Raw genomic sequence first — 102,510 nt, 5'->3', positions numbered from 1 at the left:
TAGATTTCAATTAAATTTACATTATGATCCTGCTGCTCTGTCGCTATTGTTATATGGTCAAATACTTGAGTATGAACATTTGTATATTTTTGGGGAATTTATGAAGAAGTCAGTATATCAAAAGACTTGAATAAAACAAGAAAGGAAAGTCTAAAGTCGGACGGGGCCGACTATATTATACCCTGCACCACTTTGTAGATCTAAATTTTCGATACCATATCACATCCGTCAAATGTGTTGGGGGCTATATATAAAGGTTTGTCCCAAATACATACATTTAAATATCACTCGATTTGGACAGAATTTGATAGACTTCTACAAAATCTATAGACTCAAAATTTAAGTGGGCTAATGCACTAGGGTGTAACACAATGTTAGTAAAAAAATATGGGAATCATTTAAATCTGAAGCAATTTTAAGGAAACTTCGCAAAAGTTTATTTATGATTTATCGCTCGATATATATATATGTATTAGAAGTTTAAGAAAACTAGAGTCATTTTTACAACTTTTCGACTAAGCAGTGGCGATTTTACAAGCAAAATGTTGGAATTTTGACCATATTTGTCGAAATCAGAAAAACATATAATCGGAGTAAAAAATTGGCCTCTGTGGTCATATGAGTGTAAATCGGGCGAAAGCTATATATGGGAGCTATATATAAATCTGAACCGATTTCAATCAAATTCTGCACACTTGACTATACTACTAATTGTACTCCTAGTGCAAAATTTCAACCAAATTCGGCCAAAAATCTGGCTTCTAGGACCATATTAGTCCATATGGGGTGAAAGATATATATGGGAGCTATATCTAAATCTGAATCGATTTCAACCAAATTTGACTCGCATAGCTACAATGCTAAATATAGTCCCTGTGCTAAATTTCTACCAAATTGGGCCAAAACTCTGGCTTTTAGGACCATATTAGTCCATATCGGGCGAAAGATATATATGGGAGCTATATCTAAATCTGAACCGATTTCAATCAAATTTTGCACACTTGACTATACGACCAAGTGTTATGTTTTTACAAAATGTCAAGCGAATCGGTATATAACTCTGGCTGCTGGGTCCATGTTAGTGCATATCGGGCGAAAGATATATATGGGAGCTATATCTAAATCTGAACCGATTTCTTTCAAAATCAATAGGGTTCTATTCTGACCCAAATTAGATGCATGTGCCAAATTTGAAGGCGATTGGACTTAAATTGCGACCTAGACTTTGATCACAAAAATGTTCACAGACAGACGGACGGACGGACGGACAGACGGACATGGTTATATCGACTCAGGGACCCACCCTGAGCATTATTGCCAAAGACATGTGTCTATCTCGTCTCCTTCTGGGTGTTACAAACATATGCACTAACTTATAATACCCTGTTCCATAGTGTGGCGCAGGGTATAAAAAGGAAATTGTCTAGGAAAGAATTCTGGTAGCTCACACTGATAATGGTAGAACAATAGCGGCCATAAAACCTGCACTGAAAAAATATTGTCGTGAGTACAAAGATTTATTGTCATTAAAATAAGAAGACGAGTTTTGCTTAAAATAAAATGAAGTGAAGCTGGATATGTATCCCAAAGTTTCTAAAATTGGAAAAATTGAATATTATTATTAACTTTCATATATATAGATTTTTCTCTAAAACCTTGTTTCAGATAACCTCTTCAGTTTCGTTATCAATTTGGCTTGTTTGAACATGTTAATATAATTTCATTCAATATCAAATGCAATTTACGAATGGATATGATGTTTAACACTTTTTAATTTCAATTAAAATGGCTTTTAAATTAAAAAGTGTTATATCTTATCTCTGGGTTGTGGATCACAGTGGAGCAATTATATGAAATTTTAACTGTACTGAAAAAAATATTGTCGTGAGGAGAAATGCTTAATGTCCGTTAAATACGAATGCGAATTATTTGTATAGAAGACGCATTTCTCTGATAAAAAAAAATGTTTTTCATTTTCCAAAAGTTGATAAACTTCTCAATGAAGCCATTTGGTCCCTACAGTTAAGTGCTTCGACTTAAAACTGAGTATCTTTACATGAGAGAAAATTTTGTTTGACTAAGGTCAACTTGACATTGATAATCCTGAAAAACTTAAATTAAAAGAAAACTAAATTTGGTATCTCGACTACAAAGGCAAACAGCGTTCAAAAATAAAAAAAAAAAAGTTTTTATATCCTAAACCACATAGGGGTCAGGGTATAATAACTTTGATCAGCCAAAAGCATGTGCCTACCAGAAATATTGATTTTAGACCCCATAAAATATATACCAATCAACTCAGAATCACCTCCTGAGTCGATCTAGCGCTTGGTGTCCGTCCGTCTCTCAATGAATTTGTTGGTCACAGGATTCCGGTCGCAATTATTAACCGATTTTGATGAAATTTGGTACAGGGAGTTTTTTGGGCACAAGGACGAACGCTATTTAATTTGGAAGAAATCTGATAAAATTTAGATATAGCTCCCATATATAATTATCGCCCAATTTCGACAAATTGGGTCACATTGCACTTTTTTAGAAACCGATCGTCGTCAAATTACCCTTCAAGTCTGCAAAATTTCATCGAAATCGGTTCAGATTTAGATATAGCTCCCATATATATGTATCGCCAGATGTTCATAAATTTGGACGTAAAACCCTTATTTATCAAAGTTAGCTAAATGTAATATTCTGTAGCACTAACTGTATGTACAAAATTTCATCGAAATCGGTTCAGATTTAGATATAGCACCCATATATATGTATCGCCCGATTTTGCCAAATTTGGCCGTAAGACCCTTAACAGGTTGGCTGATAAGTCCCCGGTCTAACAAAGAAAAACACATTTTTTTGTCAAAATTCATTTTTATTATTCAACATAGTTCCCTTCAAGAGCGATACAACGATTATAACGATCTTCCAATTTTTTGATACCATTTTGGTAGTACTCCTTCGGTTTTGCCTCAGTTTCGGCGATCACCTCTTCATTGCAGCCAAATTTTTTCCCTGCGAGCATCCTTTTGAGGTCTGAGAACAAGAAAAAGTCGCTGGGGGCCAGATCTGGAGAATACGGTGGGTGGGGAAGCAATTCGAAGCCCAATTCATGAATTTTTGCCATTGTTGTCAATGACGTATGGTACGGTGCGTTGTCTTGGTGGAACAACACTTTTTTCTTCTTCATATGGGGCCGTTTTGCCGCGATTTCGACCTTCAAACGCTCCAATAACGCTATATAATAGTCACTGTTGGTGGATTTTCCCTTCTCAAGATAATCGATAAAAATTATTCCATGCGCATCCCAAAAAACAGAGGCCATTACTTTGCCAGTGGACTTTTGTGTCTTTCCACGCTTCGGAAACGGTTCACCGGCCCTGTCCACTCAGCCGACTGTCGATTGGACTCAGGAGTATAGTGATGGAGCCATTTTTCATCCATTGTCACATATCGACGGAAAAACTCGGGAGTATTACGAGTTAACAGCTGCAAACACCGCTCAGAATCATCAACACGTTGTTGTTTTTGGTAAAATTTGAGCTCGCGCGGCACCCATTTTGCACACTTGCTTCCGCATATCCAAATGTTGAAGAATGATATGACCAACACGTTCCTTTGATATCTTTAAGACCTCTGCTATCTCGATCAACTTAATTTTACGGTCATTCAAAATCATTTTGTGGATTTTTTTGATGTTTTCGTCGGTAACCACCTCTTTCGGGCGTCCACTGCGTTCACCGTCCTCCGTGCTCATTTCACCACGCTTGAATTTCGCATAGCAATCAATTATTGTTGATTTCCCTGGGGCAGAGTCCGGAAACTCATTATCAAGCCAAGTTTTTGTTTTCACCGTATTTTTTCCCTTCAGAAAACAGTATTTTATCCAAACACGAAATTCCATTTTTCCATTTTTTTCACAATAACAAAAGTTGCTTCACAAAAGACGCTCTATCTCACAAACTGATTAACTTACAGACATCAAATTTTGACACGAATCATTTGAAGGCTGTTACTATATAAAAATAATATGCATTTAATACTTGCGACGCCATCTATGTGTCAGACCGGGGACTTATCAGCCAACCTGTTAATTCTTTTCATACATAAATATTATTTTTTAAATCTTTTTTTTTTTCGTTTTGATCAACCTAAGAAACCACTGTGCAAATACTGTTTCAATATCCAAGAGGTGTGAGTATAAATACAAGGTAATGCTAAGATTTGGCTTCAAAAATTTTCCGATTATGAAGACTCTGAATTTTGTTGTAATTTTGGTTTGTTTCAATAATTTTGTGGCAGCAATACCACAATGGCACCAGGCAAACGATGGCCGAAGTTATTTAATAGAAAGTGAGACAATGGTATTAAGTTGATAAAGTTCCATAGGAAATGAATATTTAAACATGTCTCTTCCAACTTAGTACGATGCCGAAGCGGCTGCAAGGGAGTGCACTCGACGTGGTCTACAATTGGTCGAAATTAAAAGTCAAGAGAAAAATGCCGCTTTTGATGCTTTACTAAGGAGTTTATTTAGTAATCTAGAATATTTATATATAAAAAATATATATACAATAAAATACTTTGTTTTTTTTCATTTTATAGAGAAATCACCAGATTTATGGATAGGTGGCAGAGATAATGGTTCTTCTGATAAACAACGTCCCTTTCATTGGATAATGAGTGAAAAGCCCTTTGCATTTACTAGCTGGGGACCTGGACAACCTGATAATTACCGTAATGTTGAACATTGTGTCCATATTTATAGTGCAACTGATTTCCTTTGGAATGATGCCAACTGTTCTTCCAAACTGGGCTATATATGTGAAGGAAGATTTTTCGATTGAATTTTTAAGTCATAAAAAAATCTACAAAAAGAGCAGATACTGTTATTAAATTTTTGAATAATAATCATAGTGAAAGCTATCAGAAACGGATAACCAAAGTGACCTTAATTTTGTTCTTTGACCTTTGCACTAAAACCAATATTGTCGTGAGTATAAAGATTGGCTAGCATTTCTCAGATGTAATATTTTTTTTACTTGACCAGAAGTCTATTACCTTATCATTGTCTTTGGAGTTTAGGGATCGAACTTTAAATTGATAATCTTCACATAAAATTAAATTGATAATCTTCACATAAAATTAGAATCAACTGAGGTCCAATTTACTTTAATAAATCGGATCTACTTCTTAAGTATTAGAGAAGTCGTGCTTAAATCCGGGACTCGAAAGCCACATTGGATCGATTCTTTGCAACCTGTTTATAAATGATTCTGGTAGAATCAATATTTCGGTGTAAAGTTTTAATGTACGCAGATGATATTAAAGTTTCCATTCTGTTAATGATCATACTGGTCAAATTATTTTACAAGAGGATCCAGACAGATTATTTCAGTGGTCTAAGGTGAATCTGATGGAGCTGAACATATCGCAATATAAACATATGTCACTTTTTAGAGTAAAACTTTTGCACTCATGCTATGTCTTGAACTATCGTGAACTTGAGTCTGTCAATTCTATACTAGACCTTGGAGTCACATTGGACCCACGATTGGATTTTCGATGACATATTTCATTAACTATTAACAAAGCATATGGAACTCTTGGTTTCATCAAAAGGTGGAGCAAGGAGTTCTCTGATCCATCTGTAACAATCCTGTTATATATTTCGTTTGTGCGCTGTATACTACAATATGCATCTGTAAGTTGGGATCCTGTTTATGTGATACACTCCAATTAAATAGAATCGGTTAAAAAAACAATTTCTTTTGTTCTGACTTCGTAGATATGGATGGAATTCTAGTAACCTTCCTAGTTATGACTACAGGCTGAATATAATCAAACTCCCAACGTTAAAAAGTTGCCGTACAATGCTAAATATTAGTTTCTTGTCTAGTGTTATTCACGGACGAATGGATTGCGTCTATATTTTGAATAGGATCCTTCTGAATGTTCCTCTGAGGCCGTCACGGAACTACCAGCTGCTGAAAATCCCTTTTACTCGGTCAAATTATGAGAATAATGACCCAATACATCGTCTGTTCTTTCAATTCAATAAGGACTTCTTCTTACTGGCCCTATCTGAAAATCATACTACACTTAAGCGTGCGCTGGTGCGTTGTCTTTATGAAATTTTTTTTTTGTGTTGTAAGCCAGGACGTTTTTCTCGAATTTGTACAATTAATTGATCCAAAAGGTTGCAATTGTACTCTGAATTTATTGTTTTACACTTTTGCAGATAGTCAATCAATAAAATATCTTTGAAGTCCCAAAGAAACCGTTGCCATAACCTTAACAGCCGATTGAATTGTTTTTGCCTTCTTTGGGGCATTTCCTTTGGATTGTTCTTTTGTCTCTGGAGTATAGTGGTGGATCCATGTCTCATCAACAGTTATGAAACGACGCTTAAAATCCACTAATCCATTAACATGTCTCGCCTGGACGGAGAATCGAACCGGGAACCATGCAATTTGTAAGCCAACACACTACCACTGGGCTACGTAGCTGTTATAGTCACCAATAGACAATTATCGTTATAAGTTACATTTATATAGCATAGTTTGCAGCGCCCACGAGCTCATGCAAACATAACATTATTTAACAGAAACATACATTTGTTGGCCACGTGGAGCAATGGTTAGCATACGTTCATATTTCTTTTAACGAACCAAGAAAAAATTGTGCCCATAATGCCAAAATGATAAACAAAACACATGTCCACACATACATAAAATGCTGCTCTCAAGGCGAAAACACATGCTGTTTTTTGTTTCAAATGTCTGTTCTCTTGGTTCCGAATGTCTATTCTCTTTACTCCGAATACTCATTTTAATATTCAAATTAAATAATATTTCGACTTAAGCATATCAAATGTTTGGTCTTATCATAAAACAGTTTTCCGAAACAACATACAAGCGGTTTCACAGAAATCTTTCGTAAACCCTCCCGGTTTCCATTTCTATTTCTTTCTCTATACACCCAGAGAAGGAATATGATCACCTCAAACATGTTTTAAGAGCAAAATGTTATTTTTGGGTGGTGACCATGTAACATGGTTTTCGCAACCATGTTATTTTCTCGGAAATCATGTATCTGATTTCGGCAAGCAGGTTATATTTGACGAGAATATAACATTTTAGTTGCAAACATGTTAAAAATAACATTTTGCTCTTGAAACATTTTTGAGGTGATCATATTCCTTCTCTGCGTGTACTCTCTCTCTCTCTCTCTCTCTGTCGCTCTCTGAATAAAATATCACAACATTTATATGTTTACTCGAAATTTGTAAATTTATATATGTTTACATTCACACACATTATTTTTATAAAACATTCATGCCCCAAACATAATATATTCTAACATATTAACATATGTGTCCCAAACATTTAGTGTTAGTTTAGGAACATTATATGTTTGCACTTAAATATATTGTGTTTAAAAATTGTGCCCGAAACACATTTTGTTCATATCGGAACATATGAAAAACATATTTTTTTAACAGCGCAGAATTACGGAAACTTGATATGAATTTTATCCTGATTGACCATTGCACCATTTTTTTTTATTTTCAATTTATGGTTTTTGTATATTTCAATTATAGTATTGATAGTTTGCAATCAGTATTTTTGGTAATATGGTATTGGTTTCTTCTAAATTGGCTGTTCCCTGTTTCTTGAAATATTTTCTTTTTTTCCTATACACACCGAATATATTAAAATTTTTGTAGAATGAAAAAATTTCCAAATTGATATTTAAAAAAAAAAAAAAAAACAATTAAGTAAAGTAGAAAGTCAGGCGGGGCCGACTATATCGTACCCTAAACCACCCCTACTGAAATAGAATAAGTATATACGGCCAGGCCGAATCTTATGTACCCTCCACCATGGATTGCGTAAAAACTTCTACGAAAGACTGTCATCCACAATCGAAATACTTGGGTTGTGGTATCTTAAAACTTCTTAACATCGTTTTCTAAATTGTGATATATATATTAGACAAAAAAGTAATGTATAGTTAAGTCTACAAATAATTACGAATCGAGATGGACTTTTGCACGGTACGTAGAGAGCCAGAATTGAAATATGGTGGTCGCTTATTTGAGGGCTATATACAATTATGAACTTGATATGGACCAATTTTTGTGTGATTGGAAAAGGATTTATCTGAGGGATATATATAACTATAGACCGATATGGACCTAGTTAGGCATGGTTGTTAACGACCATATACTAGCACAATGTACCAAATTTCAAGCAGATCGGATGAATGTTGCTTCTTCAAGAGGCACCGGAGACCAAATCTGGGGATCGGTTTATATGGGAGCTATATATAATTATGCGCTGATAGGAACCAATTCCTGCATGGTTGTTGGATACCATATACTAACACCACGTACCAAATTTCAACTGAATCAGATGAATTTTGGTCTTCCAAGAGGCTCCGGAGGTCAAATCTGGTGATCGGTTTATATGGGGGCTATACATAATTATGGACCGATGTGGACCAATTTTTGCATGGTTGTTAGAGACCATATACTTACACCATGTACCAAATTTCAGCCCGATCGGATGAAATTTGTTTCTCTTAGAGGCCTCGCAAGCCAAATCAGGGGAACGGTTTATATGGGGGCTATATATAATTATGGACCGATGTGGACCAATTTTTGCATGGTTGTTAGAGACCATATACTAACACCATGTACCTAATTTCAGCCCGATCGGATGAAATTTGCTTCTCTTAGAGGCCTCGCAAGCCAAATCGGGGGATCGGTTTATATGGGAGGCTATATATAATTAGGGACCGACGTGGACCAATTTTTGCATGGTCATTAAAGACCGTATACTAACACCATGTACCAAATTTCAACCGGATCGGGTGAAATTTGCTTCTCTTAGAGGCCTCGCAAGCCAAATCGGGGGATCGGTGTATATGGGGGCTATATATAATTATAGACCGATGTGGACCAATTTTTGCATCGTTGTTAGAGACCATATACTTACAACATGTACCAAACTTCAGCCTGATCGGATGAAATTTGCTTCTCTTAGAGGCCTCGCAAGCCAAATTTGGGGGTCCGTTTATATGGGGGCTATACGTAAAAGTGGACCGATATGGGCCATTTGCAATACCATCCGATCTACATCAATATTAACTACTTGTGCCAAGTTTCAAGTCGATAGCTTATTTCGTTCGGAAGTTAGCGTGATATCAACATACGCACGGACATGCACAGATCGACTCCGAATTTCACCATGACCCAGAATATATATACTTTATGGGGTTTTAGAGCAATATTTCGATGTGTTACAAACGGAATGACAAAGTTAATATACCCCCCATCCTATAGTGGAGGGTATAAAAAGATTAGTATTTGTGGGATAACTTTGGTATTGATTTGAGCGATAAAACGCATTTCCATATTTAAGAACATTAAGGGGTACATTTTTATGGGAGTTTTGGCACAATCTGAGCAGAAATGTCTATTATTATATATACTCGTAGTTGTACCTGTAGTTGATTTTGCACCTACGGAGGCAGTATGCTACTAATATTGAGTCCATTATTAAAAAAGAGGGAATCGCTAAATTAGTTGTGGGTAATAAATCCAAATTTGTAAAAATCGGGCAATATTATTTTGTAAGAGATACATGTAAGTCTAAATAACATACGATCGGCTAGTATATCAAAATTTGAAATTTGAGTAACATTGGTTAATAAATAAAAGTATTATGGCAAAATTTGGGAAAATGGAGTGATTCATATATATGGGAGCTATATCTAAATCTGAACCAATTTGTATAATATTTTGCAGGTATGATTGATACCACAGACTTTGTGCAAAATTTGAGTACGATCAGTTAATAAATGAGGCCTCTATGATCAAAAATAAAGTTATTAGGGCCAAATTGGGCAAAATCAGGATATAAATATAAATGGGAGCTATATCTAAATCTAAACCAATTTCGATGAAATTTTGCACATACAGTTAGCGCTATAGAAGATTCCATTTAGCCAAATTTGTGTACAATCGGTTGATAAATAAGGGTTTTACGGCCAAATATGGCAAAATCGGGCGATACATATATATATATGGGAGCTATAGCTAAATCTGAACCGATTTCGATGATTTTGGGCATATATTGTTAGAATTATAAAAATTAGAATAAGCCCAGTTTGAGTAAAATCGGTTGATAAATAAGGGTTTTATGATCTAATTTGGCACAATCGGGCGATACATATATATGAGAGCTATATCGAAATCTGAACCGATTTCGATAAAATTTTGCAGACTTAAAGGGTGATGCAAAAGATTACTTTGTGCCAATTTTCACGACGATCGGTTAGTAAAAAAGTGTAACTTGACCCTATTTGTCAAAATCGGGCCAAGTTACGAGCTATATCTAAATTTGATCCGATTTCTCCCAAATTCAAAAGCATTCGTCCTTGTGTCCAAAAAACACCCTGTACCAAATTTCATCCAAATCGGTTAATAATTGCGACCGGAATCCTGTGAATAACAAATACAGGGACAGACGGACGGACATCAGGCACTAGATCGACTCAGGAGGTGATTCTGAGTCGATCGGTATATATTTTATGGGGTCTAAAATCAATATTTCTGGTAGGCACATTTTTGGCAGATCAAACTTATTATACACTGATAGTGGTCAGGGTATAATGACATTTAGGGTATAATGACATTTCATAGTTTAGGGTATAATGACATTTCATAGTTTACTAAGTTTTTATTTTCTAAATGGAAATTGTTTTAAACAAAATTTCCAAGCCTACTATGTCTCTTTTGTCCCTAATTTTATTATTCGATACGACACAAACTGGACAAAATCCATTAAGAATTTTAAAAAAGCTTTTCATATGTTATAAAAAAGAAATTAATAAAATTGTCCCACTGTTGAAATGTTTTTAATAACCTGTAGGTGTGTGTATAAATACAAGACAATGTTAATACTTGCCTGCAAACATTCTTCAAACATGAAGACTTTCAATTGGATTTTCATTTTGATAGGAAGCATTTGTTTCGATAATTTTGTGGAATCGATACCACAATGGCATCAAGCCAATGATGGGCGAAGCTATTTAATAGAAAGTGATAATATGGTAAAATAGAAACAAAAATCTAATACGAAGTGTATAATATTAATCAATTTTATTTTGACTTTAGTATAATGCAGATGAGGCTAAAAAAGAATGCACTCGTCGTGGTCTACAATTGGTTGAAATTAAAAGTGCCGAGAAAAATGTTGCCTTTGATGCTTTACTTCGGAATTTATTTAGTAAGTAAAAGCCAACATAATCCTTAACCATTATGATAATCTGCTTTGAATTTGGCCTACAGCAAAATCACCTGATTTATGGCTTGGTGGCAGAGATAATGGTTCATCTAACAAAGATCGCCCTTTCCATTGGCTAATGAGTGAAAAGCCGTTTGCATTTACTAACTGGAGTGGTGGTCAACCAGATAATTCCGGTGGTGTTGAACATTGTGTCCACATATACAGTGCTACTAATTTCAAATGGAATGATATCAATTGTTCCGCGAAACTTGGCTATATATGTGAAACAAGATTTTTTTGATTGAAACCATATAATAGACTCAAAAATAAATTATCGATGGCATAAATTGCACATATGTATACCTATATAGTTTTATTACTAGCAGAAAAAATCGACTATATTATATTCTACCGATTTAGTGTTTCACCAAATTTGATTATTATTACAAGGACAAAGCCAGCAAATTGTTGTAAAGCAATTACTATTGATAGGAAATCTCGATTACTTTTTCCCATTCATCGTCAAAGGGTTAAGACTTGATACAACAGGTTGGCTGATAAGTCCCCGGTCTGACACATAGATGGCGTCGCTAGTATTAAATGCATATTATTTTTATATAGTACCAACCTTCAAATGATTCGTGTCAAAATTTGACGTCTGTAAGTCAGTTAGTTTGAGAGATAGAGCGTCTTTTGTGAAACAACTTTTGTTATTGTGAAAAAAAAATGGAAACAAGTATATACGGCCGTAAGTTCGGCCAGGCCGAAGCTTATGTACCCTCCATCATGGATTGCGTAGAAACTTCTTCTAAACACTGCCATCCACAATCGAATTACTTAAGTTGCAGTAACGCTTGCCGATGGCAAGGTATCTTAAAACCTCCTAACACCATCTTCTAAATTGTATGTAAGTCCATACGTGGTATATATTAAATCAAAAAAGATCGATCCAATACGTATATAATTCAGTTTGACAAAGTAGACATAACATTTTGACAAAATTTTCTACAGAAATAAAATGTTAACAAAATTTTCTAAAGAAATAAAATTTTGACAAAATTTTCTATAGAAAGAAAATTTTGAAAAAATTTCTACAGAAATAAAATTTTAACAAAATTTTCTATAGAAATAAACTTTTGACAAAATTTTCTATAGAAATAAAATTTTGGTAGATTATTTTTGGCTCGAGTGGCAACCATGATTATGAACCGAATAAAATTTGAACAAAATTTTCTGCAGAAATAAAATTTTGACAAAATTTTCTATAGAAATAAAATTTTGACAATGATGAAAATTTTATTATGAACCGAATAAAATTTTAACAAAAATTTCTCTAGAAATAAAATTCTGGTAGATTATTTTTGGCTCTAGTTGCAACCATGATTATGAACCGATGTGGACCAATTTTTTGTGATTGGACCAATTTTGGTATGGTTGTTAGCGACCATATACTAACACCACGTTCCTAATTTTGCTTCTCCAAGAGGCTCCGGAGGTCAAATCTGGAGAAGGTTTTTTATGGGGGCTATATATAATTATGGACCGATATGGACCAATTGTGACACGGTTGTTAAAGATCATATACTAACATCATGTTCCAAATTACAACCAGATTGGATGAAATTTGCTTCTCTTGGAGACTTCGCAAGCCAAATCTGGGGATCGGTTTATATAGGGGCTATATATAATTATGAACCGGTGTGGACAAATTTTTGCACGGTTATTAGAGACCATATACCAACATCATGTACCAAATTTCAGGCGGATCGGAGGAAATTTGTTTCTCTTTGAGGCTCCGCAACCCAAATCTGGGGATCGGTTTATGTGGGCGCTATATATAATTATGGACCGATGTGGACCAATTTTTGCACGGTTGTTAGAGACCATATACCAACATCATGTACCAAATTTCAGACGGATCGGATGAAATTAGCTCCTCTTTGAGGCTCCGCAATCCAAATCTGGGGATCGGTTTATATGGGGCTATATATAAGTATGGACCGATGTGGACCAATTTTTGCATGATTGTTAGAGACCATATACCAACACCATGTACCAAATTTCAGACGGATCGGATGAAATATGCTTCTCTTAGAGGCTCCACAAGCCAAATTTGGGGATCGGTTTTAATTAAGGACCGATATGGACCAATTTTTGTATGGTTGTTAGAGACCATATAAAAAGATCATGTACCAAATTTCAGCCGGATCGGATGAAATATGCTTCTCTTAGAGGCTCCACAACCCAAATCTGGGGATCGGTTTATATGGGCGCTATATATAATTATGGACCGATGTGGACCAATTTTTGCACGGTTGATAGAGACCATATGTCAATACCATGTACCAGATTTCAGCCGGATCGGATGCAATTTGCTTCTCTTTGAGGCTTCGCAAGCCAAATCTGGAGATCGGTTTATATGGGGTCTATATATAATTATGGACCGATGTGGACCAATTTTTGCATGGTTGTTAGAGACCATATGCAAACACCATATACCAAATTTCAGCCGGATCGGATGAAATATGCGTCTGTTAGAGCCTCCACAAGCCAAATCTGAGGGTCCCTTTATATGGGGGCTATACGTAAAAGTGGACCGATATGGCCCATTTTCAATACCATCCGACCTACATCGATAACAACTACTTGTGCCAAGTTTCAAGTCGATAGCTTGTTTCGTTCGGAAGTTAGCGTGATTTCAACAGACGGACGGACGGACATGCTTAGATCGACTCAGAATTTCACCACGACCCAGAATATATATACTTTATGGGGTCTTAGAGCAATATTTCGATGTGTTACAAACGGAATGACAAAGTTAATATACCCCCATCCTATGATGGAGGGTATAAAAAGGAATTTCGTGTTTTGATAAAATACTGTTTTCTGAAGGGGAAAAAATACGGTGGAAGCAAAAACGTGACTTGATAATAAGTTTCCGGACTCTGCCCCAGGGAAATCAACAATAATTGATTGGTATGCAAAATTCAAGCGTGGTGAAATGAGCACGGAGGACGAATGAGGTGGTTACCGACGAAAACATCAAAAAATCAACAAAATGATTTTGAATGACCGTAATATGAAGTTGATCGAGATAGCAGAAGCCTTAAAGATATCAAAGGAAAGTGTTGGTCATATCATTCATCAATATTTGGATATGTGGAAGCTCTGTGCAAAATGGGTGCCGCGCGAGCTCACATTTGACCAAAAACAACAACGTGTTGATGATTCTGAGCGGTGTTTGCAGCTGTTAACTCGTAATACACCCGAGTTTTTCCATCGATATGTGACAATGGATGAAACATGGCTCCATCACTACACTCCTGAGTCCAATCGACAGTCGGGTGAGTGGACAGCGGCCGGTGACCCGTCTCCGAAGCGTGGAAAGACTCAAAAGTCCGCTGGCAAAGTAATGGCCTCTGTTTTTTGGGATGCGCATGGACTAATTTTTATCGATTATCTTGAGAAGGAAAAAACCATCAATAGTTATATGGCGTTATTGGAGCGTTTGAAGGTCGAAATCGCGGCAAAAACGGTCCCATATGAAGAAGAAAAAAGTGTTGTTCCGCCAAGACAACGCACCCTCCACCATGAATTGCATACAAACTTGTAGACTGTCATCCACAATCGAATTACTTGAGTTGTGGTATCTTAAATCGTTTTCTAAATTGTGAGTTAGTCCATACGTGGTATATATTAGACAAAAAAGGTATGTTTAGTTAAGTCTACAAACAATTACGAATCGATATGGACTTTTGCACGGTACGTAGGGAGCAAGAATTGAAATATGGGGGTCGCTTATATGGGGGCTATATACAGTTATGAACTTGATATGGACCAATTTTTGTGTGATTTGGGATCGATTTATCTGAGGCCAACGGCCAAAAGGCACCGGAGGCCAAATCTGGGCATCGGTTTATATGGAGGCTATATATAATTATGGACTGATATGAACCAATCCTTGCATGGTTGTTGGATACCATATACTAACATCACGTACCAAATTTCAAGCAAATCGGATGAATTTTGCTCTTCCAAGGGGCTCCGGAGGTCAAATCTGGGGATCGGTTTATATGGGGCTATATATAATTATGAACCGATTTCGATCAATTTTTGCATGGGTGTTTGAGGCCATATATTAACACCACGTACCAAATATCAACTGAATCAGATGAAATTTGGTCTTCCAAGAGGCTCCGGAGGTCTGGTGATCGGTTTATATGGGGGCTAAATATAATTATGGACCGATGTGGACCAATTTTTGTATAGTTGTTAGAGACCATATGCTTACGCCATGTACCAAATTTCAGCCGGTTCGGAAGAAATTTGCTTCTCTTGGAGGCAAACTGAATCAGATGAAATTTGGTCTTCCAAGAGGCTCCGGAGGTCAAATTTGGTGATCGGTTTATATGGGGGCTAAATATAATTATGGACCGATGTGGACCAATTTTTGCATAGTTGTTAGAGACCATATGCTTACACCATGTACCAAATTTCAGCTGGATCGGAAGAAATTTGCTTCTCTTAGAGGCTCCGCAAGCCAAATCGGGGGATCGGTTTATATGGGGGCTATATATAATTATGGACCGATGTGGACAAATTTTTGCATGGTTGTTAGATACCATATACTAATACCATGTACTAAATTTCAGCCGGATCGGATGAAATTTGCTTCTCTTAGAGGGTCTGCAACCAAATTTTGGTGTCCGTTTATATGGGGGCTATACGTAAAAGTGGACCGATATGGCCCGTTTACAATGCCGTCCGACCTACTTCAATAACAACTATTTGTGCCAAGTTTCAAGTCGATAGCTTGTTTCGTTCGGAAGTTAGCGTGATTTCAACAGACGGACATGCTCAGATCGACTCAGAATTTCACCACGACCCAGAATATATATACTTTATGGGGTCTTAGAGCAATATTTCGATGTGTTACAAACGGAATGACAAAGTTAATATACCCCCATCCTATGGTGGAGGGTATAAAAAAAATTTGACAAAAAAATGTGTTTTTCTTTGTTAGACCGGGGACTTATCAGCCAACCTGTTAACAACCAATAATCGCTCTCCGCTTGTATTTATCGACAGTGGGATAAAAATAAATATGTAGCGCTTTACTTTCTTCCAGTACATATCAGCTAAAACGCCCAAAATTTGCAAAATCTCATCGGTTCTTTATTTGAAACGTTAGATTGGTCCATGACATTTACTTTTTGAAGATAATTTCATTTAAATGTTGACCGCGGCTGCGTCTTAGGTGGTCCATTCGGAAAGTCCAATTTTGGGCAACTTTTTCGAGCATTTCGGCCGGAATAGCCCGAATTTCTTCGGAAATGTTGTCTTCCAAAGCTGGAATAGTTGCTGGCTTATTTCTGTAGACTTTAGACTTGACGTAGCCCCACAAAAAATAGTCTAAAGGCGTCAAATCGCATGATCTTGGTGGCCAACTTACCGGTCCATTTCTTGAGATGAATTGTTCTCCGAAGTTTTCCCTCAAAATGGCCATAGAATCGCGAGCTGTGTGGCATGTAGCGCCATCTTGTTGAAACCACATGTCAACCAAGTTCAGTTCTTCCATTTTTGGCAACAAAAAGTTTGTTAGCATCGAACGATAGCGATCGCCATTCACCGTAACGTTGCGTCCAACAGCATCTTTGAAAAAATACGGTCCAATGATTCCACCAGCGTACAAACCACACCAAACAGTGCATTTTTCGGGATGCATGGGCAGTTCTTGAACGGCTTCTGGTTGCTCTTCACTCCAAATGCGGCAATTTTGCTTATTTACGTAGCCATTCAACCAGAAATGAGCCTCATCGCTGAACAAAATTTGTCGATAAACACATTTCGAACCGAACACTGATTTTGGTAATAAAATTCAATGATTTGCAAGCGTTGCTCGTTAGTAAGTCTATTCATGATGAAATGTCAAAGCATACTGAGCATCTTTCTCTTTGACACCATGTCTGAAATCCCACGTGATCTGTCAAATACTAATGCATGAAAATCCTAACCTCAAAAGAATCACCCTTTATATCTAAATCTTAGAGGGTTTGAATAAAATTTGGCATACATAGATAGAATGTCATTTCTATTCTTTCTACAAATTTTCACGTAAATCGGAGTAAAATATGAGAAGTATATCTAATCCTGAAGCTATTCCAACCAAATTTAACACATAAAGATCTATGACAATCGTACTCTCTAAACAATATTTGAAGCAAATTAAGATGGAACTCTGGCTTCAGGAGCCATATAAGCGCATACCGGGCAAAAGACCGATTTCTTTCAAAAGCAATAGTGATCGATTATGACCATAACCCCATTCTTGTGTCAAATTTGAAGTCGATTGCACTGAAACCTAGCGACCTAGACTTTGAAAAAAAAAATGTGTTCACAGACAGACGGACATCATTTAATCGACTTAGGCGGCACTCCTGAGCATTGTTGTCAAAGATACCATATGTCTGTCTCGCATATTTCAGGGTATTGCAAAGAGGTCCACTAACTTATAATAACCCAGCAAAAAAATTGGAAGTTCCTCTAAAGGCACAACTTTAAAAGCTCTTCCAAAACGTACTCCCAAAGAAGTTCTTTATTTTAGCTGCATTGAAAAATCTTTTGAGTACATTTTATTATAACTCGCCTTTTTCATATATGTAATGGAAATTTTTAAATTTTTTGTTTCAAATAGGTTAAAAATATATTAAGAATTAATAAAATGGTAAAAATGACGAAAAAAAAATATGTCAAATCCATTCTAGAAGAATTGCGAATTTTTTAAAATATTTGATGTCAAACGTTCCCGACAAGCGTAAGAATGCATTAAAACTCAAATAAATTTTAAAAATTATTTATTTGTCAAAATATCAAACAATTTCTTAACCCTTTCGACCCCGAATTTTTATAGGTATCGCTAAAATTTTTTTTACTTTTAATCATGTTGAAGTCATTTAAGAAGCGTCTAGCCAAAATTTCGGGTCGCCACGCCCATTCGTTTAGGCGGTAAAGAATGTTGCCTGTGGGCAACTTTGGGCAATTGTGACTACAAACTATTTTGTTTTGTAATGATAGACGTATTACGTTTTATAGGATTTTTGTTAAGTTTTTTGTTATTTTACAGTAAACATATACTTAGATGCGCGCGTGAGTGGAATTTCAATCACGCTCAAACACATCCACGAATAAATATTTGTACTCACGCATGCCATGTGGGTAGGAATTCACGGTCACGAAATGAAAAGTCATACTCGCACACGCTCACACATGAACAATGTTTCTGTCTCACGGTTTCGCACGATTCACGACAAATCTCGTAAGTCACGAATATTTTCGGAACACGACAATTTTCGTGGCTCAATAAAATTCTGGTAATTAACGAAATTTCTTGTGACTCACGCTATTGAAATCTTAAGCGTGATTAAATATGTAAAGGTGATTAAAATCGGTGAGCTTGAGTTTAATCGTGAACGTGAATTTGTTCGTGATTGTGACTTTTTGTGTCTGTTTCACCGTGAGTGCGAATTTTATCGTGAATATGAATTTTATTGTTAACGTGAATTTTATCTTGAGCGTGAGTTGGATCGTGAGCGTGGGTTGGATCGTGAAAGTAAATTTTTATCGGGAGCGTGATTTCGGAGAAAGTTTACTCACTCAAAATCACGAACACAATTTGATTTTTACTCACACTCACGCGCCACACATTTTTCTTTAATTCCATTCACGCACATTCACGAGGTTTCGTTTAAATTTCATTCACGAGATTTCGTTTAAATTTCATTCACGGCTTCGCGTGAATCACACGTGACTCACGAAAATGTTTTGTTTTTTTTTTTGTTTTTAACCCATGTCTATTTAACTGGCGGTGTAAAAAAACCAAAGTATTATAAAGCGTCAATATTCGTGCTAATCCACTAGTATGTTGCCAAGAAGTGGCTTCCTCCCTTTTTACGATTCCTTCCAAATTCCCCACTGCACTGCAGATATGTTTTCCACATCATCGCAGCATTTCTCGTCACTGGGACATCCCAATTGAAGTTCAAAATTTTTTCAAAATCATTGTTTTTCAAACCTTTTTTCTCCAGGTCTTATGTTCAAAAATGTGTTAAAAAAATGGTAGTAAACCACAATTGCCCAAAGTTGCCCACAGGCAACTTTTCAATTTTAAATATTTCCCATCTGTTGTTTTTTTGCAATTCTAAGATTTGACTTCCAGAAATATTTTATTTGACATGTACTACAATAGATTTAATAAAAACTTTCAACATTTTAGTTGTAATTTTTGAAAAAAGTCACATGTATAAAAACCTCTTTTTAAATTCGCAAATATTTTTTTTTTGAGGTACGTTCGTATTAATGAAAATTTTTTTGCTAAGTGACAACAAAATTAGCTGATTTTTCATTCAACTTGAAGAAAACACTTGTAGCTTTCGATACCGTTACAGTTTTATGAACAAAAACAAAAACAACGCTGACAGTGAGTCTCAAATCACAAAAAGTTGCCCACAGGCAACTTTAGGGTCGAAAGGGTTAATACACACCCAAAACACTGATTTCGTATCACACCTTAAAAAGTGATGCAAATTCAGTGCAACGGCTGTTAAAATGGTGGACATCCGTCCTATGACAAGCCCATGTTAAATTCAATTATGCACCACTTCCGGATCCAAAAATTAATTTTTCACCACTTTTTTGGCAATGCTTTTTTTGCTGGGAACCTGCTCCTCGGAGTGATGCCTGGTGAAAAAAATAGTCTGCATAATTTTTAAATACATTAAAAATTTGTCAACCCATTTAGGGCATAATAAAGTCAACACCGCCCGACTGTTGCTTTTTCTTAAGAACAACATATTAATATGTTCTCCAATATTGCTTTGTGTCAATAATACTTTTAGTTATCAGCAAATAAGAAATTAACACGATTTTTGGATACTCATATGTGTTAGAAATTTTATAAATATAAGTATGTTGATATAAATGCGTAGAAGTTAGTTAGATTTTGAAAATCTACTTACCAAAATGTTTATATCAAGAAATGTGTTTGGGCTGTGCATAGTTATTTCAGTGGGGATCATTTTTATTTTGTCAAAGCGGTTCCAGAATGGCGGGCCAGCGTCAAACACGGTGGATACCTCATAGAAAAGGATCAAAAGGTGATTTTGAACTTTGTTTATAAAGTAAAAATATAATTTTAATTTCGTTACATGTTACCGAGGGTGTAGTTTAATTGGTTTGAGGCTTCACATATATGTGCCAGTCGCAATATGCAATTGGTTGAAATTCTATCAAAAGAGAAAAATGATGATCTAATTCAAGTTTTAAAAGCATTTCTGGGTAAGTAGTGGATATGAAAGTAATTTAAAATACCCTTAATTATCACAGCTTGTTTCGGGATTCCAAATTTCAGAAGTATCAACTAACTTGTGGTTGGGTGCCATTGATCAGTTTAGCACCGCAAAAGATTTTAAACGCTCATTCTATTGGCAGTCGGGAAAATCTATGGTTTACCAGAATTGGTCAGTGGAGAATCCTAATAATGCGGCCAGTAATGAGCATTGTTCGCATATTTGGGCAACGAAAGCCAATTTTGAGTGGAATGATAATGTCTGCACAGCAAAGATGGGTTTTATTTGCGAAAGACAAACCTGTATGCCTCCAATTATAAACAATTAAATTTTATTTTAAATAAAAAAGATCTTAATAAATTCATAAATTTTCCATAAACTTAGTTTGTATTGACTACCACTTTGACTACCAAATTGCCCTATATTTTTATGTAACGCAATTTACATTGAAGGTTTATCTTTTTTAAATAAAGTAATTTTAATTAATAAAATAAGTAAATAAAACTCTGTTGAAAAAGTCGGAAAACCCCCAATGAAACGTCCAGGAAATGGTGCCCATAAATGACCAATTAAAAAGAATTAAAATCACAAAAATTTTACATGGTCATAAAGGAAAACTAAGGGCGTTTTCGATTCGCAAAAATATGTTGCATTGGGTTTACATTACTTTTTCCCTCATTGTATTTTCGCCCAAATGATAGTATCATTCCAATGTTATTGTTATTTCATAATATTGTGACAGTGTCCTTCGTATATAGCAATCACTTTGGAGAATGTTGCACCTTTTTTCCCAATCGAAATCACTACAAAATAAATAAATACGGCCGAAAGTACAGTCAGGCCGATTCTTAAGTAAAAACAAGTATATACGGCCGTAAGTTCGGCCAGGCCGAATCTTATGTACCCTCTACCATGGATTGCATAGAAACTTGTACTAAAGATTGTCATCCACAATCGAATTACTTGAGTTGGGGTAACACTTGCCGATGGCAAAGTATCTTAAAACTTCTTAACACCGTGTTCTCAAATGTATGTTAGTTCATAGGGGGAATATATTTAACAAAAACAGGCCGATTAAATACGTAAATAATTCAGTTTGACAAAATTTTCTATGGAAATAAAATGTTGACAAAACTTTTTATAGAAATAAAATTTTGAAAACATTTTCTATAGAAATAAAATTTTGAAAAAACTTTCTATAGAAATAAAATTTTGACAAAATTTTCTATAGAAAAAAAATCTTGACAAAATTTTCTATTTCTTATAGTAATAAAATTTTGACAAAATTTTCTTTAGTAATAAAATTTTGACAAAATTTTCAACAGTAATAAAATTTTGACAAAATTTTCTATAGAAATAAAATTTTGGTAGATTATTTTTGGGGATCGACTATATATAACTATAGACCGATATGGACCAATTTTGGCATGGTTGTTAGCGCAATGTACCAAATTTCACCACGTACCAAATTTCAACCGGGTCGGATGAATTTTGCTCCTCCAATAGCTCCGCAGGTTAAATCTGGGGATCGGTTTAAACGGGGGTTATATATAATTAAGACCGGTATGGGCCAATTTTTGCATGATTGTTAGAGACCATAAACTAACACCACGTACCAAATCTCAACCGGATCGGGTGAATTTTGTTCTTCCAAGGGGTACCGGAGGTCAAATCTGGGGATCGGTTTATATGGAGGCTATATATAATTATGGATCAATGTGAACCAATTTTTGCATGGTTTTTAGTGACCATATACTAACACCATGTACCAAATTTCAGCCAGATCGGATAAAATTTACTTCTCTTAGAGGCACCGCAAGCCAAATCGAGGGATCGGTTTATATGGGGACTATATATAATTATGGACCGATTTTTACATAGTTGTTAGAGACCATATACTTACACCATGTACCAAATTTCAGCCATATCGGATAAAATTTACTTCTCTTAGGGGCTCCGCAAGCTAAATCTGGGGATCGGCTATCGTCTGGGGATCGGTCTACATGGGGGCTATATATAATTATGGACCGATGTGAACCAATTTTTGCATGGTTTTTAGAGACCATATACTAACACCATGTACCAAATTTCAGCCAGATCGGATGAAATTTGCTTCTCTTAGAGGCACCGCAAGCCAAATCGGGGGATCGGTTTATATGGGGACTATATGTAATTATGGACCGATTTTTGCATAGTTGTTAGAAACCATATACTTACACCATGTACCAAATTTCAGCCATATCGGATGAAATTTGCTTCTCTTAGAGGCACCGCAAGCCAAATCCGGGGATCGGTTTATATGGGGACTATATATAATTATGGACCGATCTTTGCATAGTTGTTAGAGACCATATACTTATACCATGTACCAAATTTCAGCCGGATCGGATGAAATTTGCTTCTCTTAGATGCTCCGCAAGCCACATTTGGGGATCGGTTTATATGGGGGCTATATATAATTATGGACCACGCTGGACCAATTTTTGCATGTTTGTTAAAGACCATATACTAGCACGATGTTCTAAATTTCAGCCGGATCGAATAAAATTTGCTTCTCTTAGAGGCACCGCAAGCCAAATCTGGGGATCGGTTTATATGGGGGCTATATATAATTATGGACCGATTTGGACCAATTTGTGCATGGTTGTTACAGACCTTATACTTACGCCGTGTACCAAATTTCCTTTCTTAAAGGCTCCGTAAACCAAATCTGGGGATCGGTTTATATGGGGGCTCTATATAATTATGGACCGATGTGGACCAATTTTTGCATGGTTGTGGGAGACCATATACAAACACCAAATTTCAACATGATCGGATGAATTTGCTCCTCCAAGAGGCTCCGCAAGCCAAATCGGAGCGTCGGTTTATATGGGGGCTATACGTAAAAGTGGTCCGATATGGCCCATTTTCAGTACCGTCCGACCTAGGTTAGGTTAGGTGGCAGCCCGATGTATCAGGCTCACTTAGACTATTCAGTCCATTAGATACCACATTGGTGAACTTTTCTCTTATCACTGAGTGCTGCCCAATTCCATGTTAAGTTCAATGGCAAGGGACCTCCTTTTTATAGCCGAGTCCGAATGGCGTTCCACATTGCAGTGAAACCACTTAGAGAAGCTTTGAAACCCTCAGAAATGTCACCAGCATTACTGAGGTGGGATAATCCACCGCTGTAAAACTTTCGAAGCAGGAATCGAACCCACAACCTTGTGTATGCAAGGCGGGCATGCTCACCATTGCACCACGGTAGCTCCAGTCCGACCTACATCAATAACAACTACTTGTGCCAAGTTTCAAGTCGATAGCTTGTTTCGTTCGGAAGTTAGCGTGATTTCAACAGACGGACGGACGACGGACATGCTTAGATCGACTCAGAATTTCACCACGACCCAGAATATATACTTTATGGGGTCTTAGAGTAATATTTCGATGTATTACAAACGGAATGACAAAGTTAGTATACCCCGCATCCTACACGCTCACAAAAAATCGCTTCTGTAACATATACTCCCAAACATATTTTGCTTCAAGCATATACATTTTTGGGTATTGCCCAAACATTTATATGTTTGATCTCTTCCAATATATAATATGTTTGAAAGCATATTGGTCTAAACAATATATGTTTGGGTAGTCTAAGTTCCAAACACTTTGTATTTTTGCATCCAAATTCAATAATGTTGTCTTCCAATGTTATATAATGTTCATAAACTAGCATAACATGTTTGGGACATATATGTTAATATGTTAGAACATATTATGTTTGGGACATAAAATGTTTGTAAATATAATATGCTTGGATGCAAACCTATATTAATTTAGAAATAGCCTATAAACATATATGTGTTTAGTAGCTTGGAGCGCTATTTAACAGGGAGCGATATTGAATTAAGTTGGTGGTTGTTGCTTGTTATTACAAAATTAACATTTTATTTTTCCTTGGGCAATTGATCAGCTACTTTTTTGATCCTTACAAACTGTGTGGTCCGCTGTTCGAATCCCCGTCCGGCAAAAGGTAAAATTAAAATAAAAAAATTGAATAATTTCTTCTACAATGTTTGTATTACAGAAAAAGGTGCTAAGAACTAAAAAATGTCATGGAAGTGAGAAAGATGTGGGGGAATATACAATTAGGCAGAAACAAAATTTTGAGGATTCAGGTCGAAAACCTATGTTGTTAGCACCTATATTACCTGTTTATTTTCATAATTCATTATGATTGTAAATATATAAATAAATAAATAAAATTTTGAGCACAATATTGTTTGGGAGAATTTTTTAAGCATATAATATTTTTGGGTGCAAAATGCTTCCAAACATATTATATGTTCATAAAATAACATATTGTTTTTTGGAAGACAACATTATTGAATTTGGATGCAAAATGTTTGGAACTTAGACTACCCAAACATATATTGTTTAGACCAATATGCTTTCAAACATATTATATATTGGAAGAGATCAAACATATAAATGTTTGGGCAATACCCAAAAATGTATATGCTTGAAGCAAAATATTTTTGGGAGTATATGTTACAGAAGCGATTTTTTATGAGGGTGTATAAACTTTCATTATTTTAAAGAAATTTGTTCCATATATTGTGTAAATTGCGTGTCCTAAATTTAAGTTTGCATAATCTTTACCACGTAAATATGTTTTATGTGTATAGCAAATTTTAATTAATTGAAAGAAAAAAAATACACATAGAATGAGTGTCATATCATTTTAATTTTAGTCTTTTTACCAACTCCTTGACAAATACAAATGATCCATGAAATAATATCACTAAATCAATTTATTGTAAAATTAATTAAAATGCATTCTCGCATCGTGATTATGATTACCTGGCCAATAATATGCACAAATTGAATTTGACTTTCTATCCAAGTTTATCTTACAATGACCCACGTCAGAGAAAGATCTTAAAATATTTCGAAATTATTTAGATTATGTCAGGCAGATGTCCTTTTGCCACACAAAAATAAATACATTTGTGATAATGCCTGAACAAGCTTTTAATGGATTATTTATATTAAGTGAACATCATGGACAACATTAATAATCCGCATAGCAATTTCCTATGATGATGTTCTATCGAATATCCATCTTCATTTGTATTCACCATAACATTTTGGTGCCCAGGAATTTGGTCCTTGCCAATGCTGATAGGCTCTATTTAATTGAATTCAAGATTACCGTAAAATTATCATATAATCAGTTGTCAATATTATTTAACACACACACACACGCACACGTAGGGACTAATACTCATACATTGACTTACGATTTAGTATTAAACTCCATGCAACATAGTAAAATAGTCTTAGGCAAATCTCTAACCTTATGTTGTAAAATGACACAAATGCATCCTGCTGACATTTTGTCAGGCATGCCTGAAATACCAGATATTGCTTTTCACAAAATTTTTGAAACAGAAATTTACTTTCAATTAGAAAATGTTGTAAAAGTATCGAAGGAGTGTAAAGCCATCTCTCGATATATTCACGTAATCACATTCATTAATATCATTACCGTTGCTATTATTGTTAGTCTGCCACAAAATGTTGTTAAGAAGACTACGTGAGTATAGGTCGATAGGTGAGTCCCAGCATTATTAGGGTGTCCCGTAAATATTAAATACTTTAATATGGTAAAAATATATTTTAAGAAAGACATATCTTTATGATACGGAAATAAAAAAAAATGATCGTTCCCTTCAGGCGACATAGCCTAGTGTCAAAATTATACACAACAAAATCCGTAGTTAAAATTATGCTAAAAGTAACTTATATTTATTTCCAAAAAATTATTATATTTTGTTCTCTTACTTTTAATTTTTTTTAAAGAAATTTTCCATAGTCCAATGAAATTTTCTCAAAATGTGTATGTAATGAACGTGGGTAAAAGATTCAATACAAATTAGTTCAAAGCTAATATATAGTAAAAATTAAATAGTATAAAATCTTTGAGAGTAATTAAAACCGCATTTATGACAAACGGAGGAACGATTGGACATTTATCATTTACGATTTGACGATTAACTCTAAACTATTTTATTTGTTTTTAAAGAATATGTTTTAACGTCAAAAGAAATCTTCCATTTCTAAAATTTCGCTCCATGGAGAAGAAAACTCTTAAAATCCGCAGAAAAAAAATATTGGAAGTTATTCCACAAACATTTCTTCTTAAGGGCATCTCGGGTTTCTAATCGGAAAGAAAATGCAGTTTCTATTTAGACGCCCAAGAAGTAAAATCAGTAGATTGGTCTATATGGGGGCTATAGCAAAACATAGACCAGATTACTCCAATTCCGACACACCTATTTGTGGTCCTAAAATACATCTAAATTTCCAATTCCGAAAATGGTGCCCATCGGTCCAAGCTTTGGTATAGCCCTCATATAGACCGATCTCCCGATTTTACTTCTTGGGCTTCTAGAAACTGTGTTTACTATCCGATTTGCCTGAAATTGGAAATCTATAGGTATTTTGGCACCATAAAGAGGTGTGCCGAAATTGAGAAGTATCGGTCCATGTTTTGGTATAGACCCCATATAGACCGATCTCTCGATTTTGCTTCATGGGCTTCTATAAACTGTATTTATTTCCCGAATTGCCTGAAACTGGAAATCTAGAGGTATTTTGGGACCATAAAGAGGTGTGCCGAAATGGAGGTGTATCGGTCCATTAAAAGACAGTGGTCACTGACACCATGTACCTAATTTCAGCCGGATCGGATGAAATTTACTTCTCTTAGAGGTTCCGCAAGCCAAATCGGGGGATCGGTTTATATGGGGGCTATATATATTTATGGACCGATGTGGACCAATTTTTGCACGGTTGTTAGAGACCATATACCAACACCATGTACCAAATTTCAGCCGGATCGGATGAAATTTACTTCTCTTAGAGGTTCCGCAAGCCAAATCGGGGGATCGGTTTATATGGGGGCTATATATAATTATGGACCGATGTAGACCAATTTGTGCATGGTTGTCCATATACTAACACCATGTACAAAATTGCAGCCGGATCGGATGAAATTTGCTTCTCTTAGAGGATCGGCGAGCCAAATTTGGGTGTCCGTTTATATGGGGGCTATACGTAAAAGTGAACCGATATGGCCCATTTGCAATACCATCCAACCTACATCAATAACAACTACTTATGCCAAGTTGCAAGTCGATAGCTTGTTTCGTTCGGAAGTTAGCGTGATTTCCACAGACGGACGGACGGACGGACATACTCAGATCGACTCAGAATTTCACCACGACGCAGAATATATATACTTTATGGGGTCTTAGAGCAATATTTCGCTGTGTTACAAACGGAATGACAAAGTTGTTGTCATTGTATATACACATTACCGAATTTGATTAATGAGAAATAAAATGGCACAATTTTCAACCGATTTTTTTGAAAGTGTAGAGAATATCTTCAAATTTAGATTTGGTAATAGGTTAGTTTGCATTTTGGACATACCCCAGTGTATGTGAAATTATTTATGATTACTCCCAATTGTGAGTTGCCATGCAAACATATTCACTCTCATCTGCATATACTATATCCGTGTTTGTGAATGTACCAATTCATAACCCCAAATATGCGTTATTACTACGAAAAATTCAAATTTCCTATGCTACTGCATAAGAGTGGCATCAAAGTAAGAACGTATCAAGCAAATATCTACAAATGAATGTACACGAGGATAAAACTTTAATTTGAGCCAATGTACTGTGGAAATTTGCTGCAAGTATTATTTCGCATGGTAATTAGGGGTACAAATCTGAATTAATTCTCAAATTTTATGTCATTTCCGATTTTTTTTCTTTATTTTATTATTAAATAAAATTAAAAAAAATAAAAAATATAACCCTTTACCTTTAGCAGCTTACCTTTATATTTATACTTACCAGTTTTTTTCTTATTAAAAAAAGTGTCATATCCCCATTGGCGTAGCTAGAGTACTCAGAGAAAATTTAGCCGCCCGGTTTTGTTAGTGGAAATTTTTGAGTCCAAATGTGTCAATGCGGTGAGCGCCCCAGAGATATTTATTAGCTTCGTCAAGGCAGTGGAAACGTTTTATAAAATTAATTAATATCTCGCAACCGACTGAAAACAAAACTTTTATAAGAGTGGGAATGCAAAAGAAACTCAGTATATCTTAGAAATATCAATATAATAAGTAAAGTCGAAGGTTGGGCGGGATCAGTTGTACACTGAAAAAAATATTATCGTGAGGCCAAAGATTTCATGTCTTTAAAATATGAATATGTTTTTTGCTTTGCATAGACGCATTTCTCTGATATAAAGTATTTTTTCCTTGTCCCAAAGACGATAAACTTTTCTATAAGGTCGTTCTGTTCTTATAATTATGAATGAAAATTTTGTTTGACTAACGTCAACTTGTCTTTAATAATTCTAAAAAAATCTTAAAAAAGTTCATTACTTTTCTTTAAATTTGTTGCTTTTTGCGTATTGACAACAAAGCAAAAACTCGTTTAAAATAGAAGATGTTTTTCAACAATTTATTTTAAAGACAATTTTTACTTGAAACATAACATAATTTCTACTTGAAGTCGAGTCTGAATTTGAAAATTGAAGTTGTCGTTGACACGTTTTAAAAGTTCTATAATAGCACATGAAGAAAAAACCAATAAATTAAAATTTTTTATCTAGAATCAAGTACGCATAAAATTTAAAAGAGATTTCTGTCTTAAAAGCTTCCTTACTTCAATTCTCCGCTTCTTTGGCTCGAAATCAAGGCCAAAGTCATTAGTGTAGGGAAAAAAATTTTGAAACCGGGAATGCTCTTCTTTCAAATAACCTCAAAGAAAAAAGTCCAACGGTGTCAAATCACATGATCTTGGCGGCCAATTTACATCGCCATTACGTGAGATAACACGGCCATTGAATTTGTTGCGCAAAAGAGCCATTGTTTCGTTAGATGCGTGGCAAGTGGCACCGTCCTGCTGAAACCACATATCGTCCACATCCATATCTTCCAATTCGGGCCATAAAAAGTTCGTTATCATCTCACGATAGCGAACACCATTCACAGTAACTGCCTGACCGGCCTCATTTTGGAAAAAATACAGCCCGATGATGCCGCCAGCCCATAAACCGCACCAAACAGTCACTCTTTGTGGGTGCATTGGTTTTTCGACAATCACTCTTGGATTCTCATTCGCCCAAATGCGGCAATTCTGTTTATTGACGAATCCACTGAGGTGAAAATGTGCCTCATCAATGAAGATGATTTTCTTCGAAAATTTATCGTCTACTGTTGCCATTTCTTGGAACCATTTAACACGTTGTTGGATTGTGTATCTCTCCATGGTTCAAATTGAGTAAGTCTGAAATAGAGAAATGTCAAAAAAAATTCGGAAAAAACTTGGCGTTTAGGTGTGGTTCACATTCAACATCGGCCCTTACAATTTAACCACCCTTTATTATAGGGTATCTATATATAGACAGACTGACTTTGCAAAGTTTTGTTCCCGACCTGTCAATATCACTCTCGTTAAATCGTCTTACAAACGTTCTGTGTCACTAGAGAAACATGAATCAATCAAAGTTTATAAAATGCTATGCATTTCACACAGAACTAATGCATGTATGAATGTAGGTTAGGTTGTATGTATGAATGTACATATGCACAGAGCTTGCTTACATTTATACCTGAGGGTGTATAAGCTTTAATTAATTGTGGAGACTAAAAACACAAGGCATACATATATAGATATAACTAAATTGCATTTTAGCCTTATATGAAGCAGATGCCAATTCGAGATTCGAGAAAGATGCCAAACATGGAAATTTTATTTCTATAGAAAATTTTGTTAAAATTTTATTTCTTTAGAAAATTTTGTCAAAATTTTATTTCGTTCTGTTTTGTTATTGTTGGTTTTGTTCTTTTATCATTGTTGTTGTTTTTTGATTTTGAATAAAAGAAGAGGAAGCACGCTCAAAATAAACGCAGCCAACTGCACTCAAATCGATGATTTGACGGTGGCAAAGGAAAAGAGATATGTTTGTACGAATTTATTTCGGCATAAGCCGGCTATCATGTAAAACCTGTTTTCGGAAGGTTCAAGTGTGGTTCATTGTTGGGTTTAAATTTATTCTGATAATTGGTTGATAGTTTTGCTGCAAGTAGAGGATGCTTATGAGGAATGTGGTAATTCCGAAACGTGCGTCCATCCAACCATCTTGCAGTCTATAGGGCTTTGCGGAATTAAATTTGACAAACATTCTTCTCCTCTGTTGCCCAGCAAAAAAATTTGGAAGTTCTTCCAAAGGCACAACTTTAAAAGCACTTCCGTAAGATGCACTCCCAATGATGTTCTTTATTTTAAATATCTAGGAAGTTATTTTAATTCAATTTTTTATAACTTGGCGTTTTCATTTCTATAGAATTTTTTTTTAAAAATTTTATTTCTAAAGAAAATTTTGTCAAAATTTTATTTTTATAGAAAATTTTGTCAAAATTCTATTTCTTTAGAAAAATTTGTCAACATTTTATTTCTAAAGAAATTTTTTTAAAAATTTTATTTCTATAGAAAATTTTTTAAAAATTTTATTTCTATAGAAAATTTTTTCAAAATTTTATTTCTATAGAAAATTTTGTCAAAATTTTATTTCTATAGAAAATTTTGTCAAAATTGTATTTTTATGAAAAATTTTGTAAAAATTTAATTTCTATGGAAAATTTTGTCAAAATTTTATTTCTATAGAAAATTTTGTCAAAATATTATTTCTATAGAAAATTTTGTCACAATTTTATAGCAAATTTTGCCAAAATTTTATTAAAATTTTATTTTTATAGCAAATTTTGTCAAAATTTTACTTCTATTTATTTCTATATAAAATTTTATTTCTAAAGAAAATTTTGTCAAAATTTTATTACTATAGAACATTTTGTCAAAATTTTATTTGCATAGAAAATTTTGTGAAAATTTTATTTCTATAGAAAATTTTGTCAAAATTTTATTTCCATAGCAAATTTTGTCAAAATTTATTTCTATAGAAAATTTTGTAAAAATTTTATTTCTATAGAAAATGTTGTCAAAATTTTATTTCTATAGAAAATTTTGTCACAATTTTATTTCTATAGAAAATTTTGTCAAAATATTATTTCTATAGAAAATTTTGTCAAAATATTATTTCTATAGAAAATTTTGTCAAAATATTATTTCTATAGAAAATTTTGTCACAATTTTATAGCAAATTTTGCCAAAATTTTATTTCTATACAAAATTTTATTAAAATTTTATTTTTATAGCAAATTTTGTCAAAATTTTACTTCTATTTATTTCTATATAAAATTTTATTTCTAAAGAAAATTGTCAAAATTTTATTACTATAGAACATTTTGTCAAAATTTTATTTGCATAGAAAATTTTGTGAAAATTTTATTTCTATAGAAAATTTTGTCAAAATTTTATTTCCATAGCAAATTTTGTCAAAATTTATTTCTATAGAAAATTTTGTAAAAATTTTATTTCTATAGAAAATGTTGTCAAAATTTTATTTCTATAGAAAATTTTGTCACAATTTTATTTCTATAGAAAATTTTGTCAAAATATTATTTCTATAGAAAATTTTGTCAAAATATTATTTCTATAGAAAATTTTTGGTCGACCTTTTTGTTAGAATTATAAATTAATGGTTCTTCAAGCTCGAGGTCTTTTTAAAATATTTTATTTATTATTCCCAATATTTCGCGATTACGATATTGAATCGATTCCTCAGGGGTCTACAATAGATTTATAGAAATTACATTTCATAAATATCACAGTATTAAACATTTAATAATTTAAATAAGTGTAAATCGTAATTACTTTTAGTTAATAATCTCAAATGGTATTATAGGATAATATAATTATACAAAAATCGGACAGACATATCTTAATCTCGTTTTTCAAGTATCAGGCGAACAGAAAAATTAAAACAGCAACACACTGTTTACAGGCATTTGCTTCGGAAAAGGAAACAACAAATACATGGTAGTGATCATCGTGCAATAGTAAAAACAACTCTGTGCAATACAGACAGCTGACGAGGGTAGTGAATCTACAGTAGCTTTAAGTATTTTGTGTTGTGGATACTATACATGTAAGTCATTGGTTGTGTTGCTGTTTTAATTTTTCTGTTCGCCTGATACTTGAAAAATGAGATTAAGATATGTCTGTCCGATGTTTGTATAATTATTATAAAGGGTGATTCTTTTGAGGTTAGGATTTTCATGCATTAGTATTTGACAGATCACGTGGGATTTCAGACATGGTGTCAAAGAGAAAGATGCTCAGTATGCTTTGACATTTCATCATGAATAGACTTACTAACGAGCCACAACGTCGAATTTTCAGTGAATGGGCCCTAGAAAAGTTGGCAGAAAATCCGCTTTTTTATCGACAAATTTTGTTCAGCGATGAGGCTCATTTCTGGTTGAATGGCTACGTAAATAAGCAAAATTGCCGCATTTGGAGTGAAGAGCAACCAGAAGCCGTTCAAGAACTGCCCATGCATCCCGAAAAATGCACTGTTTGGTGTGGTTTGTACGCTGGTGGAATCATTGGACCGTATTTTTTCAAAGATGCTGTTGGACGCAACGTTACGGTGAATGGCGATCGCTATCATTCGATGCTAACAAACTTTTTGTTGCCAAAAATGGAAGAACTGAACTTGGTTGACATGTGGTTTCAACAAGATGGCGCTACATGCCACACAGCTCGCGATTCTATGGCCATTTTGAGGGAAAACTTCGGAGAACAATTCATCTCAAGAAATGGACCGGTAAGTTGGCCACCAAGATCATGCGATTTGACGCCTTTAGAATATTTTTTGTGGGGCTACGTCAAGTCTAAAGTCTACAGAAATAAGCCAGCAACTATTCCAGCTTTGGAAGACAACATTTCCGAAGAAATTCGGGCTATTCCGGCCGAAATGCTCGAAAAAGTTGCCCAAAATTGGACTTTCCGAATGGACCACCTAAGACGCAGCCGCGGTCAACATTTAAATGAAATTATCTTCAAAAAGTAAATGTCATGGACCAATCTAACGTTTCAAATAAAGAACCGATGAGATTTTGCAAATTTTATGCGTTTTTTTTTTTTTAAAAAGTTATCAAGCTCTTAACAAATCACCCTTTATTATCCTATAATACCATTTGAGATTATTAACTAAAAGTAATTAAGATTTACACTTATTTAAATTATTAAATGTTTAATACTGTGATATTTATGAAATGTAATTTCTATAAATCTATTGTAGACCCCTGAGGAAGCGATTCAATATCGTAATCGCGAAATATTGGGAATAATAAATAAAATATTTTAAAAAGACCTCGAGCTTGAAGAACCATTAATTTATAATTTTATTTCTATAGAAAATTTTGTCAAAATTGTGTTTCTTTAGATAATTTTGTCACAATTTTATTTCTATAGCAAGTTTTGTCAAAATTTTATTTCTATAGAAAATTTTTTTAAAATTTTAGTTCTTTAGAAAATTTTGTCAAAATTTTATTTCTTTAGAAAATTTTGTCAAAATTTTATTTCTTTAGCCAATTTTTTTTTCTATAGAAAATTTTGTCAAAATGTAATTTTTTAGAAATGTTATTTCTAGAAAATTTTGCGAAGTACCTCTTAGTTGGAGTGTAATATTTCGCAAAATGTACCAAAATATAAAAAAGCCTACCAATCTACCAAACAGTAAAAATCTACAATTTTTGGTACACGCACAGAAAAAACATGTTTGGACATGGTTGCCGCATCCATTTAATGCTTATCTAGAGCATATAAATGTCGCAAAAACCATGCATTTTGTCTTTGTTAAAAATTATTTTCGGGCAGAGAAAAAGTTATGCTGGCAATAAGCATTTAAATGGTTATCAAATGCCGCGAAAAGCGAAAAGAATTTTATAAAAATATTGAGTAGGTACACACGGTTTTCATTTTGCGCATCAGTCGCATGTTGATTGTTTCTTGGAATGGACGGAGAATACGGAATCACTGTGTTATGTGTTAATTTATTTATTCAGAAGTGGCACGTGGTTTTATGAGAACACAAAAAAGGAAAGTGAAATTGAAAAATGTACCTGTTTTTTGTTCTGCATTTTTTATGGTATATTTTATTTTTATTTCAAGGTACATGATGTCTGCGTTTGTACATTTGATGGGCTCGACGTAAATATGGAATGATTACTTATTGTCGAAATTGAACCAAAAGAGAGTGTGTAAAATTATGTGAAATTTGTTTGCACGACATTATAAACACTAATAAACAATAAATTAGTTTTTAAATTCAAGTGGTGTCCTTTTTTCGACGACGAAAAAAAAATTTTGCATAAAGATCAAAACATTTTAGTTCGTGATCATGTTCTTTTAAATGGAAAAAAAACATTTTTGATGAATACCATAACATTTTAGATCGTTGTCTTATGATTGACACAAAATTCTTTTTATGAATATAATAACATTTTAGATGAGGACAATTATATTTTTCTTAGAACCATGTTCACTGATCCAACATGGTTGCAGGTGAATATGTTACATGGTCGCCGCAAAAATAGTTCCTATCATATTATTTTGCTCTTCTAATATGATTGTGGCAATCATGTTTTCTGCGTGTAGAATTCCACCAATTGTGGCGGCCGTGACTCGGATCCCAAGATATGATGTGAGTGTTTACCCGTTAATGTGAAGTGTTGATAATGCTGACAGTAGGTTAGGTTAGGTTATGTGGCAGCCCGATGTATCAGGCTCACTTAGACTATTCAGTCCATTGTGATACCACAGTGGTGAACTTCTCTCTTATCACTGAGTGCTGCCCGATTCCATGTTAAGCTCAATGACAAGGAACCTCCTTTTTATAGCCGAGTCCGAACGGCGTTCCACATTCCAGTGAAACCACTTAGAGAAGCTTTGAAACCCTCAGAAATGTCACCAGTATTACTGAGGTGGGATAATCCACCGCTGAAAAACTTTTTGGTGTTCGGTCGTAGCAGGAATCGAACCCACGACCTTGTGTATGCAAGGCGGGCATGCTAACCATTGCACCACGGTGGCTCCCTATGCTGACAGTAGTACGATTTTGATTAGTGGTAATGCAATATTAAAGTCTGAATTCAAGAATCGTAGCATTTAAACTAATCTACGTGAAGGAGTATATTTCATCACATCCATATATACTCGTAAGTCACGCGCTACGACAATGGGTTTTGAAAGGAAACTATTAATTGCGGTGGGTATTTAAGATCCGTCTCGGCCGTAATTATGGCGTTATATACTTGCTATTCGTAGTTTAATTTGTGGAACGAAATTGATAATCTCTGCTCATAATTTCCCACCTTCCTTTTTTTGTGGTGGTTTTAGTGATAATATAATACTTAAATTCACATTGAATAAATGTGAAAGGTTAAAATTTGTTTTAGAACTTTCTCATTTTGGCAAATGAATAAACACAGAAAAAAATTACCGTAGTTAAAGTAACGCTAAATTTAACTTATTTTTATTGTAAAAAAAAATATTTGTTAGTAGTTCAATTTTATTACTTTTTGCGAAATTTTCCACAGCCCAATGAAATTTTCGTTTTTTTAAGTATGTCTCAAATATTTTATGAACTAAACGTGAGTATAAAGTTCGATGACCGTACACATAAGTTCAACATGAACTAAAGCAAATGAAAATTTTCGTACGATTCCCAAAAATAGCAAGGACGAACTACTGTATGATTAAAATTGTCATGATTTGGAGCCAATGATTTTGTTCTTAATTTTTAGTTAATATTTTCTTCTATTATAGGGTTTAATTTCGTGAACTGTAGTTAAAAAGAACAACAAGGCATTAAATTTTTTTGATTTTAACAACGCTTTGGGGAAATGTAAAAATGTGTAGCAAAATTTAGTTCAAATTTCGTACGTGTTAGTTCATTCTTCCTATAAAACAGTTTACTTTTTGTTTTCGGTGTACAAACAAAATTTTAGCTAATCAGAAACCTAAATCCTCATCATGTTATCGCTTGTTCGTTTTGGAGTGACATAATCAAACGGTGACAAGTGACAAACGCTGAACTTCCCTGCAAGTGACATGAAATCTGTGATAGTGAATTCGGCAAAATGTGTTGGTAATTGTGTTGAAATTAGCATAGGACATCAAAGGGGTGTGTCTCTCGAGATTAGCATTATGTAATAAGCTGAATAATTGCACGTACTATGAGCATAAATTACTAAAATATTTTATATATAGCGACTCTGCCATACTATCACAGGAAATTTTGAAACATATAAGAGAATGTATTGAATATGAAACCAATTTTAGGGCCTTTTGAATTTATGTTGACAATACTCGTAGCTTTTATTATTAAATTTAAATTAATTTCGACATTTCGTCCTTGTGTTTATTGGTAATCTTTGTTGGACCTTTGATACACAGCCAAAACTTTCATTCGATTTTCGGTATATTTTTCCATAAAGGGATATACTTATAACAAGTAAGGAAAGTCTAAAGTCGGGCGGGGCCGACTATATTATACCCTGCACCACTCTGTACACTGAAAAAAATATTGTCGTGAGGTCAAAGATTTCATGTCTTTAAAATACGAATACAAATTTTGCTTGGCATAGAAGACGCATTTTTCTAAAATAAAGTTATTTTCCTTGTCCAAAAGTCGATAAACTTTTCAATGAAGTCGTATTGTCCTTATAATTAAGTGATTTGACTTAAAAATGGGTATCTTAACATGAAAGAAAAAATTTATAGGCTAAGGTCAACTTGACTTTAATAATTCAGAAAAATTCTTTAAATTTAATGAAATTGTCTTTAAATTTGTTGTCTTTTTGCATCTTGACTACAAAGCAAAAAATCGTTCAAATATAGGACATGTTTTTCAAAACTTTATTTTAAAGAAGTTTTTTACTTCAAACATAGCATAATTTCTACTGGAAGTCGAGTCCTAATTTGGAAAATAAAGTTGCCGTTAACTCCTTTTTAAAGGACTTTGATAGCATATGAAGAAAAAAAGCTGAGAAAGCGAAAAATTAAAATTTGCTTCCTAGAAGCAAGTACACAAAACCTAAATTTAAAAGAGAATTGTGTCTTAAAAGTATCCTTAATTGTATTCTCCGCTTCTTTGGCTCGGAATCAATACCAAATTTTTTAAAGTAAAGACAAAATCTTTGAAACCGAGTATGCTTTTTTTTCAGTGTAGATCTAAATTTTTTTCGATACCATATCACATCCGTCAAATGTGTTGGGGGCTATATATAAAGGTTTGTCCAAAATACATACATTTAAATATCACTCGATTTGGACAGAATTTGATAGACTTTTACAAAATCTATAGACGCAAAATTTAAGTTGGCTAATGCACTAGGGTGGAACACAATTTTAGTAAAAAACAAGTAAGAAAGTCTAAAGTCGGGCGGGGCCGACTATATTATACCCTGCACCACTTTGTAAATCTAAATTTTCGATACCATATCACATCCGCCAAATGTGTTGGGGGCTATATATAAAGGTTTGTCCCAATTACATACATTTAAATATCACTCGATCTGAACAGACTTCTACTAAATCTATAGACTCAAAATTTAAGTCGGCTAATGCACTAGGGTGGAACACAATGTTAGTAAAAAAATATGGGCAACATTTAAATCTGAAGCAATTTAAAGGAAACTTCAAAAAATTTTATTTATGATTTATCGCTCGATATATATGTATTAGAAGTTTAGGAAAATTAGAGTCATTTTTACAACTTTTCGACTAAGCAGTGGCGATTTTACAAGGAAAATGTTGGTATTTTGACCATTTTTGTCGAAATCAGAAAAACATATATATGGGAGCTATATCTAAATCTGAACCGATTTCAACGAAATTTGGCACGCATAGCAACAATGCTACTTCTACTGCCTGTGTAAAATTTCAACTAAATCGGAGTTAAAAATTGGCCTCTGTGGTCATATGAGTGTAAATCGAGCGAAAGCTATATATGGGAGATATATCTAAATCTGAACCGATTTCAACCAAATTTGGCACGCATAGCTACAATGCTAATTCTACTCCCTGTGCAAAATTTCAACTAAATCGGAGCAAAAAATTGGCCTCTGTGGCCATATAAGTGTAAATCGGCCGAAAGCTATATATTGGAGCTATATCTAAATCTGAACCGATTTCAACCAAATTTGGCACACATAGCTACAATGCTAATTCTACTCCCTGTGCAAAATTTCAACTAAATCGTAGTTACAAATTGGCTTCTGTGGTCATATGAGTGTAAATCGGCCGAAAGATATATATGGGAGCTATGTCTAAATCTGAACCGATTTCAACCAAATTTGGCACGCATAGCTACAATGCTAATTCTACTCCCTGTGCAAAATTTCAACCAAATTGGGCTAAAACTATGGTTTCTGGGACCGTATTAGTCCATATCGGGCGAAAGATATATATGGGAGCTATATCTAAATCTGAACCGATTTTAATAAAATTTGGCACACTTAACTATAGTACTAATTGTTCTTCTTGTGCAAAATTTTAAGCAAATTAGGGTAAAACTCTGGCTTCTGGGGCCATATAAGTCCATATCGGGCGAAATATATATATGGGAGCTATATCTAAATCTGAACCGATTTCTTCCAAAATCAATAGGGATCTATTCTGAACCAAAACACATACTTGTGCCAAATTTGAAGTCGATTGGACTAAAACTGCGACCTAGACTTTGATTACAAAAATGTGTTCACGGACAGACGGACAGACGGACATGGCTATATCGACTCAGGAGCCCACCCTAAGCATTTTTGCCAAAGACACCATGTGTCTATCTCGTCTCCTTCTGGGTGTTGCAAACATATGCACTAACTTATAATACCCTGTTCCACAGTGTGGCGCAGGGTATAAAAATTGGCCTCTGTGGTCATATGAGTGTAAATCGAGCGAAAGCTATATATGGGAGATATATCTAAATCTGAACCGATTTCAACCAAATTTGGCACGCATAGCTACAATGCTAATTCTACTCCCTGTGCAAAATTTCAACTAAATCGGAGCAAAAAATTGGCCTCTGTGGCCATATAAGTGTAAATCGGCCGAAAGCTATATATTGGAGCTATATCTAAATCTGAACCGATTTCAACCAAATTTGGCACACATAGCTACAATGCTAATTCTACTCCCTGTGCAAAATTTCAACTAAATCGTAGTTACAAATTGGCTTCTGTGGTCATATGAGTGTAAATCGGCCGAAAGATATATATGGGAGCTATGTCTAAATCTGAACCGATTTCAACCAAATTTGGCACGCATAGCTACAATGCTAATTCTACTCCCTGTGCAAAATTTCAACCAAATTGGGCTAAAACTATGGTTTCTGGGACCGTATTAGTCCATATCGGGCGAAAGATATATATGGGAGCTATATCTAAATCTGAACCGATTTTAATAAAATTTGGCACACTTAACTATAGTACTAATTGTTCTTCTTGTGCAAAATTTTAAGCAAATTAGGGTAAAACTCTGGCTTCTGGGGCCATATAAGTCCATATCGGGCGAAATATATATATGGGAGCTATATCTAAATCTGAACCGATTTCTTCCAAAATCAATAGGGATCTATTCTGAACCAAAACACATACTTGTGCCAAATTTGAAGTCGATTGGACTAAAACTGCGACCTAGACTTTGATTACAAAAATGTGTTCACGGACAGACGGACAGACGGACAGACGGACATGGCTATATCGACTCAGGAGCCCACCCTAAGCATTTTTGCCAAAGACACCATGTGTCTATCTCGTCTCCTTCTGGGTGTTGCAAACATATGCACTAACTTATAATACCCTGTTCCACAATGTGGCGCAGGGTATAAATATGGGAAACATTTAATTCTGAAGCAATTTTAAGGAAACTTCGCAAAAGTTTATTTATGATTTATCGCTCGATATATAATTAGAAGTTTAGGAAAATTAGAGTCATTTTTACAACTTTTCGACTAAGCAGTGGCGATTTTACAAGGAAAATGTTGGTATTTTGACTATTTTTGTCGAAATCAGAAAAACATATATATTGGAGCTATATCTAAATCTGAACCGATTTCAACCAAATTTGGCACGCATAGCAACAATGCTAATTCTACTCTCTGTGCAAAATTTGAACTAAATCGGAGTTAAAAATTGGCCTCTGTGGACAAAGGAGTGTAAATCGGGCGAAAGCTATATATGGGAGCTATATCTAAATCTGAACCGATTTCAACCAAATTTGGCACACATAGCTGCAATGCTAATTCTACTCCCTGTGCAAAATTTCAACTAAATCGGAGCAAAAAATTGGCCTCTGTGGTAATTTGAGTGTAAATCGGGCGAAAGCTATATATGGGAGCTATATCTAAATCTGAACCAATTTCAACCAAATTTGACACGCATAGCTATAATGCTAATTCTACTCCCTGTGCAAAATTTCAACTAAATCGGAGCAAAAAATTGGCCTCTGTGGACAAAGGAGTGTAAATCGGGCGAAAGCTATATATGGGAACTATATCTAAATCTGAACCGATTTGGCTGATATTTTGCAAGTTTTTCGAGACTCGTAAAATATTCGGATGTACGGAATTTGAGGAAGATCGGTTGATATACACGCCAATTATGACCAGATCGGTGAAAAATATATATGGCAGCTATATCTAAATCTGAACCGATTTTTTCCAAAATCAATAGGGATCGTCTTTGAGCCGAAACAGGACCCTATACCAAATTTTAGGACAATCGGACTAAAACTGCGAGCTGTACTTTGCACACAAAAATACATCAACAGACAGATAGACAGACGGACGGACATCGCTAAATCGACTCAGAATTTAATTCTAAGACGATCGGTATACTAAAAGATGGGTCTCAGACTTTTCCTTCTTGGCGTTACATACAAATGCACAAACTTATTATACCCTGTACCACAGTAGTGGTGAAGGGTATAAATATATAAATATTATTAATAATGATATAAATATATAAATATTATTAATAATGTTGTTTATTTTAATTAATTTTAATATATACTACTAAAGACTAATATTCCATTTTTACTGCAAGTTCGCTTTCGGGTATAGATGTTTAAATTGCCAAATTCGTCTAAAACCAGAAGCAATATAGAGAATTTAGATCTCCATGAACCGAAACATTTGAGGCGAACTTCTTGAGGGAGCCTATTTTATCAAATTTTGCACAGAGAGTTGAATTAATATTCTGACTACGCATGCATAATTCAGATTCAAATATATCTCCCATATATATATCTTTCGTCCGATTTACACTTATATGACCACAGAGGCCACGGTTTTACTCCGAATTACGTGCAATTTTCCAGAGAGAATACAATTCAAATGAGTTATGAATTTGGGCAAAATCGATTCAGATTCAGATATAGCTCCCATAAATATCTTTCGCCCGATAAACACAGAGGTCAAAATTTTACTCCTACTAGTGAAACTTATGGCGTAATCCATGATGGAGGGTGAATAATGGTGATTTCTATTGGTAAAAAATATGTTGCATATTTTACACCTTACCCCGATAAATCGAACATTTGTGTTCGATTGGAAAATTCAGTGCAGCCTACCCAAAATGTGCACGTTCGATTGACGGGGTGTTACCCATCGCAAGAGCAAAAGTGTAACCCATATTACACCGTAGCTGGTCTACGGTGCAGATGGTTACACTTTCAATCAGATTTTGAAGACCTAAATAATAGCGTTGCAAATACAGAAGAAAGTGCGTGTCGCGTGTATTGTGGTTGCTTTTCAATTTCTTCAACACCAAGAAGAAGCATATCAATTGTTTAGTGCGGCGACAACAAAATTCGATATTAAATATTTTTAATATAATAGCAACATACAAAAAGCAAATGCGTTTTTTTTTTTGCCAACACCATTGTAGATGCACTATTGGAGAGTAGTTCTTCTGACGACGATGAAGAACTTCAGTGCTTGGACGAAATGACCAACGGCGAGTTAAAAACTTTGTTGAGGATTTAATTAATTTGTACTCTGAAGTAGAAGTAAGATCATTAAAAATATATAAAATCAAAAGTTTTAACAATTTCCCTTAGTTCAAGAAAAATTTGCGTGTTAGTCGAGATTCCAATAATAGTTGTTAATAATGATCGAAATATTTCCGCCAAATTTCTTTTGTTTTGATTTTATATCAGTATTGCACTTTTTTGTTCGTTTTCATACGCAAACGGTGTTGTCATTGCAAGGGGTTTCGGCGACACTGTGGTAGCACCATAAAATGTTTTACCATTTGTATGCAACACTTTTTTTCCCAAACGAAATCACCATAAGGTTTGTCCCTTTCAGCCGTATTGTTTTTATACCCACCACCATTGAATGGTGATAGGCGTATAATAAGTTTGTCATTCCGTTTGTAACACATCGAAATATCAATTTCCGACTACATAAAGTATATATATTCTTGATCAGGGAGAAGTTCTAAAACGATATAATCATGTCCGTCTGTCTGCCTGTCTTCAATAATGTAGCTATCGTGCTAAAATTTTGCACAAACTCATCTTTTGCTTGCAGGCAGGTGAAGTTCGAAGATGAGCTATATCGGTTCAGGTTTTGATATAGTTCCCATATTAACCGACCTCCCGATTTGGGGTCTTGGGCTTATAGAAACCTCAGTTTTTATCCAATTTGTCTGAAATTTGAAATCTAGAAGTATTTTGGTACCGATCTCCCGATTTTACTTCGTGGGCTTCTAGAAACCGTAGTTTTTACCGAATTTGCCTTAAATTGGAGATCTTGAGATATGTTAGGACCATAAAGAGATGTGCCGAAAATGGTGATTATCGGTCCATGTTTTGGTAAAGCCCCCATAAAGACCGATCTCCCGATGTTACTTCTTAAGCTTCTAGAATCTGTAGTTTTTATCCAATTCGCCTGAAATTGGAAATCTAGAGGTATTTTAGAACCATAAAGAGGTATGCCGAAAATGGTAATTATCGGACCATGTTTTGGTATAGACCCCATATAGATCGATCTTCCGATTTCATTTGTTGGGCTTCTATAAACCGTTGTTTTTACCCAATTTGCCTGAAATTAGAAATCTAGACGTATTTTAGGACCACAATAACATGTGCCGAAAATGGCGTGTATCGGTCCATATTTTCATATAGCCCCCATATAGACCGGTCTCCCGATTTTACTTCTTGGACAGTAAAGTATGTAGTTTTCCTCCAATTTGCCTGAAATTTCAAATCTGGAGGGTTTTTAGGACTGTAAATAGGTGTGCTGAATATATTGTGTATCGGTACAGGTTTTGATATAGGCTCCTTGTAAACCGGCCCTAATATTTGGGGGTCTAGATTCTAGAACCGCCATTTAGACCAATATAGAAGGCGCACTGATCATGAAAATTGCTTGAAACTGAATGTAAAATTTCCATATTTTACTTCTTGTAATCATAAAAATAAAGTTGGGGGGGAGGGGGGTAGTAATCTACAGATTTTAGATCAAGGCGTTATTTAATTATTTTCTTGCACACTTACAAGAGATGATTATGATTCCTATAAAACTCAAACAAAAATGGTTCTTATAAATCTACAATCTGATCTAGTCTTCATACGTAGAATCTTTAAATGTATCTCGGGGAAGCATACTGATCTGCTTGGGAGAATATTTACTATAAAACCCCTTGAAATTCTATAACAGGTTGGCTGATAAGTCCCCGGTCTAACAAAGAAAAACACATTTTTTTGTCAAACTTCGTTTTTATTATTCAACATAGTTCCCTTCAAGAGCGATACAACGATTATAACGATCTTCCAATTTTTTGATACCATTTTGGTAGTACTCCTTCGGTTTTGCCTCAAAATAGACCTCAGTTTCGGCGATCACCTCTTCATTGCAGCCAAATTTTTTTCCTGCGAGCATCCTTTTGAGGTCTGAGAACAAGAAAAAGTCGCTGGGGGCCAGATCTGGAGAATACGGCGGGTGGGGAAGCAATTCGAAGCCCAATTCATGAATTTTTGCCATCGTTCTCTATGACTTGTGGCACGGTGCGTTGTCTTGGTGGAACAACACTTTTTTCTTGTTTATATGGGGCCGTTTTGCCGCGATTTCGACCTTCAAACGCTCCAATAACGCCATATAAAGGGTGATTTGTTAAGAGCTTGATAACTTTTTTAAAAAAAAAACGCATAAAATTTGCAAAATCTCATCGGTTCTTTATTTGAAACGTTAGATTGGTCCATGACATTTACTTTTTGAAGATAATTTCATTTAAATGTTGACCGCGGCTGCGTCTTAGGTGGTCCATTCGGAAAGTCCAATTTTGGGCAACTTTTTCGAGCATTTCGGCCGGAATAGCCCGAATTTCTTCGGAAATGTTGTCTTCCAAAGCTGGAATAGTTGCTGGCTTATTTCTGTAGACTTTAGACTTGACGTAGCCCCACAAAAAATAGTCTAAAGGCGTCAAATCGCATGATCTTGGTGGCCAACTTACCGGTCCATTTCTTGAGATGAATTGTTCTCCGAAGTTTTCCCTCAAAATGGCCATAGAATCGCGAGCTGTGTGGCATGTAGCGCCATCTTGTTGAAACCACATGTCAACCAAGTTCAGTTCTTCCATTATTGGCAACAAAAAGTTTGTTAGCATCGAACGATAGCGATCGCCATTCACCGTAACGTTGCGTCCAACAGCATCTTTGAAAAAATACGGTCCAATGATTCCACCAGCGTACAAACCACACCAAACAGTGCATTTTTCGGGATGCATGGGCAGTTCTTGAACGGCTTCTGGTTGCTCTTCACTCCAAATGCGGCAATTTTGCTTATTTACGTAGCCATTCAACCAGAAATGAGCCTCATCGCTGAACAAAATTTGTCGATAAAAAAGCGGATTTTCTGCCAACTTTTCTAGGGCCCATTCACTGAAAATTCGACGTTGTGGCAGATCGTTCGGCTTCAGTTCTTGCACGAGCTGTATTTTATACGGTTTTACACCAAGATCTTTGCGTAAAATCTTCCATGCGGTCGAATAACACAAACCCAATTGCTGCGAACGGCGACGAATCGACATTTCACGGTCTTCAGCAACACTCTCAGAAACAGACGCAATATTCTCTTCTGTACGCACTGTACGCATTCGTGTGGTTGGTTTAATGTCCAATAAAGTAAACTGAGTGCGAAACTTGGTCACAATCGCATTAATTGTTTGCTCACTTGGTCGATTATGTAGACCATAAATCGGACGTAAAGCGCGAAACACATTTCGAACCGAACACTGATTTTTGTAATAAAATTCAATGATTTGCAAGCGTTGCTCGTTAGTAAGTCTATTCATGATGAAATGTCAAAGCATACTGAGCATCTTTCTCTTTGACACCATGTCTGAAATCCCACGTGATCTGTCAAATACTAATGCATGAAAATCCTAACCTCAAAAGAATCACCCTTTAATAGTCACTGTTGATGGTTTTTCCCTTCTCAAGATAATCTATGAAAATTATTCCATGCGCATCCCAAAAAACAGAGGCCATTACTTTGCCAGCGGACTTTTGAGTCTTTCCACGGTTCGGAGACGGTTCACAGGTCGCTGTCCACTCAGCCGACTGTCGATTGGACTCAGGAGTGTAGTGATGGAGCCGTGTTTCATCCATTGTCACATATCGATGGAAAACCTCGGTTGTATTTTTTGGTCAAATGTGAGCTCGCGCGGCATCCATTTTGCACAGAGCTTCCGCATATCCAAATATTGATGAATGATATGACCAACACGATCCTTTGATATTTTCAAGGCCTCTGCTATCTCGATCAACTTCATTTTACGGTCATCCAAAATCATTTTGTGGATTTTTTTTATGTTTTCGTCGGTAACCACCACTTTCGGGCGTCCACTGCGTTCACCGTCCTCCGTGCTCATTTCACCACGCTCTAATTTTGCATATTATTGTTGATTTCTTTGGGGCAGAGTCCGGAAACTCATTATCAAGCCAAGTTTTTGCTTCCACCGTATTTTTTTCCCTTCAGAAAACAATATTTTATCAAAACACGAAATTCCTTTTTTTTCATTTTTTTTCACGATAACAAAAGTTGCTTCACAAAAGACGCTCTATCTCACAAAATAATTGACTTACAGACGTCAAATTTTGACATGAACCATTTGAAGGTTGGTACTATATAAAAATAATATGCATTTAATACTAGCGACGCCATCTATGTGTCAGACGGGGACTTATCAGCTAACCAGTTATATTATCTAGTAACCCACTTCGACGACGAATTTTCAAAGGAATCTATTATATTTGATTCATGTTGGTTGGTATTTAAGATCCGGCCCGGCCGAACTTACTGTTGCATATACTGTTTTTATACCCTCCACCATAGGATGGGGGTATATTAACTTTGTCATTCCGTTTGTAACACATCGAAATATTGCTCTAAGACCCCATAAAGTATATATATTCTGGGTCGTGGTGAAATTCTGAGTCGATCTAAGCATGTCCGTCCGTCCGTCCGTCTGCCCGTCTGTCCGTCTGTCCGTCTGTCCGGCTGTCCGTCCGTCTGTGGAAATCACGCTAACTTCCGTACGAAACAAGCTATCGACTTGAAACTTGGCACAAGTAGTTGTTATTGATGTAGGTCGGATGGTATTGGAAATGGGCCATATCGGACCACGTTTACGTATAGCCCCCATATAAACCGATCCCCAGATTTGACCTCCGGAGCCTCTTGGAGGGGCAAAATTCATCCGATCCGATTGAAATTTGGTACCTGATGTAAGTATATGGTCTCTAACAACCATGCAAAAATTGGTCCATATCGGTCCATAATTATATATAGCCCCCATATAAACCGATCCCCAGATTTGACCTCCGGAGACTTTTGGAGGGGCAAAATTCATCCGATCCGGTTGAAATTTGGTACCTGATGTTAGTATACGGCCTCTAACAATCATGCAAAAATTGGTCCATATCGGTCCATAATTATATATAGCTCCCATATAAACCGATCCCCAGATTTGACCACCGGAGCTTTTTGGAGGAGCAAAATTCATCCGATCCGGTTGAAATTTAGTACGTGGTCTTAGTATACGGTTTTTAACAACCATGCAAAAATTGGTCCATATCGGTCCATAATTATATATAGCCCCCATATAAACCGATCCCCAGATTTGACCTCCGGAGCCTCTTGGAGGGGCAAAATTCATCCGATCCGGTTGAAATTTGGTACCTGATGTTAGTTTACGGCCTCTAATAACCATGCAAAAATTGGTCCATATCGGTCCATAATTATATATAGCCCCCATATAAACCGATCCCCAGATTTGACCTCCGGAGCCTCTTGGAAGAGCAAAATTCATCCGATCCAGTTGAAATTTGGTACATGGTGTTAGTATATGGTCTCTAACAACCATGCAAAAATTGGTCCATATCGGTCCATAATTATATATAGTTCCCATATAAACCGTCCCCAGATTTGACGTCCGGAACCTCTTGGAGGAGCAAAAGTCATCCAATGCGGTTGAAATTTGGTACATTTTGTCAATATATGGCCTCTAACAGCCATGTAAAAATTGGTCCATATCGGTCTTTAGTTATATATAGCCGATGACTTATTACACAAAAATTGGTCCATATCGCCAAAAATAATCTACCAAAACTTTATTTCCATAGAAAATTTTGTCAAATTTTATTACTATAGAAAGTTTTGTCAAAATTTCATTTCTATAGAAAGTTTTGTCAAAAGTTTATTTCTATACAAATGTTTGTCAAAATTTTATTTCCATAGAAAATTTTGTCAAAATTTTATTTCTATAGAAAATTTTGTCAAAATTTTATTTCTATAGAAAATTTTGTAATCTACCAAAACTTTATTTCCATAGAAAATTTTGTCAAATTTTATTACTATAGAAAGTTTTGTTAAAATTTCATTTCTATAGAAAGTTTTCTCAAAAGTTTATTTCTATAGAAATGTTTGTCAAAATTTTATTTCTATAGAAAATTTTGTAAAAAATTTGTTTCTGTAGAAAATTTTGTCAACATTTTATTTCTATACAAAATTTTGTCAAAATTTCATTTCTATACAAAATTTTGTCAACATTTTATTTCTATAGAAATTTTTGTCAAAATTGTATTGCTATAGAAAATTTTGTCAACATTTTACTTCCATAGAAAATTTTGTCAACATTTTATTTCTATAGAAAATTTTGTCAAGTTTTTATTTCTATAGAAAATTTTGTCAAATTTTTATTTCTATAGAAAATTTTGTCAAAATTTTATTTCTATAGAAAATTTAGTCAAGGTTTCATTTCTATAGAAAATTTTGTCAAAATTTTATTTCTATAGAAAATTTTGTCAAAATTTTATTTCTATAGAAAATTTTGTCAAACTAGATTATATACGTATTTAATCGGCCTTTTTTTGTTTAATATATACCCCGTATGGGCTAACGTACAATTTAGAAGACAGTGTTAAAAAGTTTTACGATACCTTGCCATCGGCAAGTGTTATCGCAACCCAAGTAATTCGATTGTGGATGACAGCCTTTAGTAGAAGTTCCTACGCAATCCATGGTGGAGGGTACATAAGATTCGGCCTGGCCGAACTTACGGCCGTATATACTTGTTTTTTTTTTAATGATGGCATATTTAAAATTAGAAACTATTCGGTATTTAGTACGATTTTTTTATATAACTTTCATTAAATAGAACAATATTAAATTAAAATAATTTCATTTCATTAAACCATAAATAAATTTAAATATTAATTAATTACACTAACCCTTGGTATCGGCATAGTTTAGTTGTTATTTCCACTATATAACAGTTTATTTTTACTCTGGATTATTTGTAAAATTCGTATTAAAAAACATATTTAATATTTAATCTAATTTATTATGGCATTTGTGTATTTTTGTGTACTCATAGTTTAATACATAATGACGAAATTGAAGCATTAAATCAATTGTATGTTATCCGAGAGATTAGTCCCATGAGAAAAAAAAACTAATTCATTTCAATAAAATCCTGCATACAAAAGAATATCTATGGTAGTAATAGCAAAAAGTGTTTACATTACATTCATAGAATTTAAATTCTTTCAGAAGTGTCGTAAAAATAATATTCCTGTCGGTTGGTTTTGAATTTGAATTAAGATCACGTTTTCAATTTGTATACAAGTTCCCTTTTTATAGTTGAATAAATGCTGCTATAAATGGCAGCAGAGTGCATCCCATTTACTATCATCTCTTGTTTGTTTTTATTTTCAATAACTGCAGCTAATTTTATGATGTGACGATGTGCATGGCGATTTTTAATAGTTCATTTCATAGAAACGTAAAAAACGTGAATTTTCATTTAATTTGAGGGTTGAGACCTTTTATATTGCTGTAAGTAAAATTATGCTCAAAGTGTTAATACATAGAGAAAAATAAATATTCTACATCACAAACATTGATTGTAGTTGAGGGGAATATTTAATTGTTGCAAGCATTTATAGCGTCATTCAATAATTGGGGTTGCTAAGTTGGCCCAGTCAAAATAGGGTTTACCATTTACACATGGTAAATTTCTTTTATGTATCTGGCCAGAAGAAGTGACACATGTTGGGTAAAGAATTTTAACGTTTCGTAGATACATCGAAGGTCTATATCTGTGATGTGTTTCTTTTTTGTATTTTAGAAAAAATCAGGATTCATTATGACAACAATAAAAATGATTATTTGTACAAATATTTCCACCTTAATGTACACTGAAAAAATATTTACGTAAAGATTAAATATTAGGATGCGCAATTTACAAAATCTTAAGACAAATTTCTTTAAATTAACGAAATTTTAATTTAAATAAAGTTTATAATTTTTGTTTTAAATATTTTTTCATTAAATTTAGGACACAAATTTTGGAAATTTGCGACCTTATTTTAATGTCGTAAGTCTTTGAACTAAGGAAAAATTTCCTTAAAATAAAGAAGCACATTTTTGATGTAAAGGAAAAGTCCTTAAATTAACTCCACACACCGAAAAAAATCACAAAAATTTTTCGAATTAAAGTCTTAATTGAGCTTTAAAAAATATTCAATTAAAAATTTAATAGATTCAACAAATTTTTAAATTGCAATAAAAATCAATCATAACAAGTATATACGACCGTAAGTTCGGCCAGGCCGAATCTTATGTACCCTCCACCATGGATTGCGTAGAAACTTCTACGAAAGACTGTCATCCACAATCGAATTAATTGGGTTGTGGTATCTTAAAACTTCTTAACATCGTTTTCTAAATTGTTAGTTAGCCCATACGTGGTATATATTAGACAAGAGAGGTATGTATAGGTAAGTCTACAAATAATTACGAATCGATATGGACTTTTGCACGGTACGTAGAGAGACATAATTGACATATGGGGGTCGCTTATATGAACTTGATATTGACCAATTTTTGTGTGATTGGGGATCGATTTATAATTATAGACCGATATGGACCTAGTTAGACATGGTTGTTAACGGCCATATACTAGCACAATGTACCAAATTTCAACTGACTCGGATGAAATTTTCTCCTCCAAGTGGTTCCAAAACCAAATCTCGGGATGATTATGGACTGATATGGACCACTTTTGGCATGGTTGTTAAATATCACATACTACCACCACGTACTAAATTTCAACCAGATCGGATGAATTTTGCTTCTTCAAAAGGCACCGGAGGTCAAATCTGGGGATCGGTTTATATGGGGGCTATATATAATTATGGACTGATATGAACCAATTCCTGCATGGTTATTGGATACCATATACTACTAACATCACGTACCAAATTTTAACCGAATCGAATGAATTTTGCTCTTCCAAGGGACTCCGGAGGTCAAATCTGGGGATCGGTTTATATGGGGGCTATATATAATTATGGGCCGATTTCGATTTTTGTATTGGTGTTTGAGGCCATATATTAACACCATGTACCAGTCAGATGAAATGTGCTTCTCTTAGAGGCTCCGCAAGCCAAATCGGGGTATCGGTATATAGTGGGGCTATATATAATTATGCACCGATGTGGACCAATTTTTGCATGGTTGTTAGAGACCACATACCAACACCATGTACCAAATTTCAGCCGGATCGGATGAAATTTACTTCTCTTAGAGGCTCCGCAAGCAAAATCGGGGGATCGGTTTATATGGGGGCTATATATAATTATGGACCGATGTGGACCAATTTTTGCATAGTTGTTAGAGACCATATACTAAAATCATGTACCAAATTTCAGCCGCATCGGATGAAATTTGCTTCTAGTAGAGGGTCTGCAAGCCAAATTTGGGGATCCTTTTATATGGGGGCTATACGTAAAAGTGGACCGATACGGCCCATTTGCAATAACATCCGACCTACATGAATAGCAACTACTTGTTCCAAGTTTCAAGTCGATAGCTTGTTTCGTTCGGAAGTTAGCGTGGTTTCAAAAGACGGACGGACGGACGGACGGACATGGTCAGATCGACTCAGAATTTCACCACGACCCAGAATATATAGACTTTATGGGATCTTAGAACAATACTTCGATGTGTTACAAACGGAATAACAAAGTTAATATACCCCCATCCTATGGTGGAGGGTATAAAAAAGCAATGAAAATTCGAGAAATAAGATCTGTATTCTTATTTTAATTTTATGGATCCTAGATTTAAAGCGAGATAGTTTGCTAAAAAATGTATTTATTTTAAAGAAGCCGCATCTTTGTCTCGAAATCAATACCACAATCCTTAAGGGAAGGTCAAAATCTTTGAATCTTTTTTTAAGAAAATACTTTTTGTGATAAACGTTTATATTTTACAGAATGTAAAAACAATTTCATAAAGACTAATTCAAAAATAAAAACCTTTTCAGACTAATTGCATTTTTCCCTCACATCTTTCCCACTACCACCAGGTTTTTTGGTTCTTAGCACCTTTTCCTGTAATACAAACAATGTAGAAGAAATTCTTAGATTTTATAATTTATTTTTTTGTTTTAATTTTACCTTTCACCTGGGAAGAAATCAAACCGCGGACCATACAATTTGTAAGCCAACACACTATCCATTAGGCTACGTAGCTGCTATTGTCATAAAAACAATTATTGCTATAGCCATCAACGAACAAGCATCGCAAACAGTCAAAGAGTTATATTTATATAGCAAAGATTTCAGCGCCCACGAGCTGATTAAAGAAACTTTATTTAACAGAAACATACCCATCGCCTTTCATTCCAAGGGTCGTGGGTTCAATCCCTGCTTCGGCCGAACGCCAATAAGTTTTTTTTTACATAAATGTTTACAAATATTTTCGGAAGAGTGCGACAAGATATTCGACATTCCATAGTACTATATTAAATTTTTATTATAATACTTTAAAATGTGTCTTATTTAAGGGTTAAAATCAGAAAACAACAGCAGTGCTGCCGCTAGTGAAAAATTGAGTGAAGTAGATTTTGGAAAAAAAGTGGAGTAGATTGAATAAAATTGAAGTAGTCCGTCTGTTGAAATCACGCTAACATCCGAACGAAAGAAGCTATCGACTTGAAACTTGGCACAAGTAGTTGTTATTGATGTAGGTCGGATGGTATTACAAATGGGCCATATCGGTCCACTTTTACGTATAGCCCCCATATAAACGGACCCACAAATTTGGCTTGCGGGGACTCTAAGAGAAGCAAAATCCGATCCAGCTGAAATTTGGTACATGGCTTCAGCATACGATCTCTAACAACCATGCAAAAATTGGTCCACATCGGTCCATAATTACATATAGCCCCAATATAAACTGATCCCCCGATTTGGCTTGCGGAGCCTCTAAGAGAACCAAATTTCATCCGATCCGGCTGAAATTTGGTACATGGTGTAAGTATATGGTCTCTAACAACTATGCAAAAATTGGTCCACATCGGTTAATAATTCAATGATTAAAACCGCTATGTCCATGTAATTAAAGGAATAGGAAAAACAATTAGGTAATATGGGGAAAAATTTAAAAATTTGGAGCAGAACAAAAAGTGAAGCAGATTTTTGGAAGAAGGAAAGAAAAACGTTTTCGGTACACGTTTTTCAACCGTTTTTTTTTCTTTGCGTGTATCGATTCATAATTGTATATAGCCCCGATATAAATCGACCCCCCAAGATTTTATTTCTAGGACCTAATGAAGGCACACATTTCATCTGATCCGTATGAAATTCGGCACGTGATGTCAGTAGGGCTGTTTTCTTTTTGCACTGGATGCAACATTTGTATGGGCTATCCAGAACATCGTTGCACTGGTGTTCTATCCAGAACATCTCATCAGTGCAAGTCGCGCCGATGTTGCCAGATTTTATTTGGATAAAGTGACGCTTCTTCGATTCACAATAGCAATTTATTGTGACTATTTTATCGAAAAACATAAAATTCAAAGTGATACAGTGTCATAAATAATCGCAGCAGTAAATATTTATTACTACACTGAAAAAAATATTGTCGTGAGGTCAAAGATTTCATGTCTTTAAAATACGAATACAAATTTTGCTTATCATAGAAGACGCATTTCTCTAAAATAAAGTTATTTTCCTTGTCCAAAAGTCGATAAACTTTTCAATGAAGTCGTATTGTCCTTATAATTAAGTGATTTGACTTAAAAATGGGTATCTTAAAATGAAAGAAAAAATGTATAGGCTACGGCAAGGCCGTATTCAGGGGGGGGATGAGGGGGATCAAACCCCCCCCCCCCCCCCCCCGAAATGAATGAATATTTTTATATAAATAAATATATATTTTTAGCTGCATAGAAAACTCTTATCGAAGATGTTGAAGGAAAGCTGAAGGTTTTTTTTTGAAAACGCTTACCTATAAAACTTGCACAAATCCTAGAATACTAGTTGAAAAGCCCGTCAAACGACGGTCGAAAAAAACAAATTGTTTTTGTTCTCGTACCACAAATTTCATTTTTGGAAAATGTTTTTCTGCTTTTTATGTGTGTTTGTTGTTCTTTTTGTGAACATGACTCGCTTTGTTTGGCCATAGCAACAACAACGAAACAGCCAAACACACATGTGTAAATAAAATGGCGCAAAACCTGCGAAAAGAACCTGCCTAATTCAGCGATGGAAGCACTTGGAGAGTGCAATAAAGAGATATTTCCAAACGTGCATATTCTTTTAAAAATTTTTGTCACTTTGCCAGTAACTCAGGGATGGAAAATACAATTTTTAAGAAAGTACAAAAAGGTATTTTTTGAGCCGAAAGGTACTTTTTACTAAATTTCAACAAAAATTTCACTGGAAGATTATTGTCAAGAGACTGAATTTTAAAGAAAATAAAATTTTGAAAAAAATTTTCTATATAAATAAAATTTTGCAAAAATGTTCTATAGCCGGCTATCATACAAAAACCTTTTTTTTGGAAGGTTCAAGTGTGGTTTATTGTTAGGTTTAATGAACTGCCTGAATTTATTCTAATAATTGGTTGATAGTTTTGCTGCAAGTAGGGGATGCTGATGAGGAATGTGGTAATTCCGAAACGTGCGTCCATCCAACCATCTTGCAGTCTATAGGGTTTTGCCCAAATAAATTTGACAAACATTCTTTTCCTCTGTTGGTTAAGCTACACTTGTAGTTTAGTCAATGTATGGTTTTAAGCTGCAATAAAAAAACAACAACAATGCTTAAAGAATAAAACCAACAATAACAAAACAAAATGAAGGGAAATAAAATTTTGCAAAAAAATTCTATAGAAAAAAAAATTTTGCAAAATTGTTTCTATAGAAATAAAGTTTTGCAAAAATTTCCTATAGAAATAACATTTTTACAAAATTTCCAATTGAAATAAAATTTTGACAAAATTATCTATAAAAATAAAATTTTGCAAAAATTCTATATAGAAATAAAATTTAGACAACATTTTCTACCGAAATAAAAAATTGATAATATAGAATCGCATTCTTTTTTCGACTAAAACAAGTTCAATAAAATCCTGTTTTTGACTATATCTTTTACAAAATCGAGATTTTCTTCCCACATGAACATGTCTGTTTTGCCATATTTGTAAAAGACTATTAGCAAATAAGGTTGATAAAGACTTTCTCAAAATATTAAAATATTTTGTCAAAGCTATTGTATGTTATGTGGCAGCCCGATGTATCAGGCTCACTTAGACTATTCAGTCTATTGTACCATAAATCTGATATCGACTCAAAAATTTCTACACAAAAGGTACTAAATCATTCGCGGGGGTACTACGGTACTGACCGGGGTGATAAAGTATTGAAAAAAAGTACTTTAGTACTGCATTTTCCATCCCGGCAGTTACTACGTGCTCATCCGAACGTTCATTCTCAAAAATGAAGACATTACAGACGTATCTTAGAAATTCGACTGGCGAGAGTAGACTCAATGGATTGGCATTAATGTCGGTTCATCGCCGAATAAATGTGCCGACTGAAGAAGTCATTGATTTATTTGCTGCCCAAAAAGCCCGTCGGCTCAATTTAATATTATAACAAGTAAGTAAAGTAGAAAGTCGGGCGGGGCCGACTATATGATACCCTAAACCACTCTTACTGAATTAGTAATCATAAGCATTTGTGGGGTAACATTGATATAGGTCTGGGAGATAAACCGCAGTTGCATATTTAAGAAAATTAAGGGGTACATGTTAGTGGGTGCTTTGTCTCAATCTGACTAAACGAGCTCACAGTCAGTGTTGCCAGGGAAAGTGTTCGGTTTGCCCTACAGGACAAAAAAATTCCCTACTTTCCCATACATTCCCAAACAATTTTCCTTACAATATTTTTCGTTAAATTTCAACAAATTTTACAAAACAAAAATGGTTCTAAGGACTTTATTATCTTAAAACGTGAAAATGCAACGTATATAACCTAGAAAATAAATTTGTATTACCACCACGATTGCCATAGTTGGTAGAATTCAACCAAAAAGTAGTAATTTTAATTGTTAAATCTCTATGGAAATAAAATTTTGGAAAAAGTTTCTATAAACAATTTTTTTGAGAAATTTTTCTATAAAAATAAAATTTTGGTAATAAATTCTACAGAAATAAAATCTTGAGAAAAAATTCCATAGAAATAAAATTTTGAGAAAAATTTTTAAAGAAATAATATTTTGAAAAAAAAAAAAATCTATAGAAATACAATTTTGACAAAATTTTCTATAGAAATAAAATGTTGACAAAATTTTCAACAGGAATAAAGTTTTGATAAAAAATTCTATACAAATATTTGTTTGGTAGATTTGTGGTAATCTTCAAATTTGGTTAGATTTTTTTGGCACGAGTGGTAACTGTTGTTACCACACATTATTAAAGATCAAGCCTTGCCGGCTTCTAATTTCCTCCTCTAGAGCCACCAAAATGTAAAAATTATTACAAAATATCCCTACATTGTGGCCCTACGTCCCTACCAGACGCTAAATATTAGACAAAACCCACATATAGGGAATTTCCCCTACTTCTAGCTACACTGGCTGTAGTTGATATTGCAACTACGGAGTTAGTATGCCACTAATATTGAACCCATTATTAAAAAAAGAGAAAATCGCTCAATTAGTGTGGGTAATAATTACAAATTTGTAAAAATCGAGCAATATTCTTATGTAAGAGCTACAAATACGTATAAATACGATCGGCTAGTACATCAAAATTTGAAATTTGGTTACTAAATAAGAGTATTATGGCCAAATTTGTGAAAATCGGGCGACACATATATATGAGAGCTATATCTAAATCTGAACCGATTTGGATGAAATTTTGCAGACTTGAAGGGCGATGGAAAAGATTATTTTTTGCCAAATTTGGTGACGATCCGTTAGAAAAACCGTGCAACGTGACCCCATTTGTCGAAATCGGGCGATACATATATATGGGAGCTATATCTAAATTTGATCCGATATCTTCCAAATTCAATAGCGTTCGTCCTTGTGCCCAAAAACCTCCCTGTACCAAATTTTATCAAAATCGGTTAATAATTGCGACCGGAATCCTGTGAACAACAAATACATGGACAGACGGACGGACGGACACCAAGCGCTAGATCGACTCAGGAGGTGATTCTGAGTCAATCGGTATATATTTTATGGGGTCTAAAGTCAATATTTCTGGTAGGCACATTTTTTGGCCGATCAAACTTATTATACCCTGACCACTATGTGGTTTAGGGTATAAAAATATTGTATACATACCTTTGCATAAATAAAATTTTCTACACATGAGATTATATGAATATTTTTTTTTTTTAAGTTGAACATACATTAAAAATGCAAGATTTCACTTCTTTTCTGTGATTGTTTTTAAACAGCTGATGACAGTTTTGCATATTTTTGGAGATGTCCTGGATAAACGAGTTCTCCGTTTTCTTTTAGTCCTCAACGGCTTAGCATATCCAGTGCTAAAAGAACAGCCCTAGTATAAGCTTTTTTAATAATCATGCAAACATCAGATCAATAACTAAAGTAATTTAATCTGCCATTTTTATACCCACCTCTATATTAAATTTTTGCTAATCAATTTTCTATATCCTATGATATTATGGAATATGAGAAATACCATTTAAGTATCGCAAACAAAAATTGTTTTAAATAAAATCCTTTCATTTCTAATTCTAAAATGCATTTGCATTTTGCAACGAATATAGATTTTTGAAATATTTTGAATTATTTTATTATATTGAGTTTTGATATATGGTTAACTTTAATTTATTGTTGGTCAGCACACTATGGCCAGTATTGAACTGAATGAAGCTGAAATGCATTGGCGTGAAAATTGAGGCTGATCCCAAAACAATTTATTTTATTTTATATTTATTTTTTTTTTCGTGTTAAAAATCAATCAAAAAGTAATTGCCGCCAGTGGTTGGTTATTGGGAAATGTGAGTTTTATACAATTCAGTATACTTATACAGGGATATGAATCATTTGCACTGGATGGAAACAAAAAGGCGTCAATAAAAAAGGGCCTCTTGCAAAAATATCAAATTCGATATAAACAATGAATATGTCATGAACTTCACATGCAAAGAATAAAACATACGTTTGGAGAACGCGTATCGAAAACGTTTTTCACTCTTAAAGTTTTTTGAATTACTTCGGAAATGTTAAACGTTTATCACCAAAAAATTTTTATTTCAAAAAAAATATATTTGATCCAAAAACACATTCCATTTTGTTTATATCAAGCATTGTTATTTTTTAACTTTAAGTCGTTAATAAGACACATTTTGTAGTTTCATAGAAAAATGTAATGTTGAACATATTTTCGGAATCTTCCGAACATATTTGGAATATATGTAAAAAAATGTTTGGTGATCGGTCGAAATAGGGATTTGCCTGAAATTGGAAATCTTGAGGTATTTTAGCACCACAAATGCGTGTGCCAAAAATGACGTGGTCCATGTTTTGGTATACCCCCATATAGACCGATCTCCCGATATTATTTGTTGAGCTTTAGGCTACGGTTTTTATGCAATTTGTACGAAATTTGAAATCTGGGGGTTTTGTAGGACTATAAGCAGGTGTGGAAGAAATGATTTTATTGTTTGGGATTCTAGAAACCGTAGTTTTTATCCAATTTGCCTGAAATTTTAAATATAGAAGTATATATACCATAAAGAGGTATACCAAAAACGGTGAGTATCGGTCCATGTTTTAGTATAGCCCCCATAAGACCGATCTCCCGATTTAACTCCTTGGGTTTCTAGCGTAGTTTTTATTCCATTAGATTTATTTTAAAGATTTAGTTTTTATCGCTCCATTTGGTAAGGCCTCTGTATAGACGATTTCATAGAAGGCACACTGATCATGAAAAGTGCTTGAAACTTATGTAAAATTTCCAGATTTTACTTCTCGTAATCATTTAAATTAAGGGGGTGAAAATCTACAGATTTTAGATTTAAAATCAAGGCGTTATTTCATCATTTTCTTGCACACTTACAAGAGATGTTAATGATTCCTCTAAAACCCAAATAAAAATGGTTCTTATAAATCCAGAATCTGATATAGTCTTCATAGGTAAAATCTTTAAATTTATATTCGGGAAGTATACTGGTCTAACTGCTCTGCTTGGGAGCATATCTGTGATCAAACTCCCTGAAATTTTCAAAGGAAACTATGATATTTAATTCATGGAGGTGGGTATTTAAGATTTGGCCCGGCCGAACTTACTGCTGTATATACTTGTTAAATTTGATTTTTAAGTTTTCAGTACCAAGCATATTTTTAGTTGGAAATTTTTAGATGATATTTTTTCCTATGTACAATATCCAACCAAGGCCCTGATGGCATCGATTTCTTTCATCATAAGCACTCCAACCCTGCATCCAATTTACCAATATGAATTCCATAGGTTAAATAACAACAATGACCAACATACATCAATGGCAAAGGAATCATGAAATACTATGTAATAACAAATCGAAATATAAATGAAATACACCAACCAGAAAAAAAAAATTATATTGAAAACAAAAAACCTCCCATATAGAAATAAATAAAATCGAAATTGAACCTTAGCCCAGAATACATTCACAAGCAACTAATGACACAATATTAAACCACAACCATTGTGGAAGGGCAACACAAAAATGAAATGTTTTATTTTTTATTTTTTAGCCAACATTTTCCTGAACTCATCATTTCAGAAGAAAAATTACAAAACAATGAGACCCTAAGGTAATATACCATTGCTCTAGAATATCGATATTGGTTCCATTAAAAAATGGTAAAGTTGCAGAATCTACGAGGAAATTAAATACAAATATGAAGTAACGAAAAGGATATGATTTTCGAATGATGGGTTCAGAGAGCAGCAAATACAAGAGGGTGAAATGCATAAGCGTAGGAAGGCCTCTGGGGAGGGGGCTTAGACCCCCCAGAAAAATTTTAGCCCCCCCCCCCAGAATTTGAAACTCTATTTATGATTTTCCATTTTTCAATAAATGTCAATAGTTTTTTTTAATTTTTGTAAAAATTAAACATATACAATCGCATAAAGTTCCGCTAAAGACTTTTATGAACAATCGAATTACTTGGGTTGTGGTAGCAGTTGCCGATGCCAATGTTTGAAGTCAGATATTTATGAACTAAAACTGTGGTTGAACTTATGATTGATTTAGTTTAGTCAATTTAATTAAAAAAATAGTAATTGATATTAAAACTATTCTTTCATAAATTAATATTTAATAATGCTGCGAAAACGCGTTGCCAAAAAGTAGTGAAAATGTTCTTTTGTTGTGCAAAATTGGCGGAGAAGCAATGAATGTAATATGAGCTTGTCATAGGACAAATGTCCACCGTTTCAACAGCCGTTGCAATGAATTTGCATCTATAATGGATTTAGCAGTTTTGTGTCAAAATGTGAATAATTTGTACCAATTTATTTATTCTTACTCTTTTTTTAAACTATTTGAAAAAAAGAAAACAAAAAATTACACATTAAAATATGAAAAAATGAAGTAAAACAACTTCCTGTGTAGTTAAAATAATTGAGGACATTTTTGGAAGTACTTTTAAAGTTGTGCCTCTAGAACAACTCACAATTTTTTTGCTGGGAAAAGTGTGGAACTACTTTTAGTTGCTTTATTATAAATTAATTGTCGAGTTATTTTGATGTCTAATTTTTTATTCAATTTTATGAAATAAAACATTAATTGAACCTATAAGTTCAGTCTATAAATTTTTAGCTAGGGGGGCTATAGCCCCCCCTAGGAAAATTGTCTAGCTACGCTAATGGTGAAATGGGCTCTTCTTCGAAGACAACAAATAACCGCAGAGTTTTCGTTATGATGGCATTGCGATCGAAGAGATGTTTTGATAAATTGGTTATTGGAATCGTCGGCAGTTAGAATTTCAAATGGAGTGTTGAATTTATTGCCATTTTTTACAACATTCAAGGATATCGGTCTTCCTAGCTTGAACAAACTTATTCACAGTTTATCTGCCAATTTTAATCACATTGCCGAGCTGAATTTATCAGATTAGGAATTAAAATTGCATAATTAATTTTGTTGGGATAGTTTTTACATAGTGTGCGGCGAAAAAGAATGACGGGGGTCATTTTTTATGGCAAACGATTTTAAGGTACACCATAATAATGTTTCAAGTGTCATTAAAAATTATTGAAAAGGCAAATGGAATTAAGCAACTCTTTCTAAAATGTCCCAAATATATCCAGCCGTAAAGCTGCCTAGTTATCTACAAGTTCTTACTTTTTCGTGATTCCATTTTTCTTAGGTGCTATTGATCTTTTAAAAATTTAAAACATAGAGACAGGATCAGGCGGGCCGAATATCGTGGCAAAGGTAAACCTAACCTGAAAAACCATCTTAAATAAATATATACGGCCGTAAGTTCGTAGAAACTTCTTCTAAAGACGGTCATCCACAATTGAATTACTTGGGTTGCGGCCGATGACAAGGCGTTTTAAAACTTCTTAACATCATCTTCTAAATTTTAAGTTAGTCCATGCGGGGTGTATATTGGACAAAAAAGGTCGATTAAATACGTACACGCAAAGAAAAAAAAACGTTTGGAAAACGTGTACCGAAAACGTTTTTCTTTTGTTAGAGTTTTTGGAATTGCTTCGAAAATTTTAAACTTTTATTACCAAAAAAACTCGTTTGTTACAAAATTTGTATTTTTTCAATAAAAAAAGTTATTTTTGAAACAACAACACAGTCCATTTCGTTTATATCAAACATTGTTCTTTTCTGACTTTAGGTCTTTAATAAGACACATTTTACAGTTCAAAATTTAATATACTACAATGTAATGTTGAACATTTTTTCGGAATCATCCGAACATATCTGGAATATATATATATAAAAAAAAAAACTTTGGTCGAAGCAGGGATCGAACCCACGACCCTTGGCATGCAAGTCGGACGTAGCAACCACTGCTCCACGGTGCCAAACTAAATGTTTGTTTCTGTTAAATAAACTTTGTTTATTCGGTTCGTGGGCGCCGCAAGCTATGCTATATAAATATAACTTATATGGACAATTATCTATTGATGACCATAACAGGTACATAGCTCAGTGGTTAGTGTGTTGGCTTACAAAGTGCATGGTCCGCGGTTCGATTCTCCGTCCAGGCGAAAGTAAAAAAAAATTTTAAAAATTTATAAAATTGTATAATTTCTTCTACATTGTTGGTATTACAGGAAAAGGTGTTAAGAACTAAGAAACCTCGTGGATATGAGAAAGATGTGGGGGAAAATGCAATTAGCAAGAACACAACGTTTTTTTTTGAGTTAGTCTTTATGAAATTGGTTTTACATCCTGGAAAAGAATAAACGTTTATCACAAAAAGTATATAGTTTTCTTCCAAATACACTTCCTTACAGCGAAAAGCAAATGAGAAACGAACTTTGTTTGTCTAAAATTTCGTTTGGGAGGAAAGAATTATTTTTTTGCGTGTATATATTCAGTTCTTGACCGGTTTATATAGGGAAGAAATAATTACGAACCGATATGAACTTTTGTGCTTTAATTTGAGAGCCAGAGTTGAAATATGAGGGTCGCTTTTTACGGGGACTACATATACAACTATGAATACGAATCTCCCAAAAATGGCAGATTTTTTACAGTTTGGTAAATTGGTAGAATTCTTGATGTTTTGGAAGATTTTGCAAAATATTCCTTTCCAACTAAGAGGTGTTTCATAAGTTTTCTATAGAAATAACATTTTGACAAGATTTTCTACAGAAATAAAATTCTGACAAAATTTTCTATAGAAATAAAATTTTGACAAAATTTTTTTATAGAAATTAATTTTTGACAAAATTGTCTATAGAAATTATATTTTGACAAAATTTTCTATAGAAATAAAATGTTGACAAAATTTTATATAGGAATAATTTTTTGGCAAAACTTTCTATAGAAATAAAATTTTGACAAAATTTTCTATAGAAATAAATTTTTGGCAAAACTTTCTATACAAATATAAAATTTTGTATGTCAATAAAATTTTTGTAGATTATTTTTGGCTCTATACGGACCAATTTTTACATGGTTGTTAGAGACCACATACGTACCTACACCATGTCGAAATTTCAACCGGATCGAATGAAATTTGCTTCTCTTAGAGGATCCGTAAGTCAAATCTGGGGATCGGTTTATATGGGGGCTATATATAATTATATGTTAGGCTGATATGGACCAATTTTTGCATATTTGTTAGAGATCATATAGTAACACCAGGTACCAAATTTCAGCCAGATCGGATGAAATATGCTCAACTTAGGGGCTCCGCAAACCTAATCTGGGGGTCCGTTTATATAGGGGCTATAAGTAAAAGTGAACCGATATGGCCCATTTGCAATACCATCCGATCTACACCAATAACAACTACTTGTGCCAAGTTTCAAGTCGATAGCTTGTTTCGTTCGGAAGTTAGCGTAGTTGCAACAGACGGACATGCTTAGATCGATTCATATATATATGTATATATTTTATGGGGTCTTAGAGTAATATTTCGATGTGTTACAAACGGAATGACAAAGTTAATCACGCTAACTTCCGAAGGAAACAAGCTTTCGACTTGAAACTTGGCAGAAGTAGTTGTTATTGATGTAGGTCGGATGGTATTGCAAATGGCCCATATCGGTTCACTTTTACGTACATCCCCCACATAAACGGAACCCCAGATTTGACTTGCGTACACTGAAAAACAGTGAATCCACCAAGAAGAAAAATTTCGGTTAATTTTAGAAAATTTTGAATATTTTTAAAAATTTTTTAACTAAACAGTATAACAAACGCTGGCATCACGCTGATGTCATAAAAATAAGTAAATATTTTTCGACAAATTCAACTAAATTTACTCGACATAATTAAGTTTTTTCACTTGTTAAAGAAAATTTTGTAGTTTGAAGGAAAAAATTGGAGTACAACATTGCAAGAATGTCTTTAGTGACATACGAAGTTCATGATGAATTCATTTGTAGTAAAATTTACAAATTTAAGGAAATATTGAACTATTTTCTGGAGGACACGAATTTAGTTAATCTTTATGCTTCATTTGAGTATATTTTTTTCCTCGATTTTAGTTAATTTAACTAACGTACACAAAAAACAAGTAAGTAAAGTCTAAAGTCGGGCGGGGCCGACTATATTATACCCTTCACCGCCATGTAGACCAACATTTGTGTTACAATCTCAACTACTTCAAATTTGCGGGGAGCTATATAAAGGTTTGCATTTCCAGATACAAATACTTATAATGGAGACAATTTTTTGTACTTCTTCTAACGCCCTGGAATGAAACACAATGTTAATAAAAAATATAGGAAATATGAAGCGAGAGAAATTTTGATGCAATTGTACAAAAGAGCATTTGCGATTTATCAGGCGATACTTATGTATTCGAGATATAGGCATAAGCGTAGGAAGGCCTCTGGGGAGGGGGCTTAGACCCCCAAGAAAAATTTTAGCCCCCCCAGAATTTGAAACTCTATTTATGATTTTCCATTTTTCAATAAATGTCAATAGTTTTTTTAATTTTTATAAAAATTAAACAAGTATATACAATCGCACAAAGTTCCGCTAAATACTTTCATGAACAATCGAATTACTTGGGTTGTGGTAGCAGTTGCCGATGGCAATGTTTGAAGTCAGATATTTATGAAATAAAGATGTGGTTGAACTTATGATTGATTTAGTTTAGTCAATTTAATTAAAAAAATAGTAATTGATATTAAAACTATTCTTTCATAAATTAATATCTTAATAATGCTGCGAAAAAGCGTTGCCAAAAAAGTAGTGAAAATGTTCTTTTTGGGTCTAGAAGTGGTGCAAAATTGGCGGAGAAGCATTGAATGTAATATGAGCTTGTCATAGGACAAATGTCCACCGTTTCAACAGCCGCTGCAATGAATTTGCATCACTTCTTAAGTTGTGATCCAAATTCAGTGTTTTGAATGTGAATTAAAAAATGTTGTTATATTTTCCCAAATAATTATTTTTTATATTGTTTTTATGATTTCTAATGCATTCTGACGCTTGTTTGAAAGGTTTTTCCTCGAATAATTTCCAAAATTATCGATTTTTCTATAATGGATTTAGCAGTTTTGTGACAAAATTTGAAAAATTTGTACCAATTTATCTATTCTTACTCTTTTTTTAAACTATTTGAAATAAAAAGAAAACAAAAAATTACACATTAAAATATGAAAAAAAATGAAGTAAAAAAACTTCCTGTGTAGTTAAAATAATTGAGGACATTTTTGGAAGTACTTTTAAAGTTGTGCCTTTAGAACAACTCACAATTTTTTTGCTGGGAAAAGTGTGGAACTACTTTTAGTTGCTTTATTATAAATTAATTGTCGAGTTATTTTGATGTCTAATTTTTTATTCAATTTTATGAAATTAAACATTAATTGAACCTATAAGTTTAGTCAATAAATTTTTAGCTAGGGGGGCTATAGCCCCCCCTAGGAAAATTGTCTAGCTACGCTAATGGATATAGGAAAATTTGAGTAACATTTACAATTTTTGCTACTCAGCAGTGACGATTTTACAAGGATATTGGTTAGATCTTGCCAAGATGTGTGGTCAAGTGTGGATTGTGATATATTATTTGGTCAAGTCGGGCGACTTGGAGCTTTATTTAAAACTCAACCGTTCTGTGGAAAGTCTGGCATTACAGTGTGTAGGATATGACTAAGATATGGGGAAATCATCACAGAATTTTGTGTAAAGTGTGGGAATTTGGCCATATTTGTATAAACCGGAATAATGAATATATGGAGGCTTTATCTAATTCTGAACCAAATTAGATCAAACACGACACACTTAAATATCTTATTAAATATATTCTCCGTGGAAACTATGCAATTAATTGGAGGAAAATGGGTCTAAAATATGAAATAGTCTACCATATTTTCCCAACTCTGGTGTACATATAATGGGTGCTATATATAATCTGAACCGATTTCGACTAAATTTGACATCCATAGTTAGAATAATAATTCTGTTATCTCTGCAAAGTTTCACTAAATGGGAGTTTAACTTTGGCCCCCGTGGTCATTTGGGTATAAGTCGGGCGAAAGATATATATAGGAGCTATATCTAAATCGGAACCGATTTCAACCAAATTTGGCACACTTACCGATACTATTAAACGTACTCCTTGTGCAAAATTTGAACCAAATCACTGCAAAACTCTGGCTTTTGAGGTCATATAAGTTCAAATCGGACGAAAGATATATATGGGAGCTATATCTAAAATTCAACCGATTTCAACCAAATTTGGTACACTTACCGACACTATTAAACGTACTCCTTGTGCAAAATTTGAACCAAATCACGGCAAAACTCTGGCTTATGAGGCCATATAAGTGCAAATCGGACGAAAGAAATATATGGGAGCTATATCTAAATCTGAACCGATTTCAATCAAATTTACCAAGCACTGGTAGAATATCAATTCTACTCTTTATGCAAAATTTCACGAAAATCGGTAGTAAACTTTGGCCTCTGTGGTCATATGCGTCTAAATGGGAGCTATATCTAAATCTTAACCGATTTAGGTGATATTTTACAAGTTTTTCGAGACTCATAAAATATTCGGATGTACTGAATTTGAAGAACATCGGTTGATAAACACGCCAATTATGACCAGATCGGGGATAAATATATATGGCAACTATATCTAAATCTGAACCGATTTTTTCCAAAATCAATAGGGATCGTCTTTGAGCCGAAGCAGGACACTATACCAAATTTTAGGGCAATCGGACTAAAACTGTGAGCTGTACTTTGCACACAAAAATACATCAACAGACAGACAGACAGACAGACGGACATCGCTAAATCGACTCAGAATTTAATTCTAAGACGATCGGTATACTAAACGATGGGTCTCAGATTTTTCCTTCTTGGCGTTACATACAAATGCACAAACTTATTATACCCTGTACCACAGTAGTGGTGAAGGGTATAATTATTAGAGTAAAGGGTGATACGGTCAAAATTTGGTCAATATAAACTTGACGTATTTCTTTCAATTTTGCATTTAAAAAACCTGAACACCCCTCATTTTGAAGGAGTGTGTGTGTAGAATGTTGCTCCTGTTTTGATTTTGGAATTCACTCTTCAGTTGTCAAAATGCCGTCCAAGCAAGAAGAGCAGCGTATCAAAGTTTTGCTCGCGCATCGCGAAAATCCGAGCTACTCGCACGCAAAGCTGGCAAAACCGCTAAAAGTTGCCAAATCAACCGTTACAAATGTAATTAAAGTGTTTGGGGAACGTTTGTCGACAGCCAGGAAGTCTGGATCGGGGGGAAATCGAAATCCGGAAGCCGCTGAGACGACAAAGAGAGTTGCCGGTAGTTTCAAGCGAAACCCTAACCTCTCTCTCCGAGATGCCGCAAATAAGGTGGGTGTATCGTCTACAACCGTGCATCGAGCCAAAAAACGAGCCGGACTATCGACTTACAAGAAGGTAGTGACTCCAAATCGCCATGATAAACAAAATACGACGGCCAAAGCGCGATCCTGGAGGCTGTACACGACGATGCTGACGAAGTTTGACTGCGTGGTAATGGACGAAGAAACCTACGTCAAGGCCGACTACAAGCAGCTTCCGGGACAGGAGTTTTATACGGCAAAAGGAAGGGGAAAGGTAGCAGATATTTTCAAGCACATAAAACTGTCAAAGTTCGCAAAGAAATATCTGGTGTGGCAAGCCATCTGTACCTGTGGCTTGAAAAGCAGCATTTTCATAGCTTCCGGGACTGTCAACCAAGAAATTTACGTGAAAGTGTGTTTGAATAAACGTCTGAAGGTGGACAAGGTGGCTGTACAAAATCTGATGGCAGGTGTCAAGCGTGAGGCCCGGCAATTCGGATTTGGAAAAGCGAAAGCCTAACTGAATATTTTTCCTGAATTTTATACTAATTGAACTTGAAAAAGAAATTTAATTTTATTTTTTAAATAATCGATTTCACCGATTTACACGCGTTTTCCCTTGACCAAATTTTGACCGTATCACCCTTTAGAGGAAACTTTCTCCAAACATAATAATTCCATGAACTAAACGAAAGTTAAATTGGCTTTAGTGAAATAGAGAGTTCACTTTTTTTTGAGTGTAGCCTATAAGAAAAGCATCTGGCTGAAATTAGGTACATGGTGTTAGTATATGGTCTCTAACAAACATGCAACGTTAGCCCATATCGGTCTATAGTTATATATAGCCGATCGCCAATTACACAAAAATTGGTCCATATCGCCAAAAATAATATAATTTTGTCAAAATTTTATTTCTATAGAAAATTTTGTCCAAATTTTTTGTCTATGGAAAATTTTGTCAAAATTTAATTTCTATAGAAAATTTTGTCAAAATTTTATTTCTATAGAAAATTTTATCAACATTTTATTTCTATAGAAAATTTTGTCAACATTTTATTTCTATAGAAAATTTTGTCAAAATTTTATTTCTATAGAAAATATTGTCAAAATTTTATTTCTATAGAAAATTTTGTAAAAATTTTATTTCTATAGAAACTTTAGTCAAAATTTTATTTCTATACAAAATATTGTCAAAATTTTATTTCTATAGAAAATTTTGTAAAAATTTTATTTCTATAGAAACTTTTGTCAACATTTTATTTCTATAGAAAATTTGTCAAACTGAATTATATACGAATGTTATTTAATCGGCCTTTTTTGTTTAATATATACCCAGTATGGACTAACTTACAATTTAGTAGACGGTGTTAAGAAGTTTTAAGATACCTTGACATCGGGAAGTGTTACCGCAACCCAAGTAATTCGATTGTGGGTGACAGTCTTTAGTAAAAGTTTCTACGAAATCCATGTAGGAGGGTACATAAGATTCGGCCTGACCGAACTTACGGCCGTATATACTTGTTTGTTTTTAGCTCTTTCCACCTTTTTCTCTAATACAAACAATGTACAAAAAATATTTGATTTAATATATTTTTATTAACTTTGTCATTCCATTAGTAACACATCGAAATATTGGTCTAAGACCCCAAGATAATATATATGTTCCGGGTCGAGGTGAAATTCTAAGTCGATCTAGGTATGTTTCGCTAACTTTCGAACGAGAGCTATCGACTTGAAACTTGGCACAACTAGTTATTATTGATGTAGGTCGGATGGCATTGCAAATGGGACATATCGGACCACGTTTACGTATAACCCCCATATAAACCCCAGATTTGGCTTGCGGGGCCTCTTAGAGAGATAAATTTCATCCGATACCGTCGAAATTTGGTACGTGATGTTAGTATATGGCCCCAATCCATGATGGATGGTACATAAGATTCGACCTGGCCAAACTTAAGGCCGCATATTCTTGTTTTACATTTGAAACTAAAATCAAATTTTAAATTGGAAATATTTTGGTGATATATTTTCTGGTGGCTAACTACTAACATAGTCAGTTCTTTTGGTACAGCCACACTCTATTCTTTGTAAAAACAATAAAATCTTGTCACACCAAAATTACGTGCTTTTTCTGTGGTATTGCTTACTTGATTGGCTACTAGACTCTAGTTACTACTCACTGAATGGATATTTTTTTCTAATATTTTGCAGAATAAAATGATAAAGAATTGCAGGAAATTCATTGATATAAATTAAAAACAATTTGTTTTTCGATATAACTTTTCAAAATCTCATGGGATGAGGGGTTTGATATCATATCCAAAATGAAAATTGCCACCATCAACTCCCTGAAATCATTAATATTTGAAATGTAGTGACATCACCGGAAGCCATTTATGTTGATAGGCCCATAAAAGCAGAAAATTTTAGGGGGATGGGGGTTCCATTCCATTGTGATAAAACGACCAAAATACTATCATCATTAGCACAGCATTCGTAGTGGTAGTTTTGTTTGAAACAATTCCATTGTCCTTACTTCTCTGGACCACAGGTGTGATGTTGACAGAGCGAATACCACACCAAATCATAATTCATGGTTTTTTAGTCATTTGTCTTTTTTTCATTTGTGGTTCTATTCTCCAAGTTTACTTTTCGGCTATTTGTTGTATTATTTACTTTAAGTATAGAATCGAGAATATCTAGTGACAGGAAGCCAGGAGGCATTCACTGGCAACTAATGGAAATTAAACATTGGGGAAATCAAGCAAATGATTTTGAAAATTGCACCAACGATTTTTGTGGCATAGTCAAAAGAGGGAGAAGGGGAGAGGGAAGCAAATAAACCAAACTGTTATAACGCTTATTACGGAGCATTAGTTTTCCCAGATAAGAATGAAAGGAAAGCACTGAAACCACCACCAAGAAAAATCGTTAAGCCTTGAAATATGAAAATCTTTATCATTAAAATCTACATTTATATTTATGGGCCAATTTAAAGTGGTATTGAGAAAAACAGTAAAATGGTTACGAAAATATGACCTCTGAGATTTATTCTATTGTGGTATGAAGCGCGGAAGGCCAACGAAACATTACACCACGAAATTGTTATGGGGGAGTAAATCGCAATATGTACTTTGAAGTTGAGAAAATTTGATTTTTAATTTCGAAGTTGCAAATTATCGATTTTTATCATATAAATAGAAAACAATTGTACAGGGTCTGAAGTTTTTCAGGACCAGTTCTCTACATAAATATATATCCCGCGAGAAATATTCCTACAAACAACAGAACATAAGGATCACTCTTAAAGAATTTTGTTACAGACAAAATTTTTGGATCAATTTTGGACATATTCTAAAATCTCACAAATTAATTTTACTTTTGCTTAAACTAAATATTTTTGGGAAGCTTTCGAAAATAAAAACCACTTGCATTTAAAGTACTCCTGAGGATCTTTCATTGGTACCAAATGTAGAGTAGGTTTGGTGTTGCACAGTGGACCAATGTGCACATTATTTTAAATTCTGTAAATGTAATTTTCTTTTTAAGAAAAATCCATATTTCTGTGATGCTTTCGAATATGGCAACCACTTGGGTTTTAAGTACTCTTTAAGGCGTTTCTTCTGATACCAAATATAGAGCAGGTATTGCACAGTGGGCTCATTTGAATTTAATTTCAAATTGTGGCGATTAAATTAAAAAAACAAGTATATACGGCCGTAAGTTCGGCCAGGCCGAATCTTAAATACCCATCACCATGAATCAAATATTAGGGTTTCTTTTGAAATTTCAGGGGGGTTTGAGGACAAATCAAGCAGAGCAGTTCAACCAATACACTTCCCGGAGATAAATTTAAAGATTTTACCTATGAAGACTATATAAGATTCTGTATTTGTAAGAACCATTTTTGTTTTAGAGGAATTATTAACATCTCTTGTAAGTGTGCAAGAAAATTATAAAATAACGTCTTGATTTGAAATCTTAAATCTGTAGATTTTCACCCGAGAAGTAAAATCCGGAAATTTTACATTAAGTTTCAAGTAATTTTCATGATCGGTGCGCCTTCTATACCATCAAGAAGTGAAATTTTAGGCAAATCGGATAAAAACTACGGTTTAATCGGGAGTTAAATCGGGAAATCGTTCTTATGGGGGCTATACTAAAACACTCACCATTTTCGGCGTATCTCTTTATGATCCAAAAATAATTCTAGATTTCGAATTTCATACAAATTGGATAAAAACTGCGGTTTTTATAATCCCAAGAAATAAAATCGGGAGATCGGTTTATATGGGGACCATACCAAAACATTGACCGATGCTCACCATTTTGGCACACCTCTTTATGGTTCTAAAATACCTCTAGATTTCCAATTTCTGGTAAATTGAATAAAAACTGCGGATTCTAGAAGTCCAAGAAGTAAAATCGGGAGATCGGTTTATATGGGGGCTATACCAAAACATGGACCGATACTCACCATTTTCGGCACACCACTTTATGGTCATAAAATACCTCCAGATTTCAAATTTCAAGCAAATTGGATAAAAACTACGATTTCTATAAGCACAAGACCCCAAATCGGGAGGTCGGTTTATATGGGAAATATATCAAAACCTGGACCGATATAGCCCATCTTCGAACTTGACCTGCCTGCAGACAAAAGACGAGCTTGTGCAAAATTTCAGCATGATTGCTTCATTATTGAAGACTGTAGCGTGATTACAACAGACAGACAGACATACAGCCAGACAGACAGACAGACGAACATGGTTATATCGTCTTAGAATTTCTCCCTGATCAAGAATATATATACTTTATATAGTCGGAAATCGAAATGACAAACTTATTATACCCCCGTCACCATTCTATGGTGGTGGGTATAATGACATTTCTGGAATGCTTTTGAAAATAAAAACTACTTGCATTTATAGTAGCTTTCATCTGATACCAAAAACTGCAGAGCAGGTATTGTACAGTGGGAACGGGTGCCCTATATTTGTAAATTCGCGCAAACTAATTTTATTTTTGATTAAAATCGATATTTCTGGGATGCTTTTTAAAATAAAAACCACTAGTACTCTTCAAGAGTTTTCATTTGATACCAAAAAATTTTACAGCATGTTTTGCACGGTGAGCGCAGTTTAACTTTATTTCATATTGGGCTAGCTAACTTTTAAAATATAGCAGCAAAACTAACATTTATGGGGTGCTTTGGAGATTGAAAGCTACTTTCGTTTGTAGTACTCTTCAATATCTTTCGTTTAATACCAAAATATATTGCGTAGGTATAATGAAAAGTGTTGATTTTTTTATTAAATATTTGATCTCCCCAAATTGTAATTAACCCATTAAGTGGGCAGGTAAAAACTATCTGTTTTGTGTCTCGGCTAGTTAAATTTACAATTTATCTGTACGCACATTAACAAACATACTTTACCTCTTTTGGTTAACCTTTGACGACAAATGGTACATATTTCTCCCATTTCGTTTTTCCGTTGTAAAATCACAGAACACATTTAGCTATGAAATTGTAAATTTGTGCATGGGAAAGTTATAAACTTGAAAAATCTGGAATTTTTTTCAACTAATTTTTTTTTTAAATTTCAAGTGTTGGTTGTCTGAGGTCTTGGTATGTGTTTGGTATAATGTGTATCAACTCATCCTCTATCGATAACGGTTTAAGTCCATTTCGGCTACATAGTTTTTCTAAAAAGGTACCGACACTAATGGGACATATGTGTCCCATTCATCGTCTACACCGAAAGAAAAAATACTTTCCTCCGGAACGAAATTTTAGACAAACGAAATTCACTTTTCGTATAAAGTATTTTCATTTAAATCAAATTAATCCGAATTTATGATAAGCGATTCAACGATTGTCTCTAAAATTTTTAATTTACATTTAAAGACAATTTTTTAGCGACAACAGAAAACTTTAATTGTCCAAAATTTCGTTCCTCAGAAAAGAAAACTCTTCTTTCAGTGTAGGTTATGAAAAATGATCAACCAACACAATATGGGGATTGTATGGAGACTCATTACTATTATTAATCCTAAAAACTTCTAAACTCTTCTTGGCTTATAGGAAAAATAACAACTTTTTTAAGAATAAATTTTGGATTGAGAGCAAGCTTACACAAAGTGGTCAAAACCATGCACGCATGGTCATGAATAATTGCTAAGTCACGTACTTTTTGTGTTGGTTGTAGAATATAAATTCGCAAGAAAAACTTATTTTTATCGAGCGGTTAATTCTTCGTCGTTAAAGGGCTAAGCCACTCTTGTAGTCTAGTCAACACATGGGTTTTAAGCTAAAAAAAACAATAACAAGTATATACGGCCGTAAGTTCGGCCAGGCCGAAGCTTATGTACCCTCCATCATGGATTGCGTAGAAACTTCTTCTAACCACTGCCGTCCACAATCGAATTACTTAAGTTGCGTTAACGCTTGCCGATGGCAAGGTATCTTAAAACCTCCTAACACCATCTTCTAAATTGTATGTAAGTCCATACGTGGTATATATTAAATCAAAAAAGATCGATCCAATACGTATATAATTCAGTTTGACAAAGTAGACATAAAATTTTGACAACATTTTCTACAGAAATAAAATTTTAACAAAATTTTCTATAGAAATAAAATTTTCACAAAATTTTCTATAGAAATAAAAATTTTGACAAAATTTTCTATAGAAAGAAAATTTTGACAAAAATTTCTACAGAAATAAAATTTTAACAAAATTTTCTATAGAAATAAACTTTTGACAAAATTTTCTATAGAAATAAATTTTGACAAAATTTAAATAATAATAAAAATCTTGGTAGATTATTTTTGGCTCGAGTGGCAACCATGATTATGAACCGAATAAAATTTGAACAAAATTTTCTATAGAAATAAAATTTTGACACAATTTTCTATAGAAATAAAATTTTGACACAATTTTCTATAGAAATAAAATTTTGAAAAAATTTTCTATAGAAATAAAATTTTGACAATGTTGAAAATTTTATTATGAACCGAATAAAATTTTAACAAAATTTTCTCTAGAAATAAAATTTTGACAAAATTTTCTCTAGAAATAAAATTTTGACAAAATTTTCTATAGAAATAAAATTTTGACAAAATTTTCTATAGAAATAAAATTTTGGTAGATTATTTTTGGCTCTAGTGGCAACCATGATTATGAACAGATATGGACCAATTTTTGAGTGATTGGACCAATTTTGGTATGGTTGTTAGCGACCATATACTAACACCACGTTCCTAATTTGAACCGGATCGGATGAATTTTGCTCCTCCAAGAGGCTCCGGAGGTCAAATCTGGAGAACGTTTTATATGGGGGCTATATATAATTATGGACCGATATGGACCAATTCTGGCACGGTTGTTAAAAATCATATACTAACACCATGTTCCAAATTACAACCGGATTGGATGAAATTTGCTTCTCTTGGAGACCGGAATTATGGACCGATATGGACCAATTCTGGCACGGTTGTTAAAAATCATATACTAACACCATGTTCCAAATTACAACCGGATTGGATGAAATTTGCTTCTCTTGGAGACTTCGCAAGCCAAATCTGGGGATCGGTTTATATGGGGGCTATATATAATTATGAACCGATGTGGACCAATTTTTGCATGGTTGTTAGAGACCATATACCAATACCATGTACCAAATTTCAGGCGGATCGAATGAAATTTGCTTCTCTTTGAGGCTCCGCAACCCAAATCTGGGGATCGATTTATATAGGCGCTATATATAATTATGGACCGATGTGGACCAATTTTTGCACGGTTGTTAGAGACCATATACCAATACCATGTACCAAATTTCAGCTGGATCGGATGCTGACTTCGCAAGCCAAATCTGGGGATCGGTTTATATGGGGGCTATATATAATTATGAACCGATGTGGACCAATTTTGCATGGTTGTTAGAGACCATATACCAATACCATGTACCAAATTTCAGCCGGATCGGATGCAATTTGCTTTTCTTTAAGGCTTCGCAAGCCAAATCTGGAGATCGGTTTATATGGGGTCTATATATAATTATGGACCGATGTGGACCAATTTTTGCATGGTTGTTAGAGACTATATACCAACATCATGTACCAAATTTCAGCCGGATCGGATGAAATTTGCTTCTCTTTGAGGCTCCGCAAGCCAAATCTGGGGATCGGCTTATATGGGGGCTATATATAATTATGGACCTATGTGAAACAATTTTTGCATGGTTGTTAGGGACCATATACCAACATCATGTACCAAATTTCAGCCGGATCGGAAGAAATTTGCTTCTCTTTGAGGCTCCGCAAGCCAAATCTGGGGACCGGTTTATATGGGGGCTATATATAATTATGGACCGATGTGGACCAATTTTTGCATGGTTATTAGAGACCATATACCAACACCATATACCAAATTTCAGCCGGATCGGATGAAATTTGCTTCTCTTTTAGGCTCCGCAAGCCAAATCTGGGGATCGGTTTATATGGGGGCTATATATAATTAAGGACTGATATGGACCAATTTTCGCATGGTTGTTAGAGACCATATACCAACACCATATACCAAATGTCAGCCGGATCGGATGAAATATGCTTCTGTTAGAGGTTCCACAAGCCAATTCTGAGGGTCCCTTTATATGGGGGCTATATGTAAAAGTGGACCGATATGGCCCATTTTCAATACCATCCGACCTACATCAATAACAACTACTTGTGCCAAGTTTCCAGTCGATAGCTTGTTTCGTTCGGAAGTTAGCGTGATTTCAACAGACGGACGGACATGCTTAGATCGACTCAGAATTTCACCACGACCCAGAATATATATACTTTATGGGGTCTTAGAGCAATATTTCGATGTGTTACAAACGGAATGACAAAGTTAATATACCCCCATCCTATGTTGGAGGGTATAAAAATTGTTTAAAGAAGTTTTGGACCTAATATGAATGATTATGCCACCAACATTTTGGGATACGAAATTTATACAATAAAAAAGAAAAAAATTCTTTCAAATATAGAAAATTGAGGCCAAAATATGAATCAATACAATAATCAAAATATTGATAAAAATTGAAGTTAAGGAAAAATTTGGGTTTTTAGTTTCTTTAAATTTTTTCATTCAAGTGAACTTTCAAGGATCACAGATTGGGGATCCACACTACTTTTTATACCCACCACCATAGAATGGTGACGGTGGTATATGTTTGGCGTTCCGTTTGTAACACTTTGAAATATCCATTTCCGACTATATAAAGTATATATTTTCTTGATCAGGAAGAAATTCTAAGACGTCTGTCCGTCTCTCTGTCTGTTGTAATCACGCAATCGTCTTTTGTCCGCACGCAGGTCAAATTCGAAGATGGGCTACATCGGTCCAGGTTTTGATATAGCTCCCATATAAACCGATCGCCCGATTTGTGGTCTTAGTCTTATAGAAACCGTAGTTTTTATCCAATTTGCCTGAAATTTGAAATCTAGAGGTATTCTAGGACTTTAAGAAGACGTGCCGAAAATGGCGATTATCGGGCCCTGTTTTGATATGGCCCCTATATAGACCGATCTCCCGATTTTATTTCTGGGCTTCTAGAATCCGTAGCTTTTATCTAATTTGACTGAAATTGGAAACCTAGAAGAATTGTAGGACCATATAGAGGTGTGCCGAAAATGGTGATTATCGGACCATGTTTTGATATGGCCCCCATATAGACTGACCTCCCGATTTTACTTCTTGGGCTTCTAGAATCCGTAGTTTTTATCCAAGTTGCATGAAACTGGAAATCTAGAGGTATTCTAGGGCCATAAAGAGGTGTGCCGAATATATTGTGTATCGGTACATTTTTTTATGTAGCCCACTTATAAGCCGGCCCTCCGATTTGGGGTCTAGTTTCTAGAACTACAATTAGAATTTCTGAATATTGTGTGTATCCCTCCATGTTTTTGACATAGCCCCCATTAGACCGATCCCCCGATTTAACTACTACGGTTTCTAGAAATTGTAGTTTTTATCCGATTTGCAAAAAATTGAAAATATACTGACATTTTAGACCAACAAAACAGTGTATATGATTTAGTTTTTATCGGTCCGGTATTTGGTAAGGGGTCCATATGGACCGATTTCAGATCTTGAGGGTACGGAAGGTGCACTGATCATGAAAATTACTTGAAACTGAATGTAAAATTTCCAGATGTTACTTCTCGTAATCATTTAAATAGTTGGGGTCAAAATCTACAGATTTAAGATTTGAAGGCCTTAATTCATCATTTTCTCGCACATTTACATGAGATGTTAATGATTCCTTTAAAACTCAAACAGAAAATGGTTCTTATAAATCCAGAATTTGATCTAGTCTTCATAAGTAAAATCTTTACATTTATCTTCGGGAAGCGTACTGGTTGAACTGATCTGCTTGGGAAAATATCTGTCATCAAACACCCCTGAAATTTTCAAAGGAAACTATTATATTTGATTCATGGTGGTGGGTATTTAAGATGCGGCCCGGCCGAACTTACTACTGTATATACTTGTTTGATGCTTTTTTTTTGCTGGGATATGACATAGCCCATCATGGATTTAAACGACTTCTAAATTTTAAATTTGATCCAAGTCTTTGTCCTGAAAAATTCAAATTAGTAATCGCAATATAAATTAGTAATCGGAATATGAACCGATACAAACTTCCGGATCCTGATTTGGATCATTTTCAATGAAGTTTACATGGGCTTGTCATAGGATGGAAGTACTGGCCCTAATCGTCGTGTTTAGCAACCGACCTTCTTCAAATTTTATACATCTGAATATCTTGTGAATTTCGTAAAGCTTGCAAATTATCGTTTGAGATATAGCTCCCATCTATATATATCGGCCAATTTAGACTGATATGTCCACAGAGACCATAGTTCTACTCCGAAATCAAATCTTGGGATTGGTTTATATGGGAGCTATGTAATATCCAACTTTTGAATGGATATTAGAGACCATACTCTAATACCAATTACAAAATTTCAAACTAAAAGGATGAAAGGCTCAAGAAATCGGTTTATATGGGGGCTACTCACAAAGGAAATTTCATTAAAATTGAGCCAACGAAAATTTTTCATTGATATAACGAAACCTTTTTATTAATACATGAACATATTCGTTAATAGTACGAATGTAACGTTGATTTATAGAAAATTCGTTATAATAACGAAAAATTTCGTTGTATTAAAGACTTTGTTTCATTGGCTCACTTTTAATGAAACATGTCGTTAATATAACGAAACTTTTTCTATTAGTGTATATAACCCTGCAAAAAAATTTGGAAGTTCTTCCAAAGGCACAACTTTAAAAGCACTTCCAGAAGATGAACTCCAAATGATGTTATTTATTTTGAACTACTAAAGAAGTTCTTTTAATTCGATTTTTTATAACTTGGGTTTTCCATACTTTTAATGGGTAATTTAAATTTTTTTTGTTTGTTTCAAATAGGTTAAGAATAGAGAAAGAATTCATAAATCGAAAAAAATGCTAAATCCAATCTGAAAAAAAATTGTGAATTTTTGAAAATATTTGAGGTCAAATGTTTCCGACAAGCGTTAGAATCCATTAAAAATTATAAAAAATTCTAAAAATTATTTATTTGACACAATATCACAGAATTTTTTAATTTACAGCCAAAACATTGAATTCGGATCACACCTAAAGAAGTGATCAAATTCAGTGTAACGGCTGTTGAAATGGAGGACTTCCGTCCTATGACAAGCCCATGTTAAATTCATCGCTTCTGCGTCAATTTTGCACCACTTCCGGATCCAAAAAGAACAATTTCATTACTTTTTGGCGACGCTTTTTTGGCCGGGCTTGTTTATTTTTTATAAAAATGGAAAATCGTAAATAGGTTTTCAAATTCTGGGGGGGGGGCTAAAATTTTTCTGGGGGGTCTAAGCCCCCTCCCCAGAGGCCTTCCTACGCTTTTGGTATTAGAAGTTTAGGAAAATTAGTGTCATTTTTACAACTTTTCGACTAAGCAGTGGTGATTTTGCAAGGAAAATGTTGGTATTGTGACCATTTTTGTCGAAATCAGAGCAACATATATATGGGAGCTATATCTAAATCTGAACCGATTTCAACGAAATTTGGCACGCACAGCAAAAATGCTAATTCTACTCCCTGTGCAAAAGTTCAACTAAATCGGAGTTAAAAATTGGCCTCTGTGGTCATATGAGTGTAAATCGGGCGAAAGCTATATATGGGAGCTATATCTAAAGCTGAACCGATTTCAACCACATTTGGCACGCATAGCAACAATGCTAATTCTACTCCCTGTGCAAAATTTCAACTAAATCGGAGTTAAAACTTGGTCTCTGTGGTCATATGAGTATAAATCGGGCGAAAGATATATATGGGAGATATATTTAAATCTGAACCGATTTCCACCAAATTTGGCACACATAGCTACAATGCTAATTCTACTCCCTGTGCTAAATTTCAACCAAATTGGGGTAAAACTCTGGCTCCTGGGACCGTATTAATCCATATCGGGCGAAAGCTATATATGGGAGCTATATCTAAATCTGAACCGATTTCAATAAAATTTGGCACACTTGACTATAGTATTAATTGTTCTTTTGCAAAATTTTAAGCAAATTAGGTTTAAGCTCTGGCTTCTGGGGCCATATAAGTCCATATCGGGCCAAATATATATATGGGAGCTATAACTAAATCTGAACCGATTTCTTCCAAAATCAATAGGGATCTATTCTGAGCCAAAACACATACCAAAATTTGAAGTTGATTGGAATAAAACTGCGACCTAGACTTTGATTACAAAAATGTGTTCACGGACAGACGGACATGGCTATATCGACTCAGGAGCCCACCCTGAGCATTTTTGCCAAAGACACCATGTGTCTATCTCGTCTCCTTCTGGGTGTTGCAAACATATGCACTAACTTATAATACCCTGTTCCACATTGTGGAGCAGGGTATAAATATGGATCAATTTCTGGATGGTCGTTAGATGCTATATATACATCACGTAGCAAATTTCAACCGTATCGGATGAAATTAGCACCCCCCAAAAGGCGCAGTTATTAACATCTGGGAATGGGTTTATATAGGCGATATATATAAAACTATGGACCGATATAGACCAATTTTTGTATGATTGTAAGGTCATACTCTAACACCTCGTACCAAATATCAACCGGATCGGATGACATTTGCTCCTCCAATAGGCTCTGCAATCCAAATCTGGGGATCGGTTTGTATGGTTATTAGAAACCATATACTAACACTTTCAACCGGTTCGAATGAAAATTTCTCCTCCTACATTTAATAAATAATTGACCTGATATTAAAGACTATGCCACCTAAATTTTAGGTCATGCAATTTACGTAATATTAAGGACAAATTTAATAAAGAGTTTATTATCTTTGATTTAGAAATTTCTTTCTTTAAGTTTAGGACACGAAATTGTATACATAGGACATATAAATTTCAAGTAACGCTCTTCTGTCAAAGTCTCATGTCTCTGAAATTAGGCAAATTTTCCTTAAATCAAAGTAACACATATTTGTTTTAAAATAGTTGCCTCTAAACTAACTGATATAATGAATCGTTGAATTAAAAATTTAAAAAAAACATCAAATATAGGCTAATACTTACGGATTATATTACGGATATTGCATTTTTGGTTTTTTGGTTTAAAGTTTAATTTTATGTAATATATGTTATAATTTTGATTATTAAATTGAAATTTATTTGTACATGAATAAAATGAAAATTCTATAGATCAGGAGAGCCTAGATTAAAAGACAACTAACAGCCTAAACATTGTCTTTATTTTAATGATGTCGTAGTTTTGGCTCAGAATCAATATCAAAACCATTAAGGGAAGGTAAAAATCTTTGATACAAGTATGTTTTTTTTTTAGTGTAGAGGATCCGCAAACTAGGTCTGGGAGTAGGTTTATATGAGGGTTTATACCTAACAGAGGCCCTATAAGTCCCATTTGCAATACCTTCTGACTTACATCAATAACTACTAGAGCCAAGTTTGAAGTCGATAGCTTCCCAGGAAAAAAAATTGGAAGTTGTTCCACAAACATTTCTTTTAAAGCCTATCCCAGAATCCCCCATCGAGTTTTTTCAACTTCCGATGCAGTCCTTTTGGACAAGTCCACAAACATTTATTCTAAAGCGCATCGTGGGATCCCCCAATAATTTTTTTCCACTTCCGATGCAGTCCTTTTGGACAAGTGCACAAACATTTCTTCTAAAGCGCATCTTTGGATCCCCCAATGATTTTTTTCTACTTCCGATGCAGTCCTTGTGGACAAGTATTAGAAAGAACACTATCAGGCTATTTTAAGTGCAAATTTTATATAATTAAATTTTACAAAAAAATAGAAAACTAATAAAAAACTAAAAAAAATAGAAATTAATAAAAAAAAGTAAAAAAAATAATAAAAAAAATCATCCCCGCTGGGATTTGAACCTGTGCCGTTTGACTTTTTCGCTTCCATGGAAGTTCTTTTGAGATGGTTTTGCAAATTACGAGAATTTTTAATTTTTTTTGTTGATTTTTAATGGAAAAAATATTTTTATATTAAAATATATGCCGAAAATAAAAAAATAAAAACGATGCATGACATAAAAAAATAATTTTTTAGAAAAATATTTGATAAAAAAATTGCCGCTGGTGAGATTTGAACCTGGGTTTCTTATTTTTTCGTTGATACTAATAAAGAACATCTCGAGAAGCAATTAGAATGTTATTCCTTGGTGTCGTATTACGATCATATCACAAATATTTGAATTGACCTTTCGACGCTTTATGTTCTATGGCGTTTATGGCTGAGTGTGCTAAGGCGTTCTGTTATGGTGCCAGCAAACCCAGGTTCAACCCCTGGTCGGAGCGAAAAAGTTTTTCAAATTGTAAAAATTAGATAATAGGAAAATAATTGTGTAATAAAACGTATTGATGAAAAAAAAAAGTGAAATTGGTTAAAAAAAAAATTTTCGCTTTTTAAATTTCTTCATTCAAATTAACTTCCAGGGCACAACTTCTAAAGCAATGCAAAGGATCCAAAAAGGGAGTACTTCCGTCCTATGACAAGCCCATGTAAAATTCATTGGAGATGATCCAAGTTTGCACTACTTCCGGATCACAGATTGGGGATCCAAACTATTTTTTTGGAAGCTCTTTTTTTGCTGGGTTGTTTCGTGTGGAAGTTAGCGTGATTTCAACAGATGGACGGACGGATATCCCTAGATCGAGTCAGAATTTTTTGAGTGTATGAATATAGTTACTTCATATGGTTGGGGAGACCAGCATTTCATTGAGATACAACTTTTTGTTTTGTACAATTTTTTATTGAACAGAAATACGGACGAACGGATATACTTACATCGAGTTTTATGCTGACTCGTTTAGCATACAACGCCACAACTCTAATTCTCTTCCTTCCATATATAGGCCTTAAATATTCATTTTCATATCGAATTAGAAATAAATACTCCAATGAATTCCCATCCAAAGCATTTTCCATATGTTTGACATTGATAATAACGACATGAGCCTTTCCTCGCCGTCTATAAATTTCTAAAGATACATATACGATAAAATCAAATGACTTCTATTTGAGTTTTAGTGAGATAAATCGCACTTCATGGTATACGGACGGCCACCTCCTCATCCTCATTACGCTCTTCGGCTCATTCCACCATTCAGAAAAGCACCGAAGAAAAACAGTAGCAAACATGAAAACAAGACAATCAGTGTAAATAATAAAGGTAACATTAGTGAAGTGAAAGAAAAATCACATCTGGGAACAACAACTGAATGGGAGACAATTATGGTGACATAAACGTACGACACATCGTACGTGTGCCTCTGAACTCCAAATGGTTATCGCTGGATTTAAACATGGTCGAGAGCATATGTGAGTGAAAACCGACATAGTTGAACGAAGGAGGCCAGGAGGCAACTCATGTTTTTGTTGGTGATAATAACAATGATGATAATGATTTTGTTTCTCTCATTTCATACCAATTCAAAAGATTAACGTTTATGGTTAAGCAATTTTGTTTAAATTTTAATTTAAGTTTCGTGCTGATCATTTCTCATGGGTGCGGCACAAAAACACCGATTAAGAGCTATGAACAATATTTTCCCCGTACACAGAAAAAAACCAGTAAGGAAAGTCTAAAGTCGGGCGGGGCCGACTATATTATACCCTGCACCACTTTGTAGATCTAAATTTTCGATACCATATCACATCCGTCTACAAAATCTATAGACTCAAAATTTAAGTTGGCTAATGCACTAGGGTGGAACACAATGTTAGTAAAAAAATATGGGAAACGTTTAAATCTGAAGCAATTTTAAGGAAACTTCGAAAAAGATTATTTATGATTTATCGCTCGATATACATGTATTAGAAGTTTAGGAAAATTAGAGTCATTTTTACAACTTTTCGACTAAGCAGTGGCGATTTTACAAGGAAAATGTTGGTATTTTGACCATTTTTGTCGAAATCAGAAAAACATATATATGGGAGCTATATCTAAATCTGAACCGATTTCAACCAAATTTGGCACGCATAGCTACAATGCTAATTCTACTCCCTGTGCAAAATTTCAACTAAATCGGAGTTAAAAATTGGCCTCTGTGGTCATATGTGTGTAAATCGGGCGAAAGCTTTATATGGGAGATATATCCAAATCTGAACCGATTTCAAGCAAATTTGGCGCGCATAGTTACAACGCTAATTCTACTCCCTATGCAAAATTTCAACTAAATCGGAGCAAAAAATTGGCCTCTGTGGGCAAATGAGTGTAAATCGGTCGAAAGCTATATATGGGAGCTATATCTAAATCTAAACCGATTTTGCTGATATTTTGCAAGTTTTTCGAAACTCATAAAATATTCGGATGTACGGAATTTGAGGAAGATCGGTTGATATACACGCCAATTATGACCAGATCGGTGAAAAATATATATGGCAGCTATATCTAAATCTGAACCGATTTTTTCCAAAATCAATAGGGATCGTCTTTGAGCCGAAACAGGACCTTATACCAAATTTTAGGACAATCGGACTAAAACTGCGAGCTGTACTTTGCACACAAAAATACTTCAATCAACAGACAGACACACTGTTAGAAAAATATGTTTTTAATATGTTCCGATATAAACAAAATGTGTTTCGGGCACAATTTTTAAACACAATATATTTAAGTGCAAACATGTAATGTTCCTAAACTAACACAAAATGTTTGGGACACATATGTTAATATGTTAGAATATATTATGTTTGGGGCATGAATGTTTCATAAAAATAATATGTGTGAATGTAAACATATATAAATTTACAAATTTCGAGTAAACATATATATGTTGTGATACTTTATTCAAAGAGCGCCAGAGAGAGAGAGAGAGTTAGTATAGAGAAATAAATAGAGATGGAAACCGGGATGGTTGAATAAAAAGATATCAACATAACACAGCGATAGAATGAAATGAGAGCAATTTCTGTGAAACCGCTTGTATGTTGGTTCGGAAAACTGTTTCATGATAAGGCCATAAATTTTATATGCTTAAGTCTAATTACTATTTAATTTGAATATTAGAATGAGTATTCAGAATAAAGAGAATATACATTCGGAACCAAGAGAATAGACATTTGAAAGAAAAAACAGCATATTTGTATTACAGAAAAAGATGCGAAGAACTCAAAAATTTCGTGGTAGTGAAAATTATGTGAGGGAATGAGCACAATCTTCTTTGGGGAATTCTTCCAAACATATACTATTTTTGGACTCAAAATGCTTCCAAACATATAATACGCTCAGATAAAACAAACATATTAATGTTTCTGCAGTATCCAATAATATATGTGTTTCCTGCAAAATATGTTTGGAACATATGTTAGAGAAGCGATTTTTTTTGAGGGTGCAGACAGACAGACAGACGGACATCGCTAAATCGACTCAGAACTTAATTCTAAGCCGATCCGTATACTAAAAGGTTGGTCTATGATTACTCCTTCTTGGCGTTATACCCTGTACCACAGTAGTGGTGAAGGGTATAAAAACCTCTTGTTAAATATTGATAGAAATATTTATCAAAAAAAAAAATTTTAATTTGTTATATTTTTGCATTGATAATTTGAATTTCTTTTTAGATTTTGTGTTTGATAAAATAAGTTGGGATATCAATGGCGAAATGTTCTAGTATTTTATCCACAATACTCGTACAACTCTGAAAAAAGAGTTTATCACAGGAAAATTGAATAATATGTCATTTGGATCTTCGTTTTAATTTTTTTTTTATAAAATAAAATTATTTTTTCGTTCTGCGTAATTTGAACATGTGAATATGTGTGTTTGTCGGCAATTAAATTCACTCAGAAAAAAAAACACTTTACTATTGTAGGCCACCACCACCATAGAATGGCGATGGGGGTATAATGAGTTTGTCATCCCGTTTGTATTACATCGAAATATCGATTTCCGACTATATAACGTATATATTTCTTCATCAGGGAGAATTTCTAAAACGATATAACCACTTCTGTCTGTCCGTCCATATGTCTGTTGTAATCACGCTAAAACTTTCAATAATAACTCTATTGTCCTGCAATCTGGCACAGATTTGTTGTTTGTTTGAAGACGGGTTAAGTTCGAAGATGGGTTATAACGGTCCAAGTTTTGATATAGCCCCCATATAAACCCACCCCCCGATTTTGTATCTTGGCCTTCTAGAAACCGTATTTTCGATACGATTTGCCTGAAATTGTAAATCTAGAAGTATTTTAGGACCACAAATAGCTGTGCCGAAAATGGTGCCTATCGATCCATGGTTTGGTATAGCCCCCCATATAGACCGATCTCCCGTTTATACTTCTTGGGTTTATAGTAACTGTATTTTCAATCCGATTTGCCTGAAATTTGAAATCGAGAGCTACACTGAAAAAACGTATGCCCTGTTCCAGAGATTTTGTCTTTACTTTAAAAAGTTTGGTATTGATTCCGAGCGAAAAAAGCGGAGAATACAAATAAAGATACTTTTAAGACACAATTCTCTTTTAAATTTGGGTTTTGTGTACTTGCTTCCAGGAAGCAAATTTTAATTTTTTGTTTTTTTTTCAGCTTTTTTTTCTTCATAAGCCATCAAAGTCCCATAAAACGATTTAACGACAACTTTATTTTCCAAATTTAGACTCGACTTCCAGTAAAAAGCGACTATGTTTTTTTTTCAGTGTAGTCATCATAGATAGAATCTTTAAATTTCTCTTCGGGAATCGTATTTGTTGATTCTGCTTGGGAGGATATCTGTCATCAAACCCCCCTTAAATTCTATATATTTTCAAGTAACCTGCTACGACTAAGAGTTTTCGGGGCAAACTTTTATATTTGATTCATGGTGTTGGATATTTAAGGTTCGGCCCTGTCGAACTTACTGCTGTATATATTTGTTTTGTTTATAATTTTAAAATTGTTTATTTAAAAAATTGATTATTTAGCAAATCTCATTCGTCCTCTCAAAGTATTCCTACACTTAAACTTTAAACCAAAGATGAAAAATAGTATAACATCACGTACCTAATTTCAATCGGTTTGGAATAAAATTTTTAAAATTTGCTCTTCCAAGAGCAAATTTTAAAACCAGGAAAATGTAATACCCTGGTGTGCATTTTAACTACAATTCACGAAATTGCACCTTCTCATAGAATAAAAGCTTAAATTAAGTGAAGCAAAAAATCATTGGCGCCTAACCATGGCCCTGTTAACCGCACTGTAGTTCATTCTTACTATTTTTGGGAATTGTACGAAAAATTTCTTTTGTCTTAGTTCATATTGATATACACTTATAGAAAAAATCATGCACGTCGTGATTATTTCAAAACGATTCGTTCATGAAAGTGAATCAACATACATGTGGTGTCTGACAACGATAAAATGACACCATGCATTGTCGAAATAACAACCAGCGTTCACGATCTGAAAACGTTATGGTTACGAATTTATAAACAAAATTAAAAACAAAGATTTCAGCTACCGTGATTCGAACCTGTGTTTTCTGCACCATACGCGTTAACAGTCGCCTTAGCACATTCCACCACCGAAGGAGTTGCCATAATAACGTCTAACCATTATTTTAAGACTTTTCATAGCCAAAGAAAAATGAATGCCGTTCATAAAATCGTGAACGCCCCACATAGGTATTTATTGAGTAATTAGGTGGCCAAAAGTGAAAATCTTAAATACGTAGTAGGCACAAAATATTGACGTCTACGTTTAGTAAACATTTCCGCGAATTACCCCCACCCTTTTTTCAACAACCATACGTCACTGCTTGTAGACGCAATTTGATCGTTGACTTGATACGTATTTCTATTTGGGTGCCCGAATTATATCACATTTCGCAATACGCATGTATGTTTATTTTAAGTTGTGTAGTGAAGTGAAAGTGATTCCCATAGCTCAAGTAAGCTTCTATTAAATAAATAATAGTTTAAACTATTATTTTTAACTTTCGTTATATTTTTCGGTAGTTGAACATACCCTCTTTTTCACATTACAAATTTAATTTTTTCAATTTCAAAAGCAAATTTGTTATGGATCAGGATTCTTCCGGATCATATTTTTTTGTTTATTAAATACGTTACACATTTAGCTTTTCTATAAAAAAAAAAAAAACAAAAGCCGCAGAATCCCGCAGACAGCAGTTCAAAGTATTTTGTTAAAAAAAAATTAAAAAAAAAAACGATTTTTTTGCTATGGAGATACCTAGTTCGTCGGGGGTGAATATAGTGACCCGTAAATGTCTGTTTGAGCAAATGCAACTTCAAAATTTACCAAGTATGGATGAGAAATTTGAGTTTTTAGAAAACCACTTGCTATTGTCTTGCGGAGACACTGTGAAAAGAAAAAAGAGCCTTACGCATAAATTTTCCTACATCAAACACGAATTTAAACAGAGATGGCTAAAAGCTCATAAAGTTGAAGAAGTTTTTATGAAAAACAACCAGAAGTGGACACAGAATAAATACAACAAAATTCAAAGAATATGCCTTCAACACCGCGCAAATGTATATGGAATTATACGACTGGCATCCCATGACTCCAACAATGCATAAATTACTATTACAGGGGCGACCATCATAGATAATGCACTGTTGCCAAACGGCCAATTGTCGGAGGAGGCTGCAGAAGCACGAAATATACATTTTCGGTCATACAGACAGAATTTTTCAAGAAAATTTTCAAGGGAAGAATGCAACCGTGATCTTTATCAAAGTTTGCTTCTTACTTCAGATCCACTAGTAAGTAGTGAAAGAAAAGAAAACTTCACACAAGATTTTTTCCAGTGAAGTTATAAAATTATTAGAACCTGCACCCCATACAATCAAGTATTGAGCACGAAGAAGTCGAGATAGAAACATCTTTCAATAAGAAAATTTAATGCATTTTTATTTATTTAAGATTTATGAGAATAAAATGTGTTTTTCTTATAAAATATGTTTTTCTTATTTATTTTTTAAAATAAATAGATAGCTTTTTAAAATACAGTCTTTCGAACGTCCAAAAATATTTTTGGCCGCCTAAATATTTCAAATCGACCACTGTGCGCCCGTGGACGAAATTGTGAACATTCCGTTTTGTTTTTTTGTGAACGTTTCCGTTTCACGACTATGGAACGTATTGTATGTACGGTCATTGAACTTTATACCTATGTTTAGTTCATAAAATGTTTGAAACGTACTTTAAAAAACGGAAAATTTCTTCGGGCTGTGAAAATTTTCGAAAAAAAAAAATAATAAAATTTAACTACAAACAATTTTTTTTTTCAATAAAATAAAGTTAAATATATCGTTAGTTTAACTGCATTTTCTTTTTTGTTTTGTTGTAGCAAATTTCAAAAAATTTACTCCTCCAAGGGGTTCGGAGTCCTCCGAAAGGTTCCCGAAGTCAAATCTGGGCATCTTTTTATATTGGGGCTATACAGTGGCTCACATTGAAAGTCGGGCAAACTATGTGAAAAAATTGTACACCTCACAAAAAAGTTTTTTTTGAACGTTTTCGGAAATAGTTTTTAAAATTAAATAAAGCATTTATTAAGGAATATAATAATGTAAAAAAGATCTACTCCAGTGTAGTTATAACAAGCTTAAAAACGAAATATTCAGAAAAACCTTAAAACTAGGCTCACAGCGAAAGTCGGGCAAACTCATAATTTTTATTTTGTATGCATTATTTAGTATTTTGTTGCATATCCTTTTTGAGTTTCGACATCTTTTAGTCTCTTTGGGATAGATTCAACCAATTTTTTACAGACATCAGGACTTATTTGGTCCCATTCTTCCTGTAATGCAGCTTTTAATTGATTTTTATTAGTGCACAGTCTATTTTGCATTCGGCGCCCAAGTTCATCCCACAAATGCTCAATTACATTAAGGTCAGGACTTTGAGCAGGGGTTTTAATTACCTTAGGACAATTATACAATAGCCAGGTTTTTGCTATCAGCGATGTGTGTTTTGGGTCATTGTCCTGATAAAATTTAAAATTATCGGCAATACCCAACTTGCGTGCGCTTTCCTTAACATTTGCTTTCAAAATGTCGAGATAAATGTTTTTATCCATTATACCTTCTATAAAATGAAGGTTTCCGACACCTGAAGCTGACATGCAGCCCCACACCATCACTGATAAGCCTCCGTGCTTCACTGTCTTCTTAGTGTTCTTATGACAAAATTCTTCATTCCGCTTACGCCAAACATAACGACGACCATCGGAGCCAAACAAGTTAAATTTGTTCTCATCAGTAAAGAGGACCTGTAAAATATGAAAATACTAATGGAAATATTCGGCAATCATGTTTTACAAATTCTACCGTTCTCCAAAATGAAAAATCCTTCGAAATGTGCTCACGTGCGAATTCTAACCGATCTTTCCTATTTTTCTCACTTATGCATGGCTTTTTACGGGCTACTCTGCCATTTAAAATTTTTTTCCGTAGTACCCTTCGCACCGTTTCTGCATGTACTTCTATTCCAAAATTATTTTTGACGATTGTGGCAAGTTTTGGAGCGGAAATAAATGGATCCTTTTGTACTTCACGTACTATGAACTTTTCGTCTCTTGGACTGAGTTTCTTTTTTACTGCTGCACGTTGTTTGTTTGATATTCTTTCGTCTTCCTTATATCTTTTGATAATGTCATGGACTGTCGACTTGCCTTTGCTAACGATATTAGCAATTTCGCGCTCGGTCTTTCCTTCTAAATAATTATTAATAACAATTTTTCGTTCTTCCAATGTGGACTGTTTAATTCTACGCGACATTGTATTAAAAATTTGAGTAAATTTCGGAACTTTGTATTTGGACGGCGGCTTGAGATCAACTAATGATTTTCCAAACCAAAAATAATAAGTGATGCTCAAATATAACGGTAGAACATGTGCCATTTTCTTCGAATTTGCTTTGCCCGACTTTCGGTGTGAGTATATTTCTTAGTTTTTTTTCAAATAAGCTTTTGTAGTACATTTACAAACAAAAGTTACAGCGATATTTCAATTTAAGTTTGTTGTATACTAAGTAACATTATAAATGTTTGAAATGAATTTGAAAAAAAAGTGAATCAACATGTTTAAACTAGGTGATAACTTGTTTATAATAACTTGCCCGACTTTCGATGTGAGCCACTGTATATACTTATGAACCAATATGAACCCATTTCTGAATGGTTGTTAGAGGGCATAAACTAACATCACGTACCAAACTTCGAACGAAATTTAGTCTTCCAAGAGGATCCAGAAGGGATATCTGGAGATCGGTTTATATGGAGGCAAGGCCTGAAAGTGTTACGATATGCTTCATTTGCATTACTTACATTAAAAATAACTCTTTGAACCAAAATTAACATCTAGAATTTGTTTCGTTTTGAAGCGTAATTTCAACAGACAGACGGACTGTTACAATATATATTGCATTCAAGAAAAAAGAAAGATGTGGTTAAAAATTTAAGATTTGTTTTCACTTGAGTTCATAAGCAAATTTCCTATTATGTCCATGTTTCGCCATAACTTCATTAAATATGCTAACAAGCTTCGACCATAGAAAAGAAAAAAAAAAAATGTTTACATTCTCCTTCTATGAATCAACTCTCCTCAGAATGCCTTTTCTAAGACAAGACAGCACAATTTCTTGATTATAGACGAATCACAATTGTCAAAGAATATTTACAGTAACCGAATGTGGGTAAACAATGACCAGAAGGATGGAGAAAAATCATAAGTTTCATTGTTTGCTATTTGTAAACCGTACACCATAGGATAAGGGGTATACTAACTTTGATATTCCGTTTGTAACTAATCGAAACATTGTAGGGCGCACGGTTATAGAAATTGATAATTGTTAGGTATAGGCCCTATATTTATAGCAAATTTTTTCAAAATTTTATTTCTTACTGATGGTCACTGACAGGGCTGTGGAGTCGAGGAGAAGGATGGAGAAAAATCATAAGTTTCATTGTTTGCTATTTGTAAACCGTACACCATAGGATAAGGGGTATACTAACTTTGACATTCCGTTTGTAACTAATCGAAATATTGTAGGGCGGACGGTTATAGAAATTGATAATTGTTAGGTATAGGCCCTATATTTATAGCAAATTTTTTCAAAATTTTATTTCTTACTGATGGTCACTGACAGGGCTGTGGAGTCCAGTCAATTTTGCTCGACTCCGACATTTCTTATTAACCTCGACCCGACTCCAGAGTCGACTCCAGGGGGTGTACCTAAATCTCATTTTAACAGTATTCCAATTGTATTTTTAAGGTTCCAGAAATAGACCGATATAAGTATTCTATTTTGTCATATGTGTTTATGTGTTTATATGTTCAAAAGACTCTAATTATAAATTTTGATATGACTCGACGATAAACCTCAGCATTTTTGGGATGTAAAGAACTCTACATTTTAATTTTAGTAGTCAAATGTCAATTGGAGGAAAATGCTATTAAAAATGGGATTAAAATATGAAACATTCTACCATATTTCCCCAACTCTGGCGTACACATACATGGGAGCTGTATGTAAACCTGAACCGATTTCAACTAAATTTGGCGCAATTAACGGTGCTATAAAAAGTACCTCTTGTGCAAAATTTAAAGCAAATCAGGGCAAAACTCTGGCAAATCGGATGAAAGATATATATATATATATATATATATATATATATATATATATATATATATATATATATATATATATATATATATATATATATATATATATATATATATATATATATATATATATATATATATATATATATATATATATATATATATATATATATATATATATATATATATATGGGAGCTATATCTACATATGAACTGATGTCAACCAAATTTGGCACACATAACTATACCATCAAACGTATCTCTCGTGCAAAATTTGAAGCAAATCACGGCAAAACTCTGGCTTTTGAGGTCATATAAGTTCAAATCGGACGAAATATATATATGGGAACTATATCTAAATCTAAACCGATTTCAACCAAATTTGGTACATTTACCGATACTATTAAACACTACTGCTCTCTATTCAAAATTTCGGAGGAAAGATATATATGGGAGCTATATCTAAATCTGAACCGATTTGGTTGATATTTTGAAAGTTTTTCGAGACTCATAAAATATTCGGATGTACGGAGTTTGAAAATCGGTTGATAAACACGCCAACTATGACCAAATCGGGGATAAATATATATGGCAGCTATATCTAAATCTGAACCAAAATCAATAGCGGTTGTCTCTGTCCCAAAAAACACCCTATGCCAAATTTGAGGACGATGGGACTTCAACTGCGACCTGTACTTTGCACACAAAAATACATGAACAGACAGCAGACAGACAGACGGACAGACAAACGGACATCGCTAAATCGACTCAGAATTTAATTCTAAGACGATCGGTATACTAAACGGTGGGTCTCAGACTTTTCCTTTTTGGCATTACATACAAATGCACAGACTTATTATACCCTGTACCACAGTAGTGGTGAAGGGATATATAAAACAAACATAAACTGCCAAAAATTAGGACGGGCGAAAAATTCCGCATTTGTTTATGAATCTCAAATAACTCTAAATTCAAAATTTCTGATAAATCTTATGAACATTTTAGACTGGGAAAAATTTCTTTATAAAATCGGTACACATTTAAACGTTGGGTTTAAATGTGTACCTATATTACAAAATTGTCCGGTATGACATATCTTCGAACTGTCAAAAATTCAAAACGTTAGGTTCTACTTCAGACAAAAATTCAAAACGTTAGGTTCTACTTCAGACAAAAATTCAAAACGTTAGGTTCTACTGTTACATTGCCTTAAAATTGTACCTTTATCAAGAGTATATATAGGGTCAAAAATTGATATTTTAATATGTTAAATATGGACAATGCAATTGACCAATTCAGCTCATAACCTAGTCAAACCTAATCACCGTGAAATTTCACCCGTATAAATACACTTTGACTGGCCTGAAATCCAGTACTTCGTTTTTCGTTGTTCGCTTGAAAACCCTAATGGAATCTAATTTGTCGAAATATTTCTTTAGTTAGAAAGATATGATATGTGTTTTTCAAAATTTGTTTCGCCGGAGTCGAGCAAAATTTCTACGACTCCGGCTCCGATTCCAGCAAAATCTTCAGACTCCGACCCTGGTCACTGATAATGTTTTCTAAGTCGAAAACTTGTAAAACTGATAAAGCACTATACCTCTAATACATATCTATCGACTGATGAGTTAGCAAAGCTAGGAACTACCTTACATATTCCAGGAGAACTAGAATCTGTTGGTATATCTCTGGCAACCTGCAAGCTCTTACTGCGTGATAAGGCCGTCATGATGGCAAATGTTCGATGGGAGAATTGCAAGGGTTGTAACGACACCAAGCAAATATGGCCCCATTTGAACTTGAACCGCACACTAGATATGCTAGTGTTCTCAAGACGTCAGTTATAACTTCTGATATCTGCTATAACGGGTCGCTGCCTGATAGGCGAATTTGCAAAAACTATTGGTGCGAAGTATAATGACTATTGTATGAGCTGTCATGATGCAGAGGAAAAGGAATCAATTAAACACCTCTTGTGTGAGTGTCCTGCATTTTGTGTAAGGCGTAAGCAAATTTTAGGGGCATATAGCTTTAGAGTACTGGCGGACCTGGAAAACGTTAATGTTTTTGGAACAATCTGGTTGGTTCAAGAAAAGAAAATAATAGAGAAGGTTCAGTGGTTAAAACTAGAAGTGCCCATATGTAATAGGTACTTTTAGTTAAATGTGGTATCACAATGGACTGAATAGTCTAAGTGAGCCTGAAACTAAATCGGTCTGCCACTTTAACCTAACATAACCTATCGACTGATGAATCATAAATGCATTTTTGCGATATTGCCTAAAAATGTATAATTATTTCCCATATTTATACCCTGCGCCACACTGTGCCCAAGATTATGTACAACTCTTACTAAATATTGTCCAAATCGGGTCAGTTTTAAATGTTGGTTAATGGAAACATGAACCTTTATATGAAGCTCTCAACAAATTTGAGATTTTATCGAAATGTAGATCTAAATACAAAGTTGTGCAGGGTATATTATAGTTGGCCCCGCCCAACATCAGACTTTCTTTATTTGTTTTTTTTTTTTACTAAAGCTGCGTTTCGTCCCATAACATTAGTTTTAAATTTTAAGTACATAGATTTTGTTGAAGTGTATACAATTTTGTCTAAATCGGCTCAGATTTAAAATTATGCATATGGGAATATATGCCTTTATATAGCTCGCAACAAACTTAAAAAATCCACACAATCTGTTGAAGGGTATAATTCATTATTATTTTATATATTAAACATAGGACCGACATTGCCTTAAATTTGAAATATAGAGTTCAATTGACATCAAAAGTGAAATTAAGATCGTTTTTGCACACATTAATAAATACGATAATTTATATCGATCCATTTACGGTACCCCCCACAATAGAACTACAAATTAGTGGTATTAATATGAAATTATATTACTCGGAGTCGGAGTCGAGCAAAATTGGCTCGACTCCACAGCCCTGCTCTTTTCTTAAGAAGACAATGTTAAAATGTTTTCAGTTACCTTGTTACCCAAACCCAAATAATTCGATTGTGGATGACAGTCTTTAGGAGAAATTTCTACCCCATTCATGGTGGAGGATAAATAAGATTCGGTGTAGCCGAACTGTCGGTTCTATATACTTGTTCTTACTTCTTTTCTATTTCTTCGTGGTTGTTCAAAATTGGCATCAACCGGCATTTAAATATTTGTCCAATAATTTATGAGAAACCCAGACCATCATCATCATCATCGTAATCACACTAAAACCATGGCTGCAGCCACCCCACATACTTAGAAAAACGAAAAGTTTGCTTTTGTTTTTGTTTACTATGACAAAATCAAAGACGTCAAATATTCGTTTCAGGACACGAAAGGGTGTATCCCAAACCAACAAAAGAAATAAAGGCAAACATTTTGGATTTTTTTAAGAAAAAAATAAATAAATGGATCCTAGAAGGAACGATGGGAAATTCGGTAACTATCCAGCAAAAAAAATTGGAAGTCCTTCTCGAGGCACAACTTTAAAAGGACTTCCATAAATGTCCTCCCAAAGATGTTCTTTATTTTCACTGCACAGGAAGTTCATTTGAGTAAATTTTTTATAACACGCTTTTTTCATATTTTTTATGGGAAATTTATTGTTTGTTGTTTCAAATAGGTTAAAAACAGATTAAAAATTAATAAACTGATAAAAATTATTTAAATTTAGCCGAAAAAATGGTAAATCCTTTCTAGAAAAATTCCGAATTTTTGAAAATGTTTAATGACAAACGTTCCAGACAAGCGTTATTTTTTTGTCAAAATTTCATAAAATTTCTTAACCCTCTGTATCATAATGTAGACTGTAGGCAACATACCGTTCGAATGCCTCAAAATTAATAGACATAACTTCTTTAGCTCAATCACGCACTGTATCCCGTGGTTTATATACTGAGCTAATAAACTTGTAAAAATAGAACAATTAGGTGGCACTAATTGCTGAAAATTGATATTTCTTTATTGACTATTAATATTTACGAAAAAGTGCCGGTTTGCTGTGACTTTAAAAAATAATAAAAAATTGTTGTGCTTTTTTTTTGTGTGTAATCTTGATAAATTGGAGAGGTAAGTGTTTGAGCTTTATTGTTGAATGTTCTTTTTACTTGCAGCATACTGTCTAGGTCTCTCTTTCTAAACACATATATATTTATAGGCTAAATTATTAAATGTTTGCATCCAAGCATATTATGTTTACAAACATTTTATGTCCCAAACATAATATGTTCTAACATATTAACATATATTTCCCAAATATGTTTATGAACATTTTATGCTTGCACTTAAAAATATTGTGTTAAAAAATTTAAGTTACAAACATATAATTTTTACACCCAAACATATGAAAAACAGCCCCTTCTTTAGCAGGGCACTTTAGATATTTTCGAATTGGATACCTATGGATTGTATTGGATACGATAGTACTGAGCCCTCTTTGAATCTTTAGGGCTTATGGCAAAAATTTCTTTCTGTCCAGGGCTTCCGATATTTTTCGGCAGGCAAGAGGAGCAACCATCTGCGGTTACAGCGGCCCACACTATTATCATCGGCTGTGCTTAAGTTTTCGTAGCCAATTTTCCATTGTCATCTATGATCATTTTGTTTCTTCATAAACGGCTAACTATTTACGTGGTGAAAAAGATTACGCAAACTTCATTTTAGGAGGCGCAATTTACACAATGTTAAGGACAAATTTCTTTAAAATAATGCAATTTTAATTAAAAGAAAGTTTATAATCTTGGCTTCAAACATTTGTTTTATTTAATTTAGCACACAATTTATGAAAATTAGCGTCCCTCCGTTAATACCGTATATCTTTGAATTAAGGCAAATTTTCCTTAAAGTAAAGAAAAACATTTTTGATTTAAAGAAATTGTCCTTAAATTAACTAAAATTTGAATCTTTAAATTTAAGATACAATAGCTTCAAATATAGGCAAACATATTTTGAGGATTTTCTATCATTGGCGATTAATAAATCAATCGTATTAAAGCCCTACGGGAAATGGATCAACCACAGAACCGGTACAGGACTATGTTAGCCCCGGGTGTGTATAGACCAGTCCCAGTTCTGATCAAAACGTATGAAAGGGACCGGTCACTTTAACATGGGTTTGTCATTGAAGGGGTAAATTTACATTTTAGGACGTGTCCTTTGGGATGACTCCAAGCATCCCAAAGGACACGTCAGGAACCAGTCTCGGACAAACTCTTAGAAATCTGTTTCAATTTGGGCATCCCAATCGAACCCGAAATGAAAAAAAAAACAAGTATATACGGTCGTAAGTTCGGCCAGGCCGAAGCTTATGTACCCTCCACCATGGATTGCGTAGAAACTTCTTCTAAACGTACCCAAGAGGCTCCAAAACCAAATCTCGGGATCGGTTTATATGGGGGCTATATATGATTATGGACTGATATGGACCACTTTTGGCATGGTTGTTAAAAATCGTATACTACCACCACGTACCAAATTTCAACCAGATCGGATGAATTTTGCTTCTCCAAAAGGCACCGGAGGCCAAATCTGGGGATCGGTTTATATGGGTGTTATATATAATTATGGACTGATATGAACCAATTCATGCATGGTTGTTGGATACCATATACTAACATCGCGTACCAAATTTCAACCGAATCGGATGAATTTTACTCTTCCAAGGGGGCTTCGGAGGTAAAATCTGGTGGTAGGTTTATATGGGGGCTATATATAATTATGCACCGATGTGGACCAATTTTTGCATGGTTATTAGAGACCATATACTAACACCATATACCATATTTCAGCCGGATCGGATGAAATTTGCTTCTCTTAGAGGCTCCGCAAACCAAATCGGGGTTCGGTTTATATGGGAGCTATATATAATTAGGGACCGATGTGAACCAATTTTTTTACGGTTGTTAGAGACCATATACTAACACCATGTACCAAATTTCAGCCGGATCGGATGACATTTGCTTCTCTTAGAGGCTCTGCAAGCCAAATCAGGGGATCGGTTTATATGGGGGCTATATATAATTATGGACCGATGTGGACCAATTTTTACATGGTTGTTAGAGACCATATACTAACACCATGTACCAAATTTCAGCCGGATCGGATGAAATTTGCTTCTCTTAGAGCAATCGCAAGCCAAATTTGGGGGTCCGTTTATATGGGGGCTATACGTAAAAGTGGACCGTTGTGGCCCATTTGCAATACCATCCGACCTACATCAATAACAACTACTTGTGCCAAGTTTCAAGTCGATAGGTTATTTCGTTCGGAAGTTAGCGTGATTTCAACAGACGGACGGACGGACATGCTCAGATCGACTCAGAATTTCACCACGACCCAGAATATATATACTTTATGGGGTCTTAGAGCATGTGTTACAAATGGTATACCCTATGGTGGAGGGTATAAAAACTATTGAAATATGTCGAACAATAGGCTATTCTGATCATTTTATTTCACTAAATGTGAAAATGCTTGATATTAAAATCTTAATGGATCTAAGATTTTAATATCAAGCGAGTACGGAAATAAATAAATTACGACTATTTAAAAATTGCAACTATCTGGAGCACAGGTACCAGTTCTATGATAGGTCCGTCTGTGGCAATTTGCAACAATTTCCCATAGGGTGATTTATTTCTAACACTTCCAATCAATACATGCTGAGTCAGTGGGAGGGCTCATTTGGCACTTTTTTTTAACTTATTTATGAATCATTATTTTAGAGCATAAATGAGTAATTATGTTAGTCATAAATTACTCATTCTACCGATTAATTTATGCATATTATATGCAACTCCTTTATGAATCAATGAAAAGAATATTTTTTCGACACAACTACTTTTACTGGAGATCCATAAATGACTCCCACAAGCGCTCTTCCGCAATCCTTTTGAACACTAAAGTAATTCATAAATGACTCATTTACGAGCGAATATGTTGGCAGGGTAGTTTATACATAGTTGAATGCCTGACACATTTACGTTTTGTCTCTCCATTTTACATATCTTTAACCATTTTCCAATCTAATAATTTCCCATCCATTTTAGTTGATTCGCCCAACATACTTCGTTTGCATAAAACTAATTTAGTTTTATAACATAGATGTTGAATGTTCGCCCAAGAGCAACTAAGTTGTCAATAGCTGACAAAGTCAATACATTTTCACCACCCCAACCAATAGCTAAGTACCAACGCCAATCAATTCCAATTTCAAAGACAGATAGCCAATGGCTAAAATCATATAATATATGTGACAACTTAAAAAAGTTAATTTTTTTCTGTGTCATTTTAATAGGAATTCACTTGTGATGATTTCTCTGGAGAAATCATATTCGAGAATGCTTAGTTGCCACCGCCAATCATCCAGCAGGCGATTTTATTTTTTTAGATGTCAGCATACAGTTGATGAAACGTAGGAAATACAAGCTACATATATCCCTGCTGTAATGTTTTTTTTTTTCTTTATCGTTATAGAATATGAAATTTAGTTTTGACACGTTATCAAATAAATTTTATCCTAAGGCATATGTTATTGGTCCAAATGAATAGCTATCCGTTGGTTCATCTCTTCTGTTTGTCTCAAACCCCCCTAAATCATGTCCGTCATCAGTGTCTGCTGATGGTGATGGCTGTGATGCTGATGATGATGATGATGATGATATTTGGTTATAAACATAAATTTACATAAATAAAGTATGATTGTTATACCAAGGAACAAAAAACAAAAACAGACGTTAGAACCCCCAAAAGGACCAGGGCAGCATATCCATAACATCATACAAATGCAGTATGAATACCAACCAAATCAGCTAGCCACTAGAACGACCAACAAAAAGACTAGCAAAATTACATCCATATCAATTGATTTCACAATCAGCACAAAAAAGAATTTTGTCAATGATGCCCCCCTAAGGGTGGATACCACGAATCGAAGTTGAAACAGAAAAAGATGTCATATCTAAAAATAGGAAAAATAGATAGAAATTGCTCCTTGTTCGGCCACGACGAATCTGTGGTACTCTATAGCGTTGATTTGAATGAACAAGTCAAGTCTGTTGAAATTACGCTAGCTTCCGAACGCTTCAGACAAGCTTTAAAGTACATTCAAAATTATATAAAAACAAGTAAATAAAGTAGAAAGTCGGGCGGTGCCGACTATATCATACCCTAAGCTACCCCAACTGAATTAGTAAACATAGGCATTTGTTGGGTAACATTGGTATAGGTTTGAGAGATAAACCGCATTTCCATATTTAAGAACTTTAAGGTGTACATTTTTATGGGAGTTTTGTCACAATCTGAGCACTGATATTATATATAGTTACAGCTGTACACCCTCACAAAAAATCGCTTCTGTAACATATACTCCCAAACATATTTTGCTTCAAGCATATACATTTTTGGGTATTGCCCAAACATTTATATGTTTGATCTCTACCAATATATAATATGTTTGAAAGCATATTGGTCTAAACAATATATGTTTGGGTAGTCTAAGTTCCAAACATTTTGTATTTTTGCATCCAAATTCAATAATGTTGTCTTCCAAAAAACAATATGTTATTATGTGACCATATAATATGTTTGGAAGCATTTTGCACCCAAAAATATTATATGCTTAAAAAAATTCTCCCAAACAATATTGTGCTCAAAATTTTATTTATTTATTTATATATTTACAATCATAATGAATTATGAAAATAAACAGGTAATATAGGTGCTAACAACATAGGTTTTCGACCTGAATGCTCAAAATTTTGTTTCTGCCCAATTGTATATTCCCCGACATCTTTCTCACTTCCACGAGATTTTTTAGTTCTTAGCACATTTTTCTGTAATACAAACATTGTAGAAGAAATTATTCAATTTTATGATTTTTATTTTAATTTTTATTTTAATTTTACCTTTTGCCGGACGGGGATTCGAACAGCGGACCACACAGTTTGTAAGGATCAAAGAAGTAGCTGATCAATTGCCCAAGGAAAAATATAATGTTAAATTTGTAATAACAAGCAACAACCACCAACTTAATTCAATATCGCTCCCTGTTAAATAGCGCTCCAAGCTACTAAACACATATATGTTTATAGGCTATTTCTAAATTAATATATGTTTGCATTCAAGCATATTATATTTACAAACATTTTATATCGCAAACATAATATGTTCTAACATATTAACATATATGTCCCAAACATGTTATGCTAGTTTATGAACATTATATGCTTGCAATCAAAAATATTGTGTTTAAAAATTTGTGTTCCAAACATATAATGTTTATAGCCAAACATATGAAAAACAGTCTTTCTCAACCGTGTAGTT

The 102,510-nt window shown here is 34.2% G+C and overlaps 3 protein-coding genes across 3 annotated transcripts in view; all 3 read left to right on the top strand.

Moving 5' to 3' along the window:
- Positions 1-4,838, top strand: part of LOC142231276 (lectin subunit alpha-like) — a 14,762-nt gene extending 9,924 nt beyond the window's left edge. The window contains exons 2-3 of the mRNA XM_075301891.1: positions 4,416-4,527; positions 4,597-4,838. Of these exons, the coding sequence (XP_075158006.1) occupies positions 4,416-4,527; positions 4,597-4,838 (354 nt within the window). The remainder of the gene's footprint in view (positions 1-4,415; positions 4,528-4,596) is intronic.
- Positions 4,839-10,987: 6,149 nt separating this feature from the next.
- LOC142230295 (lectin subunit alpha-like) lies at positions 10,988-11,648 on the top strand. Its single transcript, XM_075300947.1, has 3 exons — positions 10,988-11,112; positions 11,177-11,288; positions 11,351-11,648. The coding sequence occupies exons 1-3, from the start codon at positions 11,110-11,112 to the stop codon at positions 11,587-11,589; spliced, it is 354 nt and encodes a 117-aa protein (XP_075157062.1). The 5' UTR covers positions 10,988-11,109; the 3' UTR covers positions 11,590-11,648.
- An 8,903-nt stretch (positions 11,649-20,551) lies between these two features.
- Positions 20,552-86,224, top strand: LOC142231275 (lectin subunit alpha-like). Its single transcript, XM_075301890.1, has 4 exons — positions 20,552-20,621; positions 20,695-20,934; positions 42,561-42,629; positions 86,175-86,224. Exons 1-4 carry the CDS (start codon positions 20,552-20,554, stop codon positions 86,222-86,224), a joined length of 429 nt encoding a protein of 142 aa, XP_075158005.1.
- The last annotated feature ends 16,286 nt before the right edge of the window (positions 86,225-102,510 follow it).

The sequence above is a fragment of the Haematobia irritans genome, chromosome 3, assembly GCF_050003625.1.
Source record: "Haematobia irritans isolate KBUSLIRL chromosome 3, ASM5000362v1, whole genome shotgun sequence".
NCBI lineage: Eukaryota > Metazoa > Arthropoda > Insecta > Diptera > Muscidae > Haematobia > Haematobia irritans.
The sequence above is the reverse complement of the archived record's forward strand: the minus strand, read 5'-3'. Positions and strand labels throughout refer to the sequence as shown.

What these genes read in the sequence shown, in the direction of transcription:
- LOC142231275 (XM_075301890.1), top strand. Translation starts at nt 20,552, where the DNA reads ATGCAATTGGTTGAAATTCTATCAAAAGAGAAAAATGATGATCTAATT. An exon ending in AGTTTTAAAAGCATTTCTGG is followed by an intron (nt 20,622 to 20,694) that starts GTAAGTAGTGGA and finishes TCCAAATTTCAG; the next exon opens with AAGTATCAACTAACTTGTGG. An exon ending in CTTGGACGAAATGACCAACG is followed by an intron (nt 42,630 to 86,174) that starts GCGAGTTAAAAA and finishes ATTTCTTTTTAG; the next exon opens with ATTTTGTGTTTGATAAAATA.
- LOC142230295 (XM_075300947.1), top strand. An exon ending in TTTACTTCGGAATTTATTTA is followed by an intron (nt 11,289 to 11,350) that starts GTAAGTAAAAGC and finishes TTTGGCCTACAG; the next exon opens with CAAAATCACCTGATTTATGG.